The 144,179-nt window shown below is 45.8% G+C and overlaps 1 protein-coding gene across 2 annotated transcripts; it reads right to left on the bottom strand.

Moving 5' to 3' along the window:
• Positions 1-56,041: 56,041 nt before the first annotated feature.
• LOC138282984 (fucolectin-like) lies at positions 56,042-133,707 on the bottom strand. Of its 2 annotated transcripts, none has more exons than XM_069221074.1 (4): positions 133,582-133,707; positions 113,037-113,140; positions 109,288-109,573; positions 56,042-57,014 (listed from the first exon to the last, which is right to left on the bottom strand). In XM_069221074.1, exons 2-4 carry the CDS (start codon positions 113,137-113,139, stop codon positions 56,876-56,878), a joined length of 528 nt encoding a protein of 175 aa, XP_069077175.1. In that variant the 5' UTR covers position 113,140; positions 133,582-133,707; the 3' UTR covers positions 56,042-56,875. The 2 variants fall into 2 exon arrangements, with proteins under 2 accessions (XP_069077175.1, XP_069077176.1); XM_069221075.1 differs by lacking the exon at positions 133,582-133,707 and adding an exon at positions 131,433-131,475.
• Positions 133,708-144,179: the final 10,472 nt, after the last annotated feature.

Raw genomic sequence — 144,179 nt, 5'->3', positions numbered from 1 at the left:
GGTGATGATCACATGTCTTTCCTCCATTGTCGACAGGTCCACCAGCGGTCTGTACACCGGAGGATGCCGCCATCTCCTCACCTGCCCCAGTGGACGGTGCCTATGAAGGACAACAGCGAGCACAGAGTCAACCAACTCAGAGGTATGTACCCACAGCTTACACAGAACACTAATCATAATCCGAAAATCGGCCTGTTTGTGTGTTGAGGCTAGGCCTAGGTATGTGTGACACAGTAAAAAATTAAGCCATGTGGGCCCCTGAAATGGCGGTTGCCTGACCTATAAAGTGGGACAATGGGATGTGAGGTAACTGCGTTGGTGTTGTACACTGTTGTGGTAGGCGGTCGAAGACCGCGGCGCAATGCTGTGGGTTTCCCTAGGCCAGGGCGAGTTTAGTAGGCAAGGTCCCTCCTTAAGGCAGGCCATGTGGCACCCCACCCCACCTGTGTACAGTGCCAAGTACACCTAGTCATGCTCCTGTGTCATCCATGTGTGCAGATGTCGTCCTTGGCCTTGTAGGCCATGTCCCAGGGATTGAACAGTGGAGCCCAAGTGCGCGGCGTAGTGCAGGGGGCTTCTTTGTCTGTCGTGTCCGCCAATGGTAGCGGTAATGCATGCACTCAACATGTCTTTCCTCTGTCATTCCCCCCCCTCTTTGTGGTCTCCCTGTTCTTGTGTGCATTAGCATCATCAGGCGGAGGAGCAGTGGCACCGGGGCAGGAGGGAGCTGCATCGCACATGGCCCTGGAGGGCGAGACTATGGACTCGGAGTACACCAGTGGGACGGAGGGCGAGGGGAGCTCCACGGCGGGGACAGGAGCTGACACCAGTGACACGGACTCGTCCTCTGATGGGAGCTCCCTTGTGGTGGTGGCAACATCTGTGCCCCCCGTTTCTACAGGTACAGCCGCCACCCCCCCTACAGAACCACCCTCCCAGCAGCCCCTCAGCCTTTGCCCCGTACCCGCTCACCCAGCACCCCTGCTGCCCTCATTGAGGAGGCCATTGACCTCCTCAGGTCCCTCGCTGTTGGGCAGTCTACCATTTTGAATGCCATCCAGGGTGTAGAAAGGCAGTTGCAACAAACAAATGGATTCCTGTAGGGCATTCATTCTGGTCAGGCGGCCCTTCAGCAAGCTTTTCAGACTCTGGCCTCAGCACTGATGGCAGCCATTGTCCCTGTGTCTAGCCTCCCCCCTCCAACTTCCTCCACCCAGACCCAATCCCCTCTACCTCAGCCTATCCCAAGCACACCTTCAGACCAGCATGCACACATGTCAACACACAAGGGAAGCTCTGGCAAACATAAGCACCACACATCCCCCAGGCACTCACACAAGCATCACACACATGCAGACACACCAACATCCACTGCCTCCTCTGTGTCTCCCTCGTCCTCGTCTCCCTCCTCCCTCCCAGTCTCATCTACACTCACACCTGCATGCACTACATCTACAGCCACTACTGCCATCACCAGCACACACACGACCACACCCCGCTCTAGTGCAGTCACCACCCCCACTGCCATTCACACGTCCCCTGTGTCCTCTCCCAGTGTGTCTGTGACGCCACCTCCTAAGATACACAAACGCAGGCACACAAACACCCAACAGCCATCCACCTCACGACAGCCTCTAGCGCAAGCACCTTCACCCAAAGTCACCAAACGAACACCTCCTAAAACCACAACCTCTTCCTCCACTCCCAAACCCCCTCCAGCTACCCGTCCCAGTGTTTCCCAAAAACTTTTCCTGTCCAACCTTGACCTCTTTCCCACACCTCCCCCACCCCGTCCGTCTCCTAGGGCCCGACTCTCCATGTCCTAACCTAGCACCTCAGCTACAACATTTCCGGGACCAGTGGTGCCTGTAGTCACCGGAATCTGGAGAGCACCGGCCACCAGGGCAGCCAGTGTGGCACGGAACCACAGCACGGACAGTCCCCCATCTGTGAAGCATCAAAAGTTGGCCAGTGCCCGGTGGGAGAGGGGGAAGACTCCAGCCACCAAAGCTGCTCCCAGGGGTCCAGGTGGGAGTGTGGAGTCTGCTGCAAAACCTTCCAAGGTGGGGAAGGGCCACAAGAAAGTCAGCAGGTCTGGGAAGAGCAGCACGGCGGAGAAGACCGCCATCATCCCCGCTGCCCAGGAGGCCACCGCCAGCACCTGCCCTGCTGCCCAAGAGGGCACCGCCATCATCCCAGATGCCCATGAGGCCACTGCCATCATACCCGCTGCCCAAGAGGCCACCGCCACCAGCCCCGCTGGGCCAGGGAGGACCGCCAGCACCAGCCCCCATGGGCCAGAGAGGACCGCAGCACCAGCCCTGCTGGGCAAGGGAGGACCGCCCGCACCAGCCCCGCTGGGCCAGAGAGGACCACCAGCACCAGCCCCGCTGGGCCAGGGAGGACCGCCAGCACCAGCCCCTCTGGGCCAGAGATTGGTCCTCCAGCACCAGCCCCGCTGGGCCAGAGAGGACAGCTAGCACCAGCCCTGCTGGGCCAGACACGACCGCCAGCACCAGCCCCGCTGGGCCAGAGAGGACCGCCAGCACCAGCCCCGCTGGGCCAGGTAGGACTGCCAGCACCAGCCCCGCTGGGCCAGAGAGGACCGCCAGCACCAGCCCTGCTGGGCCAGACACGACCGCCAGCACCAGCCTGCTGAGCCAGAGAGGACCACCAGCACCAGCCCCGCTGGGCCATGAAGGACCGCCAGCACCAGCCCCACTGGGCCATGAAGGACCGCCAGCAACTGAGGCACTGCAAAGGACCCTGCCGCCGAAAGCACCGCTGAACAGGGCACCGCTGCAACAAGCACCGCTGACCAGGGCACCGCCACCACATGCACCGCTGAACAGGGCACCTCTGCCACATGCACCGCTGAACAGGGCACCGCCGCCACATGCACCGCTGGCCCATGAGCGCCAAGGGCACTGCCGCTACTGAGTCCGTCACGAGCAGGATGAAGCACTCTGGGCACCAAGCCCCCTCCAGAACCAGTGGAGAAAGGCATCCACTACCTCAGTCCTTGGCAGGATGAAGCACTCTGGCCACCAAGCCCCCTCCAGAACCAGTGGAGAAAGGCATCCACTACCTCAGTCCTTGGCAGGATGAAGCACTCTGGGCACAAAGCCCCCTCCAGAACCAGTGAAGAAAGGCATCCACTACCTCAGTCCTTGGCAGGATGAAGCACTCTGGGCACAAAGCCCCCTCCAGAACCAGTGGAGAAAGGCATCCACTACCTCATTCCTTGGCAGGATGAAGCACTCTGGACACAAAGCCCCCTCCAGAACCAGTGGAGAAAGACAACCACTACCTCAGTCCTTGGCAGGATGAAGCACTCTGGGCACAAAGCCCCCTCCAGAACCAGTGGAGAAAGGCATCCACTTGAGAGACTGTGGCTTTGCACTCCCCTAGATGGAACAGTGGGCAAACCACCCACTGTAGAGACTTGAGAGACTGTGGCTTTGCACTCCCCAGGATTGAACAGTGGGCAAACCACCCACTGTAGAGACTTGAGAGACTCTGGCTTACAGTGGGCTTGTGGCTCCCTCATGGATTTGCCGTCGTGCACTCAACCGGCTGAGGTGCCCCCCCTTTCCCTCCCCCTGAGGTGCCTGTTTTATTGCTATCTGATGCCCCTGCAGTGTTCTCTCCGTCATGGTGGGGGATCTTATGTGGGCCTCGCCCATACCGTGTGGGCCCAGTGTTCCACGGACTTCAATGGAGCACTACCTGGACTACTTTCTTGGTGTATATATTTATTAGTAGTGTATATATATTTTTGCGTACTGGATTTTAATATATTACAATGGTTACACTCATTTCCTTTTATCTTTGCATTCTTTCGGGGGGATGGGGGTGTAACTGTAATGTATCATGCTGTATTAGTGTGTGTGTTGTGGTGGGTGAGGGTGGGGGTTTTGTGTGTGTGTGTCCCTTTTTTTTCCCTCCCCTGTGTCGTAGGTGCAGTACTCTCCGTGGTCTTCGCCGCTGGCGTTCGTTCTCCTGGTAGAGGACCAAGAAGATGAGGGCTGGCAGGATCTGCAGCTCTGGTTCCTTGGCGCCCGGATTCCTCGTGGGGTGTGTAGAGGTGAGCGTTTTCCCTTCAAAGTCCTGTTTCCGCCATGTTTTTGTTCACAGTGAATCCACCCCGGCAAAGGTGGCGGATTGGTAGGTTGCGATACTGTGGACGTTACTTTGTCCTCCGCCTGTCTGTTGGCGGTGACCGCCGCGCTGTTTGTTTGTACCGCCGTGGCAGTCGGAGTGTTAAAGTGGCTGCCTTTGTTGGCGGTTTCCGCCACAGTCGTAATTCAATTTTTTTTTACCGCCGGCCTGTTGGCGGTCTTACCACTGCTTTAACACAGACCGCCAGGTTTGTAATGACCATCTGGTTTTCTGCCGATTACCTTGCCACTTGAAGTGCGTAGGTCTCGCGTGCAGATGTAAGGGCCACATGCTTCTGAAAGAATAAAGCCTTCAGTCTACTTAACTTGTCAAAATTCACCTTGGAAGTAGCAATGTGAGGCCAGATATCTGCTACCTCCCTAAATTTAGTGGGGGGAAAACAACACGTTCCCACAGCATGTACCGACCTCAGAGGCCGAAACAATGTAAACTATTCCGGACCGCGTTCCACAACAGTCCTCACTATTGAGGAGGACGTGGCTGCCGTTTGAAAGCACCTGGAACGTGCGTTTAATCAAGGGGACTGGAACTCCCTTCAGATAGCAAGCCAAGTTCGCAACCGAGGCATTACACGCCCCATGCAAGGACAGCTGCTTACAAATCATCGAATGGCTAACTGAAGTCTTGCATTCACTACTGCTAAGAAAGACCTCTTTCATGCCATTGAGGCATTTGTACGAGAAAGGAAGCTCCCACACCTCATGGATGTAACTATCTCCCCACTTTTCATATCTGCCTACCGGAACATGTTTCAAACAAGAAGTGAATTATAATGGTGAAATAGGCAGATTAATAACCCTGTGTATCAACCACTCTGCTCAAGGAATCTCGGCCACGGTAAAAGGCAATCTTTCTATCTTTTCAATGTTAAGCATGACATAAGTTGCCTCCTTTTTAGCTATTAGTTGTTGTTGTCGCGTCAAATTAAAGGAAAAAAAAATTCCCTGGCACAGATGTGCTGCCATGGAACGCGACACGTCTTCAATGCCTGAAGTGTCCAACCCAACTGCATAATGGACCTGGTCTGACTCTGCCCATGATATAAAGAAGACATATCAGATCGTATAATGCCTATAGCAGAAGAAACAATTTTGTTAATTGTATATATCCGGTCGGAAAAGGTGTGAATCCCATTTTCCACAACAGCTAATGCCTTTTTCAGATTTTCCTGATCTATCTGACTTAACTGGGCTGCAGCCACTTGTTGGGAAAGTTTCCATATTTCATTTTATACCTCATACAAGAAACGCTTCCTAAGTGGTATCTTTGGGCCTGACAAAAAACCTTGTAAGTCAGTGTTGTTAGACAGGAGACTGAGATGTGTCTTAACCACGTCTAGTGAGGATGATTTTAGCCACTGTTGGCACAATTTTCCTACACTACGGGCCTGATTACAACTTTGGAGGAGGTGTTAATCCATCCCAAAAGTGACGTTAAAGTGACGGATATACCACCAGCTGTATTATGAGTCCATAGGATATAATGGACTCTTAATACGGCTGGTGGTATATCCGTCACTTTACCGTCACTTTTGGGACGGATTAACACCTCCTTCAAAGTTGTAATCAGGCCCTATATGTTGTAATTATGTCAGCATGTTCTGGTGATATATAGCGAGGGTCTGACCTACTCGTTCAGAAACCCCCGAGGAGGTAACAAAACGTAGATGACACCCGTTGGTATCTATTGGCCACTATAGCCACCCGCCTGGACGTGTCAGTGAAGCATTAAACGTACCATTCTGGACCCTCTCATTGAGCTCAATAAAAGTTGCATTTGTGTACTTTTGCCAGTTATTAAATTTTGCAGGGGCAGGTATACTGGGCATATTTAATTCTCTAATTGTTGCTACGCCTTAACAACTTGTCTGTTGTACCGTTTCATTTACAAAGATCATTTGGACGGGGATGAGACATGCTCTAAACAATGTTTCTCTACCCTTGGTCTACCAATTTTTTGTTCCCCATACACTTTTCAAATCAACATTCTTTGACCAATATTCATAACCTTCAATTGATAACCGGGAAACAAAGGAGTCCGAATATATACATTTTGTGTTGGTCAATAACATATGTTCATCCTTAGTCGGAGTTACCTTAAAATAATATGACACGGTCCTCAGCAGGAGCATCCGCTCCGGAGGGTAGGTCCCCTGCTGAGGACCGCGCTCAGATAATATCTGTGCAGTCCTTGAGTTTGCGCTTCCTATGGAGCTATCTCCCCTAAATGGGGTCGGGCGACCTTTTTAGATGTCACTTGACAAATTATTAAATGTAAGTGATTTATTTTCTAATGCGAATTGGAGAAGCGTTATTCTGGTCCTGAAGAAGCGTTATCGGATCCATCCGGACCAACAGATGCGAAACATGTTGACCTTTTGGTAGAGGCACCACACTTATTGGGATCCTCTATGTTTAGTTTGAAAGCCGTTGAGCATTATACTCAATTTTTGCTTTCCTCTTACATTTTTAATCTTGGTCGTCACTTCTCGATTCCGATTAAAATTATGATGGAGGTTGGAAGTGACTCACCAATTTTAACCTACTCCCTTTTTTTTCTCTCCTGTTTTTGGTTTGGTGGTTAGCTCTTTCGACTAGTCTTCACACTAATAAATTACTGCTGACAGCTCCCATCTCGGGAGTGTGTCAGGTATTGCAGTGCCGGCCTGACGTGGAGCAATTCCCGATGCCTGTCATCCAATGTGATGCATGAGGGCTTTGCTCCTGAATATCCAGGTTCCCTAGACCTTCTTTGATCTTTAGGAACAGTGTACTCTGTATATGTTTATGTCGTAGATGGGAGATCTTACACTGGACCTTTAACCTCCCGGTTCCTCCCCCTCTTGTTGATTTTGTTCTACTACAGTATGAACCTTCCCATGAACTGGAACCGGACCCAGTAGTAGAGAGTTACCAGAGGAACCAGCTGGGGGTTGAAATAAGCTGATCTTTCTTCCAAGATATCGGACTAGGGGTTCACAAGACATATTAAATGGGAATATACTTAGACTTCTGCAAGCCTTACCCCCACTGGAGAATATACAATCCGTAGACATAGAATTTTTAACTGGGGACGCTAAACAGCCCCCACCAAGAATCCACCCTGGTGTCCTCGTCTTTGGCAACTGTTGCCAATAGGATTCTTATGGCGATTTTTTTTTATTAATGGGGAATTGAGCTTAAAACTCCCAAGCTGATTGGCTATCCGGAACCTTTGGTTTCATTTAGCCACTTGGTAGATCTCACAGGGAAAAGTAAACCCTTAAAACCTTACTCAGTTTTGAGGGCAGCAACTGGAAATCTCACACCAGCTATCTATCTTCCAATAAATTACATGCTAGATAACGGATATGATCCAGGGCAATTAAATATAGGGTGGCTCCCTGACAAAAGTCCTCTCTATTTAGATCCCCTAAACTGTCAGCATAACTTATTAAAAATGTGCTCCTGGAAGATAAACGGGATAAGTGCGAATAACCAGCGACAAAATCTATCCTTGCTAAAAGATTGTCAAATTGTGCTTCTTCAGGAGACCTGGATATATAAATCCTTTCACAATTGATGGCTACTTGGGATTTTTCTCCCCAGGTAATAAAGTGAAGAAATGTGGGTTGCCGAAGGGGAGTCAGGTGACCTTTATAGAAGCGAGGCTGAGGGGAACCTGTAGTCAACTAAAAGAAGACCATGCTGATATTTTGGTAATAAAACTGCTAGATTGGCATAAGAGGTTAGGTAGACCGCTGTGGGTAATAAATGTTTATATACACCCAGTTGCCCACTCAAGAAGCTATTGTCCTCTAAACTTCAGGAATTAGTATTAATGGAGATGCAAGAATCTGATGCCCCGGAGCTACTGATAGCAGGAGATTTTAATATGAAGTTATTGCAACCATATGATAGAGAGGAAAAGATAGTAAATCACGATTTTATATGGTCTGTTCCACAACAAACATTGGGGAATCAAGTTATGGGTGGGAGAGAGGATAAAGTGGTTGCTTTTGTTGAGGTGTTTGGCCTCAGAATCTTGAACGGGAGATATCAACAGGATACCCCTCCTGCTCCTACCTTCTATGCTTTGGGATCTCAGTCAGTAATTGATTATGCATTGGTTGCTCTGTCACTTTTGGCGTTAATCGCATCCTATTGGATTATAAGGACAGATTTAAGTAAATACGGCTTGCAAAATATAGAGTTAAATTATAATGTTCCTATGCATAAACCATCTATTACCTCTCCTAGGAACCTTATCTCAACCAATTACAAGAAGCTTCGGTGGCATGGAGATTCAATCGAAAATATTGGGAAAACTTCGGAGGAGCTTTTCAACCAAGTTAGGTGCATTTCAACTGATGAACCAATAACTCTATGGTCATTATTCCTGGAGAAATTCATAGGTAGATTTGTCTCTGACCCCCTGTAAATCTCATTTGCATTGTGTGTTACAGAAGGAAAAGAATGGAGAAAAAATAAAAATAACAGCGGTCACTGCTGTAGTGAATCCTACTTCGTTTTAATGGGATAACAGGAGTTAGCTGAGCCTTTGGCTTGCAGACTCGTGCCCCCGTCACCTAGTGACTTTTAACCTACTTAGCTTGCTCTGTCGTAGCACATTTAATTATTTATTTCTTCTAAAATGGCTGCCTTGTTTAGAGTTAGGCCACTTGTTATGAGTTACATTATCATTGTCACTGCGCTAAGGCGTCAAGATCAAGCACCAAAGACAAACAAACAGTAGGTGTTCACACTTAGGGATTTTCCCTCTCCATACTTTCGATAGATTGTTTATATTAATTGCCGTCCCAAGCATGTCTGTTATCTATTGTTTGGGAACACACCTACGTCATGGGTCCTTGAAGATCTGTATAAATATATCTCACTTTAGACAGATAATCAGAGGGATTCCGAACAGAGGGCATCGCCACCATCGCTGATATCGATGCTGCAGTCGTCTTGACGCTGCCCCAGTCTTCTTGTCCCTGCGGAGTCTTAGATAGAGACCTCATTCCAAGGTAACGAGGTTTGGGGGCTCCTTTCATGGACATGGCATTGGCAGATTAGGATTAACAAACCCAGCTCTCCTTTAGGCAGGAGGTTAGGCCTTTCACATTAGGGTATTAGGGCATATTACATCTCGTATGTCTTTTCTATGCATTGCAAGATGGTGGGGGTCTTTGTAATAATGACTCTCGTCTTCACAATTCTGTTTCTTGCATTATTCATTATCTTAATCATTGCAGCCCATGCAAGTTATCGCAAATTGCAGTTATGTTGAATAAAAACTATTGAAACTTTACTGCATCTTTGTCATTGCCTGTGTTTGTATGAGACATGATATATCTGTGAGAAAGGGGTAATCTCCGTTTAACCACAACACTCCCTGAGATGTCTTACTCTTGAGTCCATGCGTAAAGGCTGCCACAAATCACCTTTTACTATTGTGTTTCTGGTGAGGTGCTGCTAGTGAGCCTGTAAGATTGGGACAACAGTTGCGACTTCTTGTAGGAAAGACTTAGGGGGTCATTCTGACCCCGCGGGGACCGCCATTTGGCCGCTCTGTGGTCAAAAGACCGCTGGGGCCATTCCGACCTTCCCGCTGGGCCATCTGGCGCTAACAATGTTAGCGCCCGCCGGCCCAGCGGGAAGGGGGCCTGCAACACTGAAGCCGGCTCCGAATGGAGCCGGCGGTGTTGCAGGTGTGCGACGGGTGCAGTTGCACCTGTCGCGCTTTTCACTGTCTGCTAGGCAGACAGTGAAAAGCAGGCTGGGGCCCTGAAAGGGGGCACCTGCACTGCCCATGCCAGGCATGGGCAGTGCAGGGGCCCCCAGGGGCCCCAGGACACCCGTTCCCGCCAGCCTCTTCCTGGCGGTGTAAACCACCAGAAACAGGCTGGCGGGAAGGGGGTCAGAATCCCCTGGGCAGCGCTGCTTGCAGCGCAGCCCTGGCGGATTCGCCCAGCCGGGGGAAATCCGGCGGAAAACCGCCGGAGCCGGTTTTCTGACCGCGGCTTTACCGCCGCGGTCAGAATGGGCTGGCAGTGCTTCCGTCATTCGCGGGTCGGAATGACCCCCTTAGTCGACTACAAACAAATGTACTGTCATCCTTTAACCAGCATTCTTGCCTAGAGCAAGAGTCCAAACCACAACACTACATTGTTGAGGAAAAAAAGGAATCGGTTATCAAGATTAGTCAAAAAGCACAATATTGATCTCGGTATACAAAAAGATTTAAAAGTCACAAATACTGTAGTCAATATTGTAAACAGATATGGGAAGAAAAAATAAAGACAAGACAAGATTTTTGGACAAAGGCCTATCTCCTAAGCAAAGAAAAGAACTCTCAGGCTTTCTGGAAAATGATAAATAACCTAAACAGAGCACCTACAATGCTAACAAGTTCAGATATCTCAGAGTTATCCTGGTATCATTTTCATACTCAGTATTTTAATCATGATAAACAAACTAAAGAAGAGGCGCTTTGCACAGGTAGTCTATTAGTGACTCATGGGCTTCAATCGGATGAAAATTCAGTCAGTTATAGATCTACAGAGGATAATGACCAAATGTTCTCAGTCCCACAGATAATAAAATGTATTAATAAAAGCAAGCAGGAGGATTACCCAGGCCCGAACAGGATCTCACATGCTTTATATAAAACTAACCCAGGCTTCTGGGCAGAAAGGTTGGTCATGATCTATAACAGTGCATTAGAGCGTGAAACTATCCAGTGCTCCTGAAAAGGTGCTATTATTCACCCAATTTTTAAAGGAGGTGATCGTTCAAACCCTGAGAATTATCGGCTAATCACTCTAACTGACACTGAGGCTAAATACTATGCGGGCACCCTTTTGGAAGATCTACAGACGTGGGCTGCTCAAAAAAATATTATTCCGATCAATCAGTCAGGAATTATAAAGCGGCCTGGAACAGCTGTAAACATCCTAGCCCTCACCACAATTATAGGTAAATGTAAACAAAGAAATCAATCTTTCTATGTATGTTTTGTGGATTTAAAATCTGCCTTCGATTCGGTATAGCGTAGCCTGCTGTGGGCAAAATTAAACTCCTAGGGTATCCTGACAAAATTATTAAAAGCAGTGCAGATGCTGTATTCTGACACATGGATTAGCGTGCAAATTGTGGATGGTTCCTCTCTATCAAGGAAGGTGGGGACTGAATGTGGTCTTAAACAAGGCTGCGTCCTAGCGCCCTACCTTTTCAATCTTTATTTATCAGATCTGTCCTATATATTAAATGGAGTAAATGCGCACCCCCCAAAGATTGCGGTTCTCTTCATCTCAAATCTGCTTTACGCTGACGATGTTGTCCTTTTAAGTTACATGAAAATTGGATTACAGCATTTGGTAATGAAATTGGCAGATTTTGCAACTCAAAATGGCTTAGTTATGAATGAGAAGAAAACAAAAACTATGGAAATAAGTAGAAAAAGACAGAAAAAGTATAAGTGGTGCCTTCATGGCTCAAAACGTGAACAAGTCTAATTACATAGATAATAGAGGGTACTATTAGATGAGAGAGGGTCATTTTCCCCCAGATAATGGATATAGTACGAAAAGGAAATACCTTGTTGCTTGCTTTTTGCTCCTTATTAAGAGTATAATATGGCCCCAGTTACAAACCTCTGTTACAAGTGATAGCTGCCAGGTTATTTTCAAGTGTTACTTATGGTAGCAAAGCCCTTAGGGTTAGGGATGCAATCACCCAGAATAGGATTATTAGGAAAGTGTTTAGATTGCTTTTCCATCTTCCCAAGAAAGCATCTCAGGCTCAAATTAGGCTGGAGTTTGGGTATGTGAATCAAGGGATTGCAGGACAGGGGGCCTTTATTAAACTTTGGAAAAGCGTGCAACTTGAAACGAAAATGGGTTAAGTAAAGCTCTTAGGAAAGAGCTAAATATGGACCCAATATCCTCCTCACGGTTATATTATGACCAGTCCTTGGATGACCTGGGTACCCGTTCTTTATGGGATCAGAGTTTGTCAGTGACCACTTTTAAAAACAAATATTAATCATCTGGTGAAGAAAAAAATCCCTGGTTATGGATAAGAGTCTCCTTGCAGGTAGATCTCATTCGTGGTTTATAATTAGGGAATATAAAATGCTAAAATGGCAGGTGTATTTGGACCAGGGTTGGTCAAAAAAAGAAAAAGACCTATGTAATAAATATAGATTTGGTCAACTCCCAGGAGGTCAAGATTTTGCACAAAGGGCAAGTTTAGGATTAATGTCATCTTGTCCCCTATGTGGGAGTGGAGTAGGTGGTTTGTTACACCTTATTTGTATATGCCAAAGCTTAGGGCAAGAATATAGCAGGTACCTCAAGGTCTTGTTCAATCAGAGGCTTCTTCGTTTCTTATAGGCAGGCTGTCATTGCTTGTTTTAATTCCTTGGATCTTTCACTCAATGTGAGGTTAGTAAAGTTTCTAAATCAAGTCTCGAAAAAGCTGGAAATTCGGAGCATGCTAAATTCAGTAGTGGGTTTGGAACAAGTTTGAGTTCTGGCCATTAGGCTTATAACTGACAAGATGTCAGCCAGCATACCTAGTTTGTTAGTCAATAAGGTCTTAGCCAAGGAGATAATGGTATTGTAGGACTTTTATTTAAATTTTTGTTTTTATCCAATTAACAATGGACTGTTTTAAGGAGAATAAGTACTGACTAATTAAGTTTTTATGTACCATCAAAATGTAATGGAATTTTATTTAAGGTCTTAAGATTTGTATAAATTAATAGACCATGTATTTTAAATTGTATCAATGAATATTATGGCTGGAGTAAAGGTTTCAATTAACTAAGGACGTGTTTTGCAGAAGCTTAGGTCCTTGTTTCAAAAGGTTTTAGTTGGGTTATGACATAATTTATATTTTTAATAATGTATTGGTTTACCACTGATTCATTTAATTATTCTTCAAGTTATAGGTGCTCATTAAGAATGATTTTAGATTATTGCTTACTGCTGATTTTTTACATTGTTATGGTTTTAATTAACTAAACAATAAAGTTCGATTTGATTCACTACCTGGAGATGTAAAACTTGAAAATACATGTCCTGACTTTTACCTGCACAACACCCTGCATTTTTGGCTCCCTAAGTCCTACCCTAGGGGTGACTTATACTGTGACATATGTAATAAAAGGAGAGTTTAAGGCTTGTCAAGGGGTATTAAATGCCAAGTGTACATGGCACTGTTACACTGCATGCAGGCTGCAATGGCAGGCATGGGACATGCATTAAAGTGCTACCCATGTGGGTGGCACAATAAGTGGTGCAGGCCCTCTTGTAGCATTAAATTTACAGGCCCTGGGTGTATGGTATGCCACTTTACAATGGACTTACCAGTAAATAAATATGCCGATTTTGTATATGCCAATCAAGGCATGTTTAGGGGAGTGAGCACAAGCACTTTAGCACTGGTTAGCAATTGTAAAGAGTCAATATTGATCGCATTCCTTGGGAAGGAAGTCCAGACAGACCACAAATGCTCTGCCGGCTGCTGATGGAATGCAAGATTCCCAGGCGCTGCCCAAGGTACCTTCCAGGTAACACTTTTCTATTCTGGGGTGCTCTCTTTAAACACTGAAGTGTCGTCAAGCTATATGTGGTCATAGAACTTTAGAGTAGTTAATTGTGTCCCACACTTATACTCTGAAGTTTACATGTTGGGTATGGGGAATAATTGGGTCAAACCTTACTGGGCTCCCAATTGGGACCAGGGTGTGGTCTGCCCTGTGACAGATAATTCATGTTCCCGAAGTATGAGGGGGGAGTTGGGAGCCTTTTGTCCTTTAACGACTGAGCATTCTGTATGCTTGGGTTGTTCTCATTGCTTTACCTGTCTGTAATGTACTTGACTACCCGTACACTGCAGCTGTGAAAACTCACATTCTTCTCCTCTATAAGTAAAACATCACCCATTGGTCATTTACACCATCTGCGGACAGTATCATGGAATTGGCCTGTTTAATAAGGTTACGAAAGGGGCGGCATAGCAAGACAAAGCAGGTGGGTACAGATGTCCTCCTCCTTCAAAGAAATAGAATCCCATGCTTTGTGAGGTTTGGTTACTGTCAGGTCTTCCACTCATTGTTTATGAGGGTTTTCATGGGTACAGGTGTACTGATTAGGAATACTGTTCCACACCAACACAATAAACATCAGTGCCAATATCTTGCAGTAACAGAAGAGCTGTATGGAAAATCCCTCACATCCTCCCCTCAGTCCCACTTTTGTAGAGCAAATATCAAAGATATGGACTGACCTTCTTGGGGGACTAATAGTGTTGAAGGAAACTGTAATGGGGCTTTTTCATCCGTGTGTTGGTCCTGGTGGACATGTGAAAAGCCCAAGGCATTGCTAATGGAGGTTATACGCTCTTTGCTGCTCATGGCATGTTTTCTGGACTGGATTATTTCCTTGTCCTGCTGCCTTACCAGCATAGGGTTTTTAGCATTTCTGTTTTAGCCAGAGGGCTGTTGGACCACATTCCAATCACAATGCCACCCCAAATGGGTAGGTGCCGTCCAGCCTTAAATTTGTGCTTCTCACCCTGGTGCCTCTAAGACCTGGAATGCTGCCTTATTAATCGCTCCATCATTGAGTATTTCCTGCAAACGTTCCATCTTTGGTCTCACCTGAAACATTGCGAGAAGCATGAAGCTCACATTGAGGTATATTGACATTAGCTATTGCGCTGGGTTGCGGGGATGCAGGAGACGCAACGTAGTAGATCTTGAAACCAGGATGACACGACTAGCACAGCGTGGCCCTGAGACAGATGAGCAGGTAGCACGTAGGCAGTTGGGTCGGCTACACCACCAATATCAGCAAATCCTACTAGACAAAGCTAAGTGATCATGGCACATGGCCTAGAGTTGCATTCACCAATGGGAAATAAATCTAGTAAAATGCTCCATAGGCAGTATTCCCAACTCTACCCAATTTTGCTGATTCAGGATTCTTCAAGCAAAGTTCTTACAGACCCTCAAAATGTTTGCTGCCTACTTTGAAGGCGTATATGCCCAAAATGAAGTCTTGTCCTGGGAACAAATAGTAAACTTTGTGCAGGCCTTGCCCCCCCCGGGCTCTTTCTTTTATGAACCATGAGTCACTGGACCGCTCACTCACTGGGTAAGAGCTATTGTCAGCCCTAGAAAATCTGAACACTGGGAAGGCCTTGGGAACAAACGGGTTCCAGTGCATGTTTTATAAAGCTTACCTGCCCAAATTGCAAGACCCCATGCTGAGAGTGATCCACTCTGCAAATCAGGCTGCAGTGCTCCCAGCGGACTGGTGTCATGTTGAGGTTGTGGTACTTCCCAAGCCAGGCCGGCCAGCAGATGAACATTCCTCATATCGCCCAATTTCTCCATTAAACCTAGAGGTTAAGATTATGGGAAAGGTACTGGCAAACCGGCTGTTGCATTTTATACCTGATCTTGTCTATCAGGACCAGACGGGGTTTATGCTGTGCCGCACCACTCATCACAATATTTAATGCCTTTAAATTTCACTGGTGCTTGTGAACAGGTTGGGGGGCCCTGTTGCGATCTTGCTGGCTAACATTGACTGGGCCTTTGACTCAGACAGCTCAGAATACCTCTTTATACTACTTCAGTGCTCTCACTTTGGCCCTCAATTTCTCTCCGACCTTAGATTTGGAATAGTGACAGAATATCGGAAACACAAATATCGTGTGTATAGAATATCATGTCAATAATATTGAGGGCAAGAAAATCAATGAATGTAAGTACACATTCATTATTCTTAACTTCATATCAATGTACCTTGAAGAAATATGTTTTATAAAGGTACATATATGTGGAGTTATATATAGTAAAACTTTACTTATCCATAGTAAATTACCTTCTGTTCCTCAATATTTTTGGCATAATATTCTGTCCCGCGATATTTGTGTTTTCAATATCTTGTTCAGACACTCTCAGATTGCTGGTTACTGACTTAACTACATCAGTCCATATGGCAGGTGCCTGATGCCATCCTACTCTGCCAAACTAGGGTGGGCATGAAGCACTGATTGAACACGACTAAGGCCTACACTCAGGAAAACGAGTTGTAAATCCACCATAAAAAGTCCTATATCATGATCTTTAGCAAACAATCTCTCAAGGGGACAGCAACCTGGAGCCTAGACTGAAGCAAGCTGGAAGAAACTGCCACTTACAAATACCAGTTGTGTTGAATAGTTTTGGCTACTTCACCAGACTCAAGAAAGAAATAAGACAGAAAAGGGTCACCTTGTCCTCAGGGCTTTGGATGCTGACAAAAAAAAATGAAACAATAAACACTCAGCTTACTGCTAGAAGTAGCAAGAGCTAAGGTGGTTTCCACGCTGGCTTATGGAAGTGTAGCTCTTTGCGGCAGAGACTCTAAGATCCTGGATGACTCCATAGTGAGCATAAATAGGTATATGCTTAACCTACCCCGGTATACCTCACAAGTCAAAATCAGGCTAGAGTTTGGCTTGTGTAAACAGTCCCTGGCTAGGCATAAACAGAAAAGTGGCTGGGAAGACTATAAACTACTTGCTCCCTGCCCCAAGTCTATCTAGACGCTTAAATTGAACAGCTGGGCCTAGGGAGTCTGTGTTTGTCAGGTGCAAACCTCCAGTTTTTAAGACCCTAACTAAAAAAGTCACAAAGCAGCTGTCACTGGTAGAAAGTAAATCTTACCACCATACCCGGCTAATTTTAAACAGCTAACAGTAACCAGCTCCTCAGTTATACCTGGGTGAAGTTTTACAATACAACATAAAACGGAAATACTTTGTGCAGCGCCTTGGAATCCTCCCAGTAAACATGCATGAGAGCCTATGGCTCTGGTCTGTAAGGGCTGGGCCCTGTCGTCTATGTGGGCTTGCACCTGAAACAGTAACTCACATGTTTTGCCTGTGCACTGCTTCAGCTATTATGGGTAAAACTGGGGGTGTGAAGCTGCCTAAACACAGCAAACCAATGATTGATTTTCCAATGGGTGAGATATCTTGCGTGAGTGGAGAGGGCTTTGTCTCACAAGCAGTCCGGAAGTTACAGCTTAGGCCCACTCCCTCCTCAATTTTTGCTTACTGCTGTAATAAAAAGAAAATCACTGCCATCTTGTACAGTCTGCTATATTTGATTTGTGCATCAAACGTGAGGCAACAAGAACAACAAAAAATTGGTCAATATCAGGACACACAAAATTGCATGACTGCAAAAAATAAGTATTGGCTAATTTTTTTATGCATCTTTTTGTTAGGGTTTGATGCATTTTAGCACTTATGCATGTCACGGTGGGGAAGGCTCCTGTCTGGCATGACTACTCTTGAGCCCACAGCACAAGGATACTCTCACCTGGCCTATGACGACTGTTGTGGCACTTAATATTATTGCTGCTTTGTGTATTTTATTTTTCTTTAAACTTAAAATTTTAATCTTACGGCCATAAAGCCAACATATAATTGCATGGTAGCAAAAAATGAAGCGTAGTATCACAAGTATTTCATACTTACTTCAGGCTCCAACGCACTTAGGCACATAAGCACTTTTTGACGTCATAGGCTTGTTTTGAAGCACCACACTTTACTGTGAATTGCTTCTATCTTATGGTTTTTGTCTTTAGTGTAATGGTTTTAATTAACAATGCACTTCGAAATAAAAATATTCTACTACTACTAGGTGTCTGATTGGTCTCGTTCCCTGTATAACAGGGAAGCGGCAGGGCTGCCCCCTCTCTCCTCTGCTGTTTGCTCTCACCATGGAGCCCCTGCGGATATGAATGGATGCCCAGATGGGGGGTGTTGGGGGCTTTGAATTGGGAGAGGTGCTGTCAGACAGAATATCTATGTATGTGGACAGTGTCCCTTTCTTCACCTGTGCCCCAGCGGAATCCCATCCTCGTCTGCTACAGATCCTGTGCATTTTTAGGGAAACATCAGATTTTTTCCTAATCTAAGTCCATGGGTGGAGGTAGGTGGGTTTAAATATTTCTGTGTATTAATCTCACCTGATGAGACACTAGTGTAGATGTTTAACGTGGAACTTCCAAGAGGTGGGTGATGGGAGACACACATCCTTTCTTACCTGAAAGGTGGCAAAGACAAAAAGCGTCTTCCTCCGGTGATGAAGATTGTCTTTAACTTGTGGCACTTTTGGCCTCCAACAGATGGAGTTGTGGAATAAATTGACGGAATGGACATCTTTGTGGGAGGGTAACTGACTTTAGCATGTAATCACAGTGGAGGGTTTCTGTAAGTGGGACCTTACTGGGATCTCAACACTGGGGGATATAATGCATGGGACAGTCCTAATAACCACTTCATCGTAGCAAGTTCCAACAGTATCTCCAGGTCCACCATGCCCTGGCCCTATGTATCGCAGACCTGCAGGCCCTACCCAAATTCAATCCATTGGAGGGCAAGCTACTGGTATGAGATCAGGGGGACCACAAGCGGGTGCATGTATATATATACATATGCATATATATGTGTGTGTGTGTGTATATATATATATATATATATATATATATATATATATATATATATATATATATATATATATCCAACCAGCCCAATGTGTTTCGGGCCCGTAGGGCTGCAAAAGAGGCAGATGTTGGGGTCCTTGAGAATAAAGACTGAACGGAGGCATTGGGTACTCCATGCTCTGCCGCAATAGCGGCCTGACTCTGGCTAATTCTGTTTAAGTACCTTCACAGAATATTCTTGTAAGAAGATGGTTTATTAGTAGGGGTTATTAGGTACCCATCACTAGTAATAAGGCCACAATCACAGGATAAGGTCCAGTAAAGGTCTCAGAAAATTAATCCCTTGCAAAACACCTGGTAGCTGGCCATCAGCAGGCAGGCTTAACTTAGGAGACAAGTGTGTACATAATTTAAAAACACCAATGTATTAAATAAGTACAACACAACACTAAATAAAAATCTAACAGCAATTTGTAAAAATTTGAACTCTTTTATCAAAAATCTAATGTAGGGAACCGGATATATGATTTTTTTAAGAATAAGTAAAAAAATGTACTTTTTAGTGCTTACAAACCAACAGTGCCAACCAGGGACATCTGGTCGTGCTCAACTGGGACCAAGTCACAATTTGAGGCTGATCGCGATAAAGCCCAACTGGGATACACTCAGTTATTTTTGTGAAACATTTTCTTTAGATGTTGAGGAAGTCTTCTCATCAGGCCAGGATCCGATGCAAAGTCATAGACCTGGCTCAGTGCAAGCTCCTGGTCATTTCCTGGAAGTCTTGTGGATGGGAAAAAACTCTGGAGCTTCAATGGGACAAACTGAAACTGAAGGTGGTCAGCTGGGCTCCTCTTGGTGGGGATAATGAAGGTGATGCTCTTGTAACCTATTGCTTTCAGTAAGTCCACTCCTTCACTTCTAGAAACCAGGCAAAGTCCTTAGAGCTGTAGTTCCTTTGTGTGCAGTGGGTCCAATCATGCAGAGTGCAGTCCTTTGGATGTAGACCAGGGTTCCAGCAGGGGAGACATTCTTCTCCTTGTAGTGTCATGCAGTGATCTGAGTTTCTGGGCAACTCTGCCATATTTATTTAGTGTTCATGAGCTGGCAAGCAGAGGTCCCTCTTGACTAATGGGGTGTAGGGTATCACCTTCTGGGTGACCACTTTCTGTGAAGTGTGGAAAAAATAAATCCAAGAAGGTACCCTTCTTCTAAAATCTAAGATGGAGAATCTTTCTCGTGGAGGTTAAGATCTGGCTAAGCCGCCCCACTGTTGTGGCTAATTTCTGTTAACATGCCCCGTCCAGCCCCTCTGCTGATTTAATCACTGAGGTCCTGTCCTAAGTGTCATTTCCTCTTTGAAGGCAAGTTTGGCTACCGAGCCCCCTCCCTGCCTTTTGCTCTGCAGCTTTTAAGATTCCCACCCCCAGATGTTCCATTGTCTCAGTGTAGACCACTTTCTATCTCATTAAGGCAGGTCAGCATGGAAGAGGCTGGAAGAGGCTGGCAAATCAGAGAAGAGCTGTTGAAAGGCTGGAATTTGGCTCAACAGAAAAGCAAGTTCTATAAATTATTTTCTGTGATAGCTATAATATATCTAATGGTGACAGGTTATTGGGTGTAGCTCAACTAAAATCTTACATCCAAGAATGACATTCTTAGCTAGTTTCTAGCAATAGTTATACTTTATTAAAGTTTTCCTATGTTAGCCTATTGAGTTAATGCACTACAATGGGGAAAGCAGAATTGGCATTTTTCCCTGGCTTAAAAAAACATCTTTTATAATATCCCTGCTTATAGTTCCAATGCACCCTACCCCTGGGGCATATGGGGGGGCCTTGGGGGTGACTTATCTGTAGAAATAAGGTAGTTGAAGACTTTGGAAGTACCTTTAATTCTAAAGTTGAATTTGCATACAGAATGTATTAAAAAGCAGCCTGCAAGGCAGGGCTGCTTTCCATTTGATAGCAGGCACCACAGGATTGCACACTTCAGTGCATTAATCAGCTAGGTCTCTAAGCATACATGGCTTACCACATAGTAGGGACTTACAGATAGGTTGTCATCCAAATTATAATAATGACTAATTTGCATATACCTTTTAATCAGAGCAAAGGCCTTGGGTCTGGTTAGCTGAGCCAAAGACACCCTCAGAGTCAGAAAACCACCATTTAGTGGTCACAAATGGGGGCAACAAGTGGGGAGTGTAGGAAAGTATCCTCTTTCTTGGCATGGTTACCCCCTTTTTCTGCCTGATGTCAGTGTGTATGACTGTGTTCACTGGGATCCTGCTAACCAGGACCCCATTGTAGGAAAGTACCATCTTGCCAGGCATGTTACCCCCATTTGTTTTCTAGTATGTATGTTTGTTTTTGCCTGTGTCACTGGGATCCTGCTAGCCAGGACTCCAGTGCTCATAAAGTGTGTCCTGTATGTGTTCCCTGTGGGGTGCCTAACTGCATCACTGAGGCTCTGCTAACCAGAACCTCAGTGTTTATGGTCTCTCTGCTTTTAAAATTGTTACTGCAGGCTAGTGACTATTTTTACCAATTCTGATTGGCACACTGGAACAACCTTATAATTCCCTAATATATGGTACCTAGGTACCCAGAGTATTGGGGTTCCAGGAGATCCCTATGGGCAGCAGCATTTCTTTTGCCACCCATAGGGAGCTCAGACAATTCTTACACAGGACTGCAACTGCAACCTGAGTGAAATAACATCCACATTATTTCACAGCCATTTTTCACCGCACTTAAGTAACTTATAAGTCACCTATATGTCTAACCCTGACTTAGTGAAGGTTAGGTGCAAAGTTACTTAGTATGAGGGCACCCTGGCACTAGCCAAGTTGTCCCCACATCCTTCAGGGCAAATTCCCCGGACTTTGTGAGTGCAGGGATACCATTACACTTGTGAACTACATATAGGTCAATACCTATATGTAGCGTCACAATGGTAACTCCGAACATGGCCATGTAACATGTCTAGGATCAGGGAATTGTCTAGGATCATGGACTTGTCACCCTAATACCATTCTGGTATTGGGGTGCCAATCCCATGCATCCCCGGGGCTCCAGCATAGATCCAGGGTACTGCCAAACTAGCTCTCCGGGGTTTTTTCTACAGTTACCGCTGCTGCCAACCCTCTGACAGGTTTCTGCCCCCCTGGGACCTGGGCAGCCCAGTCCCAGGAAGGCAGAACAAAGGATTTCCTCTGAGAGAGGGTGTTACACCCTCTCCCTTTGGAAATATGTGTTAAGGGCCTGAGAGGAGTAGCCTCTCCTGGCCTCTGGAAATGCTTTGAAGGGCACAGATTTTGCCCTCCTTACATAAGCCAGTTCAGGGATCCCCCCAGCCCTGGTCTGGTGCGAAACAAGACAAAGGGAAGGGTAGTGACCACTCCCCTGAACAGCAACTCCCAAGGGGATGTGCCCAGAGATCCTCCAGTGTGTCCAAGACCTCTGGATGCAGATGTGTGGGGGCACAATGGAGACCTCTGAGTGGCCAGTGCCAGCAGGTGATGTCAGAGACCCCTCCTGATAGGTGCTTACCTCTCTCTGTAGCCAATCCTCCTCTGAGGGCTCTTTAGTGTCTCTCCTGTGGGTTTTTCATCAGATAATGAATGCAAGAGCTCACCAGAGTTCCTCTGCACTTCTCTCTTCGACTTCTGCCAAGGATCGACTGCTGATTGCTCCAGGACGTCTGCAAAACCACAACAAAGTAGCAAGGAGACTACCAGCAACATTGTAGCGCCTCATTCTGCCGGCTTTCTCAACTGTTTCCTGGTGGTGCATGCTCTGACGGCTGTCTGCCTTCCCCCTGCACTGGAAGCCAAGAAGAAATCTCCTGTGGGTCGAAGGAATCTTCCCCCTGCCAACGCAGGCACCAAACTTCTGCATCACCGATCCTCTGGGTCCCCTCTCATCCCGATGAGTGTGGTCCCTGGAACACAGGAGCTGGATCCAAGTGTCCTCAACAGTCCAGTGGCCCTTCTGTCCAAATTTGGTGGAGGTAAGTCCTTGCCTCCCCACGCCAGACAGTAATCCTGTGTACTTCGTGAACTGCAGCTGCTAGGGCTTCTGTGCCCTTTTGCAAGACTTCCTTCGTGCACAGCATAGCCCAGGTCCCCAGCACTCTGTCCTGCATTGCCCAACTCGCTGAGTTAAACTCCGACTTCGTGGGACCCTCTTTTGTTGTGCCTGTTCAGGTGCTTTTACGGGTGCTGCCTGCTTCTGCATGTGCTTTTTCTGTTGCTGTGCGCCCCCTCTGTCTCCTCCTCTAAGGGGCGGCCTCCTGGTCCTTCCTGGGCCCGGGCAGCACCCAAAACCTTCAAACGCAACTCTTGCAGCTAGCAAGGCTTGTTTGCAGTGTTTCTGCGTGGAAATAACTCTGCATCCTCCAGCACGCCGTAGGACATCTTCTGACCAAAGGAGAAGTTCCTGGCACCTTCTGTTGTTGCAGAATCTTTGGCTTCTTCCACACGGAGGCAGCCCTTTTGCACCTTCATCCGGTGTTTAGTGGGCTCCTGACCCCCCGGACACTTGCATGACTCTTGGACTTGGTCCCCTTCCTTTGCAGGTCCTCAAGTCCAGGAATCCATCTTCAGTGCTTTGCAGTCAGTTGTTGTCTTTGCAGAATCCCCTATCTCGACTTTATTGTCCTTCTGGGGTAGTAGGGTAACTTTACTCCTACTTTTCAGGGTCTTGGGGTGGGGTATCTTGGACACCCTTAGTGTTTTCTTACACTCCCAGTGACCCTCTACACACTACACTCAGCCTGAGGTCCCTTTGTGGTTCGCATTCCACTTTTGGAGTATATGGTTTGTATTGCCCCTAGGCCTATTGTCTCCTATTGCATTCTATTGTGTTCTGCAGTGTTTACACTACTTTTCTAAGTGTTTACTTACCTGCTTTTGGTTTGTGTGTATATTTTGTGTATATTACTTACCTCCTAAGGGAGCATATCCTCCAAGATACTTTTGGCATATTTTCACTAAAATAAAGTACCTTTATTTTTAGTAACTCTGGGCTAAATGTTTCAAGATTTCGGTTAGCGATTTCCAAATTGCGATTTTTAAGAAATCGCAATTTTAGAAATGCAAAAAGCGATGTATCAAATTTGAAAATCGCAAATAGCGATTTCTTAAAATTCGCAAATGCAATTTGCCAGATGCAAATACCGAATTGCAAAAAAATGTGCGATTCGGTAAATGACATTCGCAAATAGCGAAAACGGCAAACCAGAACAGCCTGATGACATCACAACCAGGAAGTGAGACAGCCCATGCTGTTTCCAGGAGCCACACCCAAAGGAGCAGTGAGAGAGACACAGCCCAGCACCAGGGAGTCAGCATTGTGAGGAAGCCAGGATCAAACTGCAACATGGCCAATGCTGGCAATGGGAAGGAGAAGGAAGACAGGAAGAGGAAGCTGAAATTCAATGAGAAAGAATTGGAGGTGCTCATTGAGGAGGTTGTTGGGAACCATGACAGACTCTTTGGCAAGAGCTCACTTCAAGTACCTGAGAGTGAGAAGCGGAAACTCTGGTCTGACATACAGACAAAAATATGCGCAGTGGGTGTTGCACAGTGCTCTGTGGAGGACATACGCAAGACTTGCGGTCCCGTGCCTAGGAGAGGGTGGCCAGCAGGCTTAGGGAAGCAAGGAGCACCGGAGGTGGACCATCCACCCACACACCCTGCACCCCTATGGAAGACCTAGTGGAGTCCACATTGCTGCCAGAAGCTGTCAGTGATGTAACTGACATCGACACCTTAGGGACACCCAGCACCAGCAAAGGTAAGGCCAGTGATTTTGTGTATTCCTCCATCTGCATGTACACATTCCCCTTAGGCAATAGAACCTAGCTTGATGCACAATGAAAAGTAGTCCATGTCACATCTACATGCAACAGAATAGTGCCTTCTGGGAGTGGTAGTACACAACCGTAAAGTGAATACACAACATAAATAGCAAGATAGTGGGCAGCCACATAGAGAAACCCCACAAATGACTCAGGGTGACACAATTTATTTGTACATATATAGCAACACTTTGGAAATCTGTGACAAATGCTAGAACTGACATGCTGCACATTATCCTTGCAGATGACTCTGCTGCAGGATCAGAAAAAGTGGGGGAAGCAGAAACACAGCCACAGTCTGACTCAAATACAAGTGAGTCCTACAGTATTGTTATTGTTCCGACTAGATGCAGGGCAAGGGTTTTACCACTGCCAGAGTACAACCTGGACTCAGATGAGATGCCAGAACATGAACCCACACCACCACCAGAGCCCCACAGGAAGACAGCAGTCCATGCACCAGCGCCAGCACCAGCGCCAGTCTACTCCCCTCAGGAGACGTCACGATGCAGGCAGATGGGGCACAGAAGAAGGAGTGGGCCATCAATCTTTGGCGGCCTGGAAGCTTCTATGCTGAAGGTGCAGCACCTGCAATGCAAACATTTGAAGTCATTGCACAGACAGTTTGTGTCTCACAATAACAATATGATGTTACAAAACAAGCACTTGGAGACCCTGATTGAGGGACAGCAAAGAGTTGCTGAGAACACCAAGGAGTTGACACAGGCCATTGGGGAACTATGCACAGAGATATGGCAGGAGCGTGTCAGCCAGCGCAGGCGCCATCACCAATATTTGGCTAAGTTTGACAGCTTCTGTAGATCAGTCAATTGGCTTGCAAGTTCAGCAGCCCTGATATCACGGCATGCCATTGCCACGCAGGTGGAGATGGCACACTGCAGTAGGGACATCACACAGGGACTGGTGCAAATTACTAACGTAGTGGATGCCATGCAAACAGCACGAAGTGCCACAACTAGTGAACTGGGACAGTGAGGAGTCCTCTAGCCTCAGCAGTCTGACAGTCCCTGTGACTGATCCAAGGCATTGCAGTGCCAGACACAGTACTGTAGGTGAACCTGCTACTAGAGGTGCCAGGGAGGGCACTGAGCACTTAAGTGGAGTGCGTGGACGAAAGAGGTGATGTTGAGGGCTACAGGAGACCACCTCAACATGTGTAATAAAGTCATGCTATGATGCTAATAGTGTGACACTGTTAATAGATCATGTCTGCCCATTGTGAATAGCTATGGCCTACTGACACAATGTTTACCTGAAGTCAAGGTAATAAAGATGCTAACTACTGAAAAACATATTATTGAAGTGGATTTGTCATTACTTACGTCACAAATGGTTCTGTGTGATGTCAGCACGTCTTTCCTACCTTCTGCTGCACTGGTCCTGTCGGCTGGTAGAAGGGGTGGTAAGGAATTATCATCCTCATCTGAGTCTGGCTCAGTGAGTTCCACTGGTATGCCCCTTTTGGTTGCTATGTTGTGCAGGATAGCACATGTGGCCACAATTTTGCTTGTCGTCTCAGGGCTGTACTGTAGTACACCTCCACTCCTTTGGATGCACCTGAAACGGCTCTTCAGCAGCCCAAAAGTGCGCTCCACCACGTTGCGGGTAGCACTATGTGCAGCATTGTACCTCCTCTCTGCTGGGGTGGCAGGTCTCAGGTAGGACATTAGCATATAGGTGCACACTGCGTAGGCACTGTCTCCTGAATGCACAGAGTACAATGAGTACATTTGCTGTCTGACGTTATGCTCACATCAATGCATTATTGTGAACTATCAAATTACCTAGTAGATATCCTTCCCCAAACTCCCCAGCTAGCAGGCTTGTGTGTATCCCGCTGTGGCGAAAGATGTAGGAGTAATGTGTGCTCCCTGGGTATCTGGCCACGAGATCGGTAATGATGTAGGAGGCATTGCATATCACCTGTATGTTCATGAAATGATGGTTTTTACGGTTGCGATACACATACTCTGTGGCCGATGGTGGACAGATTGCTGCATGTGTCCCATGAATGGCACCTAGCACATGTGGGAACTGTGCTATCTGGTAAAATTAACTTTGGTTTGTTGTACTGCCTGTGGGGTGTTGGGGAATCTGATGTACAGTTGAATTCTGCTCAGCATGGCATTGAGAAATGCATTGAAAAATATAGAGAGGGCACTCTGTGATACCCCACCAGCTGCTGCAATGACCCCTTGATAGCTCCCTGAGGCTAGTAGGTCCAGGGAGCATAATACCTGCACATGGGTGGGTATGCTATTGGCCCTATGTGTTGTGCGCTGCAGCATGGGTTGTAGCTCAGCTATCAGGTCAAGTATCATGGCTGAGCTTAACCTGTACTTATCCAAAATTTCCTCCTCAGTCTGGTTAAAAAGGGTGCAGCCATTGTGGAAGAGGGGCTGAGGCATTCTGGGCCTCTTTATATAGGTTGCACCTGGTTACCACCTGGTTTCAGTTCGTGGTAATTTGCATGTGCAAATGGGCATTCTGCGAATAATCGCAAATTGCGATTTTTTGCTACATCGCATTGCGAATCCATTTTTGCGTGTCGCAATCTGCATCTCGCAAATACCGGCACGATTTTGGAAATCGCTATCCGCGATTCACTAATCTGTATCACAATTAGCACTTTGCTAACAGCGATTCGGTAAATCATGTTGCTATTTGCGATACGCTGCTGCGACACGCAAATTAGTCTCTGTAGGCGGGTGTCGTCCACCTCGCCTATCAACGCTCCAACATGGCGCCGACCGTGCACCTCCTCAGTCCCTGTCCCGTGTTACCAAGGGGACGCGTGGGGGCGGAGCACTCGAGCGGCACCGGATTTCCGGGTTGCAGCACCTGACAAACAGGAGGACGCCGAAAGAAAAGGAGATGCCAAACGCGAATAGACGGGTACCTGTGAAGAGGGAGATACAGCGAAAACAACCGGAGAGGGAGAGAAGATGACCAACATGACCGACATGAGCGACGGGAAGCAGGAGCCCAGCTCGCGTGGAGGAGCAGAGGAAGAACCACGAGAAGGAGAGAAGCCCTGCCACGACCCAGGAGGGTCGTGGCTGAACAAGGTACAGGCCATATTCAAGGGGCACCAACATTAGAGGGATAAGGGTGCAGGGAGGACACAGAGGGGACAGGACAGGGTGTGTTGGGTGCTGGGGACCGGGGAACTAGAGACACCCTTCCCACCCTATTACCTAAAATAGCCACTTTAGCTCCCTCCTTGGTGGCAGAACTTCGGATAACACACCACCTCCTGTAGTTTCTTCCCTCACAGCCCCTTTTTACTAACAGCTCAAAGATATAGCAAACTACCTTCCTACTTACCTAGACGTATCCTCTTGTTTTTCCGAGTGTCTGCGGGAACCAAGAAGACGCTGTCTGGAGAACACCACCTAAAGAACAAGAAAAAGAAAGACCATTAAAGACTCATAAAAGCCACCCAAGTTTCCGCCAGAAATTCTCCAAAGAGGAATTGAGAAGAAGTACAGCCATTATCATTATCCCCAACATCTTACTACAATAAATAAAGAGTACTTACGCCCTTATAGGGCCCTGAAAGTCCGAGTCCTCTGTACCACTGACCCCTCCCTCGCCTCGTACAGTCTCTCATTCGCAAAAATTCGCAGTTTTTGCGATTTCTAAAATTCACACTGCGAATATGTTTCATACATCGTGAAATGCATTTTTGCATTCGCAAACGGACATTCGCACCATTTGCGAATGCAAAATCCTTTGGTATATCTAGCCCTCTGAGTATTGTGTTTCTTATGATATAGTGCTAAGTGATATAAGTTGTATAGTAGGAGCTTTGCAAGTCTCCTAGTTCAGCCTAAGCTGCTCTGCTATAGCTACCTCTATCAGCCTAAACTGCTAGAACACTACTAATCTACTAATAAGGGATAACTGGACCTGGCACAAGGTGTAAGTACCACAAGGAACCCACTATAAGCCAGGCCAGCCTCCTACACCCATTGATTATGCTCTATCTCCCCACACTCAGTGTTTCACCCACAATTGGCACACTGGTGCCCCATTTTCAGTCCCTAGTACATGGTACCTAGGTACCCAGGGCCTTGGGGTTCCAGTGAATCCCTATGAGCTGAAGCATATATTTTCCCTCCCATAGAGAGCCCAAGTAAAGGGTTCTGCAGGACTGCTAATGCATCCTGCGTGAAAAGGTGCAATCACCCTTTCACTGCTACTTTTCACTGTACCAGGTCACTTCTAAGTCACCCCTCTGGCAGGCTTTCCAGCCCAGACGGCTGGTTGCAAGGTACCTGTGTGTTAGGGCACCCCTTCACTAGCAGTGGTGCCCCATGAATTCCAGGCCCATTTTCCCAGACTTCGTCATTGCGGGGACGCCATTGTACTCGTGTACAGGACATAGGGCAACACCTATGTCCCGCTACATAAAAGTAACTCCGAAAATAGGCATGTTTGGTATCAAACATGTTGGAATCATACCCCAATGCTTTTGCAAGCATTGGTTGTATGATTTCATGCACTCTGGGGGCTCCATAGAGGATCCCCAGTATTGCCATTACAGCCTTTTGAGGGTTTCCAGGCAGCCCAAGCTGCTGCCACCTCCCAGACAGGTTTCTGCCCTCCTATTGCTTGGGAAGCTCTAGCCCAGGAAGGCAGAGCAAAGGATTTCCTTTGGGAGAGGGGTATTCCACCCTCTCTTTCTGGAAATAAGTGTTACATGCTTAGGAGGAGTAGCCTCTGCAAGCCACATTTGGTGCCCTCCTTGCATAAATCATTCTACAATGGTTCAGGGACCCCCAGTCCCTGCTCTGGTGTGAAACTGGACAAGAAAGGGGAGAGACCACTCCCTAGTCCATGACCACCCCAGGGGTGCTGCTCCGAGCTCCTCCAGAGGGTCCCTGGGTTTTGCCATATTGGATTAAAGGTTGGCTGGGAACTCTGGAAGCATCTGAGTGACCAGTGCCAGCAAGTGACGTCAGAGCGCTTCCCTGATAGGTGCTTAGCTGGTTAGGTGACCAATCCTCCTCTCAGGGCTATTTGGGATCTCTCCTTTGGGTGGTTCCTCAGATTCAGATTGTCCTGGGGAGTGCAAGGCCACAGTCTCTCAAGTGGGTGTCTTTCCCACTGGTTCTCGAGGGGGCAGGCAGCACAGTAGCCCCTGGAGGCTGGACTATATGGTGTCCACCGGCGGTGATGGCTGCCCTATGGTGGTGGTTGGGGGAGGCTCCTGGTCAGCCCCTCCACTCTCTGATGGCTGCACTGTGGTGGTGGTTGGGTGAGGCTCCTAGTCAGCCCCTGCACTCTCTGATAGCTGCACTGTGGTGGTGGTTGGGGAGGCTACTGGCCAGCCCCTGCACTCTCTGATTGCTGCACAACACGGCTGGCGGTGGGGGCTCTGTGACAGCTGGTGGTGGTGGCAGTGTTTGGCTGACAGCTTCCGCTCGCGTAGATTGCCTCCTCTCCTTCTGGCCATGGTTTGGGGATCCCTTACCCTTCCTGACAGAGGTGGACGGGCTCTTTCCCCCTCTGCCTGGTGGTGCAGGCTCCTTCCCCTTCTTTCCAGCTGGCGCTGGTTCCTTCCCCTTCTTTCCATCTGGTGCAGGCCCCTTCTCCTTCTTTCCAGCTTGAGCAGGCTCCTTCCCCTTCTTTGCAGCTGGTGCAGGCTCCTTCCCCTTCTTCACAGCTGGTGCCGAACTCTTCACTTTCATCCCAGGTGGTGCTGCCTCCTTCCCCTTCAGTATTGTTGGCCTGGTATCCTTACCACCATGAGTAGGTGGTGCTACCACAGGCCCTGTGGACTGTTTGGCTGAGGTGCTGGGCTGGGTCCTTGCTACCCTGTCCATACGTGCAGGCTGGTGGGAGGGAGAGGGACGAGGTCAATCGTGGAAAGGAAAAGATTTTTAAGCCATTGGTGTGGGAAGAGGGAGAAGTAATGGGTGTAGAGGATGAGGGAGTGGTCAGAGGAGGAGTATGTCTACTTGATTTGGGTACAGATGCATGGGCTGTATGCTGTTGTGCTGTGTATGGCTGTTGGGTGTCTTAGTGCTTGCGTTTGTGTCCTTTAGGAGGGGGGACAGACACGGTGGAAGAGGACACAGGGGGCGTGTGCATGGATGTTGTGGAGGTGTCTGCCAGTAAGTGTGTGTTCTGCTTGTTGTGGTGCTGATGCTAGTAGTGGATATTGATGCAGTGCATGCAGGTGTGTGTGTAGACGTAACTGGGTGAGTGGTGGAGGAGGAGGAGGGGGAGACAGTGGAGACAGTGGATGTTGTTGTGTCTGCAACTGAATTGTGTTTGTGTGAGTGCCTGAGGGATGAAGTGTGGTGCTTGTGTTTGCCTGTGCCACTCTTGGGTGTTGCCTTGTATGCATGCATGTCTGTCTGTGTGCTTGGGATGGGGTTGGGGTTGAGGAGAATGGGACTGGGAAGTGGAAGTTGGAGGGGGGACGGCTGAAACAAGGACAATGTCTGCCATTAGATAGGAGGCCAAAGCCTGAATTGATCTCTGTTGGGCAGCCAATCCACTGTGGATGCCCTCCAGGAATGCATTGTATTGCTGCATCTGGGATGCCAGCCCCTGGATGACATTCACAATGGTTCATTGCCCTACAGTGATGGATCCTTACTCAGGGCAGCAGGCCTCACTGGGGCAGGACCTGAGGTGCCTGGTGCGAAGGAGATGCGTACCCTCCTAGGTGAGCCGGCACGGGCAACTCACTGAGGGGCTACTGGGAGGGCGGTGCTGGTATGGGAGTTCCCATCTGAGATGGTAACAGAGTCTGTATTGTCTGCTCTAGTCTCCGCCGTGGAGCTCCCCTCGCCCTCCGTCCCACTGATGCCCTCAGCGTCGGTGGACTCTGCCTCCAGGGTCCTGTGCAATGCAGCTCACTCTGTCACCGGTGCCTCTGCTCCTCCGCCAGATGATGCTAATGGACATAAGGACAGGATGACAAAATAAGGAAGGGGGGAAAGAGACAAATGATACACATGGGAAATAATGGCATCAACACTACCATTGGCGTACACAGCACCCTCACACACAGGGAACAGGCCTACGCACTATGCATGGCACTACCAGTGAAATGGCTAGTCACCAAGGAATGAGGAGGGGCACACACCACCAACTGCAGCACACCTGTGACCCACTCAGCCCTGCCCAGAAGTGAATACTAACAAGTTAGGTAATCAGGTTTTTACATTTAAACCCTTAGCCACCAGAGGACCTACGCTGCTATGTCTGGCCTGGCCTAGGGGCACCCAAGGACACACAGCCACCACCTGGACACCACAACACCAGCCATAAGATGTAATGATAGCCACTGTACTCACCACCTTGTGGCTGCTGTGATGCCCTTAAGTGCCTATCCAGCTCAGGGTAGGCCACCGCCAGTATGTGGGCCATTAGGGGGGTCAGGGTCCGATGGGCACCCGTTACTCATTGGGAGGCCATCCCCAGCTGGTCCTCTGAGGTCTTCCGTGCCCAGCGTCTCAGGTTCTCCCACAGTTTCTGACAGTGGATGCTCCACCTGCCATAGACCCCCAGGGTCCGCACCTCCTTGGCAATGGCACGCCATATTCCCTTCTTTTGATGGGCACTGACCTGCAGAGGAAATACAGACAGAACACAATTAGACAAACAGTCCAGCCTGTCACACAAATGGCCCACTATACCCGTTTGAATCACCAATGACAGACACATAGCCCAGCCCACAAAATATACACCGCCAAGAGGACATCCACCCACCCTCCTTACACAATGCCTTCACACACAACTTCATGCCTTCATGCTACATGCATTGTGCCCACAGTGTACTTACCTGTTGGTCTGGAGGCCCATACAGCAATTTGTACTGGGGTAGGACCCCATCCACCAGTCGTTCCAACTCCTCCAAAGTGAAGGCTGGGGACCTTTTCCTGGTCACACGGGCCATGGTAGGTTCTAGACATAGGTCACAGCAGCACATGCAGTGTAGATACTCTCCTCTTGTTCAGGAAACAAGTGAGGAATCAAATAGAAAATGGCGGTCACGTGCGCAGTGGTTAATGCTGTCCCCGCTGGCGTAGATCCCCATTAGCCACTGTACCCCATAGGGCCAAATATTAACCAATAAGGAATTGCACAGGGGTTCATGATCGCCTACTGCCACAGCGCACAACATCGGCAGCATTATCTCACTTCCACCTGTCACTCTACACAGGACAGGTTGTCGTCATTTCAGCGGGGGTGAACAGGTCTATCAATAATTGCTGTGTCACAGGATCAATAGGCACATACTTCATAAATTACACTGTCCCATAACATGTTTGCACATTGTGGACTGCTGTTGTGGCTGTTGTTCAGTTTGTGACAGCCTACTCGCTCTTGTGTCCCTTAGATACCTACCGCTGCGGATGAATAGGAGATGGAGACATACCGCCATGTACAGACCCCTGGTCGACTTGGTTACACTGGGGGACAGACACATAGGAGGTCATTCTGACCTCGGCGGTAAAAGGCGCTTACCGCCGGTCAGAAGACCGCCATAACACCGCTGCGGCCGCGGTAAACCGCCACTGTCATTCTGACCCGCAACTGGCAAACCGCCAAAAACCCGACATCCACAAAAGTCTGCCACACCAAAGGTCAGCGGGAAACTGGCGATGACCAAACCTCCACCGTCACGCCAACAGAAATACGCCCATTCCATTCCGACCCACGAATCCACGCAGCGGTCTTTCAACCGCGGTAATCCATTGGCGGTACACACCGCCGCGCTCAAAATACACACACCCTTACAAAACACAACCACATTGGACAATTTGAAATACACACACCTGATACACATACACACAACACTCCCACACACCCAATACTATATAAAACACACACCCACATCACCCACAAACCCCTACGACCACAATTGCGACTGAAGGACAGAGAGAGACAGCACTGCTTAGAGTAGACCATCACACAGAGGCAAATCACAACATCACCCACACAATTACCACGCACAAAACACCATACACCACCACACACACCACACTCTACAACACATACAACATCCCTCACCTCATCCACAGCACCCCATGGCACCCCAAAAACACCCCAGGTTCACTGACACAGAACTCAGGGTCATGGTGGAGGAAATAGTTTGTGTAGAGCCCCAGCTCTTCGGGGCACAGGTGCAGCACACCACAATTGCTAGGAAGATGGAGCTATGGCAAAGGATAGTCGACAGGGTCAACGCTGTGGGACAGCATCCACGCAATCGGGATGACATAAGGAAGCGATGGAAACACCTACGGGGGAAGGTGCGTTCCATGGTATCAAGGCACAACATTGCGGTGCAGAAGACTGGCGGCGGACCCCCACCTACTCCCCCAGATTTCACAGCATGGGAGGAGGAAGTCTTGCACATCCTGCATCCTGAGGGCCTTGCAGGAGTAGGCGGAGGAATGGACTCTGGTAAGTCAAATCTTCACTACTTCATTCCCCCACCCCACCTGCATGCCAAATCCTACCCCCACCCTCACCCCCACCCCCATCACACAAACTCCTTGCAAATGGCTCACCATCACAACCCACCCATCCCAACACCAAGCCCTGCATGCGACCACAAAGCATGGACACCCATCACCAAAGCATGCCCACTGCACACACACATCACCCCCACATGCCACCCTCAGAAAAGCATCCACAAGGGAATGCCTGCACTTGGGTACACGGCCACCCACCCATTACACGAAATGCCACACACAGAAGCAATAACCATACCCTTATACCCCTGCAGGACCCGAACGCCACCACACCGCCACGGAGGGTCCAGAGATGTCCATCCCACCCCCAGAAGAGGCCCCCAGTGATGACAGCAGCTCTGTCTCCCTGGACCCAGATGACCAGCCCGGCCCATCGGGGACCTTGGGACAGTCGATTCCCCACAGACAGCCACAGGCTACAGCAGACCTAATCCCCTCTGGGAACACCAGCATAGCTCCCACCCAGCGGGCCCATGCCTCTGTCTCCAGGACACGTCAATCAGCGGTGTGTCCACCACTACAGGGCACCCAGGTTGACCCACCACCCCAACAACAACAGGGACCTGGGGGCAGTGGCAGTGGGCACACCGTCCAGGGGACAGAGGCCCAGGAACACAGGGGAACTGGGAGGGCTGCTGTGCGACAGGGGGAGGACAGGCCCAGGGAACCCACTCTCCAAGAGGCCCTCTCCTCCTTTATGGGAGCATACCACCACTCCCAGGAGACGATGGCTACGGTACTGGGCAGGTTCCAGGAGATCCAGGCACTGCAGGAGGAACAGTACATGGGTTCAGAGAGGAACTGAGGAACATCACTTCAGCAATGGGGACCATCGTCGTGGCCCTAAACCAGATAGTCACCACATTGCGGGACCATGTGGCACCCCAAAGGGCCCCTGTCACTAGCCTAGACCAGGAACAGCCTACCACCTCCGCCGGCGCTAGTGGACAGGAGGCCCCCACACAATGACAGGCCACCAGAACCCCACCTCCTGCAGAAGAAGAACCACCCCGCAAGCGGAACCTGAGATCTCACAAGAAGACAGAGTAGGATGCCAAGACCCCCTGCCAGCATAAGATATCCCCTGATGTCATCCCACTGTCCCACATTGTCACCCTGTCCAACCTCAAACTGCCCCTGCTCCATCCTTCCACAGGCATATGGACAATGCACCTGTGAGACTGAGAACTGGACTCTGCCATGGACATTACTCCACCCCCACCCATCACCGTTTTACAATCATGTCCCTAAATGTAGCACTTTAATTAAATCACTTATTGCACTCAAAAAATCTGGAGTCTGCTTGTCTAACAATTGTATTAGACATAACGGTGCAAAAATGTTCAGTTACATTGTGATGACAACATACCACTGTCATACAGCTGTAGTCCATGGGCAAACAAAGCAGAAGTCACACAGTGGGGCATACAGCTCTGAAAAGGGAAGGGAAAGTCACAAATCAGTTAACAGGAACTGGGTGGAAACCCCGACAGTAGAGAGGCAGGAGGCTGTAAGTAAAAGTAAAATGGCGTGGTTGATTCTTACCTGTGTGCTACTGAAAATACTGTTGTATCACTGTGTCCCTGTTGTCTGTGTCGTCCCCGTCGTCTTCCTCCTCTTCACTCTCCACAGGCTCCACAGCTGCTACAACACCACCATATGGACCATCCTCCTGCAGGAAAGGCACCTGGCGTTGCAAAGCCAGATTGTGAAGCATACAGCAGGCCACGATGATATGGCACACCTTCTTTGGTGAGTACATTAGGGATCCACCTGTCATATGCAGGCACCAAAACCTGGCCTTCAGGAGGCCAAAGGTTCTTTCTATGATCCTCCTATTTCGCCCATGGGCCTCATTGTACCGTTCCTCTGCCCTGGTCTGGGTATTCCTCACTGGGGTCAATAGCCAGGACAGGTTGGGGTAACCAGAGTCCCCCAATAGCCACACACGATGTCTCTGTAGCTGTTCCATCACATACGGGATGCTGCTCTTTCGCCTGATATACGCGTCATGCACTGACCCAGGGAACTTGGCATTTACATGGGAGATGTACTAGTCAGCCAAACAGACCACCTGGACATTCATCGAATGATAACTTTTTCTGTTCCTGTACACCTGTTCACTTCCTCTGGGGGGGACCAAAGCCACATGGGTCCCATCAATGGCACCAATTATGTTGGGGATATGTCCAAGGGCATAGAAATCACCCTTCACTGTAGCCAAATCGCCCACCTCAGGGAACACAATGTAGCTCCGCATGTATTTCATCAGGGCAGACAACACTCTGGACAACACCTTAGAAAACATAGGCTGAGACATCCCTGATGATATGGCCACTGTTGTTTGAAATGATCCACTTGCCAAAAAATGGAGTACTGGCAGAACCTGCACCAGAGGGGGAATCCGTGTGGGTTGGCGGATGGGGGACATCAGGTCTGGCTCCAGCTGGGCACACAGTTGATGTATAGTGGCTCTGTCAAGCCTGTATGTCAGTATGATATGTCGTTCTTCCATTGTCGACAGGTCCACCAGCGGTCTGTACACGGGAGGATTCCTCCTTCTCCTCGCAAGTCCCAGTGGACGGTGCCTAGGAAGGACAACATGGAGCACAGAGTCAAGCAACCCACAGGTATGTAACCACAGCTTGCACAGTACACGATTCGCTATGCATTGAATGGCTTGTATAAATGGCAATGCAAGGCCTAGGCCTGTGTGACACAGTTGAAATTAAGCCATGTGGGCTCTTGAAATGGCGGCTGCCTGACCTGTGAAGTGTGACAATGGGATGTGAGGTCAATGCCTGACGTGGCACACCGTGGCGGTAGGCGGTCGAAGACCGCGGTGCTAAGCCGCATTGGTTAACATTGAACCCTATGGGTTTCAGGAGCCAATGACGATGTGCGCCGGCGGTCGCGGTACGCACCGCCGCGGTACGCACCGCCGCGGCCATAACCGCCATTTTCTATCTGCTTAATCACTCGAGGCCTGATCATCCACAGGAGAGGACCTATACTGCAAGTGCTGCTGTGACCTCGGTCTGGGAGATACAATGGCTGCTGCGACTGGGGAAAGGGCCCCTGCCTTCACATCTGAGGAATTGGAGAAACTTGTTGATGGGGTCCTCCCCAGTATGCGCTACTCTACGGTCCTCCAGACCAACAGGTAAGTACACAGGGAGCACGTACTATGGGCTATGCTTGTGTTGAGTGGGGTGGATGGAAGATGGTGGGGAGGTGAGCGAATGAGGAGTGCAACGCACGACAGATGAGAGCATGTGCCACATGGCAAGGTTGGGGAGGGGGGCCACTCACAGCGACCATGCAGAAAAGTGATGATATTTATTTTCCCACCCGGTGGGAGGACATCCGCCGCGGGAGCAGAAAGACCGCCGAGGCTCTGCTGGGGATGGCCTCCCAACGTAGGAGGGGTGCCAGTCGTACCTTGACCCCCCTGATGTCCCGGATCCTGGCGGTGGCCTACCCCGATTTGGATGGGCGCGTGAGGACATCACAGCAGACACAAGGGGGTGAGTACCAGCACATTCTGCTATCTTTGCGCGCAGTGGAGGTGTCTGGGTGGGGGAGGAGGGCTGTGGCTATCTCTAGGCCAGGGCGCTTTCTGTAGGCTAGGCCCCTCCGTTAGGCATGGCCCTGTGCCCCCGCCCCCCACCTCTGTAGGGTGCTATGTACAGCTATCCATGGTCCAGCCTCACCTATGTGTGCATTTGTGGTCCATAGACCTGTAGGCCATGTCACAATAATTGAGTAGTGCACCCCGAGTGCGCGGCGTAGTGCAGGAGGCTTCTGTGTCTGTCCTCTCCGCCAACGGTGTTGCCAATGCATGCACTCAACCTGTCTTTATTTCTCCCCCCCCCATTTTCTTTGTCTTCCTGTTCATGTGTGCATTAGCATCATCAGGCGGAGGAGAAGTGGCATCGGTGCACGAGGGAGCTGCATCTCACATGGCCCCGGAGGGCCATGCAACCGACTCCGAGTTCACCAGTGAGACGGAGGGCGAGGGGGGCTCCACAACAGTGACCCGTGGAGACGTCAGCGAGACCGACACGTCCTCGGAAGGGAGCTCCCTTGCGGTGGCGGCAACATCCGTGCCCACCGCTACAACAGGTACAGCCGCCACCCAGCGCACCAGCCCCGCCCTCCGAGCAGCCCCTCAGCGTTCGGCCCGTGCCCGCTCGGCCATGAAGCCGGCCATCTCCTTCGCCCCAGGCACCTCAGGCCCTGCCCCAGTTACCCCTGCTGCCCTCAGCGAGGAGGTCATTGACCTCCTGAGGACCATCATTGTTGGGCAGTCTACCCTTTTGAATGCCATCCAGGGTGTAGAAAGGGAGGTGCATCGGAGCAATGCATACCTGGAGGGCCTTCATTCGGGTCAGGCTGCCCATCAGTGATCGTTCAACGCTCTGGCCTCAGCACTGACGGCAGCCATTGTCCCTGTCTACAGCCTCCCTCTTCAAACTCCCTCCACCCAGTCCCCTGTTCCTCTGCCTATCCCATCCACACCATCAGACCAGCCTGCACACACCTCAACACCCAAGGGCAGCTCATCCAGACATAAGCACCACAGATCACATAAGCATTCACCCAAGCAACATCCAGATGCAGACATGCCAACAGTCACTACCTCCTCTGTGTCCCCCACCTCCTCGTCTCCCTCCTCCCTCCCTGTGACGTCTCCACTCACACCTGCATGCACACCCCCATCAGCCAGTACGTCCAGCACACCCCCAGAACACTCCGCACACGTGCAGTCACCACCCCCACTGCCATTTACACGTCCCCTGTGTCCTCTCCCAGTGTGTGTGTCACCCCCTCTTCCAAACCACACAAACGCAGGCAGCCACCCACCCAAAAGCCATCCACCTCACGACAGCCTCTGTCACAAGCACCTGCACCCAAAGACAGCACATTTGACTCTCCTACAACCACATCCTCTTCCTCCAATCCCATACCCACTACACCTACCCGTCCCTGTCTTTCCAAATTGATTTTCCTTTCCAACCTTGACCTCTTTCCAACAACTGACCCACCCCCTCCATCTCGTAAGAGTCCAAAATGCACCTCAGCCACCACCAGCCCTGCATCTACTAGGACCATAGTGCAGGGCTATTGGAGTCCACCAGCTTCTAGGGCAGGAACATCGGCCAGCAGCAAGGGGACAGCCAGCCCACCCCCTGGGAAGAGGACCAAGAAAACGAAGGGCCGGCGCGACAAGCCTGAGATGGCTGCCGCCAAGGACAGTAGCCTTACCCCCTCACCTGGCACATCAACAAAGGGTGGCAAGGGCACCAGAGATTCAGCGAAGGAGGGCAAGGGCAGCAGGGCGGACAAGTCAGGCAGCAGGCGACCTGACCAGGAGGGCCCCACCAGCCCCATTCCGGGTGTGACGGAGGACACACACGGGCCCAGTACTCCATCACAGGAGGGCCCCGCAACCGATAGGTCGGATGGCGACTGAGCAGGAAGTATTGGCCAGGTCTGGTTCCCTAGAAACACAAGACAAGCACCGCATGAATTGAAGAAGGCTGTCAACATGTTTATTAAAATGTTTCTCTCTCTTTTCCACAAGTTCGTGGTGAGAAACAGTTTAATTCTGCTACTGTTGCGTAGACTCTCCTTGTCCTAATGAGACTACTGGATTTGGATTTGAGCGGCAGAATCGCTGCGTGTGGGGGACTGTGTCTGACGCACTACAGGTGCCACCTGTTGGCCTAATCCGGGTTTTGCTTCGGCTAACAAGCAGTGCCTCATCTCTACCCAAGAGCAGGCATGATTGGGCAGCCAAGCGGGCAACACAATCGATTCCTCAGGGAAATCGTAGTCACTCAGATCTCATCCGTTTCTCTCAGTTCCATTAGTCTCACATATACAAGGACAAGCAGAGGCGGTATATGTTTCAATAAGGTTTTAATGAAGCAACTGCATCTTATACAATAAAGCATGTACTGCAATAGCCAAGACGATAAAGCTTGACAGTATTAAAATTGTGACAAGGAGAGTAAAGCATAGAAATAATGTTGCCATATTGTCAGTAGAGTCAATAGACTAATTCCTACCTAGGCTATATTAGAGCACAGCATGTTAAGCTCTAGCTCTGCCCTCTGCATCATCCCCCACACCTAAGCAAAGCCTGAAGTCTGCATAAGCAGTTGTAGTGAATCTTTCAGAAATCAGCATACAGTCATAGTCATCTGGCTGGAATCTCCCTCTAATGTGTATGGCACAGGGAATTGTTTTTATAATAAAACATCTGATGTTCTGAGAAAATGTCCCCACGTAAGGATGTGTATGTTTCTATGAATGCCAGAGACAAAACATTACCACATTTACCGGCAACCTATCTTACTGCAGCCTTGAGAGAAGCACAGAATAAAAGAAATGTCTTGTTTAAGAATGCAGTGCTGGCTTAGGCAAAGAACAGTTTGATAGAGAGAAATAAAACAAGACCGCAAATGTGGCTATTGTTAAAATGATAAACATAGCTGAATAAAATATATCTAAGTTAAAGTGCACAGCGGCGGTTCTAGTGTGCTAAACTAACGAGCAAGGAGCTATAACTAAAATGGCTACACAACACTACCACCTACTTTGATGATGTTTACGAATTGACTGAGAACCTGAAACAATAACAATATTAAAATAAATGTAGATTTTCCTAGTTTATGACGGAAAGTCTTAATTTTATTAAAGGCACGGAGGCGAGTGTTATGCGTTTCTTTTCTCACTTTATTCTATAGCAGCAGTCAAGAAGAAACTACAAATCCCTTGAGGCGAACATAGGCAGCCAATGGGATTAGAAACGAAGTACAAAACATATCCACCAATGGGGAACACCAATGCCATTATGATGTCACTTGACTGCAAGCAGCCCTCTTTTCTTGCGAACAAAGTCAATCAGAGGTGAATAAAGGGAATAAAGAACAAAGAATAAATAAAGCCATAAGAAATGCAAACACGTCAGAACAAAAGTCCCAAATTCCATTGAGGTAGGTATGCCCTGATAAACCAGAAGTGAAGGATCCAGAACTTGAAGGAATCGGAGGATTAATCTGGAACGTGGTGTTGAAGCAGGATGGACATTTAAGCCGCCGGTTGATTGGTGCAAGCTGGCGCTGGACGAATGGGAGGGAGAAACAGAATTTATACCAGAGGCGGGACAATACTCGCCTCCGTGTCTTTAATAAAATTAAGCATTTCCGTCATAAACTAGGAAAATCTACATTTTATGATGAGACCGGAGGCTCCTATTGTGCGAGTTTAAAGCACATTAATTACATTGAATGAAACACTATCAACAGATTTGAATTGAAAACTTAAAATATATTATCATTAGGCCAATCTGCTGATTTCAGAATATCCTCCAGACGAGAACCGGCCCAAAAAGATTTGGAAGCCATAGCCCCTCTGAAAGAATGAGCTCCAAATCTGGAAATGTCCATACCTGTTAAGGACATGATCCACCTAACCCAACGTGCCAACGTAGCGGAAGAAACAGGATTATGGGGTTTCGTAAAGGAGATAAGGAGTTGGGAAACAGAGGATGTTCTTAAATCTGCAGTCCTTTGTTCGTAAACTTTTAAACATTGACCCACACATAATTTCGGATGTTGTGGAAAATAAGGATAGAAAACTGACGATAAGTTAGTCTTAGTCCTTCGTACAACCGAGAACAACACCCCGAAGGAGTAAATTGCCGGTTAGAGACGTCCAAAGCTTTAACGTCAGATAAACGTTTGATGGAAACGAGACATAATAACACTGTTAATTTAGCAGATAACAGTTTTAAGGATAAAACTGGATTGTCAGGCAAAGATATCAGGAATTTTAAAACAATGTTAACGTCCCACAATTGACTGTACTTAGGCAAAGGAGGTTTGGAAAATTTTACTCCCTTCAAAAGTCGGCAATCCAATGGATGTTCACCTACAGGTTTCCCGTTGACATGGATATGATTAGAAGCTATGGCTGACCTGTAAAGATTGATAGTGTGGAAAGCTTTACCTTTACTAGCCTCTGCGGCTAGAAAATTAACTACAAAGATTACATCTGCTGAAAAGGGATCAATATGTTTTCCCAAACACCAGCAGTGCCATAAAGACCAGGATGATTTGTAGGCCTTCTTGGTGCCAGGGGCCCCGGAATTTGAGATGTATTGAGAAGCTTCTGCCGAAATAAGAGGGAAAGATTGTGAATTCCCCAAATCTTCCAACCGGATAGGATGAGGATGTTGTCCACAATAAGGGGATGGGGACGATGGAGAGGGTCCAACAGTCGGTCTGGGAAGGATGGAAGTAGTAAGGGAAAATCCACTGACAGTTCCAAAAGAGCGGGGAACCAGACCTGGGACTGCCAAAATGGGGTTATCAGAATTATAGTGGGATACTGACGTCTGAGATGTGCTAGAACCCTGTTGATCATGATGAAAGGGGGAAATGACTAGTTGAGGGATCCGGACGCCAGCTGTAAAACTGAGGAAGCTGAGTATACAGACGGGAAGCAAACAGGTCTATAGAGAGGGGATCCCACAACGACTTGTGGAAAATTGATGGATGGAGTCTCCAATCGCTGGAATCTCGAAGATGACGAGAATGCCAATCCGCTACTGAATTGAGAGCACCTGGCAGGTATTCAGCATGAACCGAAAGATGGTTTGAAAGGCACAATTCACAGAAGCTCTTGGCTAAATCCGCCAGGGGTTTGGATTTTGTGCCCCCGAGGTGATTTATATATCTGACCGCCGAAATATTGTCTATCCTGAGAAGGATTGCACAATTAATTTGAGTTTTGCCAGACTTCTGATTCCCAAGGAGCAGGCAAGCATCTCTAAACAGTTGATGTGCAATTTGGACTCCTCGGATGAACAAATACCTCCAGTCAAGATGGGACCACAACAGGCCCCCCAACCCAGACGACTTGCATCTGATTCTAACACAAGATCTGGGGCTGATGGAAAAATTATTTTCCCGTTCCAAGCATCTAAATGGTCTATCCACCATTTAAGCTCTGTAGGCGACTCGAGGTCTAGAGGAAGAAGGTCCGAATACGATAGCCCCTTCCTCAAGTGTTGGATCTTCAGTCCTTAAAGCGAATGGTAACGAAGGGAACTGGGAAAAATTGCCTGGATGGAGGAGGATAGAAGGCCTACTACTCGAGCTAAAGATCTGAGAGAAATGAGAGAACTGCAAAGGATTTGGAGAATCTCTGACTTTATGGATTTTAGTTTTACAGCGGGTAGAAGAAGAGTTGCCGAAAGAGAATTGATCTGGAATCCTAAGAATTCTATGACTCGAGTGGGAATTAGGAGCGATTTTTCTCTGTTTATTATAAACCCTAAATCCTCTAATAGAGAGCAGGTAGTCTGTAAATGAACGAGAAGAGTTTGAGAAGACTGGTTCAGGATGAGGATATCGTCCAGGTAAATTCTTAGTCCCTTGTGCTCTCAAAAAAGCAACCACGGGTTTCATGAGCTTGGTGAAGCACCAAGGAGCTGACGATAGACCGAAGGGCAGAGAGGTAAAGTGATAAGTTCGATCCAGCCATTGAAATTGAATAAATGTTCTGAAATCTGGATGTACAGGAACCACAAAATATGCATCCTGTAGATCCAGACGGACCATCCAGTCATTTTGTAGTAGGATATCTCTGAGATGAAGAATGGTCTCCATTTTGAAATGGCGATATACCACAAACCCATTAAAATGTTTGAGATTGATAACTGGTCGTATCTTTTTGTTCTTCTTTTGAACTAAGAAAATTGGGCTGGTAAAACCCAACGGATAAGGATGAGTGATTGAAACCGCTTGTAACAGAGAGTCTACTTCGAGAGATATGAGATGGACCATTTCTGAAGAAAAATGGGGAGGAAGAAGAGAATTTACTTGCACAGGTGTTGAATAAATATCTATTTTGTAACTGTGAACGGTGTCTAGAACCCACGAATCTGAGGTAATTGTTAACCAATCTGCAAGAAAATGGTAAATACGACCCCCTGTCGGAAAGGAACCGACATGAGGGCATACCTGTTGGATTGGCGGTTCTTGAATTCCTGAAGGACCCGGAACGGGAACCTCGGCCACGTTGGGGGTAAAACTGTGATCTGAATTCTTGATAAGAGGTGTTGTAGATTCCTCTGGAGCCTTGGTTGGAAAATCCGCGGCCAGAAAAGCGGCCCCTGCCTCTACCGGCCCTGGCAAAAACACACTGGTTAAACATTTTCCTCATGGACTGTTGAGCCTTATCCAATGCCGTAAATGTGGCTACGTATTTGCTGAGGTCTTTTATAAAAAGTTCCCCAAAAAGCTGTCCTTCCGTTTGTACATGAGGCTGGATGGTTGCCAAATTGATTAATTTGGGGTCAAGTTTGATAAGGGGGCCCTTGCATCGTTCATGAGTGAGAGACGAGTTTGCATTTCCCAGTAAACAAAAACAGCGCTGGACCCACAAAGACAATTCTTCCGGGTCTAAAAAATTTTCCTTCCATCCTGCCCGATTCCACCAGTTCAAAGATCCGTGTAAGTGGACCAATGACGTCCAAAAGCTTGACCTGACAGTATGCCCACGCTTTAATAATCCCTTTATGAGGGTCCTTGCCCACTTTAGTGAAAAAGGTCAGCAAAGGCTGATCAATTGCAGGAGTGATGGTAGCCTTGTGAGGAAGAACCGGACGAGGGCATTCCGACTTCAACTTGGCTCTAGTTTGTTTGTCCAGAGGTGAAATTCATTTTTGAGCCACATTACGACCCACATGGTCTGCTAGAAACCATTCCTTTGAATTAGGATGGTGAATGTGTGTGGGGTCAAACATGAGGAACCGCGTCCTCTGTCATATGTGAGACAAGCTCACTTTCCTTTTGCACCAAAACAGTTGCCTTGGGTGATAGGCGCTGACTGAATTCCCCCGCAGTTTGGGCTGAAGATCTGGACAACAGATTAGAAAAAGAAGTTTCTATTTTTTTAAATAATTTTTGGATAGAGGATGATACTGCCTGATGTACAGAACTCCTAATAAAAGTACAGAGTTCATGTCTAATGTCCTCCAAATCACTAGGAACGCCCTGTTCCATTGCAGAAATATCTGGCTCCATGTCAGAAAATTGAGAAAACAGACAAAACAAAGCTTAGCAGCTTTTTAAAGAAAAAAACCCCAGGCAACAAGGGGTTAACCTAGCAACAAACAGGGGGGGCGTGGCCAAGATAGCGGCCGGAGCGGACGCTTGAGCAAAGAGCTCCGCTCGCGGCCCTCCTTCTTGCCAATTATCCTGGTCCCTGGCTGGCACTAAAGTGACAAGGCTTCCCCCCTCGAATCGGGGGCGGCCCCCAAGAAAACAGATATGGCCGCAGATGGCTCCGTAACCGACTAAAGGACCCGGGGGAGCGAGGCGCCTCGGGCGCCCCGGACCAGGCGAGGAGGCGGACCGCTCATTATCGGTGAGACGAGTGCGCGGCGACGAGGTGACCCCGCTCGGCTTCCCCGTGGGATCGCCGGGGGGACTGGGGCTGGTGGGCCCGGACTGCGTCGCGCCCTGGAGGTGGGCCTGTTGGCTGGGGCGCGGCTTCGGGGGCGCCGCGGCTTCCAGCTTGGCCGCTGCCCGCTAGAGCGGCCTGTATCTTGGAGGGACGCGCGGTTGTGAGCACAACCCTCCTGCTGGGGACTGGTGCCCCGGACGCCTTACCGGGGGCAACCACTTTGCACGGTGACGCCGTGGCGGCCGCGTTGGGCCGCGTCTCCCTGCGGGGCCGCGCCTCGGGCGCGCTGACGCCAGGACCGGGCGTTTTGCTTGCTGCGGCGTTCTGCCCCTGATCTGGGGCTGCAGCCGGCGAGCACGCACCCGAGAGGAGCCAGGACCCCGGTGTTCCTTCTGGGCCCCCCTGTTGATAGCGGGAACTGGGCCAGCTGAGAGGACCCACAGCCGGCGAGCGGCCGCCCCCCCTCCCGCACTGAATAACGGAGCAACAGCGCACTGAGCCCTCCAAAGATCAACCACCCTCGCGTTCTGGGCCAGGGCGACAGCGGCGTTCAAGCACCAGGCCTGATTCAATAAAAGTGGTAAAGAAGAAGAGGAGGAGAAAAAAAAAAGGAAAATAAAGAAATCAAAGCAAGAAGTTTGGGAGCTGAGCAGGAATATAATAAATTAAAGGCATAAAACGACATGTTGGGTCATCACAATATCAAGCCACAAGCAAACAAGAGAAGAACCCACCGCACCTGATCCAGGCCAAAGGTAGCCAGCTCTCAACCTGGCAACGAGGAGTGGGCTGAAGATATAACAACAAGCGTGCCTCAGACAGCAAACAAACATACTAATTCCGAATAACCCTAAAAAGAACGCAACCACGTCTGCACTACCGGACACGCTAAAATCACCCACTATTGGTGCGCAAGGCCCCCCGCTTCGCCCCTCCAGGACACACAGCTGATTTCTTACGGCCTAACTCCTCCCGGATACACAGGGAGCACAATGGTTAAACCTAAGCACCCCAAAACAGGGACCTCTGCGGAGGGAGAACTCCCCTCCTCCGCGGTCCACCCGGACATGCAAAATGCAACGCTGCTTCAACTGAACGAAACGCTACGCATGCACTCTCAGCATTGATAAAATTATGCAGGCAATCATGGAAACCAAAACCTCGCTAGAAGGGAAAATCGATGCTGCAGCGCTGGAGGTCTCACTACTCCGTGCTGACCACCATAAACTGACAGACAGAGTGCATGACTGTCACTAAAAACTGTCCAACCGGAGATGGCAGACATGAAAAACAAATTCAAACAATTGGAAACTGAACTGGCGCAGCTACAACGCAGAGCCGAAGAGGCAGAGGGACGCTCAAGACGTAATAACATCAGATTCATTGGCATCCCAGAACGATTGGAACTACCCAATGCCGAGGATTTCATAGAAAACTGGCTGAAAGAAATAATGAAAATACAGGATGCCACAAAATTGCCAATGATAGAGAGAGCCCACAGAATGCCGGGCAGGCCTCCGCGGCCTGGAGCACCACCTCGACCCATGATAGCTAGATTCCTTAACCACAGAGATAGAGATTCTGTTCTTCAATACTTCAGAACTACCAGTCAAATCAGCCTGGAAAACAATAATATATCTGCATACCCGGACTATACGCTGGAAGTACAATGCAGAAGAGCAACTTTTGTAAAAATCAAACAAATCTTGCGTCAAAATAACATTACCTACTCTCTTATGTTTCCAGCCCGCCAGCGTATCACCATAGACGAGAAAACGCTCATGTTCCCTACCCCAGAGGATGCATGGACATGGATTCACGCTAAAGGTTTAATCAGCCCACCAACGGAAAAGACAACAACGAGGACTGGATAACTCCCAGTTCCAGGAGAAAAAAACAAAACAAGACAATATCGCGCCCAACAAAATCGCAAATGGAAGCAGATCAAGCACAAATATTAAGGGAGACCAGCTTCTTCACCCGACCACAATCCAAAACCCGAAGCGAGACAGATGCCACTGACAGCGGATCGCCAGGTGGGGAATCCAGTGCATCCTCCTCCTTCCTTCTGGCCGGCCCTGACCTCACCCCGAGCGCTGCGGATGAACTCTAGGCCTCAAGAGCGAACACGAGCTGTGCCATCAGCGCGAAACTGGCGGAAGGACACACGGCCCCCCGCACCCCTGCGGCCTCGTGCGGGGCTTGCCAGTTTCCTTGGGACGGGGCCAGACCGCCTGCTTCCTCGGCCGAGACTAATAGGGTAACTAAAGCGGACGAGCCCACAACCTGGACCTCGCAGGGACAGAACTATCCTGGTGACGGGCCGTTAGTCACCCGGCTATTCTAAACCCACGCTCTCCGACACCCCAATTACTCCCGAATGGAACTTAATCTCACAGATTGCAGTTTAGGCACCGGTTGTGCCACTACGTTTACCTCCGGGCTTTACCCGAAATATCCTTTTGCCTGTTATTTTTTTCTTTCTCACTTTCTCTATCCTCTTTTGATAATGTTATTTTGTAGACCTGAGGGGGCTACCGGGCTGGAGCGGGCGGCGGGGGGGACTCGAGGGAGGGATGTGCATACTAGACTAGCGGCAATTACCGGATGCGTCACGGGCCTGGCCCCACTGAACACAAAAATAGGCGCGCAACAACCTAACCCAACATGACAAACAAGGAACCAACATATAACATAATGACTTGGAATATTAAGGGAATGGCGGGCATAAGAAAACGCAATTGGATACACGCACATCTAAAACGTCACCATATCCATATAGCCATTCTCCAAGAAACGCACATCACCCCCGTAGATGTCCCCTGGTTGGAAAGGAAGTGGGGCGGACAGGTCTATGGATCGGGAAATTCATCATTTGCAAGAGGGGTCTTGATATGGATAGCCCCGTGGGTCCCGTATGTCACACAGCGCAGCGTCACCGACATAGAGGGCAGGTACATACATTTATTAGGCCGCTTAGACGGGGAACCAGTAACGCTAAATGGACTTTACGTCCCGAACGCCGGACAGAGTGAATTCCTACAAAAAACGATCTCACACTTCTCAAATGACCTTCACTCTACATGCATCTGGGGCAGGGACATGAACTGCGTTCCACATATAGACACAGATAGATCACACACCCCCATAGCAGCCTCCCCAACAACTAAAAACTTGCAGATGTTACGTCAATGGATGGCAGATCACCGTCTCACAGACACTTGGAGGCACATACACCCTCACGACCGTGAATACTCCTACTACTCCCCAGTACACCTCCTCCACACCCGCATAGACCTTATCTTCACTTCCCAAGACATCACCTACAGGATCACAAGCGCCGAGTACACCGCCAGGGTAATCTCAGATCATTCCCCCCTTATCGCTCATATCAGATGGGGCAGTCCGCGCGCATGCATCCCAACCTGGCGCCTCCAGACCCAATTACTGCAAGATCCCCCATTTCGGGAAGAATTAGCCACACACATATCCTCTTACTTCACCCAAAACAAGGGGACAACGTGCTCTAGATCAACGGAATGGGAAGCACACAAGGCAGTCATAAGAGGAGCATGCATCTCAGCAACAGTCGGTACACGTCAAACACTAGTACGTGAGCTCAGTAACTTAGAAAAGGAAGTACATTCTTTCGAGAGTAACTTCGCCAGGGGTGAGATTACACAAACAGAACTAGCTAGGAAGCGCTCACAATGGCACGATGCTGACAGACGATTAGATCTGTTTGATTATCGCCACCACATGGCTCGCACTCATGCTGAAGGTGACAGATCGGGTAAATTACTGTCATGGCTTATACACAACGATGGCCGGAAATCCCCTATAGGAGCCATCCAACTAGATACAGGACTAATAGTAAATGCCCAGGCCGATATCAACTTAGCCTTCAAGGAGTATTACAGCACACTATACAAAGCTCCCCCTCCCCCACTTGAAATACCACTGAATGAGGTTTTTAGCGGCATCGAGCTGAACTGTCTAACTGCTACTCAGGTTGCGGACCTGGAAAGACCGATCAATATCACTGAGATACAACAGGCCCTAAAAACACCGGCCACATGGCAAAGCACCTGGCAGCGATGGACTACCCATTGAATACTATAGCATGTTCCCGACTCAAACACTAACCCCATACCTAGAGATGTTATCCGAGGCGCTAAAATGTGGACAACTACCTGACACATGCCGTGAAGCACTGATAGCAGTGCTTCCTAAACCGGGGAGAGACCCTCTAGATGTACGCTCATACAGACCACTATCGCTACTGAACACAGACTGCAAGCTACTCGGCAAACTTTTAGCCAACCGCTTACGTCCATGTATGCCAGACCTGATACATCGTGATCAGGCTGGTTTCATACCTGGCCGGAGCACATTTAGTAACATTCGAAACTTATTGCACCTAATGGCGAACTCACAAACGGATGACTATGCTCAAGTGGCAGTCTCACTGGACATAGAAAAAGCATTCGATACGCTAGGTTGGCCCTTTCTGATGGAAACACTACACCGTATGGGTTTCGGACGAACATTCATCAGCTGGATAGGGGTGCTCTACACTAACTCAGCGAGAGTTAAAACAGGTGACACGATTTTGCAATCATTTAGAATAGAGAGAGGCACCAGACAAGGCTGTCCATTATCCCCACTCTTATTCGCCCTCGCAATTGAACCCTTAGCAGCTCACCTACGGGCGGTAGCCCCTGCATGGGGCATCCGAGACGACCACACATACCGCATAGTGTCTCTATACGCAGATGATGCACTCATTTTCCTACGGGATCACAAAGAATCCCTACCTGACGTCCTGAAGTTACTGCGCAGGTTTGGCACAATGGCCGGGCTTAAGGTGATCTGGTCAAAATCGTGCATTTTCCCCATGTGCCCTGTCCTTGAAACACACAGATTTCCCTCCAACCCGGGCGACCTGAAATGGTGTTACACCACCTTCAAATACTTGGGTGTAAACATATACCACGACGCACGAGACCTCAGAGACGGCAACTTAGGGCAAGCGGTCCGATCCATCAGAGGCTCCCTGCCCTTCTGGTGCTCACTCCTACTTTCACCGATGGGCAGAGTAGCCATAGCGAAGATGATAATCCTACCCCGACTGTTGAACTTCTTCATGGCCCTCCCACTGGTTCTCCCAGACTCCTTCTTTAAACCTCTGAATAGCTTATTAATAAATCTCATATGGGGCAACGGAAGGCGACGAGTGGCATTATCAAAAACACATCAGCCACTAACAATGGGTGGAATGGGAGCACCCAGATTCGAAATGTACTACGCAGCTTACCAGGTACAATGGATTTCAACCTGGCTATGCCGCCTAGACGGAGTGGAATCACAGGCGATTCTCTCGTCTTTAGGGAACATGGGCTTAATACAATACCTGATGAATCGAGAATCCCCCAAACACCCACGCAATATACTACTGAAAACTGCGCACTGGATATGGGGCCACCATGTGCTTATGGACAATAAAACACCACAATATTCCCCCAGGCTACCATTATTGGCCATCCCGAAACTTACCAACATAGCAGCTAGAGTTGGCCTGAATGGATGGCCAGAAAAGGGAATATGCACCATCGGCGACATTTATAATGAAGGACGCAACCTAACTTTTAATACACTAACAGATAAATATAAACTGGGGCGCAGAAGCTTTATAGCATTCGGAGCAGTACGCCAGACACTATGGTCCTGCTGGAACAATGGAAACTCCGAACCAAATGTTTCCCCCAGACTGCACAAATTACTAGGTAGCATAGAAGACCCAATAAATGTAACAAGAGCATACATAATTTTAAATTCCTGCCTGGAAAACAAACAAGTACAAGAAAAGAGCAGATGGGATGCAGTGCTAGCAGAACCCCTCTCGCAGCCCACTTGGGCCCATATTTATACTTTTTGACGCTAAACTGCGCTAACGCAGTTTTGCGCCAAAAAGTTTTGCGCCGGCTAACGCCATTCTGAAGCGCCATGCGGGCGCCGTATTTATTGAATGGCGTTAGCCGGCGCAAGCAGACCGGCGCTGCCTGGTGTGCGCGAGAAAAACCACGTACACCAGGCAGCGCCGGCGTAGGGGGAAAATGGCGCATGGGCGTCTTAAAATGGGGCAAGTCAGGTTACGTCGAAAAAATCATCGTAACCCGACTTGCGCCATTTATTTTCGACGCCCATCCCCCATCAACATGACTCCTATCATTGTAAAGATAGGAGTCATGCCCCCTTGCCCAATGGCCATGCCCAGGGGACTTCTGTCCCCTGGGCATGGTCATTGGGCATAGTGGCATGTAGGGGGGCACAAATCAGGCCCCCCTATGCCACAAAAAAAAAAAAAAAAAAATACTTACCTGAACTTACCTTAATGTCCATGGGATGGGTCCCTCCGTCCTTGGGTGTCCTCCTGGGGTGGGCAAGGGTGGCAGGGGGGGTCCCTGGGGGCAGGGGAGGGCACTCTGGGCTCATTTTGAGCCCACTTGTCCCTTAACGCCATCCCTGACCCAGGCGTTAAAAAGCGGCGCAAAAGCGCCGTTTTTGGCCACGCCCACTCCCGGGCGTCATTTTTGCCCGGGAGTATAAATACCACGTAAAGGCCTGGGAGTCATTTTTTAAGACGGGAACGCCTCCCTTGCATATCATTAACGCAAGGAAGGGGTTCACGCTAAAAAATGACGCACACTCCGGGCACTTTGGCGCCCGAAGCGTCTAACGCCAGAGTATAAATATGGCGTTAGTTGGCGTTAGTTCTGCGTCAAATTTGCGTCGAAAAAAACGACGCAAATTCGGCGCAAACGGAGTATAAATACGGGCCTTGGAATCAGGCGTTGACAATTATAAAAGAAGTATCACGCAACCTGCGTTTCCGCTACACCCAGTTTAATTATTTACACCAAACATACTTATCACCTCACAGAATAACCCGCATGTTCCCCCAATCAAAGCAAACATGCCCCAGAAGCGCCACTCCCAAAGCCACCTTTTACCACATGACCTGGGAATGCCCCCCAATCCGGAAAGTATGGGGCGACATAATAGAATTGCTTGCCGACTGGACAGCTGTTGCACTGTCCCCCACCCCGGAGCTATGTTTGCTGGGTATAGGTATAGGTCCAAGCCTCAAAATCGGAAACAAACTCTAAGATGCATAGCGCTGGCGCTTGTGATGTACAGACGCCTTATAACCATGCACTGGAAGGCCCCAGTCGCGCCGGGTATCGAACAATGGCGAACGGAGCTGCAGCGCTGGGCCAGGGCCGAGGCCGGCACGCTGCAGCTCCTATCAATAAGAGGCGTTCTGGTCAAAGGTATCGACACCTGTAACTTTTTTGTTGCAATAATAGAAAGCAAAGATGACAAACGCCCGCCCTGAACACTCTCCCAAAAAACACTAAAATCCAAGCTGCACCGTACACCCCCAAATAGCTGCATCCCCCCAGGAATAGCGCGCAACCACCCCTCATCAGGCTTGAAGCAAAATAACACATAGTTGAACCCAACCACAACGCAAGCCCACGTACAAGTAACAAAAAACAAAACAGGCATGAGACTTAGGGAGACAAAGCGGTGTAGAAGTATAAATAATTAAATTTTTTAAAAAAATGTGGACAGGACCATGGGGTGACTGCATGAAGTTGGTATAACCTAACAGGGGGCTACCAACCAGCAATAACATTAGCTCACTAATGGGCTTACGACCAATCGCCCGCATGCTTCTTCCCCTCCTCCTCTGCCCCCGCCTCCCCGTCCCATGGGCACCGTCGGCCCTCGTCTCCCCCTCACAGTATTTCTTCACTATCCCTCCCTCCAATTAGCTGTTTTTTAGTGCAACAGGGTGCGTTAGTATGATGCTTGGCCCGGACCGTGCCCTCCTGCCCCGGCTCGCAGCGGCACGGAACCCCCGGCAGTGGCGCGGAAGCAGGCGGAGGGCAAATTAGCTCAGGCATGGTAAAACAGCCGCCTTGTGCGACGCGATGAATGCACCTGTTGCAAAATGTTATCCCCACTGACAATTTTCATTTGTGTAACTTTGTTGTGTGATATTCAATAATAAAAACACATTAAAAAAAAAAAAAAAACTAGCAACAAACAGGACACGAAGTCAAAACTCCTTCCCTGGGTGGAGCTTCAACTCCAGGCGACCCCCTGGCACAAAAGGAATTATTGCCGGTCAAGAAGTATAAGGAAATGCAGGCCAAAACGAGGGCACGCGAAGAAAACAAGTAAGCGGTCCGGGAACATGGAGAGCGCTTCCCTAGAGCATTTCCCTCACCTCAGGAGCAACCCGAATGCCGGTTGCTGCCTGAGGCGAAGATAGAATGTTGAAATACCACACGCGCAAGGCGCGCTGACAAGTAAAATATACAGTCCAGGAGCAACGCAACTGTTGCTGCCTGAGACTGAAAATTAAGTTAATACGAGAGCGAACGAAGTGCTGAGATGAGGCTAATGCAGCAACTTGCCGACAACATGAGAGGCAATGCAATCATTGTAAAAATATATACACAATTGCTAAATTAAGCTAAATAACAAATAATTAAAGAAACAACATAAGAGGAATCTGAAAGTTGAACTTATCTTGACTGCAGCAGCAAGAAAAGAGGGCTGCTTGCAGTCAAGTGACATCATAATGGCATTGGTGTTCCCCATTGGTGGATATGTTTTGTACTACGTTTCTAATCCCATTGGCTGTCTATGTTAGCCTCATGGGATTTGTAGTTTCTTCTTGACTGCTGCTATAGAATAAAGTGAGAAAAGAAACGCATAATAGGAACCTCTGATCTTGTCATAAAATTGCCAATATGATGGCTAACATACATCATTATGGAGCTAATAAATGTGGTGATAATCTTAAGGCTTTTAGCCTGCAGCTTCCAGAATTTCCCCTCAAGTACCTGTGAGGAAATTATTTTGTTTTGTCCAAAGTTTGATGTTTACAAGGAAAAAAGTGAGATCCATGCAGCAACACCACTCACAGCTCCATACAGGTGTTGTTTTCAAGAATGTCTGGGGTTAGTAAGGGTTACACCTGACATCCTTAGTGTGGTATTACCGCAGGCTTTCTTCCTTAGCTTCCTCAGTTCTTCTGAACCTGTTTTTGTTGGCATTCAGACTCTGTGCACCTTACCGCGCAAACCAGTACTAAAGTCCTACGCCTAATTGGCACACTTAAGTTACTCATGAGTTGCTAGTAAATAGTACTACATGTACCCATTTTGCCACCCACTAAAGTAGTACTGTAAAATATATCAGAGGCCTGCCACTTCAGCTGAAAACTGCTTTGTACAAAGCCACCAGACAGTCAAGCCCAGGTTAATTTAGTAACTTTTGTGGTTAACCATGACAAGGAGTGTGGTTGTTTCCGGAGTACGGCTCAACTAACATTTCAATTTCCTACAGTAGGCTTCTGTGGGTGCAGACATATGCAGGACTCGAATACAGCAGGCAACCACCAGAACAAAATTGTTTATGAGGCAAAGATTATTAGTTTTTATAGTTCGTCTTTCAGTGTAAAAACCAACTGATGCGCACCTTCTCACTTATTTATCATTGCTTGAAGTTACGTTCAATGTTTTTATTATAATGATTAGTAACTTTGAAAAACCTTGAGAGGTAGATGACATTGAGGTTTCTACTTTTAGGTATATATTAGGGTGCCTGTTTCCAGGGCATCACTACACCTCATGATGTAAAGAAAGGAAATAGGATTGCTCACGCCCATCCTTTTGGAACTCCATTGGCTCCCCTTCCCATCAGACACAATCTTCAAAACTAACTGAGTCTTATATTTCTATTACTTTACCAAACACCACAAATAAAGACTTTCGGTATCACTATGAGGGATATTTACAAACAAATGAGGAATTAAATAATAAAATGTAAAACCTTTTATGGTAGTAGAATGCAAACTTAGGCCCAGATTTATGAAAAGTGGCGCTTCACTTAATGAAGCGGCACTCTTCTTGAGCCTCGTTGCGCCCCTCCCTAATGCCACAATGTGTGCGCCATATTTAAAATATGGTGCATCATGGCACATGTTAGGAACAACAGCATCATAGTTTCTGATGCTACTGTGGTACTTTGCAGGATTAGCAACAAAACGTTTGGCGCTAATCCTGCAAAGTAAATAGAGGGCCATTATGCATAATGGTGTGCCTCATGTTAATGCCTGCTCTGTGCAGGCGTTAAACATGACCTAAAAAATGGAGCAACTGAATCTGATAGATTTCACTGCACCATTTTTGGATCTCCTATTGGGGGAACACCCCCCTTGAATACATTAAGCCTGGTGCTGGAATAATGTAAAGCAAGGGTTTACAAAGTGATGCAATGCATACTTTGTAAATATGGTGCAGTATTTTTGCCAATCGAACAACATATTAGCATACAAAAATTATGCTAATGTGCCCTTTATATATTCGGTGATTTCAGTGATTGCCACCCAAAATAAAGTACAACATGATAATGCATCCAAAGATTTATTACACTAAATTCCAAGCAGTTAGTATTGACAGAACATTCAAGATGCTAGTAAAGATGTTTATAAATGTTGTTCTTTTTCACATTTGTAAGGGCTTAATGTGTTTTTAATTTAACTGTTTTTCTACAAAATTCCCCAAGAATGCAACAGGGAAAAGATCCAGTCATGGTGAAGATTGTTTGTCAGCCATGTAGTTTCCCATTATATCAAACGTCCAATGTGTTTCAAAATGCATGTATTTGGGAATCCTCAGCCTCTATGTACATTTATGAATCTCTATTTTGTTTTCCTACTTGGATTCATAAATGATGAGTCAGAGAAAAAGTATATTAAATACAAATTTGTTCTTAGGAAGTTTTGGTAAATGATTGCTAGTAGGATTTTGGGTGTACCAATATTGTACAACATGCCTACAGTGTAATTTTGTTGTATTGGAGGTAGGCACCTTGAGATGGATAGCTATTGTGACTACTAGAATTCATTTTGAAGTTAAAAATCTACTTTGTGTCATTCACCAGTCATTTACATCTAACTATTAAGTTCTGTCACAGAGCCTTCCACACTCCCCATCTGGAATATCCTCTTGTGGCTTGAAATTATTAATCTGTGAGTCCTCAGTTAGACGTACAACTGAAATTTTACCTGGGCACAAAAATAGAGTTAATGTCTATAAAACTTAAATAGTGTTAGTTCAGGTGCCAAGACCAAACACTTGAATGTTCTTTGAGGGATTGGGCTCTTCACTACTATCATCATTCATTAGAAAAGGCAAAGAAAAGGGAAACATCACACTTAATGCTAGTCTATATCCTCATTTCAACCATAAATCTCCACTTCACACACAGAGAGGCGGTCCCTCCGTCCGATGATTTCGATTCTGATATAGTTAGCCCAGACAGCTCTAACACAGATTGCAATTCTGCCATGAGGTGTGAAATCTTTGAATCTTTGTATACTGTGAAAAAGAAGAGAAGAACACAAGTTATTGGTTAATGGCAAAGAACTGAAGCTGAGAATAGTGAAAGACTGTGTACCTTCAAAGATATACAGAAGGTATTTTTATATTTTTCATGATGGATAATTCTACTCACACATTTCGTACCATTTCAGTCTCTCTGAAGGCACAGGCTAGATACAGAACATTTGTAAAAACTACCAGAAAAACTAGGTGGTGCCATGTGACTCCGGCTTTGACACTGGCTTCTCCTCTGACTTTAGAACATAATGAGCTACCTCATGTTCCAAAATCAATTCCTTTTTTCCATGCCCTCCATGCTTGTATTTTATCAATTTTCTTCTTCAAACTTTTAATACGACTGTGTACTTTAATGTCAGGTCATCCCCAAAGTCTTAGACTTCATACCTTTCTGTACTTGTCTCAAGTAGGTATCAATCTCAGATCTTCATAAGGTCTATCTTTGGTCTCTATGCATCAATTAGGACTCTAGATCCTGTGAGAAACATGTCTGCTTGCAATCCTAAGTGATCAAGAAGAGGAAAGTCAAACTCTCATGGCCTAGCCTGCAAACAGTGGTATTGCTGTCACTTCAGCTGTTTTCCAGCAGGCCAGTCATCTAAGAGGGATTGTTCTACACAGAAGCTCTCCCACAAGAATCATCACAAAGGGGAACCATTCACTACAAAATGACAGGTCCAAATGTAGTTGCCAGCATTAATCCTTGACTATAGCCTTAATGTCATTCTTGGAGCCAGTATTTGTTCTTGAAAAGTTACTCTCAGATTTTCTGTCACTTTTGGCTTATATCAGAGCAACTGGAATGCCTTTATCCGGCCATGCTTCAGATAGTTAGGTCAATTTTACCTCCCTCTAGTGCACCTTTTGGCTCCACAGAGTTTCCAGGAACTTTGAACTATTCATCTGGTGGCAGTTTAATATTATGCCTCAGTGAAGACCATCTGGACCATCTGGAACTGCCCAAAGCCTGGTTAAACACCTCAAATGACATTTTACTATTTTGCTAGAGGCATAACTGGCAGTCCTGGTGATGGTGCTTTTCCTGGTACTACATTTAAGGACATATTTATGAAAAGTGGTGCTGCACTGTGTGCAGCGCCACTTTTCTTGTGCCCTTTACCGCCTCATGCCACCACCATGTGTGCACTGTATTTAAATTACGACGCACCATGGCACAGGGTAGGGGCAGTAGCATATTTTCTCATGACGCTATTGATGTACTCTAGTGCTACTCCTGCTGAGTACATAGGGTCCCATTGCAAACAATGGAGCTCCCTTTTAATGCCTGCTCTGAGCAGGCATTAAAAGTGCCGTACAAAATGACACAAGGAAATCTGTTAGATTTACTTGCACCATTTTTTCGGCCCCTCTAATGGTAGATCGCACCTTTTTGCATACATTATGCCTGGTGCAGGGATAATATGGTGCAAAGGGTAACAAAGTGGCACAATGCATGCATTGCATCACTTTGTAAATGTGGCGCAAGGATTTTGGCCTTGTTGGGCCACATAAGCATACAAAAATCACACCAATGTGGCGCAAGGTGGCGCTAGGGGTTTATAAATACGCCCCTTATTTCTTCTGCCACAGATCCTAGAGTGGTCTTCCTCTGCTCCTTAAATGAAGGACATTTTGGCTTTGTCAAAAGACAACGTCAATACCACTTTCAGTATAACCATCTGTAGAAGTGCCTACCATGTTCTAAAAAATGTGCAGGGTTTGAGGCTCTCTTTGGCCCAGAATACAACTACATCTAAATATCCTCCATGGTGTTTGACACAGAGAGTGAGGCAGATGTTTTTTAATGATTTGGTTGGCTCTGTCTCTATCTCTGAGGGTGCCAAAAGAAGGATGGGAACTGATTTCAGTGCACAATGGGGTACCCCTACGCAGTTATGTTGTCACTTCTGGAGCAGCACCGTGCTACTTAGAGGCTCTCTGAGCTCTTGCAAACTTTCTGGATCCAGCCTGGCACTTGGGGAAGATTCAATAGTTTGGCATGCACATGCACGTGGTTTACTCAATATAAAGATTATTTCTGAAGATAAGTAACTTATTTTATTAAGCTTTGTTGACACTTAAAATGACATAATAACTCTTCATTTATTGCATACACAACAAACATTTGCAGATTTCAAAAGTAAGCTGGATATACACCATGAGTAACAGGATTGTGGTGAACTAAGTGTACTTTCAGCCTCAAATATATTGTTTCCAGCTAGTGAATATTTTTAATGTTTTGACATAGTGCATTGTCCCACTAAGGCAAAATATACTGCAAGTGGTGTAGAGAAAGGCATTGCATTGTTCTCTTGCATTCACAGAGTGCATTAAGTTACTGTGATTATGGGTGGACACCAAGTACACAGATACTCCCTCATGCAGGCAGAATTGCCTATCTCTGATTGTCTGGTTTATGTCTGCAGGAACTTGTGTTAGTAGATTGCAGGACGTGATGTCTTTGCAAGCAATAGGTCCACAATGATCATCCTAGCGTATGACTCTCTCAGTGTAGCGAAGCACAGCAGTCCCAGGTCTACTCAGGGGAGGTGGTGAGAGCTAGTAATCTCCATCCACTGGCATGCAACAATAGCTCTCATTGAATGATTGCATTTTCATAGAAAAGTGAAAGTAAACTTATCATACACACACCACCACTATTACACATATATGCATCAGGGAGAATGAAAACACCTTTATTGATATTCTCAAATTCCATTTGATCTCCATTGGGTAATGACCCCCAAAATAACAATGCCACCTACTCCATTGGGTAATGACCCCCAAAATACCAATGCCACCTACCTACACCAGATGAAACATTACAACATAAGGCATTGGCTTTGTCGTGCAGTCACCATATTAATATATAGCACAAGCCAATTGGTTTTGTCAAGGCTTCACAGCATCAATATGTGAAACCAGCCTAATGGCATTGGCCAGGGATTGCCACATCAAACAATATAGCAAAAACAAGCCTACTGGTTTTGTCCAAGGGTCACCACGTTGATGAAAGCAATAACCAACTATTAGGATCATGTGCTGGAGTTTTTCTTTTACCAGTGCAGACAACATATTGAAATTATAGGACAGCCCTTTAGAAATCCTTGTGCTTTGGAGCTGAAGAGCACCAAGTCCCAGCTCTGGGAATCCTTAAAATATGTTGAAAAGTTTCCAGAGGATATCATCCCATGCCCTGGAAGACACAGGTTTAGGCTTCTCAAATCAATTCTGGGGTGGCTGATGCATTTTCTGAAGTCCCCATAACACTCCAACGGTACGTTGGTGGTGCCACTGCCACTTCCAGGAACACCACAAGGAAAGACATCCATGCAAAACAGATCTTGCAGAGAATTATGGGGCACTCTTTCAAGTCAGGAGCACTGAACTTGGAATCAGCTGACCTCTTACTGCTTTAGTTCTGTTGCAGGGCACTGGGCCACATATTTCTTTTATTTTTTATATGGGGTGCCTCGGTACAACTGGGGAACCCACATCCTTCTATAAGGACAGCTCAGGGAGCCCACACCTGCACAGCTGAGCTGCCTTCCTAGCTCACTATCCTGCCTACTTTGTCTTGGGCAAGCGCAGGAGCTGGTGTGCTCAATCCCCACCACCCACCATATACTCGTGGATAAGCTGCTGCTGTGCCTCCTTTAGGCCCGGGCATAGAAATCGGCTTCTCCGACTGAGTTTACAAATTTCAGATACTTCACAGTAGCGCAGAGTCCCTGAATTATGTAATCCAGAACGGAGCAGAGTTTGTTCATGCGCACAAGTTTGGGCTTTGGCGAGCGCCACTACACTCCCAGGCCACTAGTGAGCACGCACAAGACTCTGCTTTTGACAGCACTGTTTCTATCAGTGTTTGAGACTGTACATTTACTAGCGCTGCTTCTGCCCACGACAGCAGCCAAAAAAGTCCAGCTCGCGAATGCACCCAAAGTAGATTTTCTACTTCAGATACATCTAAATCTGGTCAAAAAGTGTTTTTGAGTGAATTTCCCTCTCCAATAATCACTTCAAGTTATTTTTTTTAGATTGAGAAGCCTTTTTTTTCAAACAGGAAGGAAGTGCCCCATAGACTCCAACTTCCTGTGCTGTCCAGCACGATCCTCCCAGTGCTTTGTCTATTTCCTGGTCACAGTTCTCTTGGATTTCGAGGTGGACGGAACACTCTAAGGCCCGTATTTATACTTTTTGACGCTAAACTGCGCTAACGCAGTTTAGCGTCAAAAAATGTTGCGCCGGCTAACGCCATTCTGAAGCGCCATGCGGGCGCCGTATTTATTGAATGGCGTTAGCCGGCGCAAGCAGACCGGCGCTGCCTGGTGTGCGTGGAAAAAAAACACGTACACCAGGCAGCGCCGGCGTTGGGAAGAATGGCGTTAGGGCGTCTTAAAAATGGCGCAAGTCAGGTTGACGCAAAAAAATCGTCTTAACCCGATTTGCGCCATTTTAAACGACGCCCAGACGCCATTTACATGACTCCTGTCTTAGTAAAGACAGGAGTCATGCCCCCTTGCCCAATGGCCATGCCCAGGGGACTTATGTCCCCTGGGCATGGTCATTGGGCATTGTGGCAGGTAGGGGGGCACAAATCAGGCCCCCCTATGCCAAAAAAAAAAATTATACTTACCTGAACTTACCTGAATGTCCCTGGGGTGGGTCCCTCCATCCTTGGGTGTCCTCCTGGGGTGGGCAAGGGTGGCAGGGGGGGTCCCTGGGGGCATGGGAGGGCAGCTGTGGGCTCATTTTGAGCCCACAGGTCCCTTAACGCCTGCCCTGACCCAGGCGTTAAAAAGTGGCGCAAATGCGGGGTTTTCGGCCCCGCCAACTCCCGGGCGTGATTTTTGCCCGGGAGTATAAATACGACGCATTTGCGTTGCCGTCATTTTTTTAGACGGGAACGCCTTCCTTGCATCTCATTAACGCAAGGAAGGCGTTCACGCAAAAAAATGACGCTATTTGCCCATACTTTGGCGCTAGACGCGTCTAACGCCAAAGTATAAATATGGCGTTAGTTTTGCGCCGAATTTGCGTCGAAAATAACGACGCTAATTCGTCGCAAACGGAGTATAAATATGCCCCTATATCTCCTGGATATACCTTTGGATTTAAGGGCTTTTTTTTGTGAAATCACACAAGTAAGTTCAAATACTATTGAATAAGGGTGTTGTTTGTTTGCTTGGGCATGCACCAGTAATCCTTTGTACTTTAATTTGATTTTAAAATTTTTATAGTGGTGGGCGGTCTGGAGTTTTAGTATGGGCTTGTTATTATTTATTTTACATTTCATTCATTTCTTATCTTTTCCAAAGGTAAATTGTAGCACAGCTCAGTGCCTGTCTTTTTATACATGTTTTGCAATATTATTGTACTATGTGGGCTAAATTTTCAAAGGGCCATCTAGCCAGTAAGCCCAGTACTAGTAGTCATCAGTGCATGAAATAAATATTTCAGTGGTATACGTTTTTAAAACTTTTTTTAGGGGAGTGATGGCACTGGATCAAATAAAAAAATGTTGGCTGTTTTTTGCAAAAGGTTTATATGTTGTGTGATAATATTCGATTACATAGGAGGACGTGTGTATTGTTTTACTGAAATTTGTATAGCTCTGGTAATGTTCATGTTTTACATTGCTGAATTAATGTTAGTGTTTTCTTCAGTATTACCACCATGGCTCCTTATGGCCAGTGGGTGTGCATGTGTGAGTGTGTGTTTGTGTGTGTTTGTCATCGCCTACCATTTGACTTTGTTCTCCATGCCATGTGGCCAGGAGGCATTCTGTGTAGTCTATTTCCACAGGCTTGCATGCGTTCTTTGTTCTCCATGCCTCCTTGTTTGCAGTAGTTGTTTGACCATGTGTCTGGCGGCCATTTTCTGCATCCAGTCAGTGTGTCATAGGCTTGCATGTGTTCTTCTTTGCTCTCCTTGCTTCCTGTTGTTGTTGTTTGACCATGTGGCTGGCAGCTATTTTGTGCATCCAGCCAGTGTGTCTTTGCAATAGACTTACATACAACCATGTTTAAATATTGATTGTTTGTTTATCTTAAGGTTATATTTGATTTTTTTTTCTATTTTAAATGTTTACTATATTATTTTTTAATTCTATTGTTTATTTCATTTTTTACTTTTTGATTTTAATATTTGATTTTTTTTGTTTTGTTTTTATAGCTTTCATTTTTTTATTTTAATGTTATGATTACATTGTTCGCAAAACAGGAAGAGGATGATTGGTCAGGGTTAGAAATTGGGGCCCGTATTTATACTTTTTGACGCTAAACTGCGCTAACGCAGTTTAGCGTCAAAAAAATTTGCGCCGGCTAACGCCATTCTGAAGTGCCATGCGGGCGCCGTATTTATTGAATGGCGTTAGCCGGCGCAAGCAGACCGGCGCTGCCTGGTGTGCGTGGAAAAAAACCACGTACATCAGGCAGCGCCGGCGTTGGGAAAAATGGCGTTAGGGCGTCTTAAAATGGCGCAAGTCAGGTTGACGCTAAAAAATCGTCTTAACCCGATTTGCGCCATTTTAAACGACGCCCAGACGCCATTTACATGACTCCTGTCTTAGTAAAGACATGAGTCATGCCCCCTTGCCCAATGGCCATGCCCAGGGGACTTCTGTCCCCTGGGCATGGTCATTGGGCATTGTGGCATGTAGGGGGGCACAAATCAGGCCCCCCTATGCCAAAAAAAAAATATAAAAAAAAAAAAAATTATACTTACCTGAACTTACCTGAATGTCCCTGGGGTGGGTCCCTCCATCCTTGGGTGTCCTCCTGGGGTGGGCAAGGGTGGCAGGGGGGGTCCCTGGGGGCATGGGAGGGCACATGTGGGCTCATTTTGAGCCCACAGGCCCCTTAACGCCTACCCTGACCCAGGCGTTAAAAAGTGGCGCAAATGCGGGGTTTTTTGACCCGACCACTCCCGGGCGTGATTTTTGCCCGGGAGTATAAATATGACGCATTTGCGTCGCCGTCATTTTTTTAGACGGGAACGCCTTCCTTGCATCTCATTAACGCAAGGAAGGCGTTCACGCAAAAAAATGACGCTATTTGCCCATACTTTGGCGCTAGACGCGTCTAACGCCAAAGTATAAATATGGCGTTAGTTTTGCGCCGAATTTGCGGCGAAAAAAACGACGCCAATTCGGCGCAAACGGAGTATAAATATGCCCCTTGGTCTCTAGTTGACAGAGGTATACACACTTGTCTAAGTAGGGACCACAATCCTAGTCAGGGTAAATCACAACACACTCCAAATTATCCTTTGCCCACCCTTCGTTAACTTGACACTGAGCAGTCAGGCCTAACTTAGAAGGCAATGTGTAAAGTATTTGTTCAAGCGCTCATACCATATTACAGTGAAAACACCACATAAATACACCACATAGGTTTAGAAAAATAGAGAAATAATATTTATCTGAATAAAGTACTGATGAAAGGATGAAAATCCAATGTTCACAAGCAAAGTTATGAATGTTCAAAAATTAAATCTCACTAAAGCGCTTAGAAACACAATAGCTCCAAATAGCTCCAACTGAGGCTATCACAGCATTATTACAGAATCGTTCCCAATAATCCAACGCCACAGGCGTCAGTCACAGTGTTGCATGGATCCCCAGGTACAGTACCTTTTGAAAATGAAGAAACAAAGGCGTTGCACGGAGTCGGGAGATGAGGCTTCATTGGGGGTGGTGAGGCATCAGTCCCTTACACCATCCAGGGAAGTGTACAAGTTTCCCTTTCAGCCCAAACCTGTCTGCCAGGATCCCTGCGGGGGGTTATCAGTCCTTTGTGAGGGCAGGCCACCGGCCTCTGAAATGTAAGAGAGAGCCTCTCCGCCCTTCCTGCCCAGGGAGATCCATTTAGTATGCAGATTAATGTAGATGTGACTGAGTGTCCTGTGTTTATGGCTGTATGGTTTGAATGCACAAAGGGAGCTCAACCAGCACAGACCAGACATGGATTGGAGACAGGCTGTAAAGCACAGATGGCAGTAAGTGCAGAGAAATGCCTACTTTCTAAAAGTGTCATTTCTAAAATAGTAATATGAAATCCAACTTCACCAACAAACAAGACTTTCTATTACCATTCTGGTTATACTAACCATGACAGGGCCACTCCTTCCAGATCGGAATCTACCACTCAAAAGTATATGAGGGTAGTTCTAATGCTAGTCTATAAGAGGAGCAGGCCTCACAGCAGTGGAAAACAAATTCATGACTTTTTCATCAAAAGGAAATGCAAAACACATAGGACAAGTCCTGCCTTTTGTGGGGCGGAGCCAAGATGGCAGCCGGAGCAGTCGCCTGAATCAGATCTCTGTGACGGCCCGAGGCTTATACCCTGAGATCACGTCGGCGAAGGGCCGAGATGTGACCCATTTAGTGCAAAGCCCCGGGGGGGACATGCCGACGCTTGTGACGGATCAGAAGACATCTGATGACCACACCCAGTGCCTGGACATCTAAGCGCTGATGAGGCCTGTCCTCTGATCCAGAGCAGCACACGATCGCAGGGGAGCGTGCGCACTGGAGGGCATCCGATGCAGTTGCTCAAGCACTGAAGGAATGCAGCAGGAAACATGTGATGCGGACCCCGTAGCCAACCTTATTTCTGTGTGTGAACCGGCCCGGGGGAGGATGTAGGCATCGGAGAAAGCAGTCCTGATTGGCACTGGTGCCCATCCTGCAGCAATGACTGGGGAAGATGGCGAAAACATGGGAGGATAACGAGGGGGCCACAGCAGCACTAAATGAACAGTGATGATCTAGGGCTACACCTCAGCCGACAAGGATTTTTCAAAGGATTCTGAGACAAGGCGAGAGGTCTATGTCAATGACCTACCTCCACGGCCGCAGGAGGGAGCAATATTGGTCCCCCGTGGGGACTACCCCCCTGTGAAGGGAAGACCCCACAATACATCCTGCTCCCTGGTGTGCAACTGAGGCAGCGTCTGTTGTCATTGACAAAGAAACCAGGCTGATTCTGGCAACTCTGAGCTCCTGAGCACCACATAGAACAACGTAAGTGCTCCTTCAAATGTTTGGTTGGGCAATCAGCAAACTGTCCCTGTGCACGACAGTGCTCCCAGATGACAGGTGACTCCCCTCTCTACCCCGCACTTCTGCTGCAATGATAGGTAAAACTAAGAGCACCAAGCACACTGGACAAGACCCAGATCAACACCTCGAGGAGGGAGGCGCAATGGAGACTCTCACTCAATTGGATACAACACTTAAATTGCACAGTTTGACAAGGTCCTCCAGGCTATTTTGGACACAAAAAACTTTGCTGGAAGCCAGAATTGATGCAATAGTTGTGGAGGTTAATCTTCGAGTAGACAATCGTAATTTAGCGGAGCGGGTCGCCTCCCTTCGCCCTATGGCTCAAGAACTACAGACACAGATGACACAGGCGAAACTGGAGATGACTGCTCTCCATAAACGGGTGGAGGATGCGAGACAGTGATTCCGCTGTAATAATATCAGACTGGGGACATTTTCTGAATGAATGGAAGCCGCTAGTGTGGAATTATTTGTGGAATAATGGTTGGTCACCAACATTCTGGATGGGAAACCCTCGAAGTTCTTCTCTGTAGAGCGTGCCCAGAGAGTACCTGGTAGACCTCCACGTCCAGGTTCTCCACCACGGCCAATAGTGGCTCGCCTCCTTAATTTTAGAGACTGTGATTTGATTCTGCAATTATCCCGCACCAAAGGCCAATGGGGTCATGAAAATGCCAAGATTTCAACTTACCCAGACTTTATGTCTGAAGTACAAAAGCAACATAATTCCTTTATTAAAGTAAAACAACATCTAAGAGTACTGAACTACAAATATGCACTTTTGTTCCCAGCAAAGTTGTGGGTGATTGACGGGGAGGCAACACTAGTGTTCACCTCCCCAGAAGAAGCATGGACTTGGTTACATGCCAAAGGGCTCATGCACACCCCACAAGCATCACGAGATGAGGACACCTGGCTAACACCACAAACAAATAGATGCAAGCGCCACACCAGCAGAGGGAGACCATCATGCTCCCAGGCAGCTAAGGAGCAAAAAGGAGCATTAAAAGAGGCCTCGCAGTTGTTTAGCAACACGTTTTTTGCACTGGCGGATAAATCATCCGTTGACTCTGATACAGACGCCGGAACTACACTGCCGTCCCAGAACTCACTTATGGAAGAGGGCCTGTCCTTAACACCGTATTTGGCGGATGACCTTTGGTGCTCTTTGATGCTTTATTCTCCTACTGGGAGGGATGCTTTGGTATGAACAGGAATACCGTGAGGACAGAACTTCCTCCCACCTAAATAACACCCTCCCCAGGGTCCTGACCTCTATGTCTTTTGATCAAACCCCAGGAACTGCTGCACGGACACTTGTCTGCTACAGACTTTACTTCTTCCCCCTCCCCCGGAAGAGGGGGAGGTGACGTGCTTGAGCCTTGACAGGAAGGAGACAAGCATACTACAGTTCTTACAGTAATGTATAGATGTTTGAGGGGTTTTGGCATGATACTTATTAATGTTCAGGCCAGGGATCAGGGAGTTGTTTATTTTGTTATTCTTGTTTCTAAAATGGCTGGTGCACAAGGAGAATGCGTTATGGGTCTGGGGGCCTAGTGGATGGGTGATTGTGGAAATGCCCAATATGTTTTGATGCTACGGCAGTGAACTATGCTGTTTTGACTTGGAACATTCCGGGGATAGGTAATCCTGGTAAATGATACAGGGTTTACAATTATCTCAGGAGGCGGTGGATTCCTTTTGCCTGTGTCCAGGAGACACATCTAACACATAAGGAATTACCTAGGCTTGGTCGTCGCTAGAGTTACATCATCCGGGGACCAGGGAATACTCATACTACGCACCGGGGTACCAAATACACACGAGGCTTGACTAGGTTTTCTGTGACTCACTTTTTTTGTCCCTATATCTGTAGCTCTGAATATCTAGGTAGGACACTATCGAATCACAACCTCCTCAAAATCACTTTTCGCTGTAGCAACTCTAAACCGCCTATCCCGGGGGGCGTGGCCGGGCCACGAAGAAAGATGGCCGCATAGAACGAGAGCTCCGCGTCGCGGCGAATACATATGGCAAGAGAACACACTACGCACGGCGACACTTGCTCCGACAACAGTTGTGCCTCGGACCGAAGTTTGGAGACACCGTGAGGGCGAGCCGGGAGACCGAGAACTCGCAACCCGCCCATGACCCCCTTCCGACGGAGAGGGCCTGGTTGGAGGGGCGGAGTCGAGTAACAGGAGAGCCGCGGATGGTGCGATGACGGCGGCCGTGGAACAGACTGACGAGCAGCGGGACCGCGAGGAGCAGCCCACATGGGATACCTAGATCTCCCGGACTTTAACGAGGAGATCCGCTGAGGCGTCAGGGACCCGCATACTACACAAAGGCCCTGTAGAAGAACCGGGACATCGGAAGAGAGACACACCCGAAAAAGTAGACCAACGGAGGTGGAGGTATGATCTCCCCCCTCCCCTGCCACCCGCCCTCCGCTCTCCATAAACTGGAAACCACCTGGCTATCGGAACGCTCCCCTCCCCCCCAGGGAGACATCAAGCCCAATTACTCCTCCCCCCCCCAATAAACTATCAAAAACATTGAATGAATAAGAGAAGACAGAGGAGACACTAGAGAGGAAGAGGGGAACAAGCGGGGGCGAGGAGGATGAGGTGGAGAGACTGAAAAAGGGGAAATGGAGGGGACGAAAGGAAAGCGGAAAGCGGAAAAAAAGGGCAGAGAGACAGACGAGGGGCAAAGAGACGACGACAAGCACACATACCGCATTCAATCCTCTCCCCACAAGAACACAGCCATGTGCAGCGCCGACCAGCCTAGACGACAGGCGAAGGACTCGGAGGAGGCCACATTCCCCCATCGCTCTCGGCACGTAACAACAACCACAAAAGAGCCAGGTATAGGGAAAAGTGACTAAACCTTTACAAATACTCTGGGCTATGATAACCCCCACACTAGTTCCACCATAGAGGAACTGACAAGGATATAGCCCCCCCCCTCACCTAAAACAAAGTCAGGTCACTGCACCCTGCCATAGCAGCCAAAGGGGGAAAAGACAAAGGAAGAAAACAATGAACAACGAATAAGAGAAAACGTACATAGGAGGGCAAGAAGACAAAAAAACAAAACAAAGAGGAAGGATAGAATAGAAACAAGAACCAACAGACACAGAAAGCCCATGCCCCAACTGGATCTAGAGGAGGGAAAACAGTATACTAAGCAGAGGATTCGGGCGGACTGTTGAGGCGATGCCCGGTAACAAATTGAATCAAAAATCCGCCAGTAAACCCGCACGACAGCTATTATTCTCGGAAGCACTTCAACACAAACGCCTAGCCTCCACCACACCAACCCTCAAATATCGTCACCTCCAACTGAGTCCACCACAATGGCAGATAAGAACCACCCCACAACAATGGACCGGATATTACAGGAAATCACCACAGTCAGCTGCTGCATAGAGGGGATGGATGCCTCTATAACTTCACTAACACTAGAGACCAAATCCATGTGAGCTGAAATTGCAAGCTTTCAATCCAGAGTGACAGGACTGGAACAACGCATGGGATTAGTAGAGGCGCAGACCACCATGTCCCGGGACCGAGACCAAGACCTCCTCTACCTGAGGAGTAAGCTAACGGACATGGAGGATAGGAGCCGGAGAGATAATATCCGCTTACACGGGATTCCGGAAAATGAAGAAGGCGCGGACATGCAGTACTTCCTAAGTTCCGCCCTCCCAAAACTGACCTCATTGGATTTCGACCCACTGATAGAATTCCAACGGGCGCATAGAGTAGGACCAAAGCACTCCGGCAACCCCTCAAGACCCCGACCAATCACCGCATGCTTACTACGGCACAACCAGACCCGCCAAATACTTCAAGCGGCACGCAAACATGGACCTTTCCAAATGGATCAGCATGACATCCGCATAACCCCCGACTACTCTAAGGAAACCAACGACCGCAGAAAGGCCTTCCTAGCTCTACGACCCCGAATGCGCCAACTGGAGATAAAATACGGCCTTTTTGATCCCGCAAGAATGTGGGTCACTAAAAACGGAGTGTCTAAGGACTTCTACAATCCCGAAGAACTGCAACTATTTCTAGACTCCTTCCAAACCCAATCAATGGACTCTACCAGCACAAACGGTGCATATGAAAACGGAGGGGACAATGAAGGGATCGGAAACTTACCCCCAGGACAGGAAAAGAAGGACATGGCCCTGTGTGACACTGTAGTCGGACAAAGAGGCAGAGACATAGAGAGAATGGTCAGGTCTCATGATGATAGGGGCCAAGTATTGCACGCAGTGGTAACCCACACCCAGCTTTCGGAAAGGGACAAATCTCGTTCCCCATTGAAACCAACGACTGTGCCCCCTTGAGAGGAAGACATGACACTACACACAAGAAAGACATTTGCCTAAACCAAGACAATCGCAGAAGCTCTCGGCTCTGGGGACGGATGAGTACCTAATCAGTTCATATATATGAGTGCCTTTTTCTTAAGTGTTTAAGATCGTTAATACGGCCGCCTACACCTGCCATTCCAAAAGCACATGTACACTGTAACCCAATATAAGGTCCTACAATGGGTAAAAACTGTCACTCGCCCTGGGTGTACGACGGAATACGCATACCAACGCAAGGACTAGACCCTCCCCCCTCTTACGGACTCCATAAGAGCCTAGACCAGGTTTTACGGGGCCGCGATTAGGACACAATAGGATATATTAATTTATCCCTTGAGACACATGTAATACAATATATCCATTGAATGTCAACACACCTGTTAACACCACACACTAAACCTACTCAAGAAGACATAATATAGCATAGCACAAATACACGGGACCCACACACTAAGGTATCGCAACACAAATAAGGTAAATACCCCTCCCGGGATGTGCTCAACCGCCCACAGACCATTTATCACGGACATCTGTGAACTCCCGCTAGGAAGGACGATTATAAGGGTAGCACGCACCACACTACTAAACCGTCGATACCCGATTACTACCCACCCCATAACAGTATTATGATGTAATAATATTTGACAGGACACCAATAAGGGGGCAGACCACACAATGTTTTCACACACCACGGAACTAGGCTGCATTCACTGCTTACCGTACGATACATAGACCGATACCCAGATCAACAGATCATAACATAACAAGGTAACAATAGTCATAAGGGAGAATTATGTTAATGTTAATAAGAATTAATAGGTTATAAAAATGTTGAAGTAGATACCCATAACTCTCTGCACCTCTATCCACATGGGTACTAACGTTACATAACTCCGTTTGCCCCCTTTGCTGCTTCCACCCCCTTCCCGCCCCAACCTTCCATTAATTGAATACCCTCTCCCTTCTGTAAACTCTGACCTCGCCCGACAATACCACCACAGGACCCCCCCATCACACCATCCCTGTACACCCTCACCCTCCCCCATCCCCAGAAACACCAGAAATCATGTAATATTCACCAAGCCCCACCCGTACAAGCTTTTTCTGCCCTTCCCTCCCTCCCCTCCAACCTGCCGTCACCCCTCACAAATAGTTGACGACAATACCACCTAGCCAAAGGATAACTCATTACCCTCTCACCCTCCCTACCCCTAAAAATACATTTTCCAGTCACATAAACGAATAAACATGACAACCACCATTACCCACCGGCAATAAGCATTAGACTTGCCCCCTGACCCTTGTTACACAATCAAGACCCCTACGCATCTCATTGCCATTAACATGCAGATAGCCGACTAGCAACTGCCTTCCTCCTTCCGGCCCCCTCCTCCGCCCCCCCGATAGGGACCATCCCGACGACGTGTGAGCCCCGAGAGGAGCCGGACCCGCCGTCTACAGAACTAGCTAAGGAGGCAGGACCTCCAGCCTTCCCTTCCTTCCTTTTTCCCTCTTCCCTTTCTTTTATGTTCCTTTTCCCCTACCCTCTCCGCTTCTCCCTTCCCTTCTCCAACCTCTACCTTTTCTCTCTTGTTCTCTTCCCTAGAGTGCATTTCCGACCCCCGCCAGCTAACCCCCTCCTCCCATAACCCATTGTATCATAACAAACATAACTCTTACTTGAACAAAAGAGAAAGATGTCCCTTCCCTCCCCCCCGATAGGGTTGGCATTGAAACAAGCGCGATCCAACATACTTGCTCAAAGATGCCGAGAAGAACTCCTCAAGTGACACAACCACTGCGTATCCTCTTTTGGAATGTAGATGGCATGACGAGCTATGTTAAACGGAAAAAAATATTGTCCTACCTTCAATCCAAAAAAGCAGACATTGCCTTAATACAGGAGACCCACCTTGACACTTTGGAATCCGATAAGCTTAAACAGGACTTGGTAGGGAGGGTTGTTCATAGCTGCTGCCAAGCGAACCAAGAACCTGGGAGCAGCACACTTCGCAAGTGTGGGGTGGCAATATTAATGCAAAAATCTCTCCTGATTACAATCATTAAAACATGGAGTGATGCAGAAGGAAGATACACATTCATTAAACTAAAAATAGGGAACACCTTTTTATGCGTGGGCTCCGTCTATGCACCAACCGGTTCAAAACGCGCATTCTTCCTAAAACTAAACCACCTCTTGACAGAAATCGGGACAGCCCGATATATAATCGGGGGAGACTGGAACCTTGCCCAAGACGCAATACTGGACAGGCCCCATTGATATAGGTAACAACCACAACAGAGCACTCCTGACGGACATAACGACGGACGTCGGCCTAGTGGACTGTTGGAGAATACAACACCCGAAAGATAAGGAATACACTTTTTTATCGGCCGTCCATGGCACCCAATCACGCTTGGACTACTTTCTGGTGTCACGCACTGTAATTCCTGGAGTGCTGGAATCCAGCATCCTAGACAGTGGCCTTTCAGACCACTCCCCCGTACTAACTTTGATTCAGGTAGGCCTGTCCCCCCCGGGCCGAAAACCGTTGCGCCTCGCTGCACGCAGATACCGCTGCCCCCAAAGGAAGGAACAACGTATCTACATATATGACAGAGAACATAGGTACTGTGACCTCCAAAAGGATCTTATGGGCAGCGGCAAAGGCGACACTGAGAGGCAATATGATGAGAGACGCAGCATTGGCCAACAAAGATAGAATAGCCCGTCAAACCATCCTAGAGACCACAATGCAGAATCTCACTAAACAGTATACCGCCCAACCATCCCCTAGGCTACGCTGCTCCTTAGAACAAGCCAGAATAGCACACAATGAACTCTTCACATCCCAGGCAGAATTCACACTACAGAAACTGCGAGACCGTCATTACGAACAAGGAGAGAAAGCAGGGTGCCTTTTAGCGGCCCAGCTCCGACAAAGAGAGGCGGTTTCCGCCATTTCGGCCATAACATCCTCATCTGGGGCAGTGTTAACCCGTCCACAAGATATTGTGAACGAGTTTGATAAGTACTACCGGCACCTTTATACGCCGGACACGCCGTCTGATCATAGATAGATAGAGACATTTCTTAGTACGGCCAACCTGCCTCACTTGTCGGAAGCAGGCAGAGCCCTCCTGGACGGTGATATAAGCAGAGAGGAGATAACACAAGTTGTAACAAACCTCCCCTATCATAAATCTCCAGGAGAGGACGGATTCCCTGCGGAATTCTATAAATGGGCCGGGGAAGAGGCAATCAATGCAGTTCATGGAGCATTAACCGAAGCATGTCAGGAAGGCTCTCTAGGAGCTTTATCCAATAGGGCTACAATTGTCGTTCTGACTAAACCAGGGAAAGATCCCCTCCTTTGCCGCAGCTATCGCCCCATATCTCTCTTGAATGGAGACGTTAAACTCCTAGCCAGCATTTTAGCAGCACGCCTGCGTAAAGTAATACCATCTTTGATCCATAACACCCAAGTGGGATTTGTACCCGGGCGCACCGCCAGAAACCATATGCGCACTCTCTATCATACATTACTGGAAGGTCTAAATATGCCCGAAGAGGCCCTTGCGTTATCCTTAGACGCAGAGAAAGCATTCGACCGCATCGAATGGCCCTATTTATTCACCACCATGAAACACTTTGTCCTAGGGGAACATATCATCTCTAAAGTACGTTTATTATATGACCATCCTACAGCACAGGTTAACTGCGGGGGTTTATTATCAGACCCCTTCCCCATTGGAAGAGGCACTCGCCAGGGCTGCACCCTGTCGCCACTCCTATTCCTATTGGCCATGGAACCCTTGGCAGCAACTATACGGAACTCCCAACAGATAAAAGGTATCCAAATAACGGGGGTTTATGCAAAATTTATCTCTATGCAGATGATATCCTATTAACCCTGACTGACCTAGAAACATCCCTACCCACACTGCTTTCCACCATAGAGGAATTTGCGCCTCTATCTGGATACCGCGTAAACTGGGACAAAAGTGAAGCACTACCTCTATCCCGCATAACAAGGAGAGCAGCAGTTTATGGTCTACCATTCCAATGGACGCCGACCCGCCTCAAATACCTAGGAACGTATATCAACCGAGGCCTGGAACATATAGTTAGAGATAATCTAGATCCCCTTATATCAAAAATGAAACAGGATTTTGCTAAATGGTCCCTATTGGGCCTGTCTATGTGGGGAAGGACACAAGCAGTTAGAATGACTACATTACCACGCTTTACATACGTCCTAGGCATGCTCCCCCTACAGGTACCCCTCCCTATACTCCGTTCGATCGACGCATCCATGAGGACCTTTGTATGGGGCTCCCTACGCCAGAGACTGAAGCCTGCAACTATCCTAGCCCGACGTCCCTACGGAGGCTTAGGCCTACCCTCGATAGAACAATACTCACTAGCTTTACAACTTTCACAATTAGTATACACCCTCCCAGATACGCCGGACCCACCACAATGGGTGGTCACAGAGAGACTCCTAAGAGGACAGCACACGATGGGAGGGATATACACCGACCACCCTTCCCCGTCTAATCCCATTCTCAAAGCCACCAACACAGCATGGCGCAGAGCCCATCGCCTGCTGGGCATACATCCCTCCCTACACGCTCAGGCCCCTATAGTGGGGAACAAGAATATAAAAATAGGAGGGAGCCCCCTCATGTGGCCCCAATGGTCCGAGGCAGGAATCCATAATATATCCCATATAATAGACGGAAATAACCTACGAACTTTCGCCTCTCTCCAGGAGGAGTTCCGTATCCATAGTAATCAAGAATGGAGATACTTACAGCTTAAACATTGTATGCACAGCTCGCTAGGGGCTCCCCCATGGACGTGTAAAACCTCACCCATTGTTACTTATCTTCAGAAATGGGGCCGACACAAAGGTGTTATGGCGGGCCTTTACGCTGAGCTAACAAATCATCTCTACTCACAACCCCTCCTTGAACGTTTACGTTTCAAATGGCAGGATAGACTTGGGTCAACCTACACGGAAGAAGAATGGTCAGATATACTAGAAGCACTTGACAGGGGAGTACGCGAAGCCTGATTGAAATTCTGCCTATTTAAAGTTCTACAGGATTGGTACTGGACCCCCGTTAAACTTTTCAGGGCAGGACTGCTAACACAAGCAACATGTTGGAGATGTATAGAACCCCACTGCGATCTACTCCGCATCCTATGTCACTGCCTGAGATACAGCCCCTATGGGATGCAGTACGCCATACCCTGCTGGATGTTATCCAGATTCCAAATCCGACCCCTCCAACACTTATTCTCCTGCATGACATACTCCTGTTTCCCTCCCTAACACGTGCCCAAAAAAGGTTATTACACACTGCACTTGCCACGGCCAAAATATGTGTGCTCCGGCACTGGAGGGCTAGTACTGTCCCCACGCCGACAGAATGGATGATTGCCATGTATCAAACAGCCACCCATGAACGAGTGATCTATAACTTACAGGACCAAACAGCACAATTTGAGGAAGTCTGGCGTCCATTTTTGATAATAATAAATTTCTATTGATGTTACATTGTTTGTACGCATAGAATTACCTTTAATGACTTGATTACCGTGGAAGTCTAGGTTACTTCCCCCTTGCATTGACTATTAATCTATCCACATTTACTACACTGGTCATAAGGGTTAGAGGGTACTTGCCTCATTGTTTTTTACCATTTAAAGTCATGGCCTGGCTACTGCTACTTTCCATGCCATCCAAGAGCCTTCTGCATATTCAGTCCCCAGGATCCTCGATGGGTAGGATGGACACTGTGCCCAATATGTTTGCTGGGCAGACCTTTTGTGCAGGGCTTGGAGGCCGCTGATGTCCAGGTGCTTGCCTGCCACCCTATCTTCCACCCCAACGGCCCCGGTGATCTTCCCTGCCTGGGTCCGTGGTCCCATGATGGGGTTTGCCATGGTTACCCTCTGACCTTGAACAACACATACCGGATACGGTACCAAGTTTTGCTCCCTTCCCTATATTAGCCATGTGAAGGCCACATGAAGGCCCTATGGCAAAATAAACCACCAGGTTCCACCTAGATATGTGGGATGTTTTATGGATATATGACACTTGCTTGAGATATACATCGTTAGATGGTTAGATGGTTATTGTATATATATATATATATATATTTGTGTTTTTTTACATGTAATTCTGATGATAATGCTTAAGGCCAGGGCATATCAATACTATGTTGTTTCACTAACTGTAATATGATATACTGTTGTACTTTTTATACTGTAAACCTTCTTGAAAAAGAAATTGCAGTGCATTTGGAGATATTGCCGCCGACTATGTACTTGACATTGTTGAAAATTTATAAAAATATATTTGTAAAAATATATATATTAGAAAGAAAAATGACATGTCCTGCCTTTTTACCTACATAGCACCCCTTCCCTATGGGTTAAATAGGGCCTACCATAGGGGTGACGTATATGTAGAAAAAGGGGAGTTTAAGGCTTGCCAAGTAGTTTAAATGCCAAATCGAAGTGGATAGTGACACTGCACACAGGCCTTGCAATGGCAGGCCTGAGACATGGCAAAGGGGCTACTTATGTGGGTGGCACAATCAGTGACGCAGGCCCACTAGTAGCATTTAATTTAAGTCCCTGGACACATGTAGTGCACTTTACTAGGGACTTATACATACATTAAATATGGCAATTGGGTAGGAACCAATATTAACATGTTTAGGGGAGAGAGCACATGCACTTTAGCACTGGTCAGCAGTAAAGTCCTAAAACAGGGTCGAAAAAATGGAGGCAGGCAGGTAAAAAGTTGGGGGATGACCACCCTAAGGCTGTCAGGTCTAACAGTCAGAATCAAGTGTATTTCCTGACCAACTTCTGGGTGTACCACCTGAGTTTTAGACAAACTCTACTTCCCAGACTGAGTATGCAAGTGCCACCATAGAACTTTACAATTATTTTTCATTAAATTAACTTTCTTTATTTGTTTTTGTTTCTTTCTTTCTTTCTTTCTTTCTTTCTTTCTTTCTTTCTTTCTTTCTTTCTTTCTTTCTTTCCTTCCAAAACATAACCATTTGCTAGTGGAATATTGAGTCCATTTTTTTAGTCACATATTATATGGGTGGATTGGAGTTGGACCCATGGCAGTGAAGAAGAGCCCACATTCCCTTCAGGACATTGGAGATGATGCTTGCCTCCCTCACATGCCATTACCTATTCTTTTTTTTTACACCAACTAGCAGGGCTTCCCCAGAAGATTGTTGGTTAAAAGACTTCCAGTGCCAATTCCAAATATGTTGCTACTTGCTATTAAGGGAGGAGATAATATTTTGTTCAACCACATTCTTGGATTGAAAGGTGTAACTACTAACTAATGCACCAATGAGTGGTGATATATTGAGTGATTGTGAGTGATAATTGATAGTGTATGTGGTGGTGGACAGGGAGGGAATTCGAAACATTTCTAAAGTTGATTCTGGAGATTTGCAATGTTTGGGGCTTAATGGGTGATACTTTTTTCCTGAAAGTGATTGGTCTTTCAAACTTAGAGAAATGTACCTGTAGGGGCCATTACTTTTTTCTGGCTCCTCAGACCAGTCAGTTTAGTTACCAAATACAAATCTATAAAAAAGAATCCAGTTCTGTGTCTCTATTTGTTCTTCAATAGCGGTATACTTGACCACACAGGTCTACCTAGGAAGAGGAAGATGGAAGGACTCTGGGTGGGACTGCCGCAACAGTTAGAAGAAGAAAGTTATCGACTTCAAAGAGAAACCATGATGATGGCGAAGACTCTGAGGCCTAGTACTCACTTAGCTCTGTGGACTGGAGAGAGGTGAGTTGATCTGGGAAATGCTGCTGGAGTGTGTTTGCTGCATTTCAAGCTCAAATGTGAAACTCCTCTTTATGTTCGTGCTCTGCCTCTAAGTCTTCTGACTCATCACTAAACTTACCTTGCTTCCTGTTGTTCTCCTTTACTCTATAATACAGTTTTTTTTATTTTTTCAACATGCAGGCCTTCTCCTAGTCCTTCATGAAAAAAAAATTGGTGAAAGCTCAAGACTCCAACTTGCCTACCGGACATGTTCAGCCAGGCACCCAAAAGTGATAGACATTCCAAGGAGAGTGGACATGTACCACTCAATTTGCCAATACAGTATCATTTTCCCTTTAACAATCATATTTTTTAGATCTACGTGAGTTAGCTACAATCCTCCATAATTGGTATTTTAAATCCTAGAAGACATAACATTGAGAGATATACTATCTTGGGTCTCTCTGGGGCAGAAGGACTGTTTGAGATGCATTTAACTGAACAGTGTCATACTTATCCCTTCATCATTTTCTTCTACAACAGATTGATGATGGTGTGCTACTCGGAGCCCCCGGGGAATATTGTCATGTTTTTTTTGCATAGTTTTTGTCTTTGCCACACCTTTTCCCAAATCCCCTTTCCCAATCATTCATTGAGCCCCCAAACGTTTTTGCTCTGGGCTCCATGATTTATTGAGGTGCGACTTACTTTTACACCATAAATGGATCACACACTTGCTGGGGCAGATGTGGTGAAAGTGACACCAAATCACTGCATGACCTTCTATTACCTGAGCAATATCCCACACTGGCCCCATCAACATTATCATTGAGACCAGTTGTGTTGCATAAACGCTTAACCTTGTCCAACCACTCTTGACTTTGAGCCAACTCCTCCTTACTTCATGATTTAGTTTCTTAGTTTAGTTTTTGAATACTAGCTCCCCACCATCGCTCAGAAGTTGATATTGCTAGTTTTAATTATCATACATGGGCTTCTTTGTTGTGTGTCAAATACTGTAATTGTGGTAGTCTGGTCTTAGTCTTCCTAAAGTTATGATACGATATGATTCTTTAACTCTCTGTTTTCTTTTAATCTAGTTGATGGTGATGGATAACCCTTTGATTAATACTGCAGTTGGGGTTCGTCTAGGTGGGAGTGACACCCTCTTTCTTCCCTGTTAGTGAGGTAGCCTGCAACTACTACTACCCACCACCTCCTTAAGATGCCACCTTGCAAAGGACCTTGCAGTGAAAACACTCCCTCACTTCATCTTTTCAGGTAAGAGAAGAACTATGGGTTGTAGTTGACTTGTTTAGTTAGTAGTTTACTCCGACTGAAGAATATATTGTCTGTCTGTATCTAGGACTTATCTAGGATTTTGAAGGCAATGGCAACCATCCATTTGAGGTCAATATAGTTGCAGAGGGTAGGAGGGCAATTGCATAAGTAAATGACACCTTTACAGCAGAGTTAAAAAACAGGCTACACTAAAAGACAGCAGTGCCAAATAAAACACCAAAAACATTTGAGGCATGAATCAAGTAAAATAAATTATCCCCTTTTTAGTTTTAACAATTGCAAAATCCCACTCTTTCCACTCACAATAGGCCCACCCCTCTCCCCATACAAATATCCCTGTCCTCAAAAAGTCCAAGGAAAAGTCCAATATGAAAAGCTTTTGAAAACCCCCTAGAGACATTGTAATTTGATCTGATTATGATTAGGAGAGTCACAGGGCCAATTTTATTCGTTTATCCACACACCGTTCACAGAAATAGCACTGACTGTTTGGTAGAAAGGAATTAAGGCAGAATAACACAAGAATAAAAAAAAGAGTGATTTAATTGTTTTTTTTTCTTTTTAAGGCTTTTTTTGTAACTAAACAGACACTTTTAGTGGAAAAATAAAAAGGAATTACCTCTCAGTTATGACTAAGGCATTATCCACTATGGAGTGCAAGTTCTGCCAAAATTATGGAGGCATACCAGCCACCATTCCAAGTACTTTGTTACTGTCGGCAGCTGGGGCAGTTGTAGTTGACATTTATCTATCTTTGATTCCAATGGCCCTGCTCTTCCCCAAATGTCTTTCACTTAGTTTCTACCCTGACTCCAAAGAGGCAGATGAACAAATAAGTTGTGTTCAGACTCTTTTCATGTGTTCCCAAATATACTCGACAAACTTCAAAGGAGCAACTGTTCTTTGTAAAGGAAAATCTTGAATCCACATAGCAAGGGCCTGGCTGCAGATATGAGGAAAATTATTCCTGAGAATACAAGATGACCTCTGCCACCTTCAAACAATATAAGAGTTAGGGGAATGCTGGTAAATGCTGGTAAATGTAGTACATTGTTGGGGCACTGTCAAATAACGTGGGTGTCTATACGGACTGCTGATAAATGTAGATAATCAGAGCACTGACAGACAGCCTTTCTCCCTTTGAAGCATCACTAAAAGAGAGGAAAGGAAAACTTTTCAGATCATGCACAGAAAGTATGAACAGATATGTCATACAGCCATCATTCCACCCATGATCCAATCCAGCATCCTTCTTTCTGCATGAATCCACAATTGTGTTTGATTATGTGTATCAATTGTCAGCATGGATTCACTTAAAAGTAGCTTTCCTTGTCAAAAGCAGATGACCGTGACACCAGACCTACCCACTTCCTTTGTCCATCTAGCCGACTTGTCTCCAGAAGGGAAGGCGTGCCCATAACCATAGCCAAACATCTGGTTAGGCGCATGAGCTCAGCACAGGGTAAGAAGGGTTACGCCATATTCAATTAATTATCCTAGAATGCTGCTTAGGAGGCATGGTACAGGGGTCGGTGGAGGATGTGGCATCCTAAGCCACCATTACCTGGCATCTAGAACTTTCTGTCAACACTTATAAATTCCTGCATTAGGGGGAGACAGTGAGCAAGACCCTCAACTTGGACGGTGATAGAACCAGAATCACAGACAGCTGGAAGGAGAATCTACCTGTAGCCACTGAGGGATTGAGGATTAGGACTATGGATTTTGCCTACAGCTGACCTCCAAGACTAGATTGGTCTCTCCAGGGCCAGTGGCATTGGGATTCTTCTGCCCCTGAGGACAGTTTAGGGTAAAACTTGTATTCTATTGTCCCACTGCTGTCCTGCAAGATGCACCGGACAGACTGTGGCAGATGTACCATGGTCACATCGCTGGCACTGCAAGGTTGGCGCGTGTTGGCAGCCTGGCAGTCTCGGCGGTCATAATCCACCAGGGCAGCACTGCAGGCAGCGCTGCCCTTGGGATTACAAATCCCCTTTCTGCCAGCCTTTACATGGCCCTCTCACCTCCATGCAAAGGGAGGAGGAAAGAGGTGTCCATGCACTTGGCATCAGCAGTGCAGGGGCCCCCATGAACAACCCCATCATGCATTTCATTGCCCGAATTACGGGCAGTCAAATGCGTGATGGGTGCTGTCGCACCCAACGCACCACAACACTGCTGCTGCCTCGATCACGAGCCGGCATCAATGTTGTGGTGAGTTTTTCCGCTGGGCCAGCGTGTGGAAACAATGTTTTCGCCTGCTGGCCGAGCAGAAAACTCTTAATAGGGTGGCATACCACCTATGAAGACCGCCAAAGTCGTAATGAGGCCCAAAATCTTTAATGGCAGATGAAGACTTTAAATCTATGATATAAGCTCTAGTCTTCTCAAGATGGGACTATTGCTAAAAAGAAACCACATTGTTACTTTAAAAGCAGTCCTTAATGCTGTTTCTCGGCTAAAACATGTAACAAGAAGTCCTCTTTATTGGCTTCCCATAGAGTTAAGGTGCACATTCAAGCTTGGCATGGTCCATTCAGGGTTTCATCCTTTTGAGGTTGATAAAATGAATAGCATTCAATTTGGTAACAATAAACATTTGATATTCAGTGTTAAGATGCTCCTATGGTGAACATGTGCTTTATAAATAAGTTTTTGTGATGGTATACTACAAAGCTATAGAAGATGGCTCACTTAAATACCTTGCAGATAAACTGATAATCTTAAGAGGCTCAAAATCTCTCTGAAGTCTCTGCACCTCGAAACTCCATTCTTTAAGAAATTCACAGCTCCAAATTAAGCATTTTCAGGTTGTGGATCCAGATTCTAAAACTCTCTGACTCCCATCCACATCTACTGACAGGATGATTCCATCATACAGTACTTTCAAAACAGAACTGAAAGCTTTGTTTTTCACTTCCAAAAGAAGCATGTCTTCTAGAAAAACCTCCTGGAACACTGTAATATATGGGATTTATAAGCCTCGACTTGCCCTGGTCTCTCATGGAAGTTTCCCTGTCAGAATTCCTCTAGGAGTCGTCACATGAGATGTATAGTGCTGGACATCCAAGATCGGCTGCTTTGGAACATTTCATCTTCTTGCCAATCGTCACACTCTTGTATTATTCATGTATATACACTTGACATCATGTAAAGCACTTAGGTACTCACATGGATCTAGATTGTGCTAGACAAAACTGAAAATAAAAATAAATAAATATATAGATGTGAGAAATTGGGTTATTGGTTAGGGAAGTGTGCGTCTTCTCAAGCAACAGACACAATCAAGGTGAGCCACGAAAAGTCACTAAATTAACCTGGACATAATCTTTTGGAAACTTGGCACAGAAGCAGTCAGGCTTAACTTAGAGGAAATGAGCAAATACTTTATACAACATTTAAACAATAATGATGTGAAAAGACAGCACAAGGAAATCCCACACCAAATTGGAAAAACAGTACATTTTAATAAATGCTTTGACACCAAAACAACAAAAATGTATTCAAAGAACCAGAGTTTAAATGAAAAGTAAGGGCAAAAAGATCAAAGCACCAGTTGAACACATCAAGTCATGTGAGACCAGGGGAAGGTCAAAAGTTATGGCCGACTACAATGGAGCATGGTACTAATAAACAAAGTAAAGGTAAGCCTCGTCTCCACTTACTTTCAGACTTAGGAGATCTTTTGGACGAAAATGTCTGAGAAGGTAAAGTTCAGTGGGGAAGAGTAGCCAGCTGTGTCCGAGTAGGAGGTGTTGTTGTCAGTGAGCCACTGGATGAAGTCAATGTGATGATTTTTATGTTCGGAATTAGGGCCTCATTACAAGTATGGCGGTCCTCACACTCACGGTGATGGTCGGACCGCCGCACTCCAGATGGTCCAACTGCCACATTATGACTCTGGCATGAGGACCCACCTGAAGACCTCTGTCTCCGTCAAGAACATCGCTCCTGACGTGGTGTTGGCGGTCAGGGTTGTACTCAGCCAGAGTGGTCTGAACTCAGTGATGCCTAACTGAGTACAACCCCACTGATCGTCAGCCTTTCCACGGAATTTGCACTACCATAGAATAGATGGTGGTAAGGGAATGCTGGGGTCCCCCCTGCCCAGCACCGTCAGGATGCGCACTATCTGCTTTGCAGTCAGTGCACATTCCGAGGGTGCTGGGGTGCTATGGTATTGCCCCCGCCTCCCTTAAGGGAGCCAAGCCCAATATTATAGCACTGTAAATGTAAATTACAATGTTCCCACCAGTCACTATGGCCGGAACATTGTAATCCGCTCGGGGAGAATTATCACCACAGAGGCGGTGGCATCCTCCCGGTGTGTTTGGCGGTCAACTTGTCCAATCACCAAACTCATAATGAGGCCTTAGTCTCTTTCTTAGAAGTCGAAAATCTCCAGCAGGACAAAGCTGCAGGCTAATGCAGATGGGGGCTTAAAGAGGCCTAGTAACCCTTCTGGGAGGAACCGATGAACAGGATTTGCTGTTTTAAAGAAGAACGTAGTGAGAGCTTTTGGGAAGTCAGGCCAAAGGCAGGATGTATGAATCAGTGAGCAGGTAGGTCCCGGTCTCCTCTTGGTCATCAAACCACTTTGTGGCCGAAAATTATTTTTAGCCCACATTTTGGATTTGAGTTATCTGAGCACCTTTAGCACCACTAACTTACAAAAGCCCAGGAGTGGAGGGGCACTTTGTGGAGGATCAGGACTCACTCAGTCTGGATTCAAGTGCAAGTTCAAGATGGTTATAGCCTTTTCTGTCCCTGAGGCTTTGATCAGGGTGCCAGTAAATTAGACCTTGGAATTACCCTGTTAGTCTTGGGAGCAAGCAGAAAAGCAGATCTCAAGCAGCAGGGCAGTCCTCGGAAACAACATTGCAGGCTTCAGGCAGAAGGCAGTTCTTTTGGTGAAGCAGTGCAGTTCTTTGAAGTGCACAGAAGGCCAAAGGCAGCACGGCAGTTCTCTGAGTGTATTTCTGCAGGTTGAGAAGTGTACTGAAGAGTGGGTCTGGGGATTTTGCTTTTATGCTTCTTGCCAGCTTTGAAGTGGAAGAAACTTCTGGAAGATCTCCCCCATAAAAGTGTCTGAATTTCCCGTCTTCCTGCCCTGGTCGAGATTGTCTGGGGGCACAACAGGGTAGTGTGAACCTCTTTGTGTGTGAGTTGAAGCAGGGCCTTTGAAGTACAAGTAGGGCTGTGTAAAGCCCTCCCCCCCGCTTGGCTATTCAGTAGCTGCCAAGAAGGAATACACAAAGACCAACCACACTTATGCTCTCATTATGACAGTGGCAATAAAAACTGCCTAACACTGCAGCGACGGCTGCCAAAAGTCTGTTGCCATGGCTACCAGCCATCTGCCATATTATGACCACGGACGGATTTCCACCAGAAGGATGGCGGAAATCCAGCTGTGGCCCTGTCAGCGGATGGCGGTAAGGCCAGTAGACCGCCGCCAGACATATTATAACCAATACTACGGCCTTGCGGTGTTCTGCTGGTGGAGGCTGCTGCTGGCAGCAGTGCCCCCTCCCGTCTCCTGCCAGAGGACCCCTTGAACAAAGGTAAGTGGGTGCTCCAACATGGGAGGAAGATGGGGTATTGTGTGTGTGTGGGTATGTGTGAATATTGGCACGCGTATGTATGCGGGTGTGTGTTTCATTTTGAATGTGTGTGCATATATGGAGGCGTGAGTGCGTGTATGTTGTGTTGTGTGCATGCATGTCTGCGTGTGTGTATGTAAGTGTGTGCCGATGTGTGTGTGAATGGTTGTATGCATGCATGAATGCATGTGTGTATGGGTATGTGTATGTGTGTGAGTGTGAAGGGGGAGGCATGAATGTAGGGGGGCTGGATAGGAAGTGGGGACTCTAGAGAGGGAGGGGGACAGGAATTCACTGTCACTGATAGTGCCTACCGTCATGGTTTTCGTGGTGGTCAGGAAGCCACGAAAACCATGGCAGTAGGCGTGGTCATAATCCCGTGGGCGGAACAGTGACGGCCGCCGGGCTGAAGATATATATCTCCAGCCCGGCGGCTGTCACCGTCGTGGCGGTCCGAGTTGTACATTGACAGGTTAGCTTCAGCCAACCCGCCAATGTCATAATATGGCAGTATGTACTACCAGCCTGTTGGCGGTACTTACCGCCATGTTACCACCGACGGCCGGGGTCATAATGACCCCCTTAGTCATGTGATACAGAAACAGGCTGCAAGCACCAAACGTTTTGGTCAAGAAAATGGCAACTTTCTAAAAGTGGCAGTTACAGAATTGTGATTTAAAATCTGACCTTACACATTAAGAAGATATAAAATTACAGTTTCTATAGACCAAACATTAGATTTCCACCTTCTCTCAAACAAAAAATACCATTTCTGAAATCTAATAAGGTACCTAATGTTATCCTATGGGAGAGGAAGGCCTAACAAAATAGTAATTGGATTGTTTTTCCCTACCTGGATATGTAAAGCTTAAAATTACATGTCTCACTTTCTAAATAAAATGCACCCTGCCCTTTTGGCTGCTCAGGACCTATCATAGGGGGGACTTCTGTGTCATAAAAAGGGAGTTTTAGGCCTGGCAATGGGCTTATGTTGCCATGTTGAATTGTCAGCTTAACATGTTTGGGGCATGTTTTAAGAGCTACTTAAGTGGGTGGCACAAAACGTGCTGGAAGCCCACTAGTAGCATTTCATTCACTAACTCTGGCTATATGGTATACCACTTTACAAGGGACTTTAATAAATTAAATATGCCAATAAGGTGAAAGCTAATTTTACCATGTTTTAGGGAGTGAGCACAAGCACTTTAGCATTGGTTAGAAGTGGTAAAGTGCCCAGCCCTAAGGCCAACAAAAACAAATATAGCAAAACACGCGGAGAGAAGACAATATGGCCCTCATTACAACATTGGCAGTAACTACCACCTACCGCCACGGCAATGGCCGCCAACATACCGCCCGGTGGCTACCAGCCGTCTACCTGTATCATGACCGGCGACGGTATTCTGCCAGAATACTGGTGGAATATTTCCTACGGTCATGGCGGTGGATGGCGGTAAGACGGCGCTGCTGACAGCAGCACCACCACGCCAGCAAAACACCGCAGACAGTATCATGAGCAATGATACGGCCTGGCAGTGTTTTTCTGGCAGATGCTGCTGTTGACAGCTGCACTGTGGACCGTCTCCAGCAGGAAGACCACCTGCAAGCAGGTAAATCGGGTTCTTCGACAGGAGAGGGGGGTGTTGTGTGTATGTGGGGGGAGTTTGTATGTTTTGGAATGCATGCATGCAGGTGTGAGTCGTGCTGAATGTGTGCATGAATGACTGATTGTGAGTGTTGTGTGTTGTGAATTCATGTGTGTGAGAAGGTATGTTGGTGTGTGTTGCGGTGTGTGGGTATGTATGTGTGCATGCATGAGTGGTGTGGGTATGCATGTGTGCATGTGTGTATATGGGTGCGCGTATGGGTGTGTATATGTGCGGGGGCAGGAGAGGGAGGAGAGGGTGGGGAGGAGGGGTTGGGAGACCCCTACCAGTGCCAGGGAAGGGATTCCCTGGCACTGATAGTGCCTACCGCCATGGTTTTTGTGACGATAAGTTTGGCACGAAAACCATGGCGGTAAACCGGGTCATAATCCCGTGGGTGGGATTGTGACGGCTGCCGGGCTAGAGATCGAAGTCTCCAGCCCAGCAGCCATTACCACCCTGGTGGTCGGTGTGTTAAAGTGGCGGTCTTTGATGGTGGTTACCACCAGGGACAAAATCCCAATATTTTTACCGCCGTCCTGTTGGCGGTATTATCGCTGCTTTAACACCGACCTCCAGGGTTGTAATGAGGGCCTAAGTCTGTGGGTGACCCTGCAGAGAGAAGGCCAAGTCCAACAACAGAATTACAGATGGATAACCCAGGGATGCTCTTAAACCAAGGATTTTGAGTGACATCACATAAACAACAATAGAATAACTGGAGTTGGCTATGTCACTTAGAATATTGAGATGACAAACAGCCCCATTTTCCACTGTTGTCTATCTGTAAATTTATGTAAGCCCATCCAATTCATCTGCCTGATTTCAAGTATTATGCAGGGAGAGATGAATAATGAAGGAGTCATACATAACATAGCATTCCTCCTCATTTCAAACAAAACAACTGGTCACCTGCCACCCACTTCACCACCCGATGTACCACCTCCTCTCCTCTTCCTTCCTGACATTGCAATAGTGAGTAACACCTTTTGTTAACCACTGTTGCTACTTCATAGTGGTGAATTACCAGATTCAGAAACTGGCGTTTACTTTAATAGGGCTCAGTGAAAGTCCTGTGTAACCTATAGAATGTAGATTAGCAACAATTAATTCAGGGATGTGTTTCACTGAGGGGTTCTAGGAGGCATCACATTGAAAATGAGAGTGACATTTGAGTTGTCTATGATGTCACTTAGAATAACAAAGCTATGTATATCAAACAAACCAATTTACAATGATGGACGAACAACATTTGAGGTCAGGTTTTCTCTGTACTTCTTACTATGTATCAAGGAGAAATTCCATTGTCTGTCTGTCAGCTCCTGTCAGATGCAGTTGATCCACCTCTCCCTAATTGCCAGGTATTCAATTGTATGTGGCCCTAGGACTGCCCCATAGATAAATGTGACAGCTTTCATTTTTTTCCCCTGTGGGAAGTAAGTGTAGATAATCAATTGTTGGTGTTTCACTGTGATCCAGTCACCATACTGCTTTAATTGTGCTTATCAGAATGGTGTATGCTAAGACTTGCCCCCAATACTATATGGATCCACAACCTCTTGAAAAGTATTCATGATGTTATGCAGATATCACCCATGGCATTGCATCCTGCTCCTGCTCTTGGCCTGATGGTGTAGTGTTCACCAACCCTATGAAAGAATGGAAGTGCCCATAGTGGGAGTATGGTAAAGTATTCTTCCTGGGCTGTATGTGTTTGTGCCAGCAGTGCTTGGCTACACTGCCCAGTTTGTCGGGAGGCAGTGATCCTGCCAGGGTTCATAAGACACTCAATAAGCTGTTGTCCCCCTAGTTTCTATCACTATTCTTAGCCTCTCTGGATTGAGGGCAGTCAAGAGTCACCACGTAGGCCATTGTAGCTGTGATGCTGCATAGTAACGTTCATAGTGTGAAGCACTCAGTCCACCCCTCTCCAGGGAGTTAAACCATTTCTGTAAGACTACTCTTTTCCAGCACTCCCCCCAATAAGGTTTGATAGTATTCTTTTTAAGTCTGTGGAAAGGCACCTGGGTAAGAGTACTGGGGGTGTGGAAAATTGGCACAGTATTTTGGGCATGTTGGCGAGAGGAAGGGATTTTCGGAAATCAAGGAATCGCATGTTTGTTGTTAGTACAAAACCCAGGTTCACCTGCGTGAGGTTGTCATCAGTGTTATATACATTGACTCCCAAGTATCGAACTGTATTGAATCTACATTCAGGACTGATGTTTGGCAGTGCCTCACCACCAGCTTCTGATAAACCCTAAGGTGGAAACAGGCATGTTTTCACTTAGCTAAATTTTAGTCTAGAAAACTCAAGATTTGTATTTAGCACTAATCTCTCTGCATGTTGTTGAAATATACTAGTGTTCATAGGTATAAAAACAATGTCAATGTACGCCATATATGTCAGTATAACAGCAAACTCAAGAAATGAGTTCCCCGTCAACCTGAATCGGAAGTATGTGGTTAAGCAGGCCCTGCACCCTAGGCCTGAAGCAATTGATTAAGAGGTCATAGGTCTGATGACGTAGCCCATAGACAAATGCACAAAACAGGAAAGACCGAGATCAATTTCCCAAATGGGCAGTGTTAGACCTGACAGCCTTAGGGTGGCCATCCCCAACTTTTTGCCTGCCTCCTTCCACTTTTTGACACTGTTTTGGCTGGTTTTAGGTGCTAAAGTGTGTATGATCTCTCCCTTAAAACATGGTGACATTGGCTCATGCCCAATTGGCATATTTAATTTACTTGTAAGTACCTAGTAAAGTGCACTACTTGTGCCCAAGGACTGTAAATTAAATGCTATTAGTGGGCCTGTAGCACGGATTGTGCCACCCACATAGGTAGCCCCCTAACCATGTCTCAGGCCTGCTATTGCAAGTCCTGTGTGTGCAGTTTCACTGCCACTTTGACTTGGCATTTAAAATTCTTTGGAAAGGCTTAAACTCCCCTATTTCTACATAAGTCGCCCCTAAGGTAGGCCCTAGCTAACCCAGGGGCCAGGGTGCTATGTAGGTAAAAGGCTGGACATACATCTGTGTGATTTATATGTCATGGTAGTGCAAAACTCCTAAATTCGCTTTCCACTGCTGTGAGGCCTGCTCCTCTATAGGCTAACATTAGAGCCACCCTCATATACTGGTTGAGTGGTAATTTCTGATATGAAACGGGTAAACAGGCCATATTTAGTATGACCAGAATGGTAATACAACATCCTGCTTATTGATGAAGTTTGATTTTATGACTATGTTAGAAATGCTATTTTTAGAAAGTGAGCATTTCTCTGCACTTAAATCCTTCTGGGCCTTACAGCCTGTCTCCTATCCATGTCAGGACTGGGTTGGTTGACAGCTCTGTTGTGCATTTAACCCAGACAACCACAAGCACAGGATGCTCAGTCACACCTGCACACATCTGCATACTGAATTGGTCTTCCTGGGCTGAAAGGGTGGAGGGCTGGCACTTATATTTCAAAGAACAGTGGCCTCACACAACAAACTGCCAAACCCTTATTGGGACCTTGGCAGACAGGGTTCTACTGAAAGGGGATCTTGTGCACTTCAAAACCACTCTTTGAAGTCTCTCCCACTTCAAATGCACTTTTGTGTATATAAACTAGGTTTTTGACCCTACCAACTTAGACACTTCATGGGACAGAACCTTTGCACCAGAACCTGCAACCTGCCAAGTGAAGCTGCCTGGCTGCACAGATAACTCACCTTGACTTCTTTGCTGTAAAGGACTGCTGCCTTGCTGTTGCCCTCCTGCCTTGCTGGCTTCTGGCTCTGCTGAGAAGTTCGCTCCAAGGGCTTGGATTAAGCCTGCCTCCTGTTCATGAAGTCTCAGGGCCAAAAAGACTTAGGCCCTCATTACAACCATGGTGGTAAATGCCGCCTACCGCCGTGCTGACGGCCGCCAACATACAGTGACCGCAGCGGTATTCCGCTATGGGTATCATGACCCACACTGAGAAATCCGCCACTATACAGACACCCACACAAGTCCGCCACACCAAAGGTCAGTGATAAACTGGCGATAGCAAAAACCACACCGTTACGCCAATAGGAATGCGCCCACAGCATCACGATCCACGAATCACCGTGGCGGTCTTTCAACCACGGTAAACCATTGGCGGTACACACCGCCACATTCAAAATACACAAACATTTACAAAACACCACCACATTGGACAATTCAAACTACGCACACCTGACACATATACACACACCACACACACACACCCACACTACTATAAAACACACACCCACAATACCCACAACCCTTACAGTGAAAAAAATACTATAGCACAGAAAGGGAGACAAGGCAGGAGCACCCAATTAATCAGAGGCACAGAACACCATCCACGCACATCACAGCATACACCACAGCACATCACCCCACACATCACCCCACACATTCTCACACATATCACTTGCACCACATCCATGGCACCCCAAACACAGCCCAGGTTTTCTGAGGAGGAGCTAAGGGTAATGGTGGAGGAAATCATCTGGGTAGAGCCACAGCTTTTCGGATCACAGGTGCAGCAGACATCCATAGCTAGGAAGATGGAGCTATGGTTGAGAATAGTGGACAGGGTCAACACCATGGGACAGCACCCCAGAACAAAGGATGACATCAGGAAGAGGTGGAACGCCCTACGGGGGAAGGTGCGATCCGTGGTTGCAAGGCACCAGGTAGCCATACAGAGGACTGGAATTGGACCCCCACCTTCTCCCCCACAACAAACAACATGGGAAGAGCAAGTCATGGCAATAATGCATACTGAGGGCGTCGCAGGAGTAGCAGGAGGACTGGATTCTGGTAAGTCATATCTTTACTATTATATCCCCCACCCTACCTGCATGCCATGACATACCCCCACCCTTACCCTCACTCCCATCACTCCATCACCTCACATATACTCCACCATCACAACCCACCTATCCCAATACCAAGCCCTGCATGCAACAACAATGCATGGACCCCCATCACAGACCTGCATGGACACCCATCACCACAGCATGCCCAGTAAATCACCAATCACACAAGGCCAAGCTGACAGGAAAATCACAATTTTAGAGAGAAACACACCCATGCACAATGTGTCCCACTCAGATACAATAACATTGCATTTGCATCCCCACAGGACCCATACTCAACGTCACCGCAGAAGAGGTGCCAGCTACATCCAGTTCTCCCACAGAAGAGGCCCACAGTGACGACAGCAGCTCTGCACGCCTGGGCAGTCGGTTGCCCTGCCACAGTCCCAACCCACCACAGAGCCTCCCCCCTCAGGAAACACCACCACAGCACCCACCCAGCGGGCCCATGCCACTGTCCCCAGGACACGTCAATCAGCAGTGTGTCCACCACTTCAAGGACCCCAGGCAACCCAAGAACATCGGGGACCTGGGGTCAGTGGTAGTGGGCACACAGTTCAGGGGACAGAGGCACAGGACAACAGGGAAGCTGGGAGGACTGCTGTGTGACAGGGGAAGGACAGGCCCAGGGAACCCACTCTCCACGAGGCACTCTCCAACATCCAGGGAGCATACCACCATTCCCAGGAGACAATGGGCCAGATACTGGCCAAGCTGCAGGAGACCCAGCGGCTGCAGGAGGGAAAGCACCTGGGGATCAGGGAGGACCTAACAAAAATATACACCATCCTGTTCACCCTTGCAGGGGTGCTGGCAGACATGGGCAAGACCATGAGGAAGGCAGTGGTACAACAACGGGCGCCTGACACTAGCCAAACTGACGAACAGCCTTCCACCTCTGCCGGTGCTAGTGGTCAGGATGCCCCGCCACAGGACCAACAGGCTACCAGCACCCCACCCCCTGCAGAAGGAGAACCATCCCACAAACTTTCCCTGCAATCAAGGCAGAAGACAGAGGACATTGCCAAGACCCCCGCCAGGAAATAAGACTCTTCTGATTGTCACCCTTGTGTCTCAAACTGTCACCTTGTCCACCTTGAACTGCCATTACTCCCCTTCGTATGTCCCATTGGACAATTTACCTGTGATACCAAAAGACTGGACTCTATCCTAAACTTCCTGCCACCATCAGCCCAGCCCCTTGCACCACCCCCTCTACTTATGAGCACCTAAATAAACACCCTTAGAACAAATACCAATCTGGAGTCTGTCAAATGATTCAAATATGTATTAGTACAACATTATCAAATCATTGCAACTCAAAAGCACTGTGAAATATACTTTAGGATGACCTCTGGTGGGCAGCAGTACACAAAGCAGGAGCCAGAGTGGGGCACAGAGATCTGAAAATGGAGATGCTAAAGGGTACAGTCAGTGGCCATATACATGGGAAAACAGGCTGCCTTGTACAATGTCCAACAGATAACTGAAATGTTAAGTGAAGTTACAGTGTCTTTTCTGTGTGTCACTGGAACTACTGCTGAATAATATTGGTTCTGTTGTCAACATCTTCTTCCTCTGCCTCCTCTTCCTCACTGTCCACAGGCTCCACCGCTGCCACAAGACAATCTCCAGGCTCTTCCTGCCGCTGAAAAGGCACCTGGCGTGTCAAGGCCAGGTTGTGCAACATGCAACGATGATCTGGCACACCTTCTTGGGTGAGTAGTACAGGAATCCACCTGTCAGATGGAGGCACCGGAACCTGGCCTTCAGGATGCCAAATGTTATTTCTATAATCCTCCTTGTATGCCCATGTGCCTCATTGTAACGTTCCTCTGCCTTTGTCCTGGCATTCCTCACTGGGGTCAGTAGCCATGAGAGGTTGGGGTAACCAGAATCACCTGCAAATATCGAGGGACAACTGTGAGACACACACTAACCCTTAGGGACAACCCCATACCCAGACACCTACTTGTACCTTGTGGGGACCTTTGGCTCACCTATTAGCCACACCCGGTGCCTCTGGAGTTGGCCCATCACGTATGGGATGCTGCTATTCCTCAAGATATAGGCATCATGCACAGAGCCAGGAAATTTGGCATTCACATGGGAGATGTACTGGTCCGCCAAACACACGATCTGGACATTCATTGAGTGATAGGTTTTTCTATTCCTGTAAACGTGTTCATTTCTCCGAGGGGGGGGGGGAACAAATGCCACATGTGTACCATCAATGGCACCAATGATGTTGGGGATTTGTCCCAGGGCATAAAAGTCAGCTTTCACTGGGGCCAAATCCTCCACCTGGGGGAACACGATGTAGCTGCGCATGTGTTTAACCCCTTCGCTGCCAGGCCTTTTCCCCCTCAGGTGCCAGGCCTTTTTTTGGCTATTTAGGGCAGGGCGCGCTTAGGCCCTCATAACATTTTGTCCACATAAGCTACCCACGCCAAATTTGCGTCCTCTTTTTCCAACATCCTAGGGATTCTAGAGGTACTCAGACTTTGTGGGTTCGCCTGAAGGAGACCAAGAAATTAACCAAAATACTGTAAAAATGTAATTAAAAAAAAAAAAATAGAAAAAAGGGCTGCAGAAGAAGGCTTGTGTTTTTTTTCCCTGAAATTGGCATCAACAAAGAGTTTGCAGTGCTAAAATCACCAGCTTCCCAGCTTTCAGGAACAGGAAAATCAGAAAATCCAATTTTTCAACACAATTTTGGCATTTTACTGGGACATACCCCATTTTTACGATTTTTTGTGCTTTTAGCCTCCTTCCAGTCAGTGACAGAAATGGGTGTGAAACCAATGCTGGATCCCAGAAACCTAAACATTTCTGAACAATAGACAAAATTCTGAATCCAGCAATAGGTGATTTGTGTAGATCCTACAAGGGTTTCCTACAGAAAGTAACAACTGAAATAAAACAAATATTGAAATTGAGGTGAAAAAGCAGCCATTTTTCTCTATGTTTTACTTTGTAACTTTTCCCTGCAATGTCATATTTTTGAAAGCAATATAACGTTACGTCTGCTGGACTCCTCTGTTTGTGGGGATATATTGGGCTTGTAGGTTCATCAAGAACCCTAGGTACCCAGAGCAAATAAATGAGCTGCACCTTGCAGTGGATTTTCATTCTAAACTGGGTATGCAGCAATTCATTTGCTGAAATATAAAGAGTGAAAAATAGGTATCAAGAAAACCTTTGTATTTCCAAAATGGGCACGAGATAAGGTGCTGAAGAGCAGTGGTTATTTGCACATCTCTGAATTCTGGGGTGCCCATACTAGCATGTGAATTACAAGGAATTTCTCAAAAAGACGTCTTTTTTACACACTGTCTTATATTTGGGAGGAAAAAATGTAGAGAAAGACAACGGGCAGTATCACTTGTTTTGCTATTCTATGTTCCCCCAAGTCTCCCGATAAAAATGGTACTTCACTTGTGTGGGTAGGCCTAGTGCCTGCGACAGGAAATGCCCCAAAATACAAAGTGGACACATCACATTTTCTCAAAGAAAACAGAAGTTTTTTTTGCAAAGTGCCTACCTTTGGATTTTGGCCTCTAGCTCAGCCGCCTCCTAGGGAAACCTAACAAACCTGTGCATTTTTGAAAACTAGAGACCTAGGGGAATCCAAGATGGGGTGACTTGTGGGCTCTCACCAGGGTCTGCTACCCAGAATCCTTTGCAAACATCAAAATGTGGCTAAAAAAACATTTTTCCTTACATTTCGGTGACAGAAAGTTCTGGAATCTGAGAGGAGCCACAAATTTCCTTCCACCCAGCGTTCCCCCAAGTCTCCCGATAAAAATGGTACCTCACTTGTGTGGGTAGGCCTAGTGCCCATGCAGGAAATGCCGCAAAACACAAAGTGGACACATCACATTTTCTCTAAGAAAACAGAGGTGTTTTTTGCAAAGTGCCTACCTGTGGATTTTGGCCTCTAGCTCAGCCGCCACTTAGGGAAACCTACCAAACCTGTGCATTTCTGACAACTAGAGACCTGGGGTAATCCAAGATGGGGTGACTTGTGGGGCTCTCACCAGGTTCTGTTACCCAGAATCCTTTGCAAACCTCAAACTGTGGCTAAAAAAACACTTTTTCCTAACATTTCGGTGACAGACAGTTCTGGAATCTGAGAGGAGCCACAAATTTCCTTTCACCCAGCATTCCTCCAAGTCTCCCAAAAAGAATGGTACCTCACTTGTGTGGGTAGGCCTAGTGCTCGCGACAGGAAATGCCCCAAAACACTATCTGGACACATCAAAATTATCAAATAGAAAACTACCTGTTCTTGTGGGGGGGGGGGAAACCTGTGTTTTTGGTCTTGGGCTCAGCAGCCATCTAGGGAAACCTACCAAACACAGACATTTCTGAAAACTAGACACCCAAAGGATTCAAGGGAGGTGTGACTTGCGTGGATCCCCCAATGTTTTCTTACCCAGAATCCTCTGCAATCCTCAAATTCAGCGATAAAATCACATTGTTCCCACATTTTGGTGTGGGATCACCGCACTGGGACAAATTTCCTACCACCCAACGTTCCCCTTAGTCTTCCGGTAAAAATGATACCTCACAAGTGTTTGTGACAGGGAAGAGCCAAAAACATGTCGAAATTGTGGGGGAATCCCTGGTGTCTAGTGGGCATTTCTGCCCCCCTGGGGGCAGATCGGCCTAATTATTTTAGGCCTATCTGCCCCCAGGGAGGCAGAAATGACCTAAAAATGATTTGCCCCCCTAGGGAGCAACACTTGCCCAAGGGGCCGCTTCCCTCATGTAAATTTAAAAAACATGAAATTCCCTAGTGTCTAGTGGGCATTTCTGCACCCCCTGTGGGCAGATAGGCCTAATTATATATACATCCCTGATGCCATGGCCACTGTTGTTTGGAAGGAACCACTTGCCAGGAAATGGAGCACTGACAGGACCTGCACTAGAGGGCTGCACTAGAGGGGGGATACCTGTGGATTGGCAGATAGCAGACATCAGGTCTGGCTCCAATTGGGCACACAGTTCTTGGATTGTAGCACGATCAAGTCTGTAGGTAATGACAATGTGTCTGTTCTCCATTGTTGCTAGGTCCACCTGCTGTTGCCCCTGCATTGTTCTCTCTGTATTGAGGCAGGAGTCACTTTGGGCTTGGCCCATGATTTTTGGCCTAGTGGCCCACGATCATTTGTGAAGGACAATGTACGGACTTCTGTACATGTTGTATATTTGTGTAAATACTGTTTTTCAAATTCTATAGTATATCTGCCTATTTCTAAAATATTACTGGTTTGACTCAATTCCTTTTGTTCTTGCGTTCTTCCAGGGGTTACGGGGTGTATCCGTAATGTTGTTGGATCTGTTTGTGTGTATGGTATTGTGGGTGAGGGTGTGGGTGTTGCGTGAGTGTGTCACTCTTTTAACCCCTCCCTCCTGTGTACTAGGTTCAGTACTCACCTTCGTCATCGGCGCCGTCTTTGGTGTTCCTGGTAGAAGATGAGGTAGAGAAGCATTGGCAGGACCTGCAGCTCGGGCTATGTGGCATCCTGGATCTTGGTTGAGTGTTGAGTGGTTTCCCTTCCAAACACTGTTTCCGCTGTGCTTTTGATGGCGTTGGTACCGCCCCGGAAGAGCTGGCTGATAGGCGGGTTGTAATGTGGTGGGCAGTACATTGTCTTCAGCCTGTCTGTTGGCGATGACCGCCACGTTTTTTGTTGCTACCGCTGTGGTGTTCGGAGTGTTAAAGTGGCTGTCTGTGTTGGCGGTTTCCGCCGTGGTCGGGATCCCATTGTTTTTATTGCCGGCCGGTTGGCGGTATTACCGCCGCTTTAACAGCGATCATCAGGGTTGTAACGAGGGCCCTAATCTCAGCAAAGAAACTCCTTGTGCTGTGAAAATGGATGCACAGCCTGCGGGAGTCAATGCACAGCCTGCCCAGCGATGAGAGAATAACTGCATCGCCAAACTGGAACAATGCAGCCTGGCTCCCGAGTGGAGAGTGATGGAGCACCAGCGTTGCGACCGGAACTTCGAAGCACAGCCCACCGGATCGACACATTGCCGAGCCAGAACGACACAGCCTGACTTCCTGCAAGAGGAATCAATGTCGCACCAGCCCTGCAACAGAAACTCTGTTGCATCGCCCACATCAACGCAACAGTTGTGACTTTGTCCTGCACACTCAGGATTTCCACGCATCGTCCCTGGGCGTCAAAAGACCCCACATCGCAAAGAGAATTCAAGCCTGTGTGCCGGAATTTGATGCAAATGAAAAGAATCAACGCTTCACCTGTGTGCACCCAGAAATCCGATGCATACCTACCTTTTTCCACGCATCTCCTCCTCTGCGGTCTTTGTGCGTGTAATTTTGACGCAAACCATGTACTTTGTGCTTGCAAGAGACAACTTTTGCTTTCAAGAACTTAGACTCTTCTTATCATGATAAAAGTGATATTTCAACTTGTGATTATTAAATCTTGATCGTTTTGACCATAATTTAACCAGATAACTATCTCATATTTTTCTAAACCTGTGTGGTGTCCTTTTGTGGTGTTCTCACTGTGTTATTACATGATTTATTGCACAAATACTTTACACATTGCCTTCTAAAGTTAAGCCTGACTGCTCCGTGCCTAGCTACCAAAGGGTGGGAACAGGATAATTTGAATTGAGTGAATTACCCTGATGAGGATTTGTGATCCCTATTTGGACAGCAACACCACAAATGTCCTATACAACCGGAAGACACAGCCAATCAGAACACACCACACACACTACACACAGTGAGCACATGCTTCTAATGCCAGACATTGACACATCTTACTTACTGGCCCACACTACATCCACGCAAGGTCGAGACCCACCTGTACACTTTATCAGATGATTGGATTTATGGCCACATGACTAGACCCAGATTCTTTTTTTCAAAGAATGTACTCAACCCGCAAAAGAAGCCCCCAAAAAAAACCCATCAAACCTGAGCGGAAGTACCACAGCAGGCCCTGCAAACTAAGCCTGAAACAACTGATTGACAGATCATAAGTGGGGTGATAGACAAATGCACCAAACAGGAAAGACCCAGATCGATACTTCAGATAGGCAGCAATATCACAAAGGTCCTAGGAAATTGTCCCCCAGTAAAACACATTTGTCCGGATGGGTGCTTGCTCCCAAAACACCAGAAAGTTAGATGCCACATGAGATTAGGAACACACAGCCAATCAGAACACACTACACACACACTGCACACGATGATCACACATTCCCCATGCCGGACATCTGGGCATGTTACCTACTGGCCTATACTATGTCCATGCAAGGTTGAGAAGCACCTGTACATTTACCAGGTGTTCAGATTTATGGCCTTGTTACTATGCTCAGATTCCTTTTTCCAAAGAATGAACTTCATTGTTTTATTGCATCTCAAGTATAAAAAAAATGCTCAAATTCCTTTGTGCCCTCCTGTATGGTCTTGATGTGCACCTGGAATTTGGTCTTTATGCAGTGCATCAAGTTGCATTTAGCTTGCCGTGGCATCTTTTTTTAGGCTCTAATGATGTTTTAACATCCCTGACAGTAGTTTCTGAAATTAACCTGTTGGACCTGATTTGACTTGGTTAATGGCCATATTCAAAAGACCCTGTAGGGGCTGTAAACAGAGGGATGGAGACCAGTTCCACATTGCTGTCCCATTTGGGGTTGCATGTTTCACTATGCTCCAGAGGCATCTGAACGGAGAAGTCTATGTCTCATTAGGCAAGCCCTTCCTCTGACGTGGGGCTCCCTGAGCGCCCGTGGTCACCAGAGGTGGATGACCTTTTCAATCCATGGTGCCCAACATCAAGGCCTCCTTCACACACTTACCACAGACCACATTCACAGTGTGAGTTGGCAGGTTCTGGGGAATGCCTCACACCTATGGGGACTTCCAATGGTTGCTCTTCTACCCCATTTTGCCCATTCCATGCTGGTCTTCCTATCTTCTCAAATGGAAAAGGGGGCGGGCCTTCTGACCCATCCAGTGGCACGTACCATCCTCCTCATTGGCCTGCTCATTGAGTGATAGGTCCTGAGTCTCCAGTTCCACTTATGTCATCACCATACCACCCTCCCTGTGATCCACTGTGGATCTTGCCAGCTTTATCTGGTATGTGGTAGCCTCAGGAAAGATGGAGTCAGCAACAGCAGAGACAACTTATGGGTGCCTCTGAGACTCTGCCTCTCGCCTTGACCACCATCTCTGCAGCAGTTGAGCCTCTGGTTTCATCCACGGTCAGAACCTCATTTTCTGATGCTCTTCCTTGCCCTGCTGTTGGTTTGGCCAGCCCCGACTGGCAGGGAAAGGATCCAGCAAAGAAGGGAAACCCCCAAGCCACCTGAGTGGGTTCAGTACTGTATTCATTGCAAGATGCAAGCTGGTGTGCGGCCACTACAGAGACCTTTACAACTTGACCGTCTCAACCACCATCTTGGCCTGTTTCATCAGCTTAAACTTCATGGAGCATTATTGAGGTAAAAATCCCTGGAAAAGACCCACTGGGCACTGTATAGCCTCAACTAGAAGGGTCTACTAGAGGGGGAGGTGACATTTTAAATGTTGCTTCTGGGTTGGCCACCACAATGATGGCATCCAGACCATATGGGTCAAAGATTGCATAAAGTGGCAGAGATCACACAGGCCTTTGCAGACTACTACATAGTGCTCTATACCCAACAAGGTGCCCTCTGTAGGAGCAAACCAATCCCTTCACAGCAGAAATAGTACTGCTATCAATTAAAACCTTTCAAAGGGTAATGCTGGATCGGGTCCTGTGAGAAATTGGAATGTTGGTTGACTGGGGTGCAAGCCCTGGTCAAGCAACAACAATAATCCCTTGCAGGGTGGGCCACAGAAAAGTCACAATATTAACCTGTGAGTAACCCTGGGTAGCTTGGCACAAAAACCAGTGAGGCTTCTCAGCTTAGAAGCAATGTGTAAAATCTTATTGCAGCACATAAACAGTAATAAAGTGAAAACACAAAACAAAAAAATCCCAAACCAATTCAAAAACAATATAGTACATGTTAACAAAATATTTGACACCAAAACATCGAAATTCCAACAGGAGTAATTAATTTTTAAAGTTGATAGTGAAAACTAGCATAAACCATGGACATCCAGTCAAGTAAGAGCAGTTCAAAGTCAAAAATATGACCATGATGGAGAGTAGTTTGGATACAAGAAGTGCATTGGGCCTGGTCAGGACTTACCTTCAGACTTAAAACATCCTTGAAAGAAATTTTCTATGAAGTTAAAGTTCAGCGGGGCAAAGTTGCTGGAGGTGTCTGAGAAGGGAGCATCATTGTTGGACAGCCTTCGGTTGAAGCTGCGGTGAAGATATCTACGTTGGGACTGTGGGCCTGATTTAGATTTTAGTGAGGGATTACACCGTCACAATGGTGGAGAATATCCCATCCACTGAAATATAAATCCCATTATATCCTATGGGATGTATATTTCGACGGATGATTATCTATCGCCGTTGTGATGGAGTAACCCCTCTGCCAAACTATAAATCAGGCCCTTAGTCTTTGAAATGGAAGCTGAAATCTCCAGCGGGGCAAGGCAAAAGACTGTAGTTGAAGACACTTCCATGAGGTTGGATACTCCTTTGGCGAAGAACCGCTAAAAAGGATTTGCTGCTGCAGAGAAAAACATAGCTCGAGTAGTTGCAAAGTCAATCTGACAGGCAATGCACCTTGGGCAGATTGGCATGCAGGTTGGTCCCCATCTCCTTCTACTTTTTTTTAACAGATTTTTGCCAAATTTTGTCCTCAGTTTTGGAAAGTGGTCATTTTGGCACCTTTAGTACCACAAAAAAGAGTCCAGGACTAAGGGTTCAACTCTTCGGGGTTGAGGGCTCACTCATGTTGGGTCCAGGTGTGGGTTCAAGATGGAGAGTAAGCCTTTTATGGCCCTGTGGTTCTTAACTGGAGGCCGGCAAACAAGCTCTTGTAAGTCACTCTGGAGGTCCTGCAACACTTGAAGATCTAGTCCTTGTCTCAAAGCAGAAGGTGGCAGAGCAGAAAAACAGACAGGGCAGCAATTCAGTGTGCAACTGTCTTCCAGAGTGGCAGTCCAGCAGAGTAGCAGTCCTTCCAAAAGCACAGCACTCCGTCTTCTTGACAGTATGTCCACATGTTGAGAAGTATACTGAAGAGTGGGTCTACATGTCCTATTGTTATACCCTGGTAGCCATCTTCCGGAAAGTTCTGGTAAGGTTCTTTGAAGTGCATGGAATTACCTGACTCCCCTGGCTCCAAGATGGCTGCAGTGACAATACAGGGTTGTTATTGTCTTTGTGTGAAGGTAGAGCACAGGCTAATCAGTTGTAAGTGGTACTGTGGTCAGCTGCACACACTCATCCTGCTAGCAGATGGCCCATTGAGGCATTCCCAATTCCTGTATTGTGGGCTGTCTGGGTCCAGATGTCAGCTACACCCAGTAATGTGATCCAAGACAGGTTATAGGCACAAAGCATCAAAGGCAGGAAAATTGTAACTTTCTAAAAGTGAAATTTTCCAAATTGTAATGAAATATCTGACTTTATCATCGAAGAGGGTTTATTGTTACAATTTCATAGATACCAGCCATGACATAGCTACTGTCTTCAATTGGATATTACAGCGTATTAAATGTAATAAGGAATCCCCTATATTATTTTATGGGAGAAATAGCCCCTACAGTAGTGACAAATTAATTTAGGAGTTTTTCACTATCAGTACATGTGAATCTTAAAAGTATCCTACCTTTTAAATACACAGCTCCCTACACTATGGGCTACCCAATGCCTACCGTAACGATGTCTTATATGTAATAAAAGGAGATTTTAAGACTTGGCGAGTGGCTTTTAATGGATAATTTTAAGAATAATTTGTTTGGGGAGATGCAAAGGAGTTCAGACATATTGAGATGATATATTGATCTTTGCTAAAAAATGGGAAACATATCATGAGTAAAGTGTTTTCTACACTCTTTCATGCTGAGTTGAAAATAAGATGTTACAAGTGCAAATGTGGCAAGCAGGAACTTGATTAGTTAGGGCAAATGGTTTCCTCATGGTATTAAGCCAAACTTTTCTCTTATCAAAACCATTTGGGATGCTGCTCCACCAAAAGATAAAGATGCTCTCTGCTCTTTCTTAGGATTGGCAGAGTACTATGCTTGCTTTGCCCTTGGGTATGCCCAGACAGTAGAAACTTTAAAAAACCCCGCTAAGGAAAGGTGCGAAATACACATGAACAGAGGACCTGAACAATACTTTTGAGAATTTATAAAAATGAATTGAAGAGGCTTTAGCGTTCAGTCTATTTCAGGATAATTGTAAATGTTTGATGCCAGTTTACCTGGTCTTGGGGCTATTCTTGGTCAGTAGGTGTCCAGAAGAGAGCATAATATTGCTTCTGCCTCCCAAACATTAAGACAGACAAAAACAAACTATAGCACCATAGAGCAAGAGGCGCTTGCATGTTTTTTGGGCTGTGCAAACATTTTCAAACTATATTTGGGGTTGTGAATTTGAAATCTGTACTGACCACAATCCTTTAGTACATATTCTCAATGGTGGTGGTTCTCATAAAGCATCGGCAAGATTAGTATGTTTGCTCTCTAAAATATAAGAGTATCACTTTGTGGTTAAACATTTGCTTGGTGATAAAAACTTTAGAGCCAAATGTCTATCATGAATGGCATTTGGGAATGAAACACTTGATGATGAGTTGGATGTCATTGAAGAGTGTGCTCTGGAAATAACACAACAGATGTGACAAAGTACTTACTCTGATGATAAGAAAGTCAGTCAAGTCAAATATTTGGTAATCAATAGTTAGCCAGAGTGTGGAAATCTGTCATGTGAACTGAAGAACTTTGCACATGCAGCCACTGACTCATCCACTGTTAATGATATGATCATGCACCATGATCTCTTTGTTTCTCCTGAAGGGTTGAGGTAAGACATCATTTGTGTAGCTCACCAGGGAAACCTATAAACATATAAAGTAATATTACTGGTGGCCTTCCATCAATGCACAATGTAAAGTTCATGATTGATGGTTGTACTGAATGTCTCCTTTCAGACAAACATTGGAGAACCCTGGAAACAGGTTCTCCTAAGACAACTGTCACAGACAAGGGCACACATTTCCCATCACACCGCATGCTCATGTTCCTTAAATCCCATGATGTGCAACGCTTCAAAGTGACTCTCTATTTTCCTTCATCCAGTGGTTTAGTAGAGAGAGCCAACATATTGGTCAAATAAAGCATTCAAACGGTAACAGTTTTGTCTTCAGGGTTGAATGTTCAGGACTTCATAAAGTCTGAGGTGAGGAGCTATAACACAACACCTCATTCCACCAGTGGGTAACTTCTTTCACTTTTATAAGGGAAAGAAAATTACACACACATTTGTTTCCAAACTGATTGTGGAACAAAGGTAGCTATAAACATATTGTTGCAGTTAATGAATTGAGGTCCCATGAGTCACAGAAGCAAAAAGTAATGAGGTGAAATGTTAATGCAAAGAAAGACTTTCTAACAGACGAGCTGCACATTAGTGATTGGAGTTTGATCAAACATTTAAAGAAGGTACAGAAAGGTATGTCAAGATCTTCATCAACAGTTTAAGAGACAAAAGTAAAAAACAGTACTGTTCTTCTTGATGGTAGTGGTTGGTGGAAGAAGCTGAACTTTGTTTGCATTTTTAAGCAACAGGCAGAGCTGATAAATGGTTGTGCTGATGATGAGGTGGAAAACAGTGAAACTTTTAAGGTTTGATATAACATATATGATCACTCATGTTAATTTTGCAAATAGTATTTGTGCATGAGGATAGAGGTGTGATGCATGTGTACTCATGCTGGTTCTCCCTCTGAGGCATGACAGTTCCAGAAGCCATCTAGCATTCTGAGCTAGACCATTTGAAGACTTCTAGCTGCTGCTATCAGAGATATGGTCATGGGCAATGAAGGTCCATAATGAGTAGCAGAGGGGAGGAAGGAACACACACTCTCTTTCATATATGCACACAAATACTCACACCCAACACATATAAACACACACACCCATTTGCAGCATGCATGCACATACAAATGCTCCAACATTCATACATACACACACACACAAACACATACACTCAACATTGAAAAAGAGGACCTCCAAGCGCTTTCTCAGGCTGAGGAGGTCACACCCATCTGGCTGTGAAGCCTTCAGCACAGCAACGTTCACCAGGCGCCTCCTCATTTAGCTCATGTACACCTTCTGGCTGCCTGACCGAGCAATAAGTTGTGTCTGTTAGGCTGACTTTGCTTAGCCTGACAGACACTCTTCCTGCTCGGAATGATGTGGGGTGTGGGGCCCCTCTGCCCTTAACAATGGGCTTCATCTGGTGCTAGGTAATTTTCCTGTAATACATTTTGATTGTTACTGAGTTTCTGGATTATTCATTCACTTTAAAGAGGGACCACACTTTACACTGGAGAGGACGACGACAAGCCTTATGCAGAGCACACCATATTTTAAAATCAATGTTTGATCCCATTGAGAGCCAGTGTAAGTCATCTAAAGCTGGTTTTGCATGGTTATGTTTTATTAGTTTCATACACATTCTGCCAGCCTGTTTATGTCAGCCTGGCAGTCTACTACTGCACCAAATGCTTGCTTTGGTTTTTGTGTAACGGTTTAGGTGATTCATCATGATGACTTCTCTGAGTACAGCCTAATAGAGGGGTTCAAAGATCACGTAGCAAAGAAAACCCTCTCTTGACTTCAGAGTTAACCTGCAAACATAAGGTCTGTGCCAACATATAGACTTACAGTTTTATGGTGTTTTTTTTCCAAATGTATTGTCTGGTTTTATTATTATTTATTTAGGCCACCGTTTTGCTAATCATCCATATTTATTTGGTGTTTTATACATATTTCATTTAAAAAATCATATATGTCTTATTTAACCAATAAATGTGCACTCATGCATTTTTGCCTGTTGGATTTTAGCACATTAGACAGTCAAATATAATAAACCAATACTCTTGCATGCAAACATTAGCATTATAGCAGAAGCTTACATTGAGATATGAAGTTATTTAAGCAAGTCTCATCCTGTTTTTTTAACTGCCCATGCTGTCAATGTGCATAGCAATCAGTCTGGAATGTACAAATGAGAACATGGGTAGTCACTTAAAAGAAGCCCAATTTTCTATATGTTTTACTGACAGGAAATTTGCTGTTTTCTATCCGTATGTATCTGCACAAATCAGCAAAAAAAAACAAGCTTGAACCTGTTTACAGTCTAATACACCAGGATGGACTATGAATAAGTAGAACCCACAGTGCCCTTGCAGCCTTTAGCAAGGAGACAGTGTGTTTGAGCAGGTGACAAGCACCAAAATTTACACAAAAATGTTAGGGGAAGTGGAAATGACATCCTATTACCTTTGACCTTCAATTGCACACACACACACACACACGCATTATTTACTAATAGTGTAACAAAAACGGTGAAAGAAAACAGTGCAGCCCCAAACGACGCCCATAAGGATGAAGGCGTGCCTAAGGCAAGCCCGTCTGCGCCCGTCCACGCCCGACCGGGCACGGGGGCTGGGGACTATGCCCATTTTCAGACAAATTTAAATCACCTTACTTATTCCTCTCAAGGTTTGCTTTCATTTGCAGAAAGCCCCTGCCAGCACAAGATGGTTTTAGATAAATTTATCGAATGGGGCTGCAAGCAGTATAATTGGGTGGTTCATGCGCCCCAGAGCTTAGAGGCGGCTAGGGTAAAAGGCAAATAAAGGATAGGACCTGTATTAGGGGCTCATTAAAATGCACCTTGATAAATGCCCGCACTTTCATTAAACATAAAACAGAAATTGCGGAATTAATTGGACAATATAACGCCGATTGCCTTTTTATAAGAGAAACCTGGGCAAAACCAGACTCTAATCCTGATTTTATTGAGGCTACTCCATTGGGATATGCATATCATAGATTGGATAGAACAACTGGCAGAGGAGGAGGATTAGCGGTTATCTGTAGGTCAGATCTTACATGTCAATAGAATGGATCGATCCCCTCCTCTGAGATATGTGAAGCTATGTACTTTAAAATTCATCAAAATAATGTTTTACTCCTTGAAGGATTGTTAGTCTATCGACCAGCTGGTACTTTCTTAAACTTTCTACAGCATTGGCCACCTTTTCTAGAGCCTTTAATTATGTCAACTAAAGCCATTATGTACTTCGATGACACTCAAAATCCTCATATTGAAGAAATAATAAATCTTAGGCAGCTCTAGATTGGGAGCTGAAAGTTATATGAGCTACCCACATAGCTGGGCATTTGTTAGACAGGATTTTTGCCCGCTCTGAGTATCAGCTGTTTCTAACCAATGCCCCACTTAGCTGGACAGATCATTTTCTCCTAAGGTCATTAGCACTCTGACCACTCCTTCTCCTCCTCTAGAGTTGGAGAACCCACAGGAATTTTGTAATAAGGTGGCTACTCCCTTTGGAAATACAATTTTACAAATTTATGCTAGCTTTAATCATTCTGATGAGAGAGATGGTTGCTCTGATGCAGTTAACACTGATTTAGATATCGACCACCCTCTATTAACTAATTTTTAACCATTACTCCCTGAAAGAATAAAAAACGTAATGCTTGAAATTAAATCAGGCTCCCCCTCTGATCCTAGCCCCCCTTTTATCTTACAACTGGTCCTGGATCCTGTCTCGATAGCACTAGCCCTGATTTTTTGTGAGGCTCTTGCCTCTGGAGTCTATCACCATCATGGAAGGATGCTACAGTGATTCCTTTGAAAAAGAAACCAGATGGAATTAGACAAGATTTTAATAATCTACAACCCATTTTCCTACTCCCTTTCAAGGCCAAGATTTTTGAGAAACACATCAACAAGGAATTAGCCAACTTTGTACCTGTTTCAGGAGGATTAGATGCCTCTCAACATGGCTTTAGGAAGGAACATAGCACAGAATCAGCACTTTTTACCACATCTGATACGATTCATAGAATGGTGGATGAAGGACAAGGGGCTACATTAGTTCTATTGGACCTATCTGCAGCATTTGATCTCATCTCTCCTCAAATTATGATATCTTGCTTATACCAAGCAGGGATTAGAGATGTTGCTTTGAAGACGTTGGAATCCTTCTTGAAAGACAGATTGATCACAGTGAGCTGTGGCGACCTTAAGTCCTCTGCATACCACTTACCCTGTGGTGTCCCTCAAGGATCATCTCTTAGCCCCACCTTATTCAATGTATATGTTGCTCCTTTAGCCAGACTGATTCGGACTTTCAGCTTTATGCCGATTTCCTATGCTGATGATACCCAATTGATCATCCTAGTTTATAAGAATTGGGAGGAAGTGGCAGCTCGCTTTAATGCAAGCAGTCAACAGATGGATGAGTCTAAATTGGTTTAAATTAAATGGTGACAAAACTTAAATTCTATGCTTTGTATCTGGAAAGGAACTGTGGAACTCTCGCTGGTGGCCGATAGACTGTGGACCTCTCCCGGCTCCTATTATGACCAAAATAAATTTAGGTGCCACTTTTGACAACTGTCTCTCCTTTAAGTCGCATGTTAATTATATTGTTAAAACCAGCTTTTGGACATTGAAAATGCTGAAAAAGATCTTCCCTTTATTACAAAGGGAATGGAGAGTTACAGTGAATTTAGTATTAGTAATTTCTAAATTGTTTTATTGCAATGCTTTGATGCTCAATCCAGATAAGACATCACTGAAGAAGCTTCAGCTGATTCAGAACACTGCTGCCCGGGCTATATTAAATCATCTTTACTCGGCCTCCCCCAGTAGTAGTTTAAAACAACTGCATTGGCTACCAGTGGCTAAACGTATTACCTTTAAGACTCTATGCTTGACCTTTAAAGCAGTACATGGAAGTGGTTCTAAATAACTGTCTTCTCGGCTATGCTGGTACAGACTCAACCGGCACCTTCGTTCGATGGGAGTATTCCGTACTCAGGTACCCCGCACCTATAAAGCTAAATGGGGTGATAAAGCATTTAAGGTGACTACGCCCAAATGCTGGAATTCACCTCCCCTGTCTTTTAGGGAGGAACAAAACTTTCTGGCCTTTAGGAGGCTAGTTAACACTTGGCTCTTTCTGCGTTAAGTCCCTCTGAATTCTCCTTTGCTCTTTCAGCACCTCACTTCACTTTCTGAGCGCTTCTATGCCTCAGCCGGAATGCGCTTTATAAATACTAATACATACATACATACATACAAGCTGCTACAGTGTTTCAGCACTGATTTTGTCACCTCTGAGGCCAGGTGTCGCATGACAGTAACAGGAGTTGGAAAGTGCAAGCTAGGGGTCACAACTGGCAACCCCTAAATGACGTCCATGATCGAAAGGCATTGATTTGATGCCTTGTTGATATGGAATGAGCAGTCGCTTCTTAACATTGAACAAATGATTGAGCACCATAAAAAAACTGTAAAAACTTACACAAGGCTCTCATGTCCCGGTATATCGAGGCCCACACGAATCTGTGCCCCAATATAGCTGTTTTCGCAGCAGTTCGTCCTGCCGTAAAATACGATGGCCTTTATTTTTATCATCCTCCACAGGTTCAGCTGCCACCAGGGATCCTTCTGCATGGAAGTTATACTGCAGGAGAGTCTCCTAGCATCTGTGTCGATGTTTCCATCAATGGCGAGATTTGCTGTGGCCCACCTGAACTTCGTATGCGTTGAGCTCTGCTGGGCCTTCCCTTCTGGTGCCAGGTTCTTTCCTGGAAGAAAGAAAGGCGTCAAGGGCTGGACTCAGAATGAGAGATGGAGAACCCACCATCCCCAGGCAAAATGTACCAAAATGTCCTAGTATTATTTCCATAAATATTCAGAGAGTATTATGATGAAGTCTAAACTACCATTCAATTATACAAACTGGCAATTTAGAATGCAGTGCAAAACCTGTTCATCCAATAAAAAATAACCAAACTTCATCATCAAATGTTGTGACATACTTCACTAGGAAACTATACTGGAGTCAAATCCAGTGCAGTGATAAGCAGATTCCAGTCAAGGGGGGTTTATGGGCGAACAAACAAATCTCAAAGTGTTGCAGCAGGCAAAGTAGATGTGGTCTGCAATGCATTTGAGGAGCGAAGCTGACTGTCAGCAATCTCAGACCATGAAGTCCAAGCCCATGGTGGGGACTGCCGCAGCAGTGGTGGTCAGACACATTACAACATTGGCGGATGGACCTGCCTAAAGACCTCCATCCCTGCCAGGATTATAGAACCCAATGGGATGATGGCAGTCAAGCTTGTAACCAGCCATGGGGACGCTGAACTCAGTGCTGCCTGGCTAATTACAACCCTAATTTTCACCAGCCTTTTCATGGTGGGGATCCTGCCATGAAAAGGCTGGTAGAAAGCCAGTGCCGGGGGCCACAGGACATGGGCTGTGTAGGGGTCCCCCTGCCCAGCACCCTTAGAATGCGTACTGTCTACTTTGCATACATTGCCCATTCTGAGGGTGCTGGGGTGCTTGAATATGGGCCTCAGCTCCTTTAACAGAGGAATGATATGCATTCCAGCTGAGCAGCCCGGCGGGAATGCATATCACAATGTTCCCGCTGGTCAGTCCGTCAGGAACATTGTAATACTCTCAGGGGATCGTTAATGCCATGGTGGTGGTGTCCTCCCCGTGTCTTTAGCGGTCCCATGGTGGAACCACCTAGCTCATAATGAGCAATTGAGTCAAAATTACATGTGGTCTTTGTCTTCACTAGTAGCGTAACACAAGATAATGGGGCTTCCTGGGGCTTCTTGCATAATCTGATATGAAGCACTTGAGACTTCCATATCCCACTAATATTCATAGTTCTAAGACTGAGGGCCCAATTTAAATGTTGGCAGTAATTGTCCCTCCATTGACTTTTCAGCTGTAAACCCGCCCACCGCCTGGACGGTCCACCTGACATCCTAAGATTTTTGCGGTCCCACAGATGAAAGACCGCATTCGAACTGCAGTCTCCGCTAAGAAACATCGGCCCTGTTGATGGCAGGAAAGTGAAAAGGGGATGCCATTGGGATTACAGCCAGCTTTCCAGCCATGCAGATATAGATGTGCCTTATTCGCCAAGGAAAAAGTGGCAGTCTGACTGCAACTCCTTAGTTGACAGATTAGGAGGAAAGGGAGTGAAATTCATGCTTTCACCACTTTCCCCTGCTGTCTTTGACTGGTCACAACTGGACAATACCTGCCCTTGCTGCTGCGACCAACCCACTGATAAAACACGATCCACCCATTGATGGCTACAAGGTGGGGATGCTGCATTGTCACGGTATGTTGGGTGGGCACTGCGTGGGAGGTGGGGACCACTAGAGACATATATATGTCACAGTCATTTTTTTAAATCATTGTAACATACGTATGTCAGGGACACAAGTGTGTCAGTCATGGGTGGGGACACATGGGTACACAACACATACTGCACACATACACAACTGTCACTATAGTGGCAGTATTCATCAGAAAATGAATTTTGGCACCACAATAATGGTACATTCCCACCTGCCAGGGAACCTGTACCTGTCATGTTGTTCTGCTAATTGTTTCCATGAGTCAGTATGTGTATTGATTTATGTTATGTGATTGGCAGGGTGTGGTGTGGGTGTGTGTGGGTTTGTGTAGCTGAGTATGTAGTTGTGTTCCTTGTTTTGGTTATGCGGTGTGTGGGTATGGTGCCAATGGTCTATGTATGTTGTGACATGGAAATGTGACAATGTGTGTTTTCAGCATGTATGGGTTGTGTTGTGTTGGACTGGCAAGGGGTAAATGTATGTATGTGTTTTATTGTGTAGTGTGTAGTACGGGGGTGCACCTATAGCCAAGGGCCGGTGTGTGTGTGTCTCACTAACCTCTATTCCAAAGCTGCTGCCCTTGTATGCAGTGAAGTGAGTTCCGCTACCGTCTCCTGCTGTCAGCGAACCACTGCCAGCACTCTGCCTACAGGACTGTGACATCTAAATACGGTGGGTGGAACACTGCTACCTTGACAGTCTACTAGCTGCTACTGACATGGCTTGACAGTAACACAGCCAACATCTAAATCAGACCCTAAGTGGGGACCCCCAAAGGATATGGCCACCCAGTGTTCTGCAGGGGCTGTGGGGCCTGCATACATTTCTTGGTATCAACTCTACCTTTACAAGAGATCAGCTACCTTTTGGCCAGGTGTGAACAATAGAAACTTCGAGAGATAGAACATTGCTTTGATTTTTTTTTTTTAAATAGAGATTTGTGGTTTATTGATTTTTAGGAGAGGCCCTGAAAGGAATGAGAGATAGAGCTTCTGTTCTTTGGTATAAACCTTATTCTGGAGGGGTGCAGGCCAAATAGCTTCCTTTATTAAACATGTTTTGCTACACACAACATTTGGGTGCACTAGGGGTGCCTCCTCTATTGGAGCAGAGCAGCATCGTCACACTGACAAACATGCACCGAGACACTGCCCAGAGATGGAAAAAAAATGGTAATTCAGTTATTTTATTACCATTTTATTTTTCCTCAACCCATCCCGAACCGAGTGTCAGGACGGGGTAGGCGGGCTGAGTGGCAGCAGCAGGGAGGAGTGGTGGGCTGCCTGTGCACTTAAGTTTAAAGTGTGCATGTCTCTTTGGCCTGGCAATCTTGCAACTTCTGGCCAGACATGTGCACTTGAAACCTCTAAACACCACCTGCCTTAGACAGCTGTGTTGAGACCAAGCACAGGCCTCCAGTGCCCCTGAGAGCACTGAGGAAGGCAGATACCCACCAACCCTGCCACTTCACTCATGCTGGTAAACAGCATAAGAGCACTGCCAGGCTTGGTTAAGGGAGGTGGATGGGACCCGTGCTTGAGCCTAGACAGAGAAGAAGAAACCCGTGCCGGAGCGAGGAAGACACATGCATGGACCCAGCACCTATTTGCCTGCCCGACCACTCTTGGTAGTTGCCAGCTGCCAGTGGTGTGTATAGGAAGGCTCAACTCCTTTTTCAGAAGGCAGACACAGTAGCTCCATTATTACATTACTTAGGATAAATATAAAATCTCCAAACCACACCTTATGCCAGGCTGCAATCAGATCCATGAAAGGTATGAGCCTTCTAGCAAAATCTCTCAGACTGTTACTCTGCCTTGTTTGAAAAATGCTAATTCTGAATTTTGCCAGTCGAGTTCATGTTGTGATTTCAGTGCTTGCTTACCGGTAGCTGGAGGACGACATTTTTCACATTCTTTACATTTGGCGCTTTCACTTGCTTGAATCGTTATTAAAATACCAAGCAGGAGAATTAGTGCAGTTTCCATCCTATGGGAGAAAACAAATCTCACAGATGAACATGTTATATGATATCCTATCCCACTGAACTCACTCCTTGCTCACACCCCCTGCAGAGGTAAACCCCAATATGCCCAAGTCAACAATCATCTCTTGGTGCCTTTCCTGCAGCCCCCATTTTACAAACCATAACATGCACCAACATGCAATGTGCATGGTGTTACCATGACTTGACAGATGATATCACCAATGTCAATAATGACATCACTGATGAGATCACATATCACCTTAGCATTATCAATGACATAACAATATATACAGTATAATTTATTAGTATGGCTGTTTTGGTATCTAATGCATTGTATAATATTTTGAGTCCTGTAATTTGGTGCTTTAAGTAATGTGAGAGATTGTAGTGTGGGGCAACACAAGCTATCTTTTGCTCAAGGAACCATAACTGGCCAGTTTTAGGAGATTGTCGATTTTGTTTAGTGACCATAAATTTGCTTTGTGGTTATTATTTCTGTTTTTAGACACAGAGATTGTCTTAAGAGCAAAATAAGCATAATGTAGAAATAAAATTTAGTTGGATGCACTGGGGGTTGTCTTGTTACAAACCTCCTGGGTGCACAACCCCCATGATGGATTGTCTTTGGCACTCTGCCGTGTTTAAGGCAAGGTGACAACAGGGTCCTGTCTGTGGAAAGGTCATGTATACAACAAAAACTGCAACACAAACCTGCTGTGTATAGTCTTTAGAATTGCTACCATGGACTTAATGCAGGACTCGGCCTGTAGCCAGGCTCTGCACCCAAGCTTTAGTATGCCCAGCCCTTCTGCACACAGCTTCTGGTCATGCATCAGATGGGTTGATCTTGCCTGCAGCAACGCCTTGCTCAAAACCTACTGTGATTCCAACGTGCAATGCAGGGAAATCCTCCGGCACATAACCACACTGGGCCTGGAGCTGCCATTGAGGTGGCAAGATTTTCAAATATTTGACATGTACAATGGGAATTGTTTGAAGGGCCAGTCCTGCATTTCTGGCCATGCCCCGGCACCACATTCTGAAAGGCTGAACATAGTCTGTGTTTGTGTATCATACACCCTGTGCTCTGGCCTTAACTTGCGCCAGTCAGATCACTTACCATGAAACTAGTCACAGACAACTATTAGCCACCCATAGCATGAGTACAGGTGTTAATCCCTTGCTGCTGAACCAACTGTGGGCAGCCTTCCGCAAAGCACAGAACTCTCTGGACATAAGACCTAGCCTATGGTAATACATGTGGATAGCCCCTGTGCCACTTAGCCAGCTGTTCATGGCTTTTGGCTGTAGCAGTGACTCTGGGTGCCTGGTGTCCAAGTCCACAGGCTGTATGGTTTCTATTGGAGAGGGTCAAAGGCTGTTGTACATATTGCTAGTTCATGTCTGAAGTAGGATTTGGACAAATAACACAATAGACATGATTGTGGTCCATAGTATCTACCAGTGGTAGAGATTAATTCAAGCAATACATCATCATGTTTTTGTTTTTCTCAATGTGGCACCCAAAGTGTGACAGGTACGACTAGATGTGGGTCCCATACTCACAACCTAACCTACAACATACTGATGAGGCACATATGGGCCATAAACAGTTTGGGGTTTCTTGTGTTTTAAGCCTGGACTGCCTGTTTGAGTGGGACTGTACCTACTCAAGAAGGACCAAGACTGATAAGGTTAGCCTCTGCCAGAGGGTGCATAGTGGACAAACAATAATGACTAGAATGTGACCAGGAGTAGTTGCCAGTTTTCAGGAGATTATTTCAATCAATCCACTTCTCCCTCATCACTTTCGTTTGTCCATTGTGTTCACAGGCTTGGTCATTACAGTGCACAGTTGCAGAGTGATTTCTTTTTTTCTTTCAAGGTTTTGCTAGCATTTGCAAAAAAAGGCAATTTTTTTTTTGTTTAAATGCAGATCTGTCTGTAAATTAAAAGAAAACCATAACTGCAGAATCAGGAAAAAAGATTTCCTTTCAAAAAGCCAATAAGAATTCTACTCAGGAACATCACACACCTTATCACTCATGTGTTTCACATCTGTTCTAAGAATTCCCCATAGCATTCTCCTTTGGCTCTCTGGACTGCTGGGAGAATGTATGGTCCTACATGCAGTACTCAAGAACCTCAAAGCCCGAGCTCCAACTCTATTGCTTCTAGCAGTTTAGAGGTTGTAAGGATCAACATCTTTATCTAAAATGGTGCATGAGATTCTTTCTACACAGCTCTTGCCGGTAGAGTACTATACAGGAGCACTATATAGTAACTTTAAAATTATCCCATTTTAAGTTCTGCCATAGAATAATCATATGATATTTTCAATCCATTAAGTATTAAGACCATTTATGGAATTATTACCTTGGACTATAGGAGCCCGATTCACAAAGGTAAACTTAGAAGTTTGGTCTGAACTTAGACCAAGCGTCTTAGCTTACGACTTTGGAAATTCACAAGGGCATTTATGAGTACTATTTTTAGGTTTGCACTTGGGGCACTTAGGGGCATATTTATACTCTGCTTGCGCCGGATTTGCGTCGTTTTTTTTACGCAAATCCGACGCAAAACTAACTCCATATTTATACTTTGGCGTTAGACCCGTCTAGCGCCAAAGATTTTGGAGTTTGCGTCATTTTTTTGTGTGGACACCTTCCTTGCGTTAATGATATGCAAGGTAGGCGTTCCCTTCTAAAAAATAACTCCGAGGCATGTGCGCCGTATTTATACTCCTGGGCAAAAATGACGCCTGGGAGTGGGCGGGTCAAAAAAAATGACATCCAGACACTTTTGCGTCATTTCTTAACGCCTGGTCAGGGCAGGCGTTAAGGGACCTGTGGGCTCGGAAGGAGCCCAGAGGTGCCCTCCCATGCCCCCAGGGACACCCCCTGCCACCCTTGCCCACCCCAGGAGGACGCCCAAGGATGGAGGGACCCATCCCAGGGAACTTAAGGTAAGTTCAGGTAAGTATTTTTTTTTTTTTTTGGTGGCATAGGGGTGCCTGATTTGTGCCCCCCTACATGCCACTATGCCCAATGACCATGCCCAGGGGACAGAAGTCCCCTGGGCATGGCCATTGGGCAAGGGGGCATGACTCCTGTCTTTGCTAAGACAGGAGTCATGTCAATGGAGGGTGGGAGTAAAAAAAAATGGCGCTAATCGGGTTGAAGCAGATTTTTTGCCTCAGACCGACTTGCCCCATTCTTTGACGCCCAAGCTCCATTTTCCCCTAAGCCGGCGCTGCCTTGTGTGGGTCATTTTTTTTGACGCACACCAGTCAGCTCCGCCGGCTAACGTCATTCCATAAATAAGGCGCCCGCATGGCACTTTGGAATGGCGTTAGCCGGCGTTAAATTTTTTGACGCACAACTGCGTTGGCGCAGTTGTGCGCCAAAAAGTATAAATACGGCCCTTAGACGTTTGGTCTGAACTTAGACCAAACATCATATTTTTCAACTTTGGGAATTCATAAAGGGCATTTATGAGTATTATCTTTGGATCTGCATTCAGGGCAGAGTTCCGTCCTAGTGCGGACCTTAAGGTCTGAGTTTGGACCAAACGCTTAAGTTTACCTTTGTGAACTATGATTTTCAGGATTACCTGGTATGAATAGAAATACCAGTGCAATTAAAGCTGTTTCTATTCTTTAACTGCACAAAGGTCACAAACATACCGTATATTATTAGACCAAACTGCAAATTGTTATAGGTAAACAAAGGTCAACAATAAAGAATACGCCATCATATATTTATGAGATGTATAAGAAGTGTATTGGCCTCTTTCAAACACATTTAACTCACTAATAAAAACATCAAAAAACACAGGCACCAGGATGTATCCATTCCTCACATCACCTTCGACCATAACCCTACCAGTTACCAGGTGTTTACCAAACATAACTTCTGTCCAAGGTTTAACAATGTCATTAGATCAGTGATCTAAAAAAGAACAACGTATCTCGTATTATTAAAAAATTAAGTGAAGTCACCTAATACACAGTGCAGTGGTATGGCTCCCATCATAAAGCATGTCCATCAACATTATGACTACTGCATTGTGCATTGAAGAGCCAGCATCATCCGCTCTCAAGACAGCAATTTCCTTTGCTATGCCAGTTACAAACACTCATTCTCCTCCTCAAAGACACCCAGTACTCGGATCAAGTGCAATGGCTGCATGATGAAAATCGTCCATTGGATTAAGACCAACTGCGTAAAACTGAACATGGATAAGACCAAAATTGTGAAGGGCATTTTACACTTGGACTCCACCTGGTGGCCAACAGAGCTAGGCTTGACACCAAAAACCCATCATCCACACCAAGAACTCTGGATCTTCATCTACAGCAAACTTGACATGACCAGCCTAGTCAACACTTTCACCACCTCATGCTTCCATAGCCTAAATATGTTGAGGAAGATTTTCAAATGGCTTCCAATCAGCACCAAGAAAACCATCTTGCATGCCCTAGTCACAAGCAACCTGGACTACAGGACCAATCTGTATGCCAGGACAACAAAAAAAACACCAGATGTCTCCAGATCATTAAGAATGCAGTGGCCAGATTCACTCTCAACTTCCCAATCCACACTCACATCACAGCACACCTGAAGGAGCGCCAGTCACTCCCCATACACAAATAAGCACAATTCAGACTTTTCAACCAGACTTTCAAGACACTCTAGAACACAGGTCCAGAGTACTTCAACAACTGTTTCTGCTTTCCCAAACCTTACGGGCTTCTCCGCTCTCCCAGGCTTCTACTTGCTCCCATCCCAAACATATGGAAAGCCAAATCTGGCAGTTGTTCCATCTCCGAGAGAGAAACAATATGCCAGTACACATAAGAGCCTCCTCAGCACTTTTGTAATTCAGAAAAAGCTGAAGACTTGTTTTTTCAAGTAGGTCCCAGCATCCTCTAGGTGTGGCTAGGCTCACTCCTGGGAAGCACTAGGACACTCTCTGGGGTGATAGTGTACTCTATAAATATGCATAACAAGATACACCAGCCCTAAGTCCAGTTTGCATTTTTAAGATAAAACTTTCAACCTCACACACTTCAAGAGATATTGTAGCAGAAGCACAGCTTGGCACAAGAGTAAGCGTCAGCAGCACTGAACAATTATTGAAGTATTCACAGAATTCCTTCTTCTGAATTGATACCAGATGTGATCTTTTTCAGTTCAGTCGTATAATCCTGGTTGCCTGAATGGCTGAAAATAATCAAGTGATCATAAATGATCATTATCTTTGATACTTCCTGATTTTCTCATTTAATCAACCATCAGGCCGCATATATCGGGACTTCTTGAAACCAGACACCATTTTGACTATCACTTTGATACTTTACCTGGGATTAGGGCTAGATTTGCACTGAAAACTTTCAGGTCTTTCTCGGAGCCTGTAACTTTACCTGTTTCCAGCTTAACACTATATTCATTAAGCACGTTTAGATAATATTTCTACTGTTTTGCACAATATGAATCTCAGGAATTGTCATCAGACCACCAGTGCCAGCTGCCACTACCTTTATTTAGCATGTGTATATTCTGCTTGTTAGCATTCTTCAATATTAGTTGGATGTGCATTATTTCAGATTGTCCATAACTGAGAATTATTACCAAGGTGCTCTTTTCCATACAGGATCCTCTTTTCAAACCAAATGGGAAGCACTGCCTTTGATAAGTTAATTGTCAGCTGACAGGATGGTCTCCCTGACCCTACAATACCTTTTGTTTCATAATGATGCATTTAAGATAATCATAAACAAACATTTACCATCAGACAGTAACTTATTTCGAGTAATCAAAAGCATTAGCAAACTAAGGGGCACTATTCTAAGGATAATGTTACAAGTATTCTATTCTATTTTAGAGTGCATTGCTACCCGAGATTCAGGCTTCCGAGTGCTATCTGACAAGTTGAGTGAATGAATTGCAAAACCTTACACAAAAGATTCACAAAAAGAAATGTATTTAATTTTTTCCTAAAACTCATGAAATTAGACTGTCTTCAGAGGCTTATAGGCAGGATACTCCAGAGCTTAGGGGCATGATAGGTATGAGAACGACTTCCACTGCTGGCTCTTTAAATTCTGGTGACAAAAACAGCTCAAGATTGTTTGATCTCAGGTCCCTCATGGTGCAGTAAGGAATTGCCAAATGCTGCAGAATAAATGGAATAGTGTTGTGCTATGTCAAATGCATAATGCTTTAAATTTGACTCTGCCACTTATATGAAGCTAGTGAAGCATCTTAAGTGCTGCCCATGCTGACTGTGTTCTCGGAACAGTACATGGGACACAGCATTTTGGATGATTTGAAGCTTTTTTATCACAGTCTTTGCACTTCCTAAATAAAGGACATTACCATAATCCAGGCGAGATAGGATCAAACCTTGAGTCACCATCTTTCATGATTCCATCGGTAGCCACCTTAATACTATTTCCAAAGCTCTCAGGAGGCCACAACAGCTCCGGACCAACTTCTTCCCTTGTGAGGCCATTGTTAGCTATTTGTCCAAGACCATCCTTAGGCTCTTTAACTCTGCTTTAGGGAATGGCCTTTCTAATGACGGTTACCAGGTGATCTGATTCCAAAGTGTTGGATTCTGCCCTGGCACCAGGGCCTCGGTTTTCTCACTGTTCATCTTTAGACATCTATCTTTCATCCATTCAGATACCTTCTCTAGGCATCTATTTAGACTTAGGGAAGTGGAATCTACATTATGTGGCATTGTAATGACTATCTGTGTGTCATCTGCATAAAATACTATCTTGAAGCCAAATGAGCAGATGATGTCTGGGCTTTTCGACCAATTTGATCTGAAATTTATGGGATTTCGTCTGGAGCTGATAAAATGCTCCATAGTATTAATGGTCTAAACAATAGACTATCAATTGGATAGTATGCTGTATGTCCAAGAATGGCACCTAAAGCATTCAATGTGAGTCCAAGAATTGCTGAAAGAAGATGCAAGTGAAAGGATGAAAATAAATAATCAATTTGAAGGCAGAGAATATAAATTCTGTTAAAAACAAGAAGTTAGCATATAAGAAAAAATAACGATTACACCTGTTCAAGTCACTGTTCTAGAGATGCACGGCTAGATGTTCCATCCAGACTCAAATTGAATATTTTACCTTGATCTATACCCTCATTCCAAGAGAAGGGTAAGTTGACTAAGTACACCTAATACAGGGCAAAAACATACATAGTCAGTTTTGGAGGGGGCGTTAGCCTTGGCTATTGAAAAGGGACAGGGAACATGGCAGGTGGCAAATATATTGTTAAGCTCTGAACCCGATTGTGGGCTAAGGGTTTGATGTATTGAATGGTTTTACCCAATCTGTGTCTCTGGGATGAAGTGTTGATATGTAAGGGCCTGAATTACTTGCTAGGTTGGGGTGGCACCTGATTTTTCCCAGCAATTTGAATTATACATTGTCTCATAAGTAGCACTTTTCCCTGATGGATTGCTGGAGGTCACACAAGCTGAGGTTTATCGACGGAAAAGGCCCGTAGAAAAGGCTAAATGTGTTGAAAATTCTGTGGTAAACACAAAATCAGCAAGTTATGTCTCATTTGCAAGTTTAAAATTCACAATTTACCACATGGCAAACTCCTCACCCCGGGAAGATCACACCTGCAACCTAGTTATCATCCTTGAAAACAACCTCTCCACGAAATGTCAAGTCAAGGCCATCTCCTCAGCCTGCTTCCACATGCTTCGCACGCTCCACAAAGTTTTCAAATGGCTCCCCATCTGCACCATGAAGAGGGTGACACAGGCCCTCATCAAAATTCGGCTGGACTACAGCAACACACTCAATGCAGGCACCACCACCAAACTCATGCAAAGACTCCAGATGATCAAGAACGCAGCTGCCAGACTGATCCTCAACCTACCCAAAAGAACCCACATCACCCTGCACCTAAAGGATCTCCTCTGGCTCCCGATCCAGAAGAGCTGCTATTTCAAACTCCTGACCCCAGTCTGCAAAGCCATCACGCTCAATGACCCACCTACTTGAACCATCATCTGCACTTCCACTGACCTCTAAGGAACCTCCGCTCTGCACACCACGCCCTCACACAGATACCTTGCATTTACTGCTGCCACCTCGGAGGTCACTCTTTCTCCCACGTTGCTGCCTAAGTCTGCAATGCCCTCCACCTCCGCCCTGCAACCTCACTGTCCCACTTTAAGAAAGGGCCCAAGACCTTGATTTTCTACTGATACCTGCAGCAAGCACCTGGATTCCTTTGTGGGTGAAAAGCTGTGCTCTACAAGTACGACCTGATTGATTGATAGGTAAAAGTATTTACAACATGTGGTAATAAACACCTCACCCTAACTTGTAATAAGGTCCTATGTATTGTGAGAGTTATAAGTTTTTATGGAAACTGTTGTTAAAACCTGAGTGGAGCCCTGAGTGGAGCCCGAGGTGAATTTAGAATTGGTTTTATATGAACATTAAGGGTCCGATTATGAGTTTGGTGGTCTGTGGACCACCATGTGGGTGGCAGCAGTCTAACCATCGCCAGCTCGGTGGCCTGACCGCCAGATTACGTTGCATTCTGAAAGCCTGCTACAAGATGGTTGGTAGACCGCTGAATCCACCACCAAGACTCCTGCTAATGCCTCCAAGGCAGTCCAGTACACGGTGGCTACAGGAAGCTGTACCACCAAGTCAGCGCCGTCCGGATCGTGACCTGTCTTTCAGCAGAGATTTCCCTGGCAGTGGGACTGACAAGCAAAGGTCAGCAGAAAGGGAGGAAAAGTGACAAAAACTCACCTTTTCTGGGTTCTACTGCAGCATGTGTGTGACGGGGTCCCTCCTGTTCTGCTGCCACCTTGCCATGGTGCTCTGCACCCCTGTTGTCTCCAGAGTCAAAGGTCGGAGACGCTTTCTTTTCTCCTATACCTTACACATACAGCAACACAAGCATTACACATGTGCTGCACTATACTTACACAACATATACATGTGTTTCCTGATGTCCACAGATTGTACTTACCTTTCTTTTCTGCCGCACCCTCTACTCCGTTGGTACTCTGCTGCAGCACTGCCCACTGACCCAATACGGCATGGGTGGGACAGCCGGGGCAGCAGGCTTTCTCGGACTGTCACCTTGGTGGTCTGGTGGTTGGATCGTCAAAGTCTTAATCAGGCACTAAGGCCTGTATTAAGAGTTTGGCAGGTGGCCGAGGCCGTCCACCAAACTCTTTGGGTTAGAAAACCGCCACGCCAGTGTTCCGCCCGCCAGCCCTATTATGAGTTTTCCACTGGCCCAGCGGAAAACTCACCCCAACATTGACACCGGCTTGTTATTGAGCCGGCGGCAATGTTGCAGTGAGTTGGGTGTGACAGCACCCGTCTTGCTTTTCACTGTCCATAATCCAGGTAGTGAAAAGTGCAATGGGGCTATCCAGAGGGGCCCCTGCTCTGCCAATGCCAAGTACATTGGCAGTGAACCTGTCTCTGCCAGCCTTTGTATGGTGGTGGGACCGCCATGCAAAAGCTGGCAGAGAGGGGACTCGTAACTCCCAGGGCAGTGCTGCTTGCACTAAAACTTCGGCACTGTCAGGCTGTCCACTGGCGGCAACCTGGCAGTGCCAGGGGTCAGACCATGGATGCTCCGCCAGGGTCATAATGTGGTCACCAGACTGCTGCTTTGGCGGCGGTCCGACCTCCACCACCAGACTTGAAATAAGGGGCTAAGTCTTTGTCAAATTTACATTTTTAATGTCACCTTCAACACATTAGAGAGAGCATCTAGAGATGACTATTTCCTATTCTTTCCCACTTGCACTATTTCAGTAAAAGTAGTTTGCTTTCATTTTCAGATTAGTTGCAATAAAAAGCAACCTTTTGTTATGTAACTCATGGCCTTATCTGTGCACAACATTCAATCTGTCTTTGAATCTGAAATTAATAAATGACATTAAATTACATACAACAATGTTGCGATCCCACACAATTGTTTTTTTTAATTGTGTTTTGAGTAAATAAAGAGTCACAGATTGCATTTTGTGTTATGCAGTACTACAACAGCACTATTTACTTACTAGAAATGCAGTTTTAAAAACTACTATTGTAAATCTCCACCTCCATCCCCTCCTCATCTACCGTTTCTAAGAAGAGATCCTTACACATTGAGGTTTACTATAAAAATTGCATTATTTCAGTATTAAATTATGTGTGTATGCCTATGTGTTTAATTAATAATTGCACTGTATTAGTTTTAAAAGCAATAGTTTACTTATTACAAAATAAATACATTTATAAGCTTCTATTAACAATTAAGTTGTAATGTACATTATTTAAACATTGTTGAATTACATCTATTAAAAAATAAATCAAAATAGCTAGACAGGATATTTTTATTTAATTTTGACTAAAAATGTATATTTCTAAAATTAAATATTTATTTTAAAAGGTAATGGGCCTTGCATTTTTTAGTTGTAGAGTGGCAATTATTTTATTTATTTTACATGTATATTTTGGAATAAAATATTTATATATTTTTTTTAAATAAATCCAGGCTAAGTTTTCTCCTTGTTCTTTCATATAGGGAGATTTCCACCACTGTGCTTGATATTTTCACCCATCTGCTTACATGTAAAAAGTTAGAAGTAGTGACATTACATCCCTAAATGTGGCACCATTACTTCCCTTCAGCTGGTGGAGACTTGTAATTCTACTCTTTGAAGTAAATGTATTCTCGGAAAGGGTACATGACCAGAAGCTAACTGCAATGTCTAAAGTGTAAGAGTAAATATGCATGTTTAGAGTTACTCATGGGTAAATTTACCTTTGTGATTAGGCCCCTAAATTTCAAGGGCACTAATCACAAATGTAAATTTAAACATGTAAGTTTGCTCATGTGTATATTTGTTCCTTCTCTTATGAGTAGCGTTACTACTTTTGGCTTTTTACCATTTTCAAGTTACTCGTGGGAGTAATGTTAATTGTCTCCACGCACTCTGTTCGGGGGGCTCATGATCAATCTAATTTACAACTGTAAATTTACTATAGCTAACTGTATGGCTGTAATTTATATTCTGCACACTTAGCAGAGACTTCCATACCCTGGGCCATAGATTTCCAAATGGGGAAGGGAGTCCTCGGGATGTAAAGGAGTAGTAGAATTAGATACACCTAAATCAAATCATACGCACTTGAAACATTTTCCTTTCCTACAACATAAATGTTGCCCTAACCATAGACTCCGCTTTTTTTCCTCTTTGTCTTTCTGAACTTGAAGGCACCACATGTGTCTGCAATAATGCTGAACACCATTTTGAAAAGGAAAGGAAACTTCACTGAGAAATAAACAACTTGTAGTTAAATTTGTGGTAAAACACTACAAACAACTACATGAGTTGCCTCCATTCATATGCAGTTGAATGACAAGAGGCGCCAGTGCACTGGAGGTGGAGTCACACATTGTGGGGGACATTTAAAAGAAGTGGCAAGATGAGAGCCAGCAGGTTAAGGAGATTCTTTCCAGGATGCAGCTGGTAGAAGCTCTTCTGGAAGGGCACCTCAATCTTGTCGCTGTCTCCCCTCCGCCTCCTCAAGAAGGCCATCATCTCCCTAGTGCACCTTACCTGCTGTAGGGGCTGTCTTTTTCAGAACCAAGTAATTCTAAACCACTTTCTATCACTAACCCACAGTCACTCATCAATAACTGTCCTTCCCCCATATGTACACTGTTAGGCACACATGACATATATATCCCTCAAAAACATCCTGTAAAATGTAACCTATACATACATAGATACTTTACATTTCTAATGTTATCATACAGCCATTCCTTCTAGTATGTTGTTTGGTTCAGTTAGGACAGGATTAATTGTAACTGCAAAAGGGCAACACTCAGGGCAGCTTTAGCAACCCATCCCATCTACACCCACAGGAATGTCCTCATGCTACCAATGGTATTACCACACAGTAGGTAATTCGTATCGCTGTCTGTTAAACCTTATCACTATGTTTTACAATGTGTTTTATTGACTTATAATTGTAGTCAAATATGACCTCACCATTTATATTTTGAACCGATAAATACTCATATATTTTCTTTTTAGTTGTGTCCCATTCACTACCTTCATCGATCTTTGCTCCTAGCACTGCACCAAAGCCTGGGGCAGCACCACAGAGTACATGTATAATAGAGACTGCTAAGTAAAATATCTGACAATTTGGTTTGGGTCTAAACTCTTAGTTTGTGATTGACAGAGTTACTGTAGTTCTATAAAACCGGTTGATGTGTATTACAATTGTTCATAAAGTTACATTTTGTCTAGTAATTTTGTTCTTAGAATTTGAATTATAAGAGGAACACTAAGTGATATCTGTTAGACCTTGTTTTAACTTGCAGATGGAGACTATGGGGCCAATTATGATTTTGGCTGTCCGACTGTCTGACTGCTGCAGGGCTGGATGGTGCAGACAGTGCAACGGCATTGGCTTCAGCTTTAAGGGAGAGCAGACATTCCGACTGCGATGATGGGGGGGCGGACACAGCACTGCCCACGACATGTGCATGGGTGGTGCAGGGGCCCCCCTGTGACCCGTTCTCTGACTTTCTGCCTACCTTTTCACAGTGGCGTCTCCACCATGAAAATGTCGGCAGAAACCAAGTTGTGACATTATCACCAGCAGTTGCGGCAGTCTTGTTGCAGGGCAACCACCATCCTCAGATTCTGGCAGTCAGACCACCAAAGATATAAGTGAGCAATAGTTCATGGTTCAGAATGTTATTAATCATTTAGGTGACAAAAATATTTCATTTAGTTGAAAATGAAAACATACTTAACAGCAATATGTTTTAATAAAATATTTCTAACTTGTTTTATTGAACTAAAACGTACGAAAACAGTTGTAGCACTTTCCTGCTATTAAATAATGTTTAATAAATCTTTAGCATAGTTTAAATAATTGTGAATATGTTTAAGTCTCACAATAATCACATAATCATTTTTAACTTTAACAGAGGCAATTTCACAGTTTAATATATTTGGTAGGGAAGTTTAAAATAAAAATATAAACTTTTTTGTATTTTTAAAACATGAACAAACAAGTAATGGAAAGCTTTAGAAAACATGGAAAGCAAATTCCAAATGTCATATAATAATTGACACATTATAGAACTGTATAATTTTAAACATGTAACATATTTTATTTTCAAATAAAGTAAAACATATTCTTATTTTGATGAATTCCCATTTTGTTTCTCATCATTTTGGAGCAGTGGGCAGATTGAGAAGAAGTGCGATTGATCCTTATAAGAACAGGTACTTTTAAATGTATCTTATAATCAATTAGGTAACTTATGCTTAGGCGTGAAAATGTTAACTCTGCTTTTAATTGGATTAGATTGAATATGTTACTTTGTATTTATATCGTCTTGTTAGTATTTGCTAGGATGATTGTTTGTATATGTGTTTGTTTGTGCTTTTCATTTTTAAAATTAAGGGCCTCATTATGAGATTGGCGGACAGAAAAGCCTGCCCACCAAACTCCTGACAGGGTGGCCGCCACCTATGTGGTGACCTCTCTGCTGGAATTGTTATGAGTTTACCGCTAAGTCAGCAGGCCGAAACCAGAATTTCCACCTGCCGGCCTAACAGGAAACAGGCTACAGCATTATCTCCGGCTTGAAATTGAGCCGGCGACAATGCTGTAGCCAGGAGAGTGCACCAACACCCTAGTAATGTTCACTGTCTGCAACATTGCGATGGTGCTGAGCAGGCGGAACCCTGCACTGCCCATACAAAGTGCATGGGAAGTGCAGGGGCCCCCCTGTGGCCCCCTGCACCTGTTCTCTGCCAGTCTTTTCATGGCAGTGTTAGCACCACAAAAATGCTGGCGGAGAACAAGGTCATGTGTCTGCAGGGCAGATCTCTGCAACCGCCAGGCTGGGGGGATCATAGTTCCTGGTGGAGCTAGTGGCTCCCTGAAAGTCTGAACACCAGGGTTGTAATGTGGTGGTTGGACTGCCGCAAAAGCAGAGGTCCTGACTGCCACCGCGTGTAATGAGGCTCTAAGTGGGATTACTGAGGGCCTTTTTGTAAATCTACATGTTTTTAGCCGAGTTGCCTTTTTTAATTTCTTTTCAGGAGAGAAGACTTCAAGCAGGTGGTTTTCTTCCAATTTTTTTGTTACATTTTTTTAAAAAGAAATTATGTTAGATACATTATCAGATCCAACGTTTCTATGTAATTCTCTTTATTTTTCAGTGTGTGCTTGTCTTGTTCATTTTTTTTTATGTATATTGCAGGATTTCAAGTGTTACTGTAAATCTGTGATTTGGTCTTGCTGATGGACTGTTCATTTATATGGGAAGACTGATTTTTCACATTTGTTCAGGATTTTATATGTGGATTAGTGACAGTAGAAGGGAACTGATGAGGACACTGTAATGCTACACAATTATAAGTACATTTTACATTCTAAATGCGTTTTGCAGAGGGATGTATTGTTTTAGGATTTGTTATAGTGATGTGTGCTATGCATAGTTCTGTCTTTATAATTAAAGTATGATTTGTATTTATTGTAAAGAAGCACCTTTTTGAATGAAATGTTTCCTCATATGTGAATGTAATATGTGTTCTTATTTTATGTTTGAATAACATTTGTGCATGCTATGTTACATACAGTATTAAAAAAGAGATTTTCTAGGCTTAGATTTTTATTTAGTGTTTTTGAGATGTATTGTTGTTGTTGGGTTACTTTTTTATTACAATTTGGGTGTTCAAAAAGACTAAATTTAAGTAACAAGGTGAACAGGGGGAAATTAACAATAGACACAATGCATACGTCTGATACAATGGAGAATAGAGTTCAGCAAAAACAATTAAAGCCTTTTATGATTTTCAGGAGGGAGAAAAAAGGAGGGGGAAAGGAAGAGAGAAACAATACTTATATAAATATAACAATTAATCCTCGTAAATTGAAACTAATACGAAGAATCCAAAGAGATTAACAATATTTGTGGTGGCTGAAAGGAGGTCGAGGGTAACTATAACTATTGAACATCATGAGAATTAGAGCACTGAGACATATAGATAATAATCATTTTATGATGGGAACACGCACAATCCCACCAAGTCATATATGATAATTTAGATGAGCATTTCTAATTAACAGCAATTTGTTAAAAGCCAATCGCAAAAAAAAATGTCTAGTAGTTTGCAATCTGGGAAGGTAGGGGAAAATGTATTGGTGAAAGTTCCTAACAGAAAATATAGAATGTGAAAGGGATGATGTAAGTTGAATATTTGTTTTATTTGCGACCATACTGTGTGCCAAAATGAATGGTAATTTTTACTGTGGGAGAAATATAGTCGATAAAGTTGTATTACTTTTTGAACTCTGCAGAATCATAAAACTATTACTAATTAGATTTGCTTAAGGGGCATATTAGATCATTTCTCTTATGTGGAGAGTGATGATCTAAGGAATGAGTTTATATTTATTGGTTTTAGATATAGTCTAGGACTAGGAGTTTTTGTGTAGAAAGTTTAGGTTTCAGTGTTTGGGATAGGGATTACTCTATTCTAAGACATTTGAAGCAATGCTCCTTGTGAAGGCTTTCATAAAAATCGTAGAGTGTAGGGTAGTGTCTACCTTTAGTTATTTGATTAGAAAGAATTGTGTCATCCTTCATTACATTGTTTTGTATTACTTTGTTTACAGTACTGTGATTAACAATCCACTGCTCAATATAGAACCTATCTTGGTGTCTGTGTCCTCGTTGGGGCAAATGTCAAACCCACTGTCATCAAAGAATTTGAGGAGTGGGGTTATCTTCTCCTAACTGACTTCTTGAAAATACATAATCAATTAGTAAGTCATAATACCTAGTTACATCGGGTGAGGCAAAAGGAAGAGCTTTTCTATTTTTGTTTTAAATTGAACTTTACTGTTGGTAGAGTATTCTAAACCTAAAGTGGATTATTTATGTGGTGCAACATGTCTCTATTGCAGTGAAAATAACACCCTTGGAAGCCAGTATTTAGATGCACTTTTGCCTCTGCATGTCTCACTACATGATTAGGGGCATATTTATCAAAGTTTTGTGTCCTTGCCTTGCGTTACTCTGCTCCCACACACCCATTGATTTACCATTACTGGGAATGTGATAACATTCTTATGCCTTTCCAGGGGTGGCATAAGGTGGAGATAAATGTTTATTTCTCCTTGGTCTTCCTCTTTTTACATGTGCTGCATTCTGTAGAAAGAGAAAAAAATCATCAGATGATTGTTTCTGTGCAGGAAAGTGTCCCACAAAAACAATCCTGCCTACAGTGCATGCACTGTCACATAATGGTGTAAGGGTGCCTGTGTTTGCACAAGGCAACACATTGTGCACCAGCACAAAGAGAGGACAGAAATGCACCATATAATGTGAGCTATGGTGCCTTCCTGCCCTCTCCCTTTCATGCAGCTCACAGTAGAAAGGGTTGAATGCTTGAATTCTAGGCCTGCTAATCACCCCACCGTTCCATCATGCAATGCAGCTGTGTTTGCCAGTCATGGACCCATCATTTTCTGGGCGCATTTGTTCATCTCTCTTGCCCTCTTTCACAGGTTTCATTTCCAACTTTGAGTCAAAGAAAGACCAGCTGGCTGTATTTACAGTACTTCCATTTGATTCACACCCTAGTACTAGGGTGTTCCTTGCACTCATGGTATGTGTTACACCCATGGCACTCCTTTGAGTGCATCGTGAGGTTTGCACTCTTGTGGACTTCAGCTCTGGTGCACTGTGTGGACTGCTTGAAGCATGCACTCTAGTTCTTTATTGGCTGCACATTTGGAAGTTGACTCAAAGTGTGGCTTCCATTGGTGTAGCAGATTCAGTGGTACTGGGGCCAAGAGGTTTAATGGTCTACTTATATCATGATTACTGCTATATTTTACAATTCAAACAGCCTATTTCCTTTGTTGCACTAGGACACATGACATACTGGAAGTGCCACTACCTGGACCACTTTTGCTTCAGGGTGGGTTGAGAAACTCCAAGCTTCCCTGCACTCTCTGCTGCTTCTGGTGACTCAGCTTTTCCCACACATGATGAACCAGTGCTGGAGCTGGGTGCAGATTCCTGCATTGAAATTCATACCCTGACACTCATTTTGTTTACAAATTAAACATCACTTTCAGGTCTTTCGAGTGTATGTTGTGGTGAGTTCTGGAGTCACCTTGTTCCCCACCCAAGCAGGACCATAGAAGAACTAGAAATTTTCATGAAACTTCCTTCAGAGTAACCTTTCACGTTTTCCGAATTTGTTTTTGACACAGTATAATGAAAACAGTGCTCTAAATGTACTATTTAACCCCATTTTTTCAACACGTTCTCAAGGTGAGAACCTCCTGAACCCCCTTTCTAGCAGGTATACTTGATCAGTTCACTCACTTGATCTAATGATGGTTGGGGAGAAAGGCAATGGATGTTGCAAAATTGCAAAAAGAACACTTGCATACCAGCACTCTTTTTTTCAAATGAAGCATCATCAATGTGTTTAATATTTTGCAAGGGGCCTAGTGATGAGTTTGGCAGATGGGATTGCCCATCTGCCAAACTCCTGACAGGGTGGCTGCCGCCCTCGCATGGGCAGTGCAGGGCCTCCCCATGGCCCCCTGCACCTGTTCTCCGCAGGCCTTTTCATGGTGGAAAAACCGCCATGAAAAGGATGGTGCAGGAAAAGGTCAAAATTAGGACAGCATTGCATGTAGCACTGCCCTGACGGATTGCAACCTCCACCTGCCGTCAACCTGTCAGGATCACGGAACATGGCGGACATGACATAACCCTGGCGGTCTGACCACCAGGGTCTCAGCGTGGCAGTCTGACCACGACAGCAGCAGCGGTCCTGACCACCACGAGGCTGGCAGTCTTAAGACCGCCAACCTCATAATAAGGCCCCAAGTCCAGAGCCAAATAAATTGCAAGCTCCAAGTAGAAGCAGCTTTGAAAGATACTGTGTTGTGCTTGCTACCAGCTTTCATGTTTATTTGTTAACTATCAAATTGATTTTTTGCTGAGCTTAATCATTCCATTACTTCATTTCCAAGGAGTAAGTAGATAATCATTATGAGTTTGCCCAATCTTGGTGAGGGTTACCTGGGAGCTGAAATTTTTAATTTCAGCTGACATCCCTACTCAAAAATTCCAGTAGCTGTGAGAATTGTACCTGAAATGGGGAATAACCACACAGTCCATTTCACATTTTGTTTCTCAAAACATTTCAACAGGAGTTACTTACTAGTAATCTTCATCACTCCGAGTCTAGGTATTCCTGTCACAGTGATAGTTCATGCTGCTGGAACAGAAAGTCAGACAAGAAGGTAATGTATGCTCCCCCTTTGGTGTCAAGGGGTCAGGTAGAGGTAGGCAGTAATCCTAATACAGTTATCAGCAATTTCACTTGGTGCCAATCAGCACCTGAGGAACGCAGACATAGGACCTCATTATGAGTCTGGTGTTTACTAGACTGCCTGACTTGTGGATAGCCATTTGACCACCACCAATGCAGCAGTCCGACCACCACATTACAACCCTGGAGGTAGGAGGTCGTGGCGGTCTGGAGGTTGGTGGTGATCCTAATCCACCAGGGCAGCACTGCGAGCAGCTCGGCCCTGGGGATTACAACCTTGTTCTAGGCTGGAGGTGAATGGGTGCAGGGGGCCACGCTGGCCAGCACCATCACAATGTTCACTGTCTGCTTTTCAGTCAGTGAGCATCACGAGGGTGATGGTGCACCCTGCGGGTTACAGCATTATGAGCCGGAGACAATGCTGTAGCCTGTTTCCTGCTAGGTCAGCTGGGAAACTCAGGTTTCCACCCGCTCACCTAGGTGGTAGAAACCTGGGCTGCAATTATCAGGTCTGGAGACAAGGTATCACTGACAAACAACGGCATCAATTAAGCACTGCTTGGAATGTTACATGATGTTATAACCATTTGTAATTATGGGTTTGGTCTTTCAAAGAGGTGCTGACCTGGCTTCATGCTTGGTTTGCTATTTGCTCCTTTGCAATATTTTTCTTTGCATTATTCAGCTTTTTAAAAACAGATGTCCCACTCACCTTTTAGTGGAACATAATATGGTAGCTTTTGGCACATAGTCTTGAGTTCCACTCCCCTTACAACCAGCGGTCTCTTATATAATTTAGTGTAGGTACTCTCTCTATTGTAAAATACGCATTCGTGTGTCCAATATGTATGCTGGATTTTGATGTGAGGGACACAAGTGGTTGCTTCTTCTCAATTTGCTTAGTGTGATATTGAGAGAACATAAATAGCATCAGTATTTTGGGTGGAAATAAGTCAAGGAGATGAGAACTAACACGAATGCAGGTAAAGAAAATTAGAAAAAAAAGTGCATGTTGCGTGCTGTCCAGTTTCATCAACATATACAAATAAAAAAAATAAAAAATCCTTTCTTCTAACTTTGATTCACTGTTGATGAAACACTCAATGCCATCTTGTTATTTTCAACATATAGTCATTGTTATCTGCTGTTACCAATAGTTAAAAAGTAAGAGCCTGATTCATAGTTTATTTGAAGGCAGAAAGTGGCCAAGCTGCTAGGGTGGTAGAAGGACAGATTCCACTGACCCAGATATGGCTGACCTATACAATCTAGAGTGCCAGGCCACAGCTGGCAAAAATGTTTTGTGCAATGTAATTCAACCGACATGGTGGGAGCATTTTCCATGAATCAAAAATAGAGAGACAGCTGAGAAAGCTTGTTTCTTTTTGCGCCATGAAGGCATGCAGCTCTATCTGAGTCTGAAGGGTTGAAGTCTGTTTTAACCTTCACTCCACCACCATCTCCACTCATTCACGGGTATGACCCGCCAACTTTTTATCTAAGATGCACCTGGTAGATATGTGCCCCAGGACATGCTGCCTTAGTGCCTCCAGGGCATTGTGGGTTCAGCAGAAGCGGCAACTATATACAGAGCAGAGCTTTCACTGCAGTAAAGAAATGGAGAAAAGGAGACTGAAGCAATCAGAAATCAGTTTGCAAACTACCATAATCATGCAAGTCTAGGATTAGCCGGAATTTCTACCAGGGCAAGTCTGACACACAACTAACCGCTGAACTCCTTTATGCCACACAGATCAATATTAAGGACCTGATCTAGGGTTTGGTGGACAGTTTACTCCAATACAAATTTGGTATGTTATAACCTATGGCACTCGTAAGAGGAGGGCGGGGATATCTGTCACTTCAAGTGTTGAAGGGATGAGCCCAGAGACATCTTGAAATGCAAGCAGAATACATTCTCCCGACCTCCTCTTCCACAGCTGCAGTGGCATTGACTGTAATGCCTACAACAGGATCATTCAAGAGAAGAACAGCAGTAAATGTATAGGATAAATAAGAGAAAAAGGCTTAGACTCACCTCCAGCTCTGATCAAGATGTTGGTAAGGGCATGGAGTAGTAAAAACTGCTTTTTGATGCTCGGTATCCTCTTAGTGCCTCAGATTCTGCACACCAGTGAACCACATCTGCAAACACAAAGGCACACAATATTTGGCATTACATAGCCTGCTTGGAAAGTGTAAAGGCACTCTCTTGGCTTCTGGCGTGGCACACCCCTTTACAATTATGTAAACACTGTTACTTTGGAAGACCATTAAATCAAACTGGCTTTCTGCTCTTATGCTGTGACAGGGACTTCATACAACAATCAAAGTAGAAACTGCACACAAATAAGATAGGTCTGACTAAACTACTAACAACAGCCATTCGGAACCCACAAAACTATAGCAGTCAATAGACAAACTGATGCAGGGAATGGGATGTACATGACTAGACTGTTGAAAAAGCAACTGAGTAAAAACAAAGAGCAAGACTGGCTCACATCATTCTCGGCTCAGTGCTGAAAAGAACCTATTTGCATTTCAAAATTATGTATGATAGTTAGTTAAATAGGCTAAATGCAAGATCACTTAATAAGCTGTAAAAACACCAATATGATAGAATGTTGTAAATATGGGCGTCAATAAGATCTGCCAAATAATTTCACATATTACAAGCTAGACTAAAACATTCTGGGTCTTTCCCAACCAAATACTTTAATAACTTGCACAGGCCATAAAAATACAGAACACAAACACAGCAATACAATATATCAGCAAAGGGATAAAATGTTCCATAAGGATAAAAAACATTCAGAAATGTCACAATTTCATAAACTTCCAATGTACAAGTACATAAAATCAAGATTTAAAATCCCAGTAAATTAGCAGCAAGATAGGGTAATGTTTAACAGTCTTGCAGACCTGTCTACAAAGTCTAAAAAAAAGGACTGGAATGCAGCACACATAAAAAAAGTAAAAAACGAGGCGGAATAAAACTATTCTTCCTCGTAGCGCCTTGCTAATGCCACCCCTGGGTTGGCGTTAGATTTTGGTGCTGCCTCAGATTTACAAAAACTCGGAACTCTGAGGCAGCGTCAAAAAGTAATGGGTGTTGCTGTGGAATGCCCACAGCAACACCCATTGCACACGCTTTCCACACAAAGGGCTTTTGGTAAAGGGATCAGATTTACAAGGGGTGTTAAACCACAAAAGTGGCTTAATGCCACCTTGTAAATACGGTGTACGGCATTGTGCCACAGGACTGTCACGAAAAGGGATTCTCCGATGGTGCTAGGGGCTCCTAATTATGCCCCTTAATGTACAGAGGTCTGACAGTAGGGGTTAAAATTTAATCAAGGAAACGTTTAAACTTACTGTGGAATTTAAGATTTAAATCTTCTGTGGTGAGCGATCCATGTTTCTTATTGTCCACCCCCAAGGCCTAGTTGGAACAAGGTGTCTTTTATATGGCATACCCACTTTATTTTACTGGTCTTACCCATTTCAACTATTTATTTTAAGGCATTGCAATACTCTATGAGGACTGGGTATGCTGTAACCTACACCAATACAGGGCAAGTCTTAGGTGTGCCTTGCGGGTAATGCGTTTAACACCCATATCCCACCAGAGAGGTACCAATGGTGGAATTTTTGGTAGGCTCAACAATGATCTCAAAATGTTGTTCTCAGCTACCCCCAGCACAGTTAGTCCTGAGGAACCCCACAACTCGGCACAATATAAAGCACTGACCTCTGCTTTGATAATTTAAACCTTTAAAATAGGTGAAATCCTCCTTACTTTTGAGGTCTGCTACAACCTTAACAATCCTGATATGTGTTGGCATAAATTCAAACAGCTTTTCTTGTCTTGGGGAGATCATAGCATGTTCCTAGCTAGCCTTATTGCAAAATAGTAAAAAATGGTTATTCCATTTAGGCTGCTTCCCTCACGAGTGATTGAGCCTCTAAATGATCTGTGGGGATTAACAGTCTAAAATGTATTTTTTGTATAATTTATCACCAGCTCCTGATCAGCGCAGAAAACTGCAAATCGATTCACTAAGGTCTGCAAGCCAACTGGCATCTTAGATACCAACATGATGTCATCTTCTTACAAAAGCAGAATTACATTTCGACCCACAATCCTTGGTGCATCACTCTTGCAGTCTTCAAGGTAGATTACCACATCATTAAGGTAAAGAGAGAATAATGTTGGAGAAAGTATGCATCCCTGACATACACCTTTGTGTATCCCTATGCGTTTTGGTAGCTTGCCTGAAGGGCCAATGCATTCTTGTGCATACATTTCTTGGTGCAAATGCATAAAAATCCTCAACAAATCTGGGGGGCTAATTTTTTTCAATACCTCCCAGAGTTTGTGGCAGGGAACTCGGTCAAAAGCAGACTTCAGTTCCACAAATACTAGATATAAATGTGGTTTCCGTCCTCCAATGGATGGTCAGAAGTCTAAAGACCTGGTCAATGGTGTATATATCTCTCATGAAACCCACTTGCAAGTTCGATAGGAATTAATCCTCTTCTAGCCAGAGGTCGAGTTTATTCAAAATGTGCCTACAAAAAACCTTCTGCATAACATCTGTTAAACTTATTGGTCTGTAATTTCGAGGTAAGTCCCTAGAGCCTTTTTTATGAACTGGAATAATCTCTGTTGCATTTCAGCAATTTGGGATATCAACACCCTTGAGTATTGCACTAGAGAGTATATTTATATAAATGGCCCAGTTCTCTAGCTCTGAATGAAAAAGGTCCCCAGAGACACCATCAATTCCAGTTGATTTGTCAAGGGCAATGCTCTTACTTGAAAACACAGTTTGGTTTAGCTCTATAAATAAAGAGGAGATAGTTATTTAGGACCAACAATCTAAAGACTCACAAGCACCCATGTCCAGCCCCGAAAATAGGCTGCATTTCCCAGCATCACCACAAGTTCCCAAAATGCTCATGCGCATCAACTGATTGAGCTGACAGTGAGGGGCCTATTCACGAAAGAACATTTACATGTGTACATTTTCAACTGTACCTAGTAGTAACTTTACACTTGTCTTTTCAATGTTTCCAAGAGTAAAGTACCTCAAAACTGGGAGTCGAGCCTACTGGCAGTGAGACGTGCTGAAACAGGATATAGGAGCGTAAAATTACTTCTAATAACTTTTCACCCATTGGCGTAGGCCTTCGCCACCGTGGAGGAGATCTCCTAATGGAAAATATAGTTAACAATGGTATGCTGTGACTAGAACCAGAAACATAACATTTTACAACACATTAACTTACTACAGTTAGTCCAGTTTTACTACCAGTTTGTGCTGGTTTTCCATTTTTTTATGTAATTTCCTTTCCAGTGCAAAAGTTGCTTTGCACTGGGAAGTAGTCTGAAACGAACGCAAACCAGCATGAAGCACCGCTTTGAGCACTTAACGCCAAGGGAATATTTTACATGTGGTACATGGGCATTTTCAAACAACTATGCATGTTTTTTTTATGGTAAACCCTATATACTAACTATATGCATCAACAATTGAAACCACTTGAACAGGCATTTCATTTCTCCTATCTTTTCCAACATTGGATATGTTTTGCACTGCACAGCACATATGTATAGGAAATGTTTTAAAAGTTTGCTAGGTATAGTATTTTGTACTGGAAGTACGGAGCCTATGCTAGACTCATGCACACACATTTGCACTATGGGGGAAGCTGCCGTGTGGAGCTCTGAACCAAAATTCTGTGCTGACACTAGGGAGAGGGGAAGTGAGTCCCACATTTCTGTAGATATGAAGCTCTCTTGAACTCTCCTGGTCATGCAATGCAGCACTGCATTTTTGGCTCCTGCACTGGATTGGATGCCATTTTGGTACGTTTTATAATGAAATAAATGAATTAGATTTATAATGAATATTTGAAATAATTTAACTATGAACCCTCCATTGTTATTATTTCTCTATGAAATTATTTAGTCAATGTAATTTGTTTAAAAATGTTTATTCATGCTTCATTTTTCATTAAAAGTTAAAATGATTTCATTATTTTTAATTATATTTAATTTTTCAATTTTAATATTTAAATAAGAACAAATAAAATGAAAACAACTTTTAACCATAAAAATATGTATGTATGTGTGTTGAAATTCCACACTTTATTTAACATTAATTACTGTGCAATGTTGTCTTAAATAGGAGTGAGCGTAACTTGCATAATTTGCAGTAGCTTAATTATTCCAGTATACAACAAAATTACGTGAAATTGTGTGGAATTGCGCAAGGAGTTTAATCCAGGATTCAGCATTATTTCCTTGGTGCAAAATTAACATTCACATCTAAAGTGGACCAAGAATGCATTTTGCATTATAGCAGCAGCCACTCATGCTCTCTAACTTCATTGTTCCTGTTTTCCTAAAGTAGGATTTGAATGCCAAATTCATTTTAACACCTTCGCTGCTAGGCCTTTTCCCCCTCCTGTGCTGAGCCTTTTTTGGGCTATTTGGGGCAGTTCGCGCTTAGGCCCTCATAACTTTTTGTTCACATAAGCTACCCACGCCAAATTTGCATTCTTATTTTCCAACATCCTAGGGATTCTAGAGGCACCCAGACTTTGTGGGTTCCCCTGAAGGAGACTAAGAAATTAGCCAAAATACAGTGAACATTTTGTTTTTTTCAAAAAATGAGAAAAAAGGGCTGCAGAAAGCAGCATGTGTTGTTTTCCCTGAAAATGGCATCAACAAAGAGTTTGCGGTGGCATGATCACCATCTTCCCAGCTTTCAGAAACAGGCAGACTTGAACTGGAAAACCCCATTTTTCAATACAATTTTGACATTTTACTGGGACATACCCCATTTTTAAAAAATTTTGTGCTTTCAGGCTCCTTCGAGTTAGTGACCAAAATGAGTGAGAAACCAATGCTGGATGCCAGACAGCTAAACAGTTCTGAAAAGAAGGCAAAAATCTGAATTCAGCAAGGGGTCATTTGTGTAGATCCTACAAGTGTTTCATACAGAAAATAACAGCTGAAATAAAAAAATATTGAAATAGAGGTAAAAAAACCAGCCATTTTTCGACACGTTTTACTATGTAACTTTTTCCTGCAACGTCAGATTTTTTAAAGCAATATACCGTTACGTCAGCTGGACTCTTCTGGTTGCGGGGATATATAGGGCTTGTAGGTTCATCAAGAACTCTAGGTACCCAGAGCCAATAAATGAGCTGCACCTTGCAATGGGTTTTTATTCCATACCAGGTATACAGCAATTCATTTGCTGAAATATAAAAAGTGAAAAATAGGTATCAAGAAAACCTTTGTATTTCCAAAATGGCCACAAGATAAGGTGTTGAGAAGCAGTGGTTATTTGCACATCTCTGAATTACGGGGTGCCCATACTAGCATGTGAATTACAGGGCATTTCTCCAATAGACGTCTTTTTTACACAGTGCCTTACATTTGGAAGGCAAAAAATGTAGAGAAAGACAAGGGGCAATAACACTTGTTTTGCTATTCTGTGTTCCCCCATGTGTCCCGATAAAAATGGTACCTCACTGGCGTGGGTAGGCCTAGCACCCACGAAAGGATATGGCCCAAAACACAACATGGACACATCACATTTTTTCACAGAAAACAGAAGTGTTTTTTACAAAGTGCCTACCTGTGGATTTTGGCCCATAGCTCAGCTGGCACCTGGGGAAACCTAGCAAACCAGCGCATTTTTGAAAACTAGACACCGAGGGAAATCCAAGATGGGGTGACTTGTGGGGCTCGACCAGGTTCTGTTACCTAGAATCCTTAGCAAACCTCAAAATTTTGGCCAAAAAAATACTTTTTCCTCACATTTCGGTGACAGAAAGTTCTGGAATCTGACAGGAACCATGAATTTCCTTCCACCCAGCGTTCCCCCAAGTCTCCCGATAAAAATTGTACCTCACTTGTGTGGGTAGGCCTAGCGCCCACGAAAGAATATGGCCCAAAACACAACGTGAACACATCACATTTTTTCACAGAAAACAGAGGTGTTTTTTACAAAGTGCCTACATGTGGATTTTGGCCTATAGCTCAGCCGGCGCCTGGGGAAACCTAGCAAACCAGCGCATTTTTGAAAACTAGACACCTGGGGGAATCCAAGATGGGGTGACTTGTGGAGCTCTGACCAGGTTCTGTTACCCAGAATCCTTTGCAAACCTCAAAATTTGGCCCAAAAAACGCTTTTTCCTCAAATTTCGGTGACAGAAAGTTCTGGAATCTGACAGGAGCCATGAATTTCCTTCCACCCAGCGTTCTCCCAAGTCTCCCGATAAAAATGGTACCTCACTTGTGTGGGTAGGCCTAGCGCCCACGAAAGGAAATGGCCCAAAACACAACGTGGACACATCAAATTTTTTCACAGAAAACAGGAGTGTTTTTTACAAAGTGCCTACCTGTGGATTTTGGCCCCTAGCTCAGCCGGCACCTGGGGAAACCTAGCAATCCAGCGCATTTTTTAAAACTAGACACCTGGGGAATCCAAGATGGTGTGACTTGTGGGGCTCTGACCAGGTTCTGTTACCCAGAATCATTTGCAAACCTCAAAATGTGGCCCAAAAAAACACTTTTTCCTCACATTTCGGCGATAGAAAGTTCTGGAATCTGACAGGAGCCACAAATTACCTTCCACCCAGCGTTCCCCCAAGTCTCCTGATAAAAATGGTACCTCACTTGTGTGGGTAGGCCTAGCGTCCACAAAAGGAAATGGCCCAAAACACAACGTGGACACATTACATTTTTTCACAGAAAACAGAGGTGTTTTTTACAAAGTGCCTACCTGTGGATTTTGGCCTCTAGCTCAGCCGGTACCTGGGGAAACCTAGCAAACCAGTGCATTTTTGAAAACTAGACACCTAGGGGAATCCAAGATGGGGTGACTTGTGGGGCTCTGACCAGGGACCGCTGGGTGGTAGGAAATTTGTACAGCACTGGTGATCCTACAAAGAAAAGTGAGGAAAATATGATCTTTTAATGCAAATTTTGAGGTTTGCTGAGGAGTCTGGGTAAGAAAATGTTGGGGGATCCAGGCAAGCCACAACTCCTTGGACTCCTTGGGGTGTCTATTTTTAAAACATGTCTGGGTTTGGTAGGTTTGAGTCAGACAATGACTCAAAAAGCATACCAAAACCATAGGTGCCACCCCCCCACCAAACACACGTAGTTTTACAATAGATCATTTTGGTGTGTCCACATACTTATGTGATGTTCCAAACACTAAGATTGTGAAAAGAAACGCACTTAGGTTATGTTAGAAAGACCCCTCACCCACCAACCAAGTTGGTGGCATGCTTCATCATCGGGGTCCAACCCGAGGCACCTAGCGTGTCACAGGTGTGCTGCGACGCCTGATTACAGCAGAGCAGGTTGGGTCATTTTTACCACATGAACTGGTTGGATTTGGCACGAGGGTGAGTGATGGTTCAGTGGATCAAATTTTATTAAAAAGAGATTTCACAAAAATGAAATTCACTGTTAATAACTGAAAGGTCAAAAAACTGAACCAATGACTCACAGCTCGTGAGCTGTAAAACCACGGCAAGGCACCAACTGCTTTACAGTCCATTCACACACCTTTCATACATAACATGCACAAGACCATTGACGCCGCCAGCCACTGGCCCAGCACATTACAACACTTGCATCAACAGACAGTGCCACTCAAGGGCCTATCACTTACATACGCCCACATGCCTGATACAGTAATCACACCAGCTGATGGAAGTGTGTGGACTGGTGTTTGGCTGGCAGTGTGTTATAGTAGCCAACAGCAAGTCAATATGTACAATATGTACACTATGTACACCCTCAGCCCCACTCCACAAACAATGGCATCACTTTTTTTTTTTTAAACAAAGAAACCACTAACTAATTAGAAATAATTACAAAACTACAAACACAAAAGCTCTAACTAAATACATGACAGAAATGCAAACCATGAAACTGAACACATGAAAATACAAAACAGACAGTTTACACTCATGGTTGTTCCCAGTAATTCTTCTGGGCGTGGTAATTCTTAAAACAACCACCCACACACAGCCCAGGCTTTGAAGGACAATCTGGGCAGTACATTTGCGTCTCCCTCCGGATACCTCTTCGAAAACACACTCTACATTTCTTAGCTGGAAAGTCTTTTTTGGGTGTGGGAGGAATGTGCTTAGCAAAGTGGCGATCTTTCAATCTAGCCACATCCTCCACCACTGCTTCTCTAGGAACTCTGGCCTGTTCCACCATAATAAGGCTCTCTATCACTGACTCCTGAAATTTCACAAATGTCATATTTGACTCTGGATACCTATCCTTAAACACAATAAAAGCATTAAAAGTTGCTAAGTGAAAGAGGTGAATTGCTAACTTCATATACCAAACATAAGACGTACGAATAGCAGTATAAGGTTCCAACCTTTGATCAACTCTATCTACACCTCCCATGTGCTCATTATAATCTAAAATGCACACAGGTTTGCGCACTTCAGCAACCTGGCCCCAACCAGTCACGGGGAATTACTCTCATCATGGATGGTACTTAGCATGTAGACATCCCTCCTGTCTGAAAACTTCAAAGCTAGCAGCTAATTTTTTCGCAAGGCACTGCACTGTCCCCTCTGAAGATTTTTACAGACAAGCTCCCTTGGATAGCCTTTCCGGTTACAACGAACAGTAGTCTACCAAGTTCCCACATAATTTTCTCAGTAACTCCAAAAGTGGGAGGACAACCAGGGGGGTCAATACTGGAATCCCTACCAGTGTAGACACGGAAATTATACACATATCCTGTACTACTTTCAGACAGCATATACAATTTAATTCCACATCGTGCCCTCTTGCTAGGAATGTGCTGCCTAAAAAACAAACAACCCTTGAAGAGCATTCGTTCACAGCTATTTCTTTGCCTGGAATATAGACCTCTGAAAAACGATCTAAAAAATGATCAAGGACAGGCCTATTCTTAAAAAGGCGGTCAGAATCAGGGTGATCTCGTGGCAAGGCTAATGCACTGTCAATAAAATGCAGCACCCTAAGAAGAAGCAAATAAGGATTACGACTCATTGTTGCAGGAAATATAGCTGTTACCATCAAGGGACTAGTAGACCAATAAGAAGCCAGTGATGGCTTCCTTATCAACCCCATCAAAAGAGTCAAACCTAAAAACCTTTTTATCTCCTCCAAATTTGTGGGAATCCACTGGGCAGCTCTAGAGTACAGCCTAAGTCTAGCAGCGTTGTCCCTCAAATACTGCTCTGCATTACAAATTAGTCTGCTGAACAATCTCTTCCAAAAACACATCATCCACTAATAACTCAAAGAAATTGACAGGCAAAAAGTTATCTGTATTGACTCTACATCCCGGGAGACCAGTAAAGGCAGGCTACTCTGGCTGCTCCATGTTTGGGGCAACCCAGAGTTCAGGTCTTCTAACGGGAAACCTTTCAACCTGATGTGCCATTGCTGCACTAATGGCACATCAGTGTCCTCCTCTGAAACAGGCCCTTCATCTGCACTGAGTGTGGCTTCCTCATCAGAAGATTCCTCTCTGACAGAAACTTCACTGCCAGAATTTCTCACTTCCTCCTCTGCCTCAGATGCAGAGTCCATCTCATAATCAAGATCAGACAATGACTCAAAAAGCATATAAAAATATTAGGCCGATCTGCCCCCAAGGGGGCAGAGATGGCCACACAAACATGCCCCCCAAGTCGGAGTGACCGTGGCCCAAGGGGCCGCGCCCAAACATGAAAACATTTACACAACAAATTTAAAAAAAAATCCCTGGTGTCTTGTGGGCATTCCTGCGAATGCTCAAAGAGACACCGGGGGAAAGGAAAAGCCTTTCCTTTCCCTGAGTGCCTCTTTGTCCCAAAACCCCACCCGCCGGAGGAGAAACTCACCTATTTCTCCGTTCGCAATCTGGAAGCAAATGGCTTCCAGTGCGACCGGCAGTGTGTAATGATGTCAGTGCGCGATCGCGTGCTGATGTCATTACTGAAGTGGGGGGTCAGGGGTGGAAGGGGAAGGTCTTCCCCTTCCAATCCCACCTTGGGGGGGTGGGGGGGAAACCCAACGGAGGGAGCGCTAGCGCTCCCTCCGGGCTCCGGGCCTAGGACATAATGGTTAAGTCCTCGGCACAGAAGCACTGAGCCACAGGACGTAACCACTACGCCCGCGGCACAGAAGGGGTTAATGTTTCAAATGGAAGTAATCTTTGGCCATTTTGGTTTTGCAAGAAAAGTATAAAAATTTACTCCAATGATTTGGCATGATAAAAAGTTCACCAAGGCCTACTTTTAAGACTATGGGGGTCATTCTGACCCTGGCGGCCGGTGGCCGCCAGGGCCACCGACCACGGGATCACCGCCAACAGGCTGGCGGTGCTCCCACGAGCATTCTGACCGCGGCGGTTCAGCCGCGGTCAGAAGCGGAAAGTCGGCGGTCTCCCGCCGACTTCCCGCTGCTCGGGGGAATCCTCCATGGCTGCGGAGCGCGCTCCACAGCCATGGGGATTCTGACACCCCCTACCGCCATCCTGTTCCTGGCGGGTCTCCCGCCAGGAACAGGATGGCGGTAGGGGGTGCCGCGGGGCCCCCGTAAGAGGGCCCCACTGTGTATTT

The sequence above is a fragment of the Pleurodeles waltl genome, chromosome 2_2 (assembly GCF_031143425.1).
Source record: "Pleurodeles waltl isolate 20211129_DDA chromosome 2_2, aPleWal1.hap1.20221129, whole genome shotgun sequence".
Taxonomy (NCBI): domain Eukaryota; kingdom Metazoa; phylum Chordata; class Amphibia; order Caudata; family Salamandridae; genus Pleurodeles; species Pleurodeles waltl.
Note: the sequence above shows the minus strand (reverse complement) of the source record. Positions and strands in the feature narration are given on the sequence as shown.

Bases quoted from the DNA above. Each gene is read 5' to 3' on its own strand.
- LOC138282984 (XM_069221074.1), bottom strand. From the start codon at position 113,139: ATGGAAACTGCACTAATTCTCCTGCTTGGTATTTTAATAACGATTCAA. The intron at 109,574-113,036 runs GTAAGCAAGCAC...TCTTTCTTCCAG, and splicing joins ATGTCGTCCTCCAGCTACCG to GAAAGAACCTGGCACCAGAA. The intron at 57,015-109,287 runs GTAAGTTTTTAC...TCTTTTTCACAG, and splicing joins CCGGGACATGAGAGCCTTGT to TATACAAAGATTCAAAGATT.